The following is a 113675-nucleotide window of genomic DNA, read 5'->3' as shown; positions in this document are numbered from 1 at the left end:
AGGTCATTTAAATTTCTTTTCCAGAGAATTGTCCGTATTTCTGTGGGGACCAGGGCAACTACAGCCCACTGCGATTAGTGCCGTGGCTGGGATAAGGAAAGAGGGTGCAGAAGAGCCAGGAGGGACATGTGGCCCCCCTGCCTCGTGGCTGGCCATGCCCAGGAAGGCCTTCCAGAGACAGTGGCTATCAGAATGGGTTCCTGGGAAGTAGTCCCTGAGGCCAGAATTCAAGGGCAACGTGGAATTGATTTGGGAGGTGAAAAAATTCCTGGGAGGCAGGTGGGGAACAGACAGGAAAGGCAGCCAATAGGAAGGGTATTGTCAGGCAAGGGCCGCTGTGGACTCCTGGAGCTTAGGCCTACAGGGAATTTCTGAGAGGGGAAAATGTCTCAGGGTTAGCCCACCTGCCAGTCACCGGGTGAGGGCTGCTTCCTGAGGTGGGGCGGGGGTGCGGGTGGTAGAGCCCTACCGCTTCAGGGTTGCCCTGCAGGGGGCTGCCTGGGCTCCAGGGGCCACAGAAAGCCCTGGCCAGGAAATGTGGGTGCTGCCAGCTGAAGTCAGCCAGAAAGCCCTTAAGTGGTAGAAGTGGAGGGTACAGGTGGGTACCACCAGCACCTGCGCAGGGACCTCCGGGTGGAGACTTGGAGGAGGAGGAGGGATTAACCAGAGTAAGAGGAGATGGGGAGGGGGGGGTGTGTGGTCCAGGCAGAGCAGGTGCAAATCCCAGAGATGGGTGCGAGTGCGGTGTGTTCGAGGGGCCTCTGGTGTTCAGCTTGGCAGGATGAACGGCTCTCTGCAGGACTAGAACTTGCCTGAAGGAGTGCATTGTAAAAAAAAATCCCAGCAGCTAACACATCCAGCTTCTACATCTATCACGCCAGGGCTCACTGACTCGAAGCTATGGAGACCAGAGAAGCCCTACAAATGCAGGTATGAACCAGCAGCACGTGGGGCAGACGGGCAACCCGGAGCCACTGCTCCTGGCGCCAGCCAGCTGCTGCCTGACTGGAGTGCAACCCGGCTGCCGGGGCTTCTGGGTTTTCAAGAACCTCGTTGATAATTGTTTTGGAAAAAAAAATAGAACACTGGTATAGGCAGGACAAAACACATTGGGTCACATCTTAGTCCACCAACGGCAGTTTGCAGCCTCTGAATGTGATCATTTAATTCTTGCCACAATCTTGGAGGCAGTATGTTAGTTAACGTAACACTAGCTATTGTCACAGATAAACTGACAAATGTCAGTGGCTTTACACAAATAGTTGATTTACATTTTTAAAAAAAAGATTTTCTTCCCACCCCCTTGTTTGCACTTGCTGTGTCTGCTCGTCTTGTTTATTAGGAGGCACTGGGAACCGAACTTGGGAACTTCGTTGTGGGACGGAGGTACCCAATCGCCTGAGCCACCTTGGTTCCCTAATAGTTTATTTTTAACTTGCATGAGGTCATATTAGCAGGTCGGGGAGAGTCAGGCACTAACTTTCCCCAGTAGCTTCTGAGATCACCCAGACATTGACATCCAAAAGGCAGACAGTGGAGAGAGGACCACGTGGGAGGCTTCTAGGGGTAGCCACATTCCTCACTTCCGCCCACATTTATAGGGCCTGAATCCACGTGGCTGCCCTACCTAAAGGCAAAGTGGAGCTGGGAAAGGTAGTCCCTGGCTGACTGCACCCACTTCCAGCAACAACTCTATACTGCAGAGTGGGTATGCAAATCTCTGGGAGATGATGAACCAACTCTGCCTCTGAAGTCGTTATGGTCTCCATTTTGTAGACAAAAATAAAAAACAAAAAACCCCATAAATCTCAGGCTAAGTGACCTGTGAGAAGTCACACAGCCAGGAACATCTGCAGATGCAGGGATCTTTCCTTTCTCCTGGCATGCCCCAAATTTGCCATCTCATAAGAGTCACCTATGGCACTTGTTCAACATACAGGGTCTTGAACTTCTGAAGGACTCAGGGGAGAGTATGAGAATCTGTATTTTGATCAGGAACCCAGGTGATTCTTCTACCAGGCTCTACACTGGTGTTTGCACCTTAGAATCTCCTGGTAAACTTTGTAAACTGCTAAATTCTTGGTCCTATCCGCAGAAATTCTGAGCCAGTTGGCCTGGGGGGTGGGGCAGGAGCTCTGGTATCAATAATTTATCAAGGTCCCAGGTGGTTCTGATGTGCAGCCAGGGTTGAGAACCACTGCCCTGCTTCTGAACCAAACCTGGCTGGTCATCAGAATCACCTGGAGGATTTTTCAAACCAAAGCAACATGAAAGAAAGAAAGGAGAGAGGGAGGGACAAGTAAATAAATATATCAGTGATTCTCTATTCTGGTTGCACATTAAATCAAGTGGGACCTTTTAGAAAAGAGTAACACCAGGGACCCACTTTATTTGGTCACTGGCATGGCCTGTGAATCAGTATTTTTAAAAACACTTCAAATGATTCTAATGTGCAGTCTAGGTTGGAGAGCTACTGAATAAATGGATTACCAGATTATTCTCCATCAATGGGTTTGGGGGGGAAGTCAGACTTCGATTACTTTTAAAGCTCCCCCAGGGGATTTTGATGCTCACCACTGCTCTAGGGCCTTGCTACTCAAAGTGTGGTCTGACGACAGCAGCATCAGCACCTTAGCTTAAAAGAAATGCAGTCTCGGCCCTACTCCAAACTCACTGAATTAAAGCCCACCTGTTAACAAGACCCCCACGGGTTCACATGCACATTAAGTCTGAGAAGCACTGCTCCAGGGCACACAGCTTCTTTTTGGAAAGATAGATTAGATCTTCCCATCAGGGGTTGGTCCATCTTCTCTCCCATCCCCACCCACCTCCTGAAACTGTAGAACCATTTCTCGTGACATCAGCTAGGCCTCGCTGCCCCCATGCTGTGGCCATCTGTTTAAAGATATTTTGTTGGAAGGTCTGGGCATGTGCAGGAGATGATGAACCAACAGGGGGCTCCAGGCCCTTCCTGCCAGGGAAGGACATTCCAGACTCAAGATATTCACTGGAGGACCAGACCATGGGATTGGATGCTTCCCTTCAAGAAGATCTAAAAAGCTTAATCTTTAGATCTCTGCAGGTTGGAGGAGAGGACAGACTTATTCTGTAAGGTTCTGGAACCAGTTAAGTGGAAGTTATGGGGAGGGAGGTATCAGTTTAATATAAGGAAAAGGTTCAAACAAGCAGGAAGGGGCTGTTTCCAGAAGAGTATGAGCAGAAGTTGAACCGCCTGCATGCAGGGGCACCTCGGTTGGGTGTGAGTGTGGAGTAGGCCTCCACTCAAGGCTGGCAACATGCAGCCTCCTCAAAGGCAGGGAGGCTGGGTCATGCAGTGAGAGGAGCATGGGGAGCAAGATATCTCAGTGTTCTCCTGGGCCAGAGTTAACTGCTCATGAACGTAGTTGAGTTAAACATGATCTACTCTTTGTGAACTGAAGTGTTTTGTATTGTCTCCACGAGAATGTAAGCTCAGTGAGGTCAGCGACAGGGATACTTAGCCCTCAGCACCTGACAAGAGGTCTGCCATATAATGCGTGCCCATTACAGATTTGTTGATTTAAATGTAATTGGTTGAAAATGAGCATTAATCTCTTTTGTCTCTTATTGGTGATTTTCATGCATTGTAGGATAGTCTGGCATCCTTTTATACCCTTTCGAGCACTTTGGTCAGATGTTCAAAATTTTCCTTTTTTTTTTGTTTTTTCATTAAGGTTCTAATTCTTTTTCATTCAGCTTTTATCTGCACTGCATTCTTTGCAACGGTAAGACTACTAAAATATCCTAAATGTCCCATGAAAGGGAATTTGTTAAATCACGCTCAGCAAACAATGAAACAGAAATTGCCAGAGTATTTAGAAACAAACTCAATATAGTAAGTAAATACAGCAGGTTGAAAAATAGTGTGTATGGTAAAACATCCCATTAAAAAGTTTTAATATGTAAGCCTAGAAAATACCTAAAACAGTGGGTCTTGTTTTTTCAGAATAGGATTAGGAACCTCTGAGAATTTAATGAGTTTGAAATCCAAACCCACATGGCTGTCATGGGCTCAGGGGCTCCTTTCCCTCAAGTCCATCTACCACTCCAGGTTAAGAACTTCTTACCCAGAGGAGCCCATCAAGATGCGCAGAGCAGAGTATCTGGTGGGTGGGATTATGGGTATTCTTTATGAACTCTTTTTTGCTTAACTATATATTGACTTTTTTTTTTCTGTTCTGAGCATCTATTACTTATGACTAAAAAAAAAAAACAGGAACTAATTTTAAATTTTACTTTAAAATCCCTAATCAGGGGGAGTGGATGTGGCTCAAGCAGTTGAGCGCTCACCTCCCACAAGGGAAGTCCTGGGTTCAGTTCCTGGTGCCTCCTAAAGACAAACCAACAATAAACAAAAACAATGAGCAGACAATGAGCAAAAACAAATGAACAGAGGGGATATGGCTTGGGCAGTTGAGCACCTGCCTCCCACACGGGAGGTTCCAGGTTTGGTTCCCATGTCCCCTAAAGAAAAAACAAGAGCCCAAGCAGACAGTGAGTAAAAACACAATAAGCAAACACATGAGGGCGCCATCAGGTGTGTGTGTGTGTGTGTGTGTGTGTGAGAAGGGAATAAAAATAATCCTCAATCATTTCAGTCAGCTTCATCTAACTGGCAATGTTTTTATTTAAGGAAATTGCAAATTGAAAAATAGAGTGAATGCTCCAATAACCAGTTCATAAGGAAGTTAAGCCTGAAAGAGGTGAAGTGATTAGTTTGCCCAGGCCCTCACAGCAAGACAGGACCAGAACTCAGGTCCTAACTTGCAGATTGGTGTCCTTTGCTTCACACCTCCCCCTTTCCTTCTCATTGTGAACCCACCTGCTGCTTTCTCTCTAAGTCAGAAATGTGGGAGTGTCTCAGGCCTTCACAGATCTCCAGCTGACCTCCATCCCCCTCATATGCTTTGTGTGAATTCAGTGGAGTGGAGAAAACCATTAGCTCAGGTGGCTTCCACATATGCCTTTATTGGAAACCATACTGGGTTGCATATCAAACACAGAAAAATGCTAACAGAAGTCCTGGTGCCAGTACCAGGGCCAGGAGCCACCTGCCCATTCTGAAAGTCTGCTGTTGGGTGATCCTACCCCAAGCGATCTGCAAAGGCTGCAGGCAAGTCTACGCCATTTCTACCATATGGGACATTCTCTTGGGTGTATCCAAGTAATAGTGACAAGTCCTCTGTGGATGTGTCCTCCAGGCCGGCTCTGCCTGACTCTGACCTAAGAGAAAGGAGCGAGGCGCTTCTCTAGGACTCCTGACCATACTGGGTAGGGCTTAACCCTGGGCTCCCACTACTCCTTTTCCACCGACAGGACCCGGTAGAGGTGAGAGAATATGAGTGCATTTGGGCTCCACAGAAGCCCCAGGGAGCCTGACTCAGCTGTGACAGGTTTGGAAATTGACAAGGTGACTGGATAGGAAAGCTGAGAAAGAAGCATGAGACTTTTTCTGGTGTCTGTGCAGATGAGTTTCCTAAGGCCAGCCGCGGGGTGCTTTGTTTCAGAGCTCTGGTCGTGGTGGAGAGTACCACTAAGCTAAGCTCATTCTCAGAGGTACCGTGTGGCTCCAGGGTCTGGCTGTCCACTAGGAGAAGGTGCTTCAGAAGAGCCATAGAGAAGTCCTGCAGTCAGAGGATGGGATACTTCAACCTGAAGACCTGATGCTTCTCAAGGCCCACAGTGAGGATTTCTTTCTACACCTTATCAGGAAAAAACAATTAGGTACATGCATAACTACATCTTAAGAACAGACCACTTACTATTAATGAAAGAGGTGTAGATTTTTTGACAAAATCTTTAATGGCTTTTCAAAAAATATTACAAAAATAATACATGTACATTATAACAAGTTTAAACAATATATAAAGCAGTAAAAATAACCCCATTCCCCTATTTGTCCATTATAACAAATTAAACAATATATAAAGAAGTAAAAATAACTCCATATCCCCTATGGCAATAAAACAAGAAATATCACTTTTCAACCTACCCAGATTGAAAGATTAAAAAGAATGTCAATATCCAACAGACAAGGGTGCACAACCTTGGCACTAATGTCATTCTCTGTCACGGGGGGAGTCTTGTGCATGGCTGAATGTTCAGCAGGATCCCTGGCCTCTGTCTACTAGATATAAGTACCTCCCCCACCCCCAACGCGAGTTGTGACAAAATGTTTCCAGACATTGCCAGATGTGCCTTGGGACCAAACTGCCACACACATCCCTCTCCCCACCAACTGAGAACCATTGTAAACAAAGAGACACTCCAAACACTGTTGGTGGGAGGGGAATCTGGCAATTTGGCACATATATCAAAGATTAAAATGTGTGTCACCAGTTATTGCACTTCGAAATACATTTGCAAGAGTACAAACTTGTTTGCTAAGCGTTTTATTGCAGCTCTGTCTGTAATACTTAATAAATGGGTAATGACCCAAATGGCATTGGTGAGGAACTGCTTGAAAACATACACCTGTAAAATGACCAGGCATGGAAAAGGATAGGTGATTCTGACGTAGAGAGGATTTCAAGATAAAATTGTTAAGGGGAAAAAGCAAAGTGCAGAAGAATGTGGAGGACATTTTTATAAAATTTGAAGGCAAGCTGGCCCACATGGAGAGCTGGCCTGAGAAGAGAGGTGGCCCAAGCAGAGTGCTGGCCCACACAGAAAGCTAGTGCAGCAAAAATGATGCAACAAAAAGAGCCACAGAGGAGAGACGATAAAAGATGCAGCAGACCAGGGAGCTGAGGTGGCACAAGAGATTGAGCACCTTACTCCGATTCTGGAATGTCCCAAGGTTGGTTCCTGGTACTGCCTAAAGAGAAGACAAGCAGACACAGAAGAACACACAGAGAGCAGACAGTGAGTACAAAACAAGGGGTGGGGGTAGGAATAAAAATAAATCTTAAAAATATATATATACACACACAGAAATATGCACACACACACACACACACACACACATATAAGATTTATTTATTTTTAAATTTATTCCCCCGTCTCCCAGATGGTTTTCTTGTCTGTCTGCTCGCTTTCTCCAGGAGGCACCAGGAACTGAACCCAGGACCTCCCATATGGGAAGTAAATGCCCAAAGGCCTGAGCCACATCTCTTCCCTGCAGGCTGCGGCATTTGCAAGCTTGTGGCATCTGCTCGTTTAGGTGGCTAGCTCACTGTGGTGGCTACGGTGTCGAGCTTGTTGCAGTGGGTATGGCACCTAGCTTGTCTTCTTTAGGTGGCATGGGAACCCGAACCCAGGACCTCACACATGGCAGGCAGGTGCCCAACTGGTTGAGCCACATCGGCTTCCCATATATATATTTTAACACCTGGACAGAGGTGCTCTCAAACACAAACAATAGCTATCACTTGCAGAGTAAGATAGGGGATATAGGGAGGGAACATGGAATTTTCCATTTCTACTTTAAATACTTCAGCATCACTTGCATCTTTTTACAAGTACATTGTAAAATAATAAAGATAAAAATAAGAGGTATAACAGGGCCTAGTAGAAAAAGAAAGGAACTCTCACTAGGCTCCTGCCCTGCCCTTTCCCCTTGCTGATTATAATGAGTCAAACAAAAGAGCATTAGTCAGCAAATCCGGCTTAAAGGGTTCCTCAGGCCCCTCACTTTAAAGATAGTATCATACGCACCACTTCACTTGATTCTCAAAGCAATTCTTTGAAGTTGGCTGAGAGGGGTGATTCTTTTCATTTTGTAAGTGGGAAACAGGTTCAGAGAGTGCAGTGACTTTCCCAAGGGTCCACCACCAGGAAGTGACGCCTTTGAAGAGAGCACGGGTATCAAGACAGGTGTGGAGACAATTTCTTGATAAAAGTCAATGCATTTTCATTCCTGTACTTCCTAATTCCTACTTAGCCTGCAGCTCCCCAGCCATTCCATCAAAGACCTTAGCTTCTCAATGAGTCATTGCACAGCCCTGAGTTGCAAACTTGATTTGAATGAATCCAAAATGAGATGATAGCCTTAAAATCCAGAGGTTTTCTAATTCCCAAAATCTTCCCTTTGCAGGTCAAGTGCAAAACCTGGAGGTGAGAGAACAGTTTTCTTCTATAGGCCACAGCACAGAGATGACACAGTAGAAAATTAGTGAGAAGTTTCCATACAGCAGGGAGGGGGCAGCCCTTCTAGTCCTGTCAAGGAGAAAAGGGGGACGGGTATCAGACATAAGCATTCTGGTCCACCTTCCTCCAAAAGCACCTGCACAGGTTTGGGAGGATGCAAAGAACATCAGAATTGGTGCCCCACATCCTCAGGCAGAGCAAGGGCTTCCAGGAACTGGAGAGAAAGGTGGGCTTCAGGGGTCTGGCTTTTGAGATTTTGTTTTTGTTTAAAAGATGAAAGAAGACACAAAGAGTATTGGCATCTGTGGAAACTGAGAGTGTGAATTTCCTGAGAAGGTGGGAGAGATGCAACCTGAAGGATGTCAGAGTAGGGACCAGTCTTAGGAGGAAGGAAGGAGAAAAGAGGTAGGTGAGCAATGAGCTGGGCAGAGGTGAAAAGAGTGAGCAGGCATTCATCCCAGGGCTTCTCAGGCCTAGTCACACCTTTCTGTTGTTGCCTTCTTTTCTCTCAGGTTGAATAAGGTGTTTATGAATGTGTAAGCACTGGAGGCTGAAGACTGGTTTAGGGCACATACAGGTCAAGGAAAGAATGGGAGTCAGGCTGAGCCAGGAAACGATGCTACGGCAGTTCAAATGTCGACTTAAGCTGAAAAGTATTACCAAGATGCAGCTTAAAAAACCAAGCCCAGCTATTCTGAAATCAGGCAGCACACCTGACTATGAATGGTGAAAGGCTTAGCTCAATAGCAATAGAGCGGGGATTCTTTAAAATTTTGTTTTGAATATTTAAAATGTCCACATGATTCAAAAGTCAGAAAACAAAGAACACATTAAAAGTCTAGCCCCTACCATTCTTTGAAACACTATTAGTTTCTTGCATATTTTGCCAGTGTTTCTTTATGCAGATACAGACAATACAAATACATATTCTTAGCTGGGCATGTTGCTTTTTTCACTTACTACATCCTAGAGGACTTTCCTCAGTATACATAGTTTCCTCAAACTTTTTTCCCAGCCACACACAATTCTATTTTGGGGATGTGCCACGGTTTATTTATCAAGTCCTCCACTGATGGGCAGTGGGGTTGTTTCCAGCCTCTTACTAGTACAATCAAGGTGGAAATGGATAACCTTTTATGTAAGTCATGATGTATATGTGCAAATGTCATCTATAGGGTGTATTTCTAGGCTTGAAATTTTGATAGATACTGCCAAATTGCCCTCAACACGTTTGTCCATTTCCCAATTCCATGAGCAATGTATGAGGTGCCTGCTGACAGCACCCCAGCCCCAGCCCCAGAGCGTACTGTCAAACATTGGGATTTCTGCCGATCTGAGAGGTTTCAGATGGTATCCTGGCACACTTTTTTATTAAAAAGCATTTACCTTTTGAAGATTGAGGTTGAGCATCTTTTCATATGTTTAAGGGCCACTTGTAGTTCTTTTTCTGTCACATTCTCTGCTCATTTTCTTTATCATGTTGCTGCAAGAGTTATTAACCTGAGGTCTGTGGCTTTTTCAGGGGTCTCCAGACCCAGGTAAGGATAAGATTTATAGGGAAAAAAGAAGAGATCACCTTAAAATCCAATAAATATGTTGTGCATCCATATACGAAGTGTTTTTTTGTTATTTTTAAAAATTACTTAAGTTTACATATAAACACAGAAAAATGCACACACAAGTGTACAGTTTGATGAAATTCACAAACGGAACACACTCCTGCAACCATCACTCAGATTGAGAAACAGAACATTCCCCACTCAAGACTCCCTGCCAGTCCTCACCATCTGCAGATTCTTTTCTTCTGTAGCTTTACTTCTTGTTTCCATGTTTTGGCCTTACAATCTTCCTGTCATCAGCACACAGTTTAAATTGCAAAGTTCAAATGAATGAAAATTTGACAGAGAAGTTAGGCAATTCACCAACCCTTGGTCTTCAACACTTTGAAAGCCTCCTATAAAGCACTTTGCTACAAGCAGAGGGAACTGCCACCCTGGGGTGCCCTCTGCAGGTGATGAGCAGCCACCAGGAAAAGCCTCCCACTCCCTCCAGCCCTGAGGGTCCTTGAACTCATTTAACCAAAACCAGCAAGGAGTCTGGCTAAGTCAAATATCAAAGCATCCCAGAGTCTCAATCACTCTCCCCATTCTGTTCCCCAATATTTCAGGAAAGCAACTATCAAAATAAAGAACAAATATAGCTTTGGCACTAAGGAGAGAATGAGAGAACAGCTAAGCCCAACTCTCATCTATCTGCTCCAAAATCAAGAGATGGTTGAGAAGGATCTAGCTGCTAAAACCAACTGTCAAAGAAGCCAAAAGCCCTCAGTTATGTTTCTAAGCCAGAAGGTAACTGAAAATTAATTTGCTGAGATGACTGATTTACTGGCAGACTAATTCACTTGCTCATTCAACATGTATTTCTCTTGTTAATTTACCATGGCAAACGCTGTGCTAGTTACCAGGGAATAGGAGGCAGCCTCTGCTATGATGGAGGAAGTATGAAGTGCTCTGGGGGAGGATGGTGCAGGGGTATTTAACCTACATGGAGGGAGAGTGGTTGAAGGTGGGATGGGGAATGTTGGGGAACAAAATACAACAGATGCTTCCAGAAGTGTAGAATCTGGCCGGAGATACAAGGAATGTATGGGTAAAAGGCTAAGAAATAATCTGAGGTGGCACCTGAGAAAGTCCCAAGTAGAGAGTTACTGGAGTAAAGAAGGTGGGGAGGGGCCCTGGGAGCTGGCAAAGTTGGCAGATAGAAGAGTTGGTGACTCCTAAGTTGTGATGAGGGACAGGGAAGCCACCAGGCCACCGAGTGACGTTTCATAGTAGAAGAGAGTGGGAAGGGTCCCACCATTCAGGGTGGTGTGTGGGCCCAAGAACTCTACTTGTCAAGGTACTAAGAGTTGACCAAACACAGGGGATGGACCTCTTAAATGCTGACTGAGACCTATAAACCCAGTGGTGATCTATTACTTTGCAGAAGGGAATCCTTTTGTTTGCTTGGATCCAAGGTTTCCCTGGACCCCTCCCTCCCCTTACTGCCTCCCCTCTCTGTAGGGCCTTCATCTTCTGTGGCTTCAATGGCCACATGCATGCTGACTCAAGCTCTATCTCCAACCCAAGTCTCTCATGTAGACTTGAGACCCATCTATCTTCCTGGCTCCCCAGATACCTCTCAAGCTCAACATGTTCAAACTGAGTTCATTTAGAAAGATAGCTCGTCCTGCAGGGAACCAGTGAGCACAGACTCTAGCCAGAGCACCCTGGTTCAAATTCTAATCCTATCACTTACTAACTGTGGAACTGTAGAAAGTTACTAAACTTTTTCTTGCTTCAGTTCCCTTACCTGGATAATGAAGAAGGTAACTGTAACCTCAGAGGATTGTTGTAAGAATTAAAATGAGTTTTCTGATACATACTGAGATCTGTACAAGTATTAGCTGTCATTACTATGCCCCGTTTAAATGTTGTTCTTCCTGCTTTCTGTCAGCTGGATTAAACAGAATTCAATTAGAAACTGGAGACACAACCCATTCAGTTGCTCAAACTAGAAAGCAAATATCATCACTGACTTTCTCTCTGACTGCTCCTCCTATTTACAGTCAAGGCTTGCCAGAGCCTGATCTAGACAACTTCTGAATCTGTTACTTTGTGCCTCTTTCTACAGCCACCTACTTTCTTCATATCACTGCCCTTTCCATCGTGGATCACTGTACCAGCCCAGGGAGAAACCAGAGTGATCTTTCTAAAATAAATCTGGTCATTTCTTGTCTCTCCCCTTACTGTCTCGATTCTCAGGATAAAACCTAGACCCTTCACCATGGCCTTTCAGACCCTTCATGATCTGATTCCTGCTTTCAGTTGCATTTCAAACTCCTTGTGCCCAAAACCAAACTCTCTCCCCGCTCCCCAACCTGGTCTTCCTGGATTTCCCTCCTTAGTGAATGGTGCCACCCACTGGTCACTAATTAACTCAAGCTAGACAGCTCCAACCAGCATACCCTGCCAAGTCCTGTGAGCTATTTAGACTCCACTGTTTCCTCACCATCCTTTAGCCATTGCTTCAGTTCTGGCCCACACTCAAATTATTTCAAGTAACTTTTAACTGGCCTCTCATACATCCACTCTACCTCAAATCTATTTTCTAAATGGTTGCCAGAGTAATATAAATTGCAAATTGGGACAGTATTATTTTGTTTAAAATCATTCATGACCTTCAGGACAAAATCTAAGTTCCTGAACATGATTTTTTCTTTCAATTGGCTTGGACTCTTTCCAATCTCAACCCATTCCTTCCTATTTCCCAGGCTAATGCCTGACTTTCAAAACCCAGTTCAGACACAGCCTCCTCTAGGAAGTCTTCTCTGAAATACCCCTCTGCACACCCCGAATTGGACTAGGCAACCCTTCTCTGTGTCCATACAGCCTCTGGCTCCTCTGTGGACTGAGAGTATCTCAAGGGTCCCTCCGCCAGCACAGCACCAAGTGAGTCATAGGTGTTAACTCAGGTCTGTGAAGAGGGTGTGGGGGCACCGAAGTCATGAAGGGCAACTTGACACGCCCCTATATCACAGCAGAATAGACTAGGACCCAGCTCTCTTTACTCTCGAGGTATTCCCAAGTGATCAAAACACATTCAACTCCCACCACCATCCTGCCCTGGTAACAAAGTATTTCATAACAGGGTAAAAATACTTAAATCATCTCTGACATACAGTAAACGTTCAATTCATTCATCCAACAAATATTACTGAGTGCCAAGTGGTATTTATGGGAGGAGGGGGCAGATAACCCTGATCTAGTTAGTATATGGGGGTTGGGGGTGGAGGCTAAGACAAGCAGGAGAACTCAGTGATCAGGAGGGTGGGTGGAGAGTCAGACTGTCTGAATTTGAATCCCAGTTCTGCCATTGTATAACTCCAGGTAAATTACTTGGTTGTTCTGGGCCTGGATTTCCTTAGCTGTAAAATGCGGATAATACAGTACCTGTTTCTTAAGATTACGTTAATTAGATGAGCTAACCCTTATAAAGCAAGACACAAATTTCACTATTATCACCCCTAAGTCATGTTTTAAATTATATTAAGGTAAGGAATAAATTAATTTATTGGAGTCTTAAAACATAAGAAAAGACTACTTTTCCAGATTACCAATTGGTAGGATGCAGCCACATCATTAGGGAAATGGATTTTTTTTTCAGTGCTCTGACATCTCCAATTTTTTTAAAATTTATTTTTATTTTTTCCAATTTTTTTTTAAATCAAATGTTATCTTCCTATAAAAGTTGTTTTGTGGTATAAATAGATAGGAATTAAGTCTCCCCTAATTGATCACCTATAATACACTTATAACAAGAAGGCAGGACTATTAAAGGAACTTCACACCGACCATTGCTTTCTGATTAAATGGAATTACTATGTGCGTTAATACCAAATCAATTTCCTGAATATAAAGTTGACATTAAAGTTCAGGTTTTTACCCCCTACAGTCGAAAAGATTCTGTATTGCTGATGCAGGAGGCAGGTCTGGCTTTTTGTTCACTCAGGTTACACACACTACAGTTTATCTCATTCCAAATCACCATGTTCCCTACACTGAATCAGCCAAGAGATAATAATCTGAAATTTCAGACCACATCAGGTGGTGTGAGTTAACAGATTTCATTACTCCCAAGAGGGTCTCACCTTCCAAGTAGACCCTGAGTCACAGTCACATCCACGGAAAGCATCTAACTTTGTGATGGAGACCTGCTTACATAAAATGCAAGTCTTTTCCTCCAAGTTTTTTAGTTTTTGGTATTTAATGCCATAAAGTGTGGAAAGAAGGCAAATGTGAATTCACTGAAAGTGTGAGGTCTACTATGCCCCTAGGAACTGTGTTAGGTTCTGGGAATTCATTAGTGATCAGACAGTCCTTGCTCTCAAGGATGTATGAGATTTTACCTCAAACTATATTTTGGAATGACACCTTAAAATATACTATAAATATAAAATATTGGGCTTGAAGAATTCACTTGGAAACTTCTGAGAAAAAAATGCATCACACTTTCCTTTTTCTTGATCTTTTCTAAGAGATGTTGAAGTATTGGGCAGCAGTGGAAGAAAAGGCTTTTGAGACACTTTAATTCCTGACCCAGCCACTTACTAGCACTGTGTGACATAGGAGAAGGGGAGCTAGAACAATTCTGAGTCTCAGTTATTTTTACCTGTAAAATGTTAAAAATGACAGAAATGTTACATGAAAGGTGTGCACTGCTGTTGATTTGCAAATGGCAGCCATTATTAGCATCATTAGATTTGATGACGGAACTTTTCTATTAAGTTTTTTTTTCATTCCCTGTCAGTTATTTAGCCTCTCTAATGAACAAGGAGAATTTAAAATGTTTTACCCAGGGTAAACAACCTTATACAATGAACTGCAGATCCCATTCCCAGACATGGGTCAGGCATTCCAAGGCCTGGCTGTAGCTAGACTATCTTCAACAGCTATCTGTAATTATGTGACTATAAGTAAGGTATTTGGAGGATGCCGGTAGGAGGGGCCAGGTAACTACCCTTACTCTAGGGCTGGGTCAGAACCAACTTTGGCCAACTGTTGAGGAAAGCCATCTTTTCCCACAAAGCTCAGAGAAGTGCAGACATGCAACTGGGAAGCTGCATGTGAGAGGCACAACTAGATCAGCAGAACCAGCACTGATGATGGAGGGACCTACAGAATTTGTGCAGAACAGCCCTTCCCTGCCTGCCACCTGAGCAGTCGTGAGAATGACAAAAACGGAAAGAATCCTAAAAATCGCGTACCTGGGTGAACTGCCTAAACCTTTTTGCAAAATTTGGTGTGTATGTGCAATTCTCTGGCGAGAGGAACTATAGTTTTCACCATCCATGCCTGGGGGGTGGGGTGGGGAGGGCTCGCTAATATAGTCCAACTTCCTCATTCAATAGGTGGGGAAACTGAGGCCTAGAGAACAAAAGGCAGTTGCCTGAAGACCAACAGCTGGGGCAAAAGAACCGAAGCATTTCAATTCCAATTCCGGCCTCACATTCATGGCCCCGGCCACAAGCCAATACCTCTTCGCTTCTCTGCAGGCCCCGAAAGGTCCTTAGAAAGAGAGGGCTGGTGTGCAGCGTAGGAAATGTCGCAGACAGTCCAGGTTCCAGCATTAGGGGGACCGCAGTGCCAAGCGTCCGGACAGGGCTCCATAGTCCTGAAGATTTCCCCACCCCGCCCTCCTCCCCGAGGAATTCCGTTGCCTTGGTGACTCCAGGTAGAGGACCAGGGTCAAGGAGATCCCGGGGATGCGGAGGCGGCTTGCCGACCGCGAAGAACAACGCCTACTCACTCACCTGACAGAGAGGAGGAAACAGGCACGCCCCAAAAACCGGTCCAGAACACACACACGGAAAATGGAGGAGGGAGCGAAAAGAATAACAGGAAGTGACGTAAGACGCACGTGCTTCCGAGAGGGGCGGTGCTGGGCGTTTGAGAGGCGCGGCCGCCGCCCTGCGCCTGCGCAACCACAGCCTGCCGCGCTGCCGAGTCACTGGGGTGGGAGGGGCATGATTAGGGGGCGGGGCGCGGGCTCAAGTGACGCAGGCGCAGTGCGACTTCGGAGGCGCGAGCCACCCTTTCGGGTTTGGATCCGGGTCAGTCAGGCGCCGCGATCGGGGAGAGGCGATCTCAACTAACGAGACCGGATCACCGGAGCGCCCAGCTGCGAAGAGGCAAGTGCCCTGACGTGACGGGGAGGGGCCGAGGCACCGCGCCTCGGCCTCCAGGCCGGCTCTGGCCGCGGACAGCTTCCTCGGGACCCACCCGCTTCTCGTCGCGTCGCCTCCCGGCTCTGCCTGCCTGGGCCGCGCCTGGGCCTCTCCGCGCCCGCTTAGCTGTCGCGGCCTGCCCTGCCCCGGGCTCCGCTCTTTCGGCGGTTCCCGCCTTCCAGTCCTCTGGCGGCCCCTGCCGCGTCTCGCTTCTCCGCGGTCTCCTGCCCAGCCCTGTAGCTTCCCCTTTTCGCTGTCCCCGGCCGCCCTTCGCCCCTTCCCGCCCTTTCTCGCGCATCCAATCTCGTTGGCTGCCTCTTCGGTTCAGCTCGCGTCTCCTTCATCTCTTGTGTCTCGGCCCGATTTTAGCCTCTGGTTGTGGCCGGGGGAGGATCTTGAGAGGAGAACTTTCCAGCTGGAAACCGCGGGCGGGCAGAGCCGGGGCTCTGGACAGCTCCCGGCTCGGAGATGTCCCCATTCTCCAGATACGCACCTTTCCCCCCGGGCCTGTTAAGCCGCGAAAGATCCAGATTTCGAGTGAAAAGAATTAACATCAGGCTTTGGCTCTAGCCTTGCGAATGTGGAGGTTGAGTGGGTGTGTAGAAAAGGGTGTGGATGTGTTTTTGTCCTAGGGGCTGATTGTTTCAACCTAACTCTTGGAGAGTTGCTGGACTGGGTTTTCTTCCGCAGATTGACGCTTCCTGGTGGTCTGGGCAAGTTGCTAAATCTTTTAACTTTGTAATGACATGCTTACGTGGGGATCCTTTCTTGATCATGATCAGTTCTTTTCAGAGTCCAGAAAATTTGGGCCTAGGCTTGCTGTTCAAGGAGGTCTTGGTTAAAGCTGCAAGATATAAATAAAACTGTGACACACGCTTTTCATTAAAAGTCAGGAAATACCAGGAATTTGCCCTTTTAATGGAGGAACTTAGAAGAACTTTACTTGTCTTTTTTGAAACTTCGGGGGAAAATCCGAGGCCGAGATAATTGCCTGGTGTGATTTGATTTAAGGCAATGCAAAATAACTTCTAATGGGCCAGTTAAAGCTTCATTTCTGGGTATTGTTTAACTTCAAGAAGTCACTGCAGTGAAAATACAAGAATGTCTTACACAAATTTAGTGTTAATGAAGCAGGACAAACCAATTACATCTGTTTCCCAGAGTGAGTTGTACAGCTCTTGCTTTGAGTAGATGGAAAGCTAGGAATACAGAGAACCATAATAAGCCTTTTGTAATTACACACGTGCTCTGATATAGTTCTTAAGTTATGGCAAGGATTTATCATTGCTCTAGATTAAAATAACTGAGAAAAAAAAGGTGGGTAATCAAAATAGTTTAGATGGCACTTTGTTGCTAAAGTTTTAGTGTGTGACCAGCTTTTTCTATTGGTCTGTTTCAGTCTGCAGGGCTGTTAAGTCAGCACTATTACATAGTTAAAGTTACATATCTGTAGGTGCAAAATATTTTAGCACAGTGTTAGATTTTAAGCTCCTGGAGGGCCGGAATCAGATTCCAGTCCTTATAGGAATGAGGTTCTCTGTCCTCTGTGATAGGTGCACCCTTAAATCCCTAGCATCCAGTCTAGTACCAAGCACATGGTAGGGATTCTGCAAATTCTTGTGGAAGAAATAAATTTCTGCCTATGGAATTCAGCAGTGTGTATGTATACGTGATATTTACTTAAATACTGACTGATTTTCAGAGAGGCTGGAAGAGGGTCTGTATGTGGGCTGGTGGGTGGGAAGACTGGCATAGATGATTTATTAGTTACGTAAGGGCCAGTAGGCTGAGCATTTGACTGACTGGTGGTAAGATTATTGAGGCAAACTGTAAGTTAAACTTTAATTTAGTTCTGCCAGCAGGAAAAGTTTACAGTCTATGATAACACCCTTTCAGATGCTGTGGAGCATCAAAAATATTAGAATACATGATCTTTGCCCAGCTCTTCCCCCCACCCCTCATGTATCTAGGACAGTATTGTGTATTTGGGAGGCTCCTACTCTAAATCCAGAAGAATTAAGGACTGGTGAAATATAGAATTGGGTAGATAACTTTTCCTCATGTTTATGTAATGTACTGGTTAAATAGCCAACAAAATATGCATGGAAAATGTATTCAAATTTATCATAAGTTGAGGTGAAAGCTAATTAAATTCTTGAGACTGTTTTTAGTGCTTCTTAGATCTCCCCAAAATACCTTAACTTCTAAAGTAAATAGAAGTGAAATAGTCTTGATTCCTTGCTGTTTTATATTGTCACTGATATTACATGGTTACATTGTATCAAACATATTATGACACCTTGACCTGACCTTTGGAATATTAGAGGTCTCATAATAACATCAAACCTACCCCTGAGAAATGAGCAGATATGGAATCAGAGACAACCTAGGGTTGTGGGGAGGCACTACTCCCTCTGAGAGTGCTTAAGGGGGGTGGGGGGATGGGGTTGGGGTAAGGTTAGAAATAAAGAAGAGGTGAAGTGATTCCTTTTCTTCAAAAATTCCCCATCTTCTGTTTTTTGGTTTCATTTATTTCTTATTCCCTTTGATATTTTCATAGCTACTGGTTTGCTTATTTTCTATTCAGGATTTTGTATTAACTGATTTGTTAACCTGGATAAAAATAATTTGGAGACTAAATCCGAAGAGTTTATTAACAGGCATCTCTGTTGTGATTCTTGAGGCTTGGAGTTGGTTCCTCCTTCCCCTTTTCTTTGTTTAAACATGAAAATTAAAGTGGAAGAAAAGGAGAACTTTAGTTAATCAAGCTAGTGATTAAATGGAAACCATATAAGGGTGCATCTATGGAACAATAATTTGTAGTTTTTCTTTTCTTTCTACCTCTTTTGGCCAATTTTCTGTTCTTTATGCATTTCAAGTGTAGTTCATTTATTTTCTTGCTTAATAGTGTTCAAAGAGATGAAAGAAACCAAATCAAGGTATCAGCCTTATAGGCAGACTGTTGAATAATCAGTAATCAGTGAAACATGTTTCTAATACTGCTTTAATCCTGACTTAATAATGGTAACATCTTGTTCTTGAAAATATGTCATCTTGAATATTGATATCTGGGTCAGAATGGCTTTAGTGAATTGTTTATCATGTGCCATGAGATTATACTTAACTGGAATTGTTTGGGTTGGACAAACACGCATTAGTATTTTAAAGAATCAGAGTGCTATAGGTTAGCTGTTTCCTTTTTAGTTCTGATACAGAGGTCATTTCATCTGTAGGATTCTAGACTCCTACAGCTAGGAAGACACCCACCCATTAAAAAGTATACCAGAACACAGATTTTAGGTAATCTTCTTTCCAGAACTGTGTAGTAGGATATTGGTGTCAAAAATTTGGACAGTTTAAATTCTACTGAAATAGACATTTTCTGTTTCATTTCATTTGTCTTCAGAAATAAAACCTGATTCCTAATTGTATATACTGAAGCTTCCTTTTAGAAAGATAAATTTTCTTTTTTTCCTGGCAAGTAGTTATAATATCAGTAGTATAGATTTTCCCAAAAGGTATATTTTTGAACCCTCCTGTATTTCACTTTGCTCATCTTATTTTTATTTATTTTTTAGTATTGACGGGAACATCCATACTAGTGTAAAAACTTTCACAATGAAATCTGAAGCCAAGGATGGAGAGGAGGAGAGTCTACAAACTGCTTTCAAGAAATTAAGAGTGGATGCATCAGGGTAATTAAATATGTAATAAATTTTTTGGGAATGATTTGTTTATCAGATTTAAATAGTCCTTTTCCTCTCAAGAGCTCTTCCTCTTCTAAAATTCCTTATTATTCGTAGAAGATATCAGTGCATTAATGGTGTGACATTCTGTTTAATTCTGCCCAGCATTGTTCAACTTAAAAAAGAAGCCCTTCTGTTAAATTTGAAAAGTAGCAGTTCATTGTAATTAACTTTGAGGAGGACCTCCTCGCCCTATTTTTTAATCAGAGATTGTCAAACAGGGTACCATCAGAGATTTCCTCATCTCAAGGGAATCACAATATTTTTCACTAAAAGTGAATTGGCTCAATAGAAATCTTTGAAGACATGGTAGATTTCATGGGCTCTGATTGCTGAGCTGATCACTATGGAAACCTCTGTTCAGTAGGGTTCTGTCACTGAGATCAATAATCTTAGACTCTTTGGCCAGGCTAATTAGAGCACCTGCAGACCAGCTGCTGTCTGAATGTTAATATTGCACCCTTTGTAAAATGTTCTGTGCAGATTTTTCTCACCCCATTCTTTGCCCTACAAAATTTTAATGAACTTAAGAATTTTTGTTTTTGTGAATGAAAACAAACACTGGAAGCTCTGAGGAGAACACTTTACAACATGCAATGATAATAATTGCTAACCTTTATTACTTATTCTAGGCCCTGAATCCTGGATTAAGTACTTTGTGCACATTATTTCATTTAATCCTCATTACAATGCTCAAAGGTAGATACTACTATAATTCCAGTTTATAGATGTAGCACAGAAAGATTAAGTTACTTAGTAAAGGTCACATTGGTAAGAAGTGCCAAGCCAGTATTTGAACCCAGGGAGTATATTTCCAAAATCTGTGCTCTTGTCCACTCCTTCATACGGTACCTTGAAGATGACATGAAGGAATCATGCAGTACCTGGCACATAGTTAAAATTAAGTAAATGTTGCCTTGGCTGTCTGCCTATTGCTAGTACTATTTTTGGCCTACCAAATGAGATTTATACTAATAGATTGACGTAGTAGATGTTAAAGATGCTCACATTTTGCTTCCATGTTAAGTCAAATAAATACCTTTTTCCTTCAAGTGTTTTTTTCTTCTTGTCATTAATTGATCGGTAGTTTGATAAAACATTTGGAAAACTGGAAGCAAAGTACAGAAGCAGGTAGTTTCCAGATTATGATTGCAATATATTCCTTTGTGATTTCTGGTATAGAATCAATTTTTAAAATCAGGAAAACACTAGAACTGTAAACACACATACATAATTCATATAACATCTCTTAGTTATAAACATATACATAACTCTTAGTACACAAACTTTTTTCCTTTTTAAGAAGTTATTTTAAGAAGTTGGAATGTAAAATTAAGTTATATTGGTGGCCCTAAAAATTACTTGGAACTTAAAAAAAAAATGCCAAGTATCATCTGTACTGTATAGTCTGAAAGTATCTATTTGTAGCATGTGATCTGCCCTGGATAATACTATAGAAAGAGAAGGAACACGGGAACATTTGAGGTAACCAAGGAGAGTAGAAGGGGTGAATCAGTACCATGACTAAGCAGATTTAAGACTTGTGTAATGCAGTGTATATTGCTAGTTGTTTCATATTTTGCAGATTTACAAATGGGACATTTGAGGGACTGACTCATAAACTAACCAAACCTTGCCAGGAGTTTAACATGAGCCTGTTCAACAGGTTTTGATTCTTAATGGTATGTGTCTTATCAGGACAAATCTCTGTATAGTTCCTATAAAAGAACAGAAAATACCTATTATCTGACTATAAATAGTACATGCTTACTGTAAAAATTTTACAAAAACAAAAAAGTATTAAAAAAGGAAGTAAAAGTTACTATTTGCCATAGCTACTGTTACCATTTTGTTAGTTCCCTTCTGGACCAGAGTTAAGTTTTTATATGTGTGTATGTGTGTATGATATACACACAGAGGTGTTTATTCATCCTGTTTCCTTATAATATGTTACAAATATTTCCCATATCATTAAAAATTCTTTGTATACTTTTAAAAAATTCCTAATATTCCATTGTGTAGATGTGCCATAATTTATATAATACAGTATTTTTATACTGTTAGACATTTTTATTCCCAGTTTCTTGTTATTTTAAATTATGTTTCATTGAACTACTTTAACAGATTCATGTCTCTTTCTAAAGGATTTTTACCAATATCACAGCATGTATAGTAGGAACCCACTGTGTGTGTATGTGTTTTGAAAACGTCTGATAGGATTTACACCAAAATGTTAATGTTGGTAATCTCTGGGTTGCAAGACTATAGGTGATTCTCTTTTTCTCTCTTTTACATTTTTTCATGTTCTTCACTGGGAACCTGTATTACCTGTGCAATTTTAAACCACAAGTATTTAATTCTGAGTAATGTTTCAAGTTTATTAGTTGGAGAATTTGGAATATTTTCCTCAAAGTCATTTAATACTTGAAATTGTATTCATTTTTGTTCCAGACTTAGTTCCCACAGTTTTAGATTGAAAATAAGTACTCAGTGTCATTCTCCTTCTCCCTGGACCTAAGGCCTTGATCTGCCCCAGATAAATAGCCTAAAAGTCCATATCCAGATGCTGATTATACTTAATCATTTGTGGGCTTATGAATTTGCAACTGTGGGCTTCTAAGGATCCTCTAAATTTGGTTTGGAGGAAAATTTACATGAAAAGCTGAGCAGAGAAATCCAAACTAGAAAGAGAAGTTATAGATAGAAGGTTGTATTTGGCTTGGTGAGAGCAATGAATTCTCCTCATTTTACAGTCTTCTATAGCAGTAAACTTTTTTTATCTTTTAGGTCCATAGCATCTCTGACTGTTGGAGATGGCACAGGTGTTAGAGCATCAGTCAGAACAGCTGCAGATGATACCAAACCTAAAACCACATGTGCATCTAAAGACAGTTGGCATGGGTAAGAGCTTCTTATTGCAGATGATTTTTATCCCAATACCTTAAAATGTTGGATTTTTTTCCCCTGAGTGTTCAGGAAATAGTATGTTATGAATCTTAGTAGGATAGAAACACTGATGGAAGTCACTTTATTTGAAGTTATATTTTACCATACTGATTTTTATGATTTGCTGAGACTTCTTCTATGGCCTGGCTCATAGTCAATTTTTATAATGTTCTATGTCTGCTTGAGAAGAATGGATCTTCTCTAATTGTTGTGTCTTGGATTCTATATATATCTGTTAAATCTGGCTTCATTGTTGATAATGAAAAATCAACTTTCAATCTAATTGTTCTCTTGGAAATTATCTGTCTAGTCTCTGGCTGCTTTTAAGATCCTCCTGTTGTTTTTGGTATTCTACAGTTTTGCTGCAGTGTATCTAGATGTGATTTCTTATTTGTCCTGCTCCAGTGTGCTTCCTATATCTATAATTTATTTTCTTTCATCAAATCAGAAAATTATTCAGCCATGATCTCTTAAAAAATCACTGTCCTCCATTTCTCTGTTCTTTTTTTCAGAGACTCTAGATTCCTTCCATGTCTCTCCTTTTTTTTTTTCTTTTGAGGTACTGGGCTGGGGATTGAACCTGGGACCTCTTACGTAGGAAGCCAGCACTCAACCACTGAGCCAAATTGGTTCCCCAGAGTTGGCCTTTTCATTTGTTTGCTTGTAGTTGTGTCTTTGTTCCTAGGAGGCACTGGGGACTGAACCTGAGACCTCCCATGTGGGAAGCAGGTGCTCAACAGTTTGAGCCATATCCATTCTCATCCATGTCTCTTCTTTTACATTTTTCCCCCAAATCCTTGTCTCTGTGCTGCCTTCCAGGTCAGGGTCATCACAGATTTTTTTTTTTTTTTTTTTTTAAGGTACAAATAGTAAATATTTTAGGCTTTGGAGGCCAAGAGGCAAAATCAAGGATTTTATGTAGGTACATAACATAATAAGAGGGAAAACTTTTGCCTGGCTCCCTTTCCTTGGGTGGGCCATCCTGGCTGGTGGATACACTTTGCACCCAGTTGCTCAAACACTCTCAGGATGAATTGACCAGCCTAAGGGGAAGTTTTACTTTCTGTCCCTGGGGGACAGTGCCAGTGCCAGGGTCAATTTTACTTGCTGCCTCAGTGACATATGAGTCCCAGCATGTCCTTCTTTTCTCTAGAGAGCCTGTCTCAACTTGGATAGCTAAATGGACTCTCAGACTGAGGTTCTATCTCTTAGTGCCCAGTAGTTGCTGATAGTAGACCCCTAACAGAGCAGAGAGGAGAACAGGGGACAGGGGCCACCGCAGCTTGGTCTCCATGACTCACAGTGCCATCCTACTGGAGCTGTGCCTGCAGGCTATACAGAAACAGGTGGGAGGCTGTACTTGACTCACAGGCTATAGTTTGCCCACCAGAATTGTATGTAATTCGGATTTATCTTCCAGTTCACTAATTCTTAAGCTCTAAGATTTCTGCTGTTTACCCTATTTAATTTAATTTCAAAATAAAATACTAATGTTCTTATCTATTATTTTCCAATGTGTTTGGCAGTTTGTGTACTCTTTTTTCCTTGATCAATTATTTAAATATTTTAAAAATATTTGTCTTAGATAGTATACAGTGTATAGTGTGCCTGATAGTTCCTCAGGAAGTCTCTTTGTTTGTCAGCAGGTGCCAGTGGTGGAAATAAATCTTAAATCCACTGCTTTGTTTAGTAATAATGGCATAGTGGCCATTTGTAGTGTAGGCTTCACAGTGGTACTGAAGTTGCTGTGTTCGGGGCCTATGGCATAACATTTAGGTTTTACAGTTTCCGTTTAAGTTGTCTGCAGGGTGCTTCTCCCACACCCACTTCTCAGGTTCACCAGCCTAGGACTGGGGCAGGGCAGGGGTTCTGCACTAAATGTTTGGCCTGAGTGATTGAATAAAAATTACCCTTGGGATCCAGTGTGGCTCAGTGGTTGATCATGGGCTTCCCACATAGGAGGTCCTGGATTCAATCCCTGACCCTGGTACCTCAGAAAAAAAAAATTACCCTTTATCTCTCTTGTTCCAAAAGCTTGCTAATAAAGGGGATATTGAAGTTTGTGAGACAAAGAGACTTTGGTAGCTTGAAAATGGAGGCAGGCATCTCTTTGGGGGATATTTATGGCTTTAGACTCATAAATCTTAGAGGAGGTAAAGTCCCAACTATCATAAAAGAAACTAGGACGATTCCTTATCCCAACATTTTGTATATGTTTTCCTCTTAGGTCTACAAGGAAGTCTTCAAGAGGAGCAGTGAGAACCCAGCGTCGTCGACGTTCTAAGTCGCCTGTCCTTCACCCTCCAAAGTTTATACATTGCAGTACAATAGCTGCTTCTTCTGGCAACCAGCTCAAGCACAAAAGCCAGACTGACTCCACTGATGGCAGCAGTGGGCTGGGAATTTCAACCCCTAAAGAGTTCAATGCAGGAGAGTGCTCTACTTCTCTTGATGCTAATCACACAGGGGCAGTCATTGAGCCTTTGAGAAGTTCGGTTCTAAGGCTTCCATCAAAGAGTAAGAAGGAAGATTCCTCTGATGTTACCCAGGTTTCCCAAGCAAGTCTCAAGGCCAGTGATTTCTCTGACTTTCAGTCTGTTTCCAAGCTAAACCAGGGCAAGCCATGTGCGTGCATAGGCAAGGAGTGCCAGTGTAAGAGATGGCACGATATGGAAGTATATTCCTTTTCAGGCCTGCAGAATGTCCCTCCCTTGGCCCCAGAGCGAAGATCTACGCTTGAGGACTACTCTCAGTCGCTCCACACCAGAACTCTGTCTGGCTCTCCTCGCTCCTGTTCTGAGCAAGCTCGAGTCTATGTGGATGATGTGACCATTGAGGACCTGTCAGGCTACATGGAATATTACTTGTATATTCCCAAGAAAATGTCCCACATGGCAGAAATGATGTACACCTGATAGCAAAAAGCTACTTAATATGCTTTAAACCAATGAAGGGTTGTCAGAGATTTAGTTAATGGCAGACCTTGGAGCCACTTTGTGTGAGAAGACATCTCCTACTCACTGTGCTTGCAATAAAAACATTTCTTGGCATCTCAGTTAATCTGCATTCTTTAAACTTACTCTCTGTTCTTAAATACCACCAAAGCAAGCAGATAAGGAAAAATCCCTCTAATTTAGAAATGTTCCTAGGCAATGAAGAAACCTTGAGACTGGAAGTGGTGGGTATATGGTAAAAGCCTTTGTACAGCAGTGCTTATTTTCAGATCTGTTGAAGATTTGGTGACCAAGGAAAATCAAATGTGGTTTTGTAACTGGACAGAGCATTTGTCATGCCTTAGTTGCCAACCCAAATATTAGAAGTTATATGACTGATTTAAACCATCTCTGATTTAATGCAAGATTTATTGTCTTTAAAGGTTTCTTATGTTGTTATTAAGCCAGAAATTTAAGGTTTAGCCTCAATAAACTAGCTGACCTGCCCTATATTGCTTGAGAGAGTCGTTAACCATCACTGAGTAACCCCGGTTGCTGCTCGTCACCCTGAGGCCTGCTGCATGAGGTTTCTTGTATAGGAGGCGGCTGAGAGTGGGCTGCATCACTCTGAGGGAGGGGTGTGATATTTGAAATGAATGTCTTCATCGTCTCTGGCATTTTCATATCTAAGGCACGTTTGTTTCAGTCAGTTGTAATATAGGTCTCTCATACCTCAGTTTCATCTGTTCGGTTCTGGATGATTATTAATCTCTTTGATAACCCTAGAAAGGAATGTTGTACATGCTATATCTCATACTCTGGTAGACCATCCCTAAGTTCCCTCCAAAATTTGGTAAAAAATCTATCCTCAGTTTCAGCTGGAAGATAAATCCCTTTATTTTTCAGGTAGCTCCAAAATGAATTTTGCATATGCTAGCTTATATTTTAAGTCAGACCATCCTTAACATACTCATCAAATTTAGTGAAAATTTGTCCAGCTGTGTTAACATAATAGAGAAAGTTTAGTTAACTTGCCTTTAGATTGTAAAATGTTTTCACTATTTGCTAAGGCATTCCTACTGGGTTACTATTTTTTTTTAAAGGTTTCTTTTAAAAAAATTTATCTGCCCCCCCTCCCCCGTCTGCTTTTATTTATTTCTCCCTGCCCCCCCCACTGTTGTCTGCTCTGTGTCCATTCGCTGTGGTGTTCTGTGTCTGCTGCATTCTTGTCAGCGGTACCGGGAATCTGTGGCTCTTTTGGGTCATCTTGCTGCATCAGCTATCCGTGTGTGCGGTGCCACTTCTGGGCAGGCTGCTCTTTTTTTCATGTGGGGTGGCTCTCCGTGCAGGGCGCACTCTGCACGTGGGGCACCCCTTTGCGGGGGATACCCCTGTGTGGCACAACACTCCTTGTGCACATCAGCACTGCGTGTGGGCCAGCTTACCACATGGGTCAGGAGGCCCAGGGTTTGAATCCTGGACTCCCATATGGTAGTCGGACGCTCTTTATCAGTTGAGCCAAATCCGCTTCCCCTGGCTATACTATTGATTCATGACATTGGGGTCTGGGCTTCACAAATAGGTGACTTGTACTTGGGAGAGGGGTAAGAGTATTTACTAGAAAAGCCTTGGGCTTTAAGTAGTGGGAGAACCCTGCTAGTTACTAGTTTAGTATGGACTTAATAACACATCTGAAGGCTATGATTAGAGCAAGGGAGTAGCATGCCTTGCCATCACATTACTTGGAACTGTAACATATTTCTTAAGAATGGGAACAGAAGATTTGCTACTTCATTTATCTCCAGCAGCAATTTTCAAACTTTTTGGTCTCAGGACTCCTTTATACTTAGAAATTCAAGGGGAACAGATGTAGCTCAAGTGGTTAAGTGCCTGTTTTCCTTGTACAAGGCCCTGGGTTCAATCCCTGGCACCTTCTAAATAAATAGAACAAAAAAAATTTTGAGAATTCTGAAGAGCTTTTGTTTATATGGGTTATATCAATATTTACCAATTACCTATCAATATTTACTAATACCAGTATTAGAAATTAAAAGTAAGAAATTTTTAATACATTTATTACTTCACTTAAAAATAATGTACCCTGGAATGGGTGTGGCTCAAGCAGTTGAGTGCCTGCCTACCACATGGGAGGTTCCAGGTTCAGTTCCTGGTGCCTCCTGAAAAAACAACAAGCAAAACATGGTAAAACGAACTCAAGGAAGCTGATGTGGCTCAGTGGTTGAGTGCCGGGCTACCCACTTACAAGTTCAATCCCTGGCCCTGGGTACCTAAAAAAAAAAAAACAGACATTACATGTTAACATTTTTAAATGAAAATATTCTGCAAAACAAATGTAGTGAGAAGCATTGCTTTACATAGTTGTAAATCTCTTCTTTATTGTTTGGTGTTGATAGAAGACAGTTGGATTCTATCTGCTCCTGCATTCAGTCTCTTGTGATAACCTTGATTGAGTGGCTTTTGGAAAACTCGGCTTACTGTATGCTTGTGAGAATGAATGTGTAAAAGGCAAATGTATCACGAAAGTAGTTCTTGACCTTGCAGACCCCCTGAAAGGGTCTTGGAGACTGGCAGGGATTCCTGGGTCATACTTTGACAACCACTAATCTAGGTCACTACAGCTTCTGCTTATAAAGGTATTGCCCCACTCTCACATCCACAACCAGTGTTTTGCCTCACTTTTTTTTTTTTTTTTTAACTGGAGAGCGGTGGAACAGATTCTGCTCAGCATTTACTTGAATTAAGATGGGTTACTAAGTCCCTAAGTCCTTTGTAGTTTGCTTTTCAAACCAGTGGTCTGGTATTTTAATGCTGTATATTAACAGAACAGTCACCAAAGAATGAAGACTGATGCATATTCCTTTCATAGGAAGTTGTTTTGAGGAGGGATGTAAAGATGGAAAAGGACAAAGTTTCCATGATCTAGTAACATGTTGAAGGAATCCAAATTTGAATGAAAGTTTAGGTGATCCAGATTTCTGGGAATGAGTTGTATCTATCAGTCAAAATCTCCCTCAAACCATGAATTTTTTTAAAATTTACAAACCATGAATCTTGATGCTGAAAATTACTTTGCTCATACCCTGTTGGGCCATCTTTATTATTAGTGTCACTGGAACATTTGACCTTTTGTGGGTGTGACTTACTGAAGTAATTTTCTTTCTCTAATGCATCCTGGAAAATGTATTCAGTTTGTGGATTAAGGGATTAGGTTTAACTCTCATGTTTTGAAAGTCGCATCCTGATTGCCACATAACTTCATTTAATAACTTCATGGAGCATTCAGTCATTTTATTCAATAAATAGCTATTCATGGAGCATTCATTTTATTTAAAAATATTTATCAAGTGCCTGCTACATGTCAGTCGCTGTAGTAGGTGCTGGGAATAGAACAGTAAACAGAGCAGTGTCCTTGTCCTCATGTGGAGAAAGGCCTTGAACATACTTATGATATATAAATGCAATGGACAGAAAAAGCTTTAGAAGAAAGGAAGGGCTGGGGTAGGGGATGCTATTTTATTTCTCTGATACCACATTTGAGAAGAGACCTGAAGGAAGTGAGGGAGGCAGCCATGTGAGATGGGAGAAAACATTCCTTGCAGAAGGAACAGCAAAGATACTGATGTGGCTAAAGCAAGTGAGATCAGAGAGGTTTAGGGGGTGGGCATGTTTGCAGATCATGGAGGGCCTTGTAGGCCATTTTAAAGGCTCTGGTTCTTATTGGAATGACATAGGGACCATTTGGGGAGTTTGGAGTAGAAGAGAGACATAATCAGACTTGCCTTTTAAAAAAGCACTGGCTGTATGTGTAGACTAAGAAGGGAGCAAAGGAAAGAAGCAAGGAGGGCAGTGATGAGACTAGTGCTGTAAATCAGGCTATGGTTTTTGGTGCCTTGGACACTTGGCAGTGGAAAGAGATGAGATATGATGTGTTTCTGGAATTATTTTGAAGGTAGAGCTGAAGGAATTGAATATAGAGTCAGAAAAAGATAGGATTTAAGGATGACCCTGAAAGTTTTCATTATCTGAGAGTCAGCTGGAGGAGCTGATTCAGGAGAGGAAATTAAGAGTTTGGTTTTGTTCCCGTCAAGTTTGAGAAGCTTGTAGATATCCAAAAAGCAGTGGTGAGTAGGTGTTGAATATAAGACTGGGTATCGGGAGAGAGGTACAGGCTGGAAATAGAAATTCAGGGGTCATCAGTATATGGCCGTTATTTAAAATCATAAGACTGGATGAGATGATCATGTAGGTAGTGAATGAAGATAGATAAGAGGTCAGAGGACTAAGCACTGGGCCATCCCCAAGGCTTAAAATTCAGGGAAATGAGGGAAAGACTGAGCAGGAGAAGCCAGTGCAGTAGGAGCAGAACCAAGAGAGGCATCCTGGAAATCAAGTGAGAGAGCATTTCAAGAAGGATGTGATCAGGGCCCTGAGCCTCAGCAGAGTTGCAACACCTACTCTCCAGTTCCTTGGATATACCCAGGTCAGCTGACGGGGAGGTGAGAATGGTCAACCACCACACCAGGGAACTGAGAGTGGCTGTCTACAAATGCAAGCGGGAAAATCGCATCCATCAGCCATGTAGGATCTAAGCCCCCTCTTGATTTAGAGGTGGAGTGGGCATTGCCATCCCAGGGTCCACAAGATGGAGGAATATAATATGGATTGGAGTGGACTTGCTGGTATTCTACTATAGAACTGATGTGACTAGTAACGGAAGAAATTGTATCATTGATGTGGAGACAGTGGCCACAGGAGTTGCTGAGGGCAGGGAGAGGGAGGAAGAGGTGTGGTATGGGGCATTTTCGGGACTTGGAGTTGTCCTGAATGATATTGCAGGGACAGATGCAGGACATTGTACATCCTGCCATAACCCACTGGATGTACTGGGGGAGAGTGTGAACTACAATGTAAACTACAAGCGGTGTGGCAGTGCTCCAGGGTGTATTCACCAAATGCAATGAATGTGCCTTGCTGAGGAAAGGGGATGTTGATGTGGGAGGAGTGGTGGTAGGGGTGGGCAGTGAGGTATATGGGAGCCTCTTATGTTTTTTTAACGTAACTTTTTGTGTGATCTATTTTTTAAAAAATACAATAAAAAACACAAAAATATGATAAGGAAAAAAAAAAAAAAAAGAAGGGTCTGATCAGCTGCCAAATGTCCTAGAAAGGGAAAATTGAGGAAGTGCCCACTGAACAGGCACTGGACATAAAAGATGAGCCAGAGTGCCGAGTGCACAGTCAGTGTTCATGTGTTTCTTTGAACGAAGATAATCTTTGCTTCAAATAATTCATAGTTTGGAGGAGGAGCCAGATATAGGCAATTTTTAAAAATGTTTTTATTTTTATTTTTTTTTTTTAAGGAATGCAATGGTTAATTTCAAGTAGCAGGTGGAAAGGCCAGGAAACTGTTGTCTGGAAAGGTGAAGTGAAGTTGAGGGAGGCTTCTTCATCCGACTTTTCAGTGGATGGGGAGAACTCAGGTGGAGCTCTGTGTGCAGTCCTCTCTGGTTTGCCTTTCAGTTCCCTCCGCTCCATGATCCCCTGGAAGCAGCCAAGTTTGACAACTTGGGAAGGACATAGAGGGACTTAATCCCAGGATCTCTCTGACCAAATATTATGAAGGAATGAGAAAAGACCCAGAAAGAAAAGGGAATGGGATAACTACCTTGAAAAACAGTTTCAAATTCATTTTAAGTCTAGGAAATTCCATTTGGTCTGAAGAACTTTCCTAATGCAATATGAAGACACAGGTGGCCACAAGGGGTCTCCCTTTCCCTGAAACAGGCTCTGCTTTACCGGGAATGACCTAAGCGTGAAGTCTTGTTCAAAAGCTTCAACACTGGTCAGGTAAGGCCAGTATCAAATTTGGCAAAGAATTTACTCAAACTTTTATGAAATCAAAGTGAACCCTTTACCAATAAGTTAGTTTAGCAGTTTAAAAAATGAGAACCTACATGGTAATATTGAGTAAACGTATTTTGGGAAGAGTATGTAGTGCATCAGGGCTAAGGTATTTAATATTTAAGAAGGTTCTCTTCCTTCTGTGGTGACTATTTTATTAAACATGATGATCTGAAAAGCACCTTCTCCTGTGAGAATAATATTAATAACAACTAACATTTTATTTTAGTGACTGGTGTGTTCAAGCCTTTTACAGTATTATCTCATGTCATCTTCACCTGGCCCTATAAGGTAGAAACTATTACTCTTTTAATTTTTTAAGATTTATTTTTATTTATTTCTCTCCCCTTCCTCCCCCCAGCCCCCCCCCCCCCCCCCCCCCCGGTGTCTGCTCTCTGTGTCCATTTGCTGTGTGTTCTTCTGTGTCCACTTGCATTCTTGTCAGGTGGCACGGGGAATCTGTGTCTCTTTCAGTTGCATAATCTTGCTACATCAGCTCTGTGTGTGTGTGGTGCCACTCCTGGGCAGACTGTATTTTTCACGTGGGGTGGATCTCCTTGCGCATGGGGCACCCCTATATGGGGGGCACCCCTGTGTGGCATGGCACTCCTTGCACGCTCAACACTGTGCATGGGCCGGCTCACCACATGAGCCAGGAGGCCCTGGGCATTGAACCCTGGACCCCCTATATGGTAGGTGGACGCTCTTTTCAGCTGAGCCACATCCGCTTCCCAGATACTATTACTCTTAATATGAATGATCCTTTGAAGTAGGTACTCTTATGCCTCCCATTTTGCAGATGAAGAAACTGCAGCTTAGAATAAAGTTAACATTTGTCCCAAACTTATTCAGTTTGTGAGGGTCGAATGGGAATTTGAACACATGTCTCACAATGACCTATGCAGCCTATAATACATGGATTTATGAATTTGTCAATGTTATTAAGAAATAAATTTCTTATTTGAACACTTACAGTGGTTCTTAACCAGGGATGACAGTCAGATTCATCTGAGGAACTTAAAAAAAAAAGTGCACTTCCCCAAGTCTTCTCCCAGAACGATCTAATTCAGTGGGTCTGGGAAGGGCTCTGAAATCCATTTACCTTGATTAAGTTCTATAGGTGATTCTAATGCTACCCACCACTGGCAGGGAACCACCACAGGGAGCTGCTATGGGTGAAAAATGGCTACATTTATGTAGGCGGAACAGCTGGCTGGGACACAGCAGCCACCCAGCCTTGGAAAGGACTTTGCTGATTTGCCCAGCATTTAAGGACAAAGGGGATTGCCCTCAGGCAACTCTCTAGCTTCCGGTTTGAGAGCAGAGCTAGAGCTAGAAGGAAACGTATGATTCTGAAAACCAAGGTGAGGAGTGGCAAAGCAGAACTTTCTGGGGGCAGAATTGAGGCACCCCGAGGTACCTTGTGCAGCAGACTGTTAGTCAGTCTGCCAGGCAGTGAGCCAAACTACCCACCTGACAGTCTTCAGCCACTGCTATTTGCTGCCTGTCTGCTTGACAGACGGCCATTGATAGTGAACTCAGGGGGCTCGCTCGGTGTTTCTACTTGTGGTAAAACATGGACACAGAAGGGGCTCTTTAAGGCTGGGGGGCTGTGAACAATGAAGGAACCAGGTCATTGGAACTGGTAATCAGCCGGGATGAAGGGACAGAACATTTTCTACCCATTTCTGAAACAAGAGGGAAAAAAAGCCCCTGCAGTGACTTTAAGAGGTCTAAGGCATCATGGGATTTGGAGAATGTCAGATAACTTGAAGTCAGATAACAGTCCTATGTCCTCCAGTGCGTCAAGTGCTTGCTTTTTTGGCGATTTTTCTCTCTCTCCCCCACTTCGCCCTCCCCTTCCCCTCCCCTCCCCCCTCCCTGCCCCACCCCCATGCACTTAACCCCAGCTGCCAGTTCTTGGTGAGTCTTACTTTCCCCAGAATTACTCTACGCTCCTGTTCACCCTGGGCTCAGTGGGATTTCCAGTCATTAGCCCTGGCCACAGCTTCATGTCAACGGAAAACTATGTGCCTCCTCGGCTGGCGTTTTTGAGAACCTGCGTGCTGGGAATCCCCCCACGCCCTTCCCTCTTGACCCTGACTCAAGAGTTTTCTGAAGACTGGCCCCGCAGGCTCTTAGGAAACTAGAGGGAAAAAAGAGCTTGGAAAGGAAAGTTTAAAAAAAAAAAAAAAGAAAAGGAATTGTGATTCACAAATGTTTCTGAGAGGATCTCATTCCAACACAACCTGCAACCCCAAACCTCATCTGCAGAGACAGGGGGAGGGGCTCCTTGCCCTTCAGGGAAGTATTTACCTATTTGGGGGGATGGAGAGAAAAGGAACAGATAGGTGCCTTTTGTTTTGGATTCTTCCCCAGGATTCCTACTTACAGGGAATTTAGGGGTTGTGCTTGATTGCTGGACTCAGATTTGCTCTATCTTCCAGACTCTGTTTCTGGAACCTCACCTCTCTTACTGAGTTCCCTCCTCTGCTGTCAAAAGGATCTGTGAAAGCACCCCCTATTGCTTTCTCTTTAGGTCACGGACTCCTTTTTGGAGTTGGCAGTGGTGCTGTAGCGCTGGGGACCGTGAGGGTATGCAGGTGGCCATGCGGCTAACACTGCCAACCTCTGCCCCCAGGAGGGTTTGCAGGATCCAGGACTGGGAGTTCTGCAAGTTTTCCACTCCTCCCTTCCCGTTCGGTACCGCGCTTCCCCCTCTCTGCCTGTGGACTCAGGGCACGCTGGGGTGGAAGGTAGAGCTCACCCGTGGGAAGAAAAGCCCGCAGACCGCCCGGCTGCCTACACTTGCTTCTCAGCTTCCCTTCCCCATCCCTCCAGCCACTCCCTGGGTCTGAAGTACTAGCCCCATTTTAAACACCCCTCCCTCTTCCAAGGAGGCAGGGCTGGCCAGGGGGACTATTTTGGGAGCAGCTTCTGAGATCCAATGGCCTTGTTAGGGCAACACTGACCTTTCCGCCGAGGAGGAGGAGGGCAGGATTGGAGCAGGGGGCGGGGCGGCGGCGGGGAGATCGACAGCCCCGCACACCCACTGGGTGGGGGAGAAGGGGGCCGGCGGGGCGTGTGGGGATTCAGCCTCGGGCTGGGGGCTGTCACCAAGGGGGGAGTTCCCCCCTTGAAACGGACTGGGCACCCTGCCCCCTCCACCCTTTCCTGCTGTGCTGCTTCAGGGGATCCTGCCGGGTTTCCTTTGCCTCCATAGACGACTTGGGACGCTTTGGGGACTCTGCACAGCTCCTTCCCGCCTCCTTCCCACCTGGCAGCCTTCCCCTGGCCGACGGGGCGGGGGGGCCTCCCAGGCATGGCACTGAGCAGCCGCCCCGGGGCCGGCTTGGCTGGGCCCTCTCGGCCCCTTCTGGCAGCTCGCTCGCCCCCTCCGGGGGCGCGGTGGTGAGTCTGGGGGCCCGGCCCTGAGCGCGCCCGGAGAGTGTCGCTGGCACCGCCACCCTCCCTCCCGCAACCTGGAGGCCGGCGAGGGTGTCGGGCGCTACGATGAGATGAGCGGGGGCCGCTTCGACTTTGACGATGGCGGGGCCTACTGCGGGGGCTGGGAGGGGGGAAAGGCCCACGGGCACGGGCTGTGCACGGGCCCCAAGGGCCAGGGCGAATACTCGGGCTCCTGGAACTTTGGCTTCGAGGTGGCAGGCGTCTACACCTGGCCCAGCGGCAACACCTTCGAGGGATACTGGAGCCAGGGCAAACGGCACGGGCTGGGCGTAGAGACCAAGGGGCGCTGGCTCTACAAGGGCGAGTGGACCCACGGCTTCAAGGGGCGCTATGGGACGCGGCAGAGCACCAGCAGCGGCGCCAAGTACGAGGGCACTTGGAACAACGGCCTGCAGGACGGCTACGGCACCGAGACCTATGCGGATGGAGGTGAGCCCAGCCCCGGGACTGCGGAGCCGGGGGCCCCGCGGGGCGAGCGACGGTGGGGAGGGTGGGAAGAGGGTGTATCAGTGGGCTGGAAGGTTATTTCCTGTGTGGCTTCGGGCAAGCTGCTTTACCCTCTAAGCATTCATTTTCTTGGTAGCAAGAAAGGGGTCATGGGGGGCCCTGCAGGGGCGTTTAGCACAAGGCCTGGTCTGTGGTGCACGCGCAAGGAAATGCAACCGTGATTGTGTGCTGAGCGCGTAAACGGCTGCGGCATGTTCCCTCGCTCGTGCACCGGCAGAATCAGGGACTTGTCTCAACTTCACCAGGAAAATTATTTTGAGCCAAAGATCACAGAGACTGTTCATACATGCCTCCACCCATCTCTCTCTCCATCCATCCGTCCATCCTGTCGGTGTCTCCTCTTGGCCAGGCCTTGTATGAAGGGGTGGCTATAAAGAGAAGTCAGGCGGCCACGGCGGCAGTCACGCACCAGTGCGCTCAGAGTGGGTGCCCTGAGATAGGTCGGGAAATGCTGAAGGGGAGGTGACGTCTGAGCTGGATCTTGATGGGAAAACTGCGTTTGTGAGGGTGGGAGTGGGGGTAGCCCAGGCAGAGAAGCGTGTGTGCAAAGACTACTGGGTGGGGTAAGGAAATGGAGAGGAGTTTTCTGTGGCCCGATGGCCCTGTGAAGTGGCAGAACAGATATCCTTACCTAGTCCCCTGGGCATCGCTTTGGACATATCACTCCTTTGGGCCTGAGTCTCCTCCTCCATAGAATGGGATGCTAGAATATCAGTGCTTCTCAGGAAGTGGCAGTGGGCTGGCAGCCTCAGCATGCCGGTTCCACCTGTTTGAAATGCAAATCCAGGGCCCCTCTCCAGACCTGCTGCGTCAGAGCTCCTGAGGGTGGGCTGGGTGATCTCTTTAAATCAAGTTGTCAGGGGATCTTCACACACCTTTGAGTTTAGTGCTTTAAATCAGGGGTTTGCAAACTCTGGGCCAACCGCTAAACCCAGCTTACCATCTGTTTGGTACGGCCCGCGAGCCACAAGTAGCTTTTATATTTTTAAACGGTTGGAAAAAAAAAATCAAAAGAACAATATTTCATGAAGCGGAAATTATATGAAAGTACCTACGTAATAGCCTCTATTTTCCCTCCTGGCTCTAAAACCCCAAGACATTTCCTATCTGATCCTTTCCAGAAAAAGCTTGCCAGTCCCTGCTTTAAATGTCCATTGAGGTCCCTTCTCACTCAGGATAATTCTGTGAAGTCTCCCTAATGTGCCACATTGGAAAGAGGAGCTGACACAGATTATTCAAAACTGTGGCTATTTTTAAGAAGTTATATTTGGTGTCAGAAGGCACGCGTAGTATATTCTATTTGTCACCAGCCTCCCCTCTTTATGACAGAGGGCAGGAAGTGGGAAGTCTGGCAGCGGACTGGGGCTGGGGCCCGGGCACCAGCCAGCCTGGGGCAGAAGATGTGCTCGAGCCGAGGCGCGGGCAAGTGGAGAGCAGGCTCGGGCACATACCGCCTCGCATCTGGGCTGCCAGTTGGGGGGTGTCTGGGTCAGGGCCCCCCCCCCCGAACATGTCTGGATATTAATGAGGTTGTGTCCCTAGAGTTTCTGCAGGCACACATGGCAGCTACACAGGGCACTAGCAAAACCGTGGCTGGCGTTGGACAGCACTGAGGACACATTCTGGCTCTGCGGCTTCCTAGTTCGATGACCTTGAGCCATTGCTGAACCTCTCCAGTTCAGTGCGGGTCAGTTCACTGGACATTTATGCCAGGCCCTGACCTAGGTAGGGGGATGCAGTGGAGAGCAAATCTCTATGTTCCCGACTGTAACATGGAGACAAGCCCTGAGGGCTGACGAGGCCTCAGGTAACTGTGCCAAGGGCACCAAGTGTTCATTCCTTCCCCTTCCCACTCTCCCAACCAAGGTGCAGGTGTGCTGGGGCTCTGGATGTGACTCTCCTGGGTCGAGGTGAGCATGGGAAGCGATGCCCTGGAAAGGAGAAAACCCACTCATTCATTCATGCAGTCAGTATCCCTGAGCACCTGTGGTGCCAGCTGCTATCCCATGGGTTTCAGGGGCTGGGGCTGTGAGCAAGACAAGGCCCTCGAGGAGTGTCTCGTCTAGTGGGGAAGCGGAAATAAACAGGAAAACAAACACATGTAATTTCCAGAAGTTACCAGTATTATGGGAAAAGAAAACAAAAACAAAAGCAGAGGGAAGAGGGTGGTGGCTTTAGACTGGGTGGTCTGAGAAGCAGGGTGGGGAGGACTAAAGGGAGAAAAGCATCTGAGCAGAGGATGGCAACGGCAGAGGCCCTGAGGCAGGAGGGCTGGGCATGGCTGAGGAAGAGCAAGACTGCCAGGGGGGCAGGAGCACAGCTGGGGGCGCTGTAGGAGTTGAGACTGTAATTGCTGTGCTCCTTGGTGTGCCCAGGTGCTCTTCAGGTCAGGTAACAGACGCCCAGACTCTCGTCCCGAATGAGAAGGCCCCACACCCCAGGAGCCTGAGAGCCTCACAGGTCCGCTTTCCCAAGCCACATACAAAGTGCAGCTCTCCCAAATCAGATGTGGCCACCGCTTCCCAAAACCTCTTAATCAACCTTTTACCAGTCCCCTGAGGGTTCGTTAAGGACCTGCCCTTTGCTCCATCCTCGGGAGCGCTGAGGAAAACGTGGACAAATAAGACCCCATGACTAGGAAGGGTGGGAGTCCAGCAGACCCTGCCTCTACCCCTTCCTCGCTGTGCAGCTTTGCACTAGTTCTTTAATCTCTTCAGGTATTAGTTTCTTCATCCGGAAAGTGCATCAGTACTGTTGCTCTCATAAGATTTCTCAAGGGATAGCTGCTATTATTACTATTATTAACTATTTATCCACTCAAGAAATATTTCTTGCACTATTTTTTTTCATTAATTTTTTTCATTAGTATTATTATTATTTTAATGTTACATTAAAAAAATATGAGGTCCCCATATACCCCCCATCCCCTCACCCCACTCCTCCCATAACAACAACCTCCTCCATCATCATGGGACCTTCATTGCGCTTGGTGAATATATCTCTGAGCGCTGCTGCACCACATGGCCAATGGTCCACAATATAGTTTACACTCTCCCCCAGTCCACCCAGTGGGCCATGGGAGGACATACAATGTCCAGTTAAATGTCCCTGCAGCACCACCCAGGACAGCTCCAAGTCCTGAAAATGCCCCCACATCACATCTCTTCTTCCCACTCCCCACACTCAGCAGCTACCATGGCCACTTTCTCCATCTCAGTGCTACATTTACTTCCATTACTAATCACACTAGTTCCAGAATAGACTATCAGTAAGTCCATGCTAATCCATACTCTATTCTTCCATTCTGTGGACCCTGGGATGGTTATGTCCGCTCCACCTCTGTATCGAGAGGGGCCTTGCACTACTATTGTGAAGCCTGAGTTGCAGTACACTGGGGTGTGTAGAAATGAACAGAATAGAAAGATCCCTGCTTTCCCAACGAATTTATCAGGAAATTAGACTACAGTGTGCTGGGTCGGATGGAGGGAAAGGAGGGGCAGCTAATCAGGTTCAGGCCTCCAGGCTTCCTGGAGTGAGTGACCAGTCAGCTGAGCCTGGAAGCTGGTGCACAAGTGAGCCAGGTGGAAAGGGTGGAGGATGAGCTCCAGGTAGAGGTAGCAGGATGTGCAAAAGCCAGGAGGTCCAAGGCTTGCCATCCAGCAGTACCTAAAGCTGAAACTTCTACCTTATCTCCAATATGGAGAAGGATCTGTCAAAGGGACATGCTTGTCCCATTTCCTCCCCTTCCCACCTTACCCTGCAGTCTAGTTACTGATAACCACTGGCATTAAACCAAAGACTGGAGGTACTAACCCATTAGTAGCTGCCAAAATAAACGTAGTGAGTCATCACCTGCATTTTTTAAGTGAAAGAAGAGAAGAGAAAAAATCAGGGTGCTTCGCAGAGAATAAGATAAAGCATTGTTGTATTTGTTGTTGTTTCCTAAATCCTTTGTTCAGTTGGGGATATATGTGGATGTATTTATATGTGGATGTAGGAATAAAAATATATGTATGTCTATCATCTGTGTTTATATGTGTATCATGATATAAAATGTATTTCAGTGTATTTCTTACTGTGGATTACAGCCAAAACTGTTTGAAAACCACTGTTCTAAAGTGGCTTGGCCTCAGCACATCTTCTTGGTTTTCCCTAAACCCTTCCGCTCCCCCACACTGGTTGCTTTGGCTGCAGGTTAAGTTCTCCAGTTCTCGAATGGGAAGGGGAAACTGGGGAAGGCAAAAGAGCTCCGGCCTCCCAAACCCCATCAAGCCTCTTGGCACCCTCTTCCGCCCCCATAGCTAGCATTCCTCCCCCAGGCCATATATAGCAAACCTAAAATTAGCTGCTGACTTAAAGCTCCCACAGATGCACCGCTCGGCCCTTAAGTAGCAATATGCTGCGTGGCTGCCCGGCTGTCCTGTTCCCGCCCCAGAGACTCAGAGACTCCCCGACCAGAAGGGCCATTAGTGATCTTTGCTTTCCTGGGTTCTTGACCTGGGGCCCATAAGTGCCCTGAAGCTGCAGGCGAGTGCGGAGAGAAGCTGTGTTCTCCTGAGAGGCATTTCCTCTGCTAGTTATCAGATTTTCAGAGTAGTCCAGTGCTCAAGATTCATGGATTGGGAAGCGGATGTAGCTCAACTGGTAGAGTGTCCGTCTACCGTATGGAGGGTTCAGGGTTCGATCCCCAGGGCCTCCTGACCCATGTGATGAGCTGGCCCGTGCGCAGTGCTGCTGTGCGCAAGGAGTGCTGTGCCACGCAGGGGCGCCCCCGTGTAGGGGTGCCCCACTTGCCCGTGAAAAACGTGCAGTCTTCCCAGGAGTGGCGCTGCACACATGGAGAGCTGACGCAGCAAGATGACACAAGAGAAAAAAAAAAAAACAGTTTTCCAGTGCTGCGGGATAATGCAAAAGGACACAGAAGAACACACAGCAAATGGACACACAGAGCAGACAATGGGGAGAAGGGGAGAGAAATAAATAAAATAAATCTTTAAAAAAAGATTCATGTAATCCCCTCCCCAAAATATGCCATGGAGAAATCATGTCCAGGGGTGACTTCCCCCCAAGTTCATAAAGCTACTCATAATAATAGGTAACATTTTCTGACTCCTGTCCATGTGCCAGATACTGCTCTGGAGTTATTCAAACCTTCAAAACAACCCTATGGGAAGTACCGTTGTTACCCCCATTTTACAACTGAGGAAATTTAAAAATTCTTGCGCACATTTCTCTAGCTAGTAAGAGGAGGGGGTGGAATTTGATCATAATAAGTGACAATAAAATATTTCATGTTATAAACAAGTATTTTGATAAAATATAAACAGGCATATAGATAACCGTCAGGACCAGCTGTGGAAATTTGTGGGACCCAGTACAATATGAAAATGCGGGGCCGTTATTCAAAAATCATTAAGAATTTCAAGATGGTGACAGTAGAGCATTGAACTGTCAACAGTAACTGCATCTCCCATTTATGCAGTCTTTGCTCTCTCCCAGGTGCTAAGCTAAGAATCTTACAAGAATCACATTATTTAGGCTTCTTATCTACTCATCTGCTTAAGTTTTTGAGTTTGACCCACAGTAAAAGATACATTTCACACTGTAATTCTGTACGTACACACACCTACAAAAATGTAAAAACCACTGTGAAACAATATCTCCCGTCCTCTGTGCAATGCTTGCTATTTTCTCTTCTATTTTGTTTAGAGAATTAAATGACGACCTAACATATGTTAAAACAGGGTTTTGCATGTAGGTAGTATTTTAAAAAAATTATTATTACATGCCATAGGACTTTTATGATTGACTATGACAATTGGATAAAAAATCCAGGCTTCCATGCCCTGGGTGTACTTTTCTTTCTCCTGCCCACAGCTGATGGCTTAAGCTCATTCTAACCCAATTTACTCTGAACATGGGAGCAAAATGAATTTGCTAGGATAGAAGCCTGAGCAATACCTGTTATCATATTATCTGGGCCTATGGATTTGTGTTTCTTATAGAGATTAGCTTGAAGGAATTTAACCTCTGTATTTATTTATTTGCTCCCCAAAGGAATGTCTTTTCTATTGGTTTATTTGTCTACCTTTATGCCAGTGTCATGCTGGCTTGGTTACTGTAGCTTCATAGTAAGTCTTGAAATCAGTAAATTTTCCAATTTTGTTCTTGTTCAAGATTTTTTGGTTATTCTAGCTAATTTCCCTTTCCATAGACATAATAAAATCAGCTTGCTAATATCTTTAAACAGACCTTTGAAAAGTATTTTTATTGGGATTGCATTAGATCAGTTGGGGGAGAATAGATATCTTAACAGCAGTGAGCCTTCTAATCCATGAACCTGGTATATTTTTTGGGCCTTTAATTTCACTCAGCAACATTTGGAGTTTCCAGTGACTTGCATATCTTTTGTCAATTTCATTCCCAAGTATTTTACTTTTTACGATATTGTAAATAGCATTTTAAAATTTCATTTTCCAATTGTTCATTGTTAATAGAAATACAATTATTTTTATGTATTGACTTTGGATCCTTTGACCTTGATAAATCAATTTCTTAGGTCTAGTGGGGTTTTTTGTTGTTTTTTAAAAAATTTATTTTTCTCAGATTGCCACAGAATATCTTTTAATTTATAATACTTGATTGCTATTAAAAGCAAGTGTAGAAGACCTGGGGGAATCTGATATTACTAAAGGGAGACATGTGGGGGTTAGAGTAACCAGATCTGGGTTCAAATCTCAGTGGTGCCACTTCGTAACTGAACTTGGGTACATCATGTAATGTCTTTGAGTTTCTGTTTTCTTTTTTCCACTGGGGATGTTAAAATCTTCCTCAGAATTTGGTTGCAACAATGAAATGAGATTACACATATAAAGCACTGGGCATATTGCCTGGCACATAGAAAGTGCCCAAATATATATTCTCCTTCCTTTTTTTTTTTCTTTTTCTTCTCGTCCGAAGGGCTAATTAATTCAGAATGGCCTGAACCACAGCTGTGCCTATCTTTGGAAGAATATTTCAACCTCAAAAACTAACTCTTGACTTTGGAGCAGTTAGTAAGCCAAGACTTTGATTCGCGTAGTTCTGCCTTGAGTTCTGCCAGTGTAGATGGAGCTCAGGCTAGGAGTGATTCCATTTCCAGTGTAGAATCAGCATAATTTAACCTCATCTTGAAAACAAATGCCTGGGTTCACAGCCAGGGGTCAGTGTGACAGCTGGCCGAGGAGCTTCTGGAACTTCGGGAGCTGCTGGGCTTTATCTGGGGACCCAGGGGAGCAGAGCGGACCCTCAGTGAGGAGGGAAGTGGCCGTAATCAGTCCTTCCTCCCTGGGGCCTTGCTTTCTGTGATCCACCTGTCTGATTGGCCACATCTCCGCAGACGTGCCCTGGTCCAAGGCCAGGCCTTTGGGATTCACTGAGCGGCTCGCTTCCAGGGCCAGCTAATTCTGAGCCTCTAGCAGCTGCTCCCTGCGCCACGCCTTGCCTGTCACACCCTCCTGAGGAATGCAGAGTCTCACTTTCTGGAGGGGCAGGAGTAGGGTTGCTTCCCCCATAGACCAGAAGGTCATGCTCATTCTCGCCTTATCCCTCCCCCGCTGGAGCCACAGGGTAGGTGGGAGCTAGGTCTGATCATGAGTGAAGCGTCCAGGCTCCTGGTCATGCTTGATAACTTTTGCTCCTTGCTTAAGGGTGGGGGTGGAGGGGTGATCAGAGCTGACTCAGCCAGACCTGTGCCTGGTAGGAGGTGAGTAGTGAGGACCCTGTGCCCGGAGGTGTGCAAGAATGTGCCGGCTGCCTGTTGCTATGGACAGTACTTTTTATTTTATTTTATTTTATTTTATTTATTTTTGAAAGATACTTAGATTACATAAAAAAATATTAGGGATTCCCATATGCCCCACTCACCACACCTCCCACTTTTCCCCAGATTAACAACTTCTTTCATTAGCGTGGTACATTCACTGCAATTGATGAACACATTTTGGAGCATTTCCACACAGCATAGATTATAGTTTTCATTGTAGTTTATACTCTCACTCACTCCACTGTGTAGGTTATGGCAGGATATATAATGTCTTGTATCTATCTTTGCAACATCATTCAGGACAATTCCAAGTCCTGAAAATAGCCCCATATTACACCTCTTTTTCCCTCTCCCTGACTTCAGCAACCAGTGGCCACTGTCTCCACATCAATGATATAATTTCTTCCATTGCTAGAATCTTTAATTACACTGGACTCCTTTGTGGATTCCATCTTGACAACATGATCAAATTTAACATCATTGGTGATGGACAGACTGACATGATGTGCCCTTGATGGGATATAAGAAAAAGGAATACCTTTTCTATGTGGTATTCCTCCAAAAGGCAGAGAGAGGGGGAGTTCATGCAGGGCCTTGCAGGTCACAGTAAGGATTTGGATTTCACTCTGAGAAAAATGGGGAATATAAAAATGACATCATCTGCCTTCTGTTTAAGGGGATTCCTTTGGTGCTGTGTGGCAAAGAGACTGGTGGTGGGAGGCAGGGGTAGAAACAGAGAGGCCAATCAGTGAATTCAAGATTAATGACGGCAACTTGGACTACCGTCTTTTTTTTTTTTTTTAAAGATTTATTTTTATTTATTTAATTCCCCTCCCCTCCCCCGGTTGTCTGTTTCTTTTTCTGTGTCTTTTTGCTGCGTCTTGTTTCTCTGTCTGCTTCTGTTGTCAGTCAGCGGGGCGGGAAGTGTGGGCGGCGCCATTCCTCGGCAGGCTGCTCCCTCCTTCGCGCTGGGCGGCTCTCTTTATGGGTGCACTCCTTGCGCGTGGGGCTCCCCTACGCGGGGGACACCCCTGTGTAGCACGGCACTCCTTGCGCGCATCAGCACTGCGCATGGGCCAGCTCCACACGGTGGACCACCATCTTATAGCAGCAGAGGCAGTGAGAAGAGGTTGGATTCTGGATCTGTTTGGAAGCATGGCCAGCACAATTTGCTGACAGATCATTCCTAAGTATTGTCAAGGACGGTTCCGAGGATTTGGGTCTGGGCCAAGGGAAGACTACCTGGGAGGAGGGTTTGGGAAGGGTGGTCTCCATGGGTGCCAGATGCCTACTGCACATGCCCTGTGGGCCTGTGACTGGAGGGCCCATCTGGGCAGACAGGGTAGCCTGGATGACTGCCTGGATGGCCAAGGTGGTCTCCTGACCCCAGACTGTCTGCCCTGGATTCCTTTGCTTCCCCCTCTGCCATCCGACATTGGCCTTTCAGGTGGCTGGCTGCCTGCGGGTGGCTGAGCTGATCAGGGTCTGGCAAAGGGGTTTTCTTTCCCCCAGGCCACAGGCCCAGGGCTGTCAGCACCTGGTTAATCCTCTGCTCCTTATGCAAGCTGTGAGGCATCATCTGAGTCAGCAGCCTCTGGGTGTGGGCGTGGCAGAGCCCTGCAAGGGGACTTGTCGCACCACTGTAATGACCCAATCCCTGCCCCTGGGGTTGGTCACAAATGCTGCCAGCACCTCCACTTTGGGTAGCCTATTGGTGATCCTGGGAAGCCAGATTTGATAGGTGGCTGCATATGGGAGCCATAAGAAGGGACTTAGATGCCAGCCTTGCAGGCGAGCCAGAAAGCAAGGGCTTGGGGTTATGGGAAAGCTGTAGTGCAATCTAAATGCTCATCCAAAGGGACTGTTTAATTAGTTCTTGAGACCATATGACCAAGTACTAAAGTCATTGAAAAGACAGGTAGGTCAACATATGTTCCTGTGGAAAGGAATCTAAGACATTTATTTATTTTAAAGATTTATCTTATTTATTTCTCTCCCCTCACCCCCATTGTCTGCTCTCTGTGTCCATTCGCTGTGTGTTCTTCTGCGTCCACTTGCATTACCTGTGGCACTGGGAAACTGCGTCTCTTTTTGGTTGCGTCATCTTGCTGCATCAGCTCTCCATATGTGCAGTGCCACTTCTGGGCAGGCTGTGCTTTTTTTTTGCTCGGGGTGGCTCTCCTGGTGGGGCACACTCCTTGCGCATGGGGCACACCCTACGTGGGGGTGCCCCTGTGTGGCATGACACTCCTTGCACACGGCAGCACTGTGCGTGGGCCAGCTTACCACACAGGTCAGGAGGCCCTGGGGATCGAACACTGAACCCTCCACATGGTAGATGGATGCTCTATTGGTTGAGCCACATCCGCTTCCCCTAAGACATTTTAAATGAAAAAAAAAAAAAACAACCACCATTTTCCATTTTAGGTATACAAAAGCCATTTAACAAATATTTACCAAGCTCCTACTGGCTGTGAGGCCAGATTAGGATTCAGCATCATGATTGATTAGCAATGTCTATTGTGGGCACGGGATAAGGAAGAGGTGGCCATGTGACAGAGTACTTGTTACTCTGGACTAGTGACCTCCACTCCAGCTGAAGCCTTCTCTGGTTGGAGATGTTCTCCCGTACACCAGAGTTGAGGCCTACAACTGTGTTGCACATTTGCAGATCTCAAGAATATGGACAGTTCCTGGGGCCGGCTCATACCTGCTCATGAGAGTCAATTGTTTAATTGTCAGGAATTCTACAAGCTGGCTGCTCAAATACTGGCAGCTCGACTGCCCAGAGTAGGAGTCTTTACACAATGGAAACGACAAATGTGACAAATCAGAGATTTGTTTGTTTGTTTTCCCAGCTAGAGTGGTTTACCAGCATACCACTGAATATTGTGCTGATATGAAATGCGGTTCTTTTCCTTCTCACCCACATCCAGGGTGACCAGCAGTCCTGGTTTGCCTGGGAACTGTCCGGTTTTACCATTGGAAACCCAGGAAGCACCTTAGTCTCAGGCATTTGCTGGGTCCAGTGGTTTCATCAAGGTGGGCCAAGCCAAGCTGGGAGGTGTTTCTTGAGTAACTCCATGGGTGTCTGTGGCATGGGCGTGTGTGTTCACCCCATGTGGATTCCTGGTTAACCTGGTCCAACCTCTGGGTTCTTGGACAAGAGCCACCGACCTGGTCCAACCTCTGGGTTCCTGGACAAGAGCCACCGACCCCAGGACTCACTGGTGCTCCACGCCCACCTGCTGCGCTCCGTCTTAATGCGCCTGAAGTCTGTCTTGATGCTTCCATGGTCTGGTCTCAGAATCTCATGCTAACATCTGATTCTATCTGAGAGGCTATGAGGAAGTATCAGGGATGGCCATTAGGTGGAACAGACAAGATAGAGATCTGACAGTGTCCTAGAAGGGTGACAAATGCCTCAGGCAACGAGGGCTTAGAGGAAGGGAGGTGGCCTCTGGGAGGTTCCCTGAGGGAGGTGGCTTTGGAAGTGGACTTTGGAGGATTTGAGAAGACAAGGTTAGGAGGTGAGACTGTCAGGCTAAGGACTCCCAGAGGTAGCGTGGGCCCCTGTAGGGTATCTGGTCCCAGTTCCTTTCTCTCCATCTCTGTTCAGTCCCTCAGGGACTCTGGCTGTAAAAATGATTAAAGCCTTAAGGTAGTTTCTCAAAGTGGGTTCCATGGAACATTAATCCTGGCAGATGCTCTGCCGCAAAGGTTCTTTGGTTAAATAACCCTTCCCTCTTGGACAGTCACGATACCCATGAGCACATTAAGAGTTCTGCCAAGTCCTGCAATAAGGACACCTTTACTTTTATTTAACCTTGATTTTCTTAAAACCCGTTTGACCTCAGAACTGCTTTATTTTTTTCCTGGATACAATCTATTCACACAAGTTTTGAGGAACACATTTTGGAGATCCTGCCCGAATGGATTAATTTCATACATCAGGGAAAATCCTCCCCAGGCTATCTGCCCCCAGTTTGGTCTCTTGTGGTTAGAACTGAATGACCTGTACCAAACAGACTGGGAAAATTCCTGCAGACTAAATCAAGGGCAGAGTATCCAGTGGCTTGGGCCACAACCATCTTTTCCCTGAGAAAGAACACATAGCATAGTTTTCTCCTCACTAAATACATCCAAACTTTGGATCCACACCCTAAGGACCATTTTCACATTGGGCTGTTGGCATATGATTTTTGCATATTTTCCTTGTCTTCACCGTGAAATCCTCCTGGTATCTCCCTTTTGTGATGGGCAGACCTCTGTCCATGCCAACATACTCTTACTGATGTTAAAAACACAGTGGAAGCCCTCCTGTCCAGTGTCAGTTGTATGATGGTTAATAAATTAGTGGGAACCAGGGAAACATAAAAAATGATACATATATCTTAATATTTTTATTTTAATTGAATTCATATGTATGTCTAGTCAATCTTTCTGTTTCATTTCACTGATCTTTTGCTGGCAAACCTTTATTGAATGGAGTTTCTCATTGTCTTTCTTGTATTTCCATAATATGAAATCTACAATTTCCAGTTTCTTTGGGTTTCTTTCAAGAGGAGAGGGAAGTTAAAGATACGTTCAAAGCAACCTGTGTGAAGAAAAAAATCTAGATTTTTAATAATTTCACCCTCAATCTTCTATCGTTGTCTCATTTACACCTAATTTGAGAGCAGTTTTTTAAGGGACTGTCCTTTATTGATGTCCAAAAAATCTCAGCTTGTTTTAAAAAAAATAACAATCCTTTTGTACACTTATATTCCATTGCTTTACATAATAAATATAAATAAGTCACCTGGGGAAACGGACTTTGGCCCAGTGGTTAGGGCGTCCGTCTACCATATGGGAGGTCCGCGGTTCAAGCCCCGGGCCTCCTTGACCCGTGTGGAGCTGGCCATGCGCAGTGCTGATGCGCACAAGGAGTGCCGTGCCACGCAAGGGTGTCCCCCGCGTGGGGGAGCCCCACGCGCAAGGAGTGCGCCCGTAAGGAAAGCCGCCCAGCGTGAAAAGAAAGAGCAGCCTGCCCAGGAATGGCGCCGCCCACACTTCCCATGCCGCTGACGACAACAGAAGCGGACAAAGAAACAAGACGCAGCAAATAGACACCAAGAACAGACAACCAGGGGAGGGGGGAATTAAATAAATAAATAAATCTTTTAAAAAAATAAATAAATAAGTCACCTAACCCCCAATAATGAGGACAACTGAAGTAAATGGGCTTACAGAAGTATGTGCGCTTGCTAGAGCCCGGTCTACCAGCTAGGGTATCCGTATGCTAAAGCACCAGGTAGCATGCTGGTTAATCCAATCAGGTGGTAACTGGGGGTCAGTTGGGAGGTTTTATAGCTCTCAACCCAGGTTGCATAGAAGAATCATCTGAGGGCTCCAAAAAATCTCCCATGCCCAAATTATAATCTGGCCCGGAAGGTAGACTGTGTAGTATAGGTGTGGCTTCTGGAACTGCCCTTTGGTGTGTGTTTCGGGGAGTGGAGCCAGGCCTCACTGGTGAGTGGACCCCCAAATTGTCTTCCTCCCAAAGACAGAAGCTCCGAGGCCTTCCCGAGTCAGGTCCTCAGTATCCCAGCCCTTGGGCTCCCTCCTCTACACACCCAGCCCCAGGCGGACCCAGGAACAGGGCTTGTTCTCTCCCCCTGGGTCCTCTCTGTCCTCCCTGGGTCCTTTTCATCTTCCTGGTTAATCCTTTCTGGGCCTGCTTTTCTGAGCAAAGACTGAGCAAAGGCCACAAAGCTGGCCTTTATTGAGCACTGGTTGTGTGCCAGGCCCTGGGCCAGCTGCCTCACACATGCTAATTCCCAGAATCCTCCCCGTCCAGGTCCCCCGAGGCCTGGAGCATCGCCTCTGGTCTGGACCACTGCTGCGGCTTCCCAGCATTCAGTTTTGTGATTGTTTGATTACCTGTAGTCTATTCCTGGCATTAGACTCCAAGCTCTTGGAGGGCAAGGATTGCTTTTATTTAGTTTACCACTGTATCTCTAGCTTCTGGCACGATGAAAACATGGTCCTTAGCAAATGCTCAGCAAATATTTGTCAAATTCAAAAGGATGAATGAATAGCCACATGAAATAGGTAGTGTTCCCTTCACTTTACAGAAGGACAAATTGAGGCTCAGTGAACTTAAGTAATTGTTTTTAGAACTACCTGGTGTCAGAGTTAAGGTTAAAACCCACGCCATGCTATGCTAAACCAAATGGGCAACTGAAGTGAGAAAGAGTGCATTTGGTTTTGTTTTTTTGTTTTAGGTACCAGGGCTGGGGATTGAACCCAGGACCTTGTATGTGGGAAGCTGGTGCTCAACCACCGAGCCACATCAGTTCCACTGAGTTCATTTGTTTGTCATTTGTTTTTGTTTGTAGGAGGCACTGGGAACCGAACCCAGGACCTCCCATGTGGGAGGGAGGCACGGACCGCTAGAGCCACAGCTGCTCCCTCCGTTTGGGTTTTCTTGAACAAAAGGGGCCCCCCCCGAGGGGTAGGAGAGTGTTTACTGTGCTCACGGCCGACACCAGCCTTTCGCGTGGACCCTGGGGACTCCTGGGGTTTGAGTTGCAGACTCTAGACCTAAATACGCTTGGCTGCCACTGCCTTTCATTATTGAGCACCTACTGTGTGCTCTCAAAGAATGTCAGGGTGGCTTTCAGGAGAAGACACTCGCAGACAGCGATTCACCAGCTTACCGCGGGTGTCCACGGCCCCCCGGGAGCTGCGCCTGGTGCTGGGTGGCAGCGGATCAGCGGCCATCGCGCCACTCGGAAGCAAAGTTGCAGGGAAGGCTTACCGTGCGCAAACGTCAGAATAATTATTTAACTGCAATTGGGAAAAGGGCCAAGAAAAAGTGGCTGTTTCAGGCGATATTCAGGTGGGATTCAGAAATCTTCCTGGAGGAAGTCACAGTTAAGCGGGAGCTTGACACGCGCTAGGAGCTGGCTAAGGGGAAGAGAGGAAGAGCCCTGAGGTGGGAGGCCAGGGTGGCTGGTGGAGGAAGAGGCGGGAGGTGGGCAGGGCAGCCCAGGCCAGGCCTGGAGGTGGAGGCAGCGGGCAGCACTGCAGGGTTTAGGAGGCCAGCCCAGAAGCCAAGGGATGAGGCCCTTCCGTCCTCAAAGCGGTCAGCTGTGGGCGGGGCCTCCTGCTCTCCCTCCTGCCGCCGGGTCCCTTCCGTTCCCAGAGAGAACCGTCCTGTGTTAGAGAGAGTCAGGCTGGGGACCGCTTGGCTTTTCCCCCTTCCCAGGGCCCGTCACTCCCAGTCTCCCCTGGGTGTCTGCCTCTTGCCACTTGCTTGTAAGTTTCCTTATATAGCCTGGCTGTTTCCCTCCCAACTGATGGCCAAGAGCTGCTCCCTGTTGCCATCTCGGTTTTTCTTGGCCTTAAAGGGACCATGTCAGCTCATCTCCTGCAAATTTAAGTTGAAGGTGGGTTGGTGGATTCAGTTTCCTAAGGTCGTCCAACACAGCGATGAGACGTCTTCTCTCTTTCCTTACCGTGTTCCCTGATCCATTCTTCTTCACTTTCCCCTTTCATATTTTTTCCTTCATTCTTCTGGGAAGAATTGGAAGGAGCACAGCTAGACAGGGATATGAGTTTTAGCTCTGGCTTATTCATTAGCTGTGCCATCTTGGGCAAGTCCTTTGTCCTTGCTGGGCCTTAGTTTTTTTATCTGTATAACAGGAACCATAAAAGACCTGCCTGGGCATTTTCCCGGGCTGTTTGCAGATTGAAAGAGCAGAAAGAAGAGAATGGTCTTTTACAGAATGCGTGCTGTTAACGCATTCGTTCACTCGGCAGGTATTTACTGAGCACCTATTTGGCACTATTCTAGGCACTGAGGTTGCAGCAGTGAACAACAAAAAAGGAATCCCTGTACTCATGCAGCTTACATTCTAGTGAGGGAGATAAACAATAAACAAAAATAAGAAGCAAAGTGTTGTATTAGACATGCGATGACGGAAATTTAAAACAAGGAAGGTAGAGGAATGCATGAAATGTTAAAAAAGGATGGTCAAGAGAGGTTTCACTGAGGAGGTGCAATTTGCATAAAGGTTTGAAGATGGCAAGTCATGCAACTATCTAGAGGAAGAACATTTCAGGCAGAGGGAAACCGCAAATGCAGAGGCCCTGAGGCAGGACCATTGAGCCAAAGCTAGACATTTCAGTAGAAGTTGGCGGGAGGAAGAGGGAGGAGAAGAGCATGCCAAGAAGAGGGGAAAGCATGTGCATAGGTCCCCAGGTGGGAAGCCAGTGTGGCTGGAGAGCAGTTCAAGATGAGGCAGGAGAGGTGAGCTGTGTATGGGAGGAAAAGCAAGGAGGATCTTGTGGCAGAGTGGGATGAAGGGGGAGTGGGGAGTAGGAGATGAGAACAGAGTGGGGATGGGAATGAGATCAGGAAGGACCTTGTGGGTCACTAGGACTTCAGCTCTTCCTTTGAGTGAGAAGGCAAATCTCCGGAAAGTGTTAAGACAGTGATCCTACATTTTAGTAGAATCCCTCTGATTGCTGTGTTAGGAATACATGGAAGAGGGCAAAGGTAGAGGCCAAGAGATCTGTGTAGAGGCCATTGGGAAAATCCAGGTGAGGCATAGCTGTGACTTGGATACAGCAGTAGGGGTGTTGAGAAGTGGCAGATTCTAGATTCATCTACAAGGCATAGCTAAGAGGATTTCAAGACAGATATTTGCAGAACATTGTGCAAGTTGTTTTTTCTTACAAGTTGACCTTTCAGTCATTTATATATAATTCATTTTTAAAATTAGCTTTATTGAGGTATAATTCCCATACAATAAAATTCTCCCATTTTACATGTATAGTTCAGTCTCGACAAATGTATACACCTGTGCAACCACTGATCTGCCTCTGCCATTAAAGATTAGTTTTGCTTGTCCTAGAATTTCACGTGGGTTTAGCCATACGGTTTGTATGCTTCTGCTTCTGGCTTCTTTCACTTAGTGTGTTTTTGAGACTCATCCATGTTGTGTATAATAGTAGTTTGTTCCTTTTTATTACTGTTGTTTATCCATTTGCCAGATGATGGATATTTGGGCTATTTCCATTTTCGGTTTTTTTTTTTTTTTCATTCCAGGCTTTATTTCCTTGAACTTATATCAGACCCATAAATAGCCATGTTTTCTGAAAAACAAAAAATTCCTCCCCCTTTCTTTTAATTTTTAAGTAAAGAAGAAGTTTATCAAGAACATTTCCATTTAGCCCTCTTTCAGAATTTAAAATAGGTAGATATAAAAGTTTTTTTTCATTATGTTTGTCATACTTTTTTTTTTTTTTAAAGATTTATTTATTTATTCAATTTGCCCCCCTCCCCTGGTTGTCTGTTCTTGGTGTCTATTTGCTGCGTCTTGTTTCTTTGTCCGCTTCTGTTGTCGTCAGCGGCACGGGAAGTGTGGGCGGCGCCATTCCTGGGCAGGCTGCTCTTTCTTTTCACGCTGGGCGGCTTTCCTCACGGGCGCACTCCTTGCGCGTGGGGCTCCCCCACGCGGGGGACACCCTTGCGTGGCACGGCACTCCTTGCGCGCATCGGCACTGCGCATGGGCCAGCTCCACACGGGTCAAGGAGGCCCGGGGTTTGAACCGCGGACCTCCCATATGGTAGACGGACGCCCTAACCACTGGGCCAAAGTCCGTTTCCCCTTACTTTTTTTTTTTTTAAATTTTATTTATTTTATTTCCATTTTCTATTGTCTCATTTTTAATCCTCCAACCCCATCTGGAAAGTGGGTATGATTTTTCTCTTTTTCAGACATGAAATTGAGAATCAGCAAGTTTCCGCAGCTTAGGGTCTCTGACTCTGTTTATTTCTGTCTCTCTGTCTCCAATTCCATGTGATCACACGAAAATGAACTTGGAAACTGGAAAATAGTAGTTTTGCATTTATCCAACTCCTCATTTTTTATCCTTTGTGCCACTTTCTTATTCCCCTGTTCTCCGTGTACGTGCACCCCCCCGCCCAATCCTGTTTTCCCACTTCTTCATCTTCAGTTAAACCTGGGTTCAAATCCCAGTTTTGCTATTCCTTGCTGTGTGACTTTGGGCAAGTCACGTAACCTCTCTGAACACCAATCTACCTATGAAATGGAGATTATATTTGCATCATCCTGCACGAGATAATGCCCAATTATCTTGTTTCTTCCAGTCTCTGTCCATTTTTCTTCAGCCCTTTTATAGCTGAGATTCATGATTATTGGTTTTTCATGGCTTGTCATTGAAAAAAAGAGAGCCTTGGTGTCCCTCTCACTCCTGGCTGCTCCTGCCTGCCACACAAAGACCAATGTGGACAGAGGAAGCACCAGAGAACCCCTTCCTCAATAAATTAAATCAGAATTTTAAAAAAAGCTCCCTTAGTGCTTCTAAAGTGCAGCCCAGATTGAGAAGTGCAGGCTCAGATGGTGGGCTCGGATCCAGCTTCCTTGGTCTGCTGCTTAACCTCTCAGATCACCGGCTTCCTCTTCTGCAAATGAGCACAATCGGGACCCTCCTCGTAGGACTGCCGAGAGGTTTGGGTGAGCCCGAGGCACTGGACTTGCTCTCGAATGAGGGCTTGTCAGCAGAAAGGGCTAGGGCAGGGTGGGGTGGGGCCCCTGAGCTGGAGTAGCCTGGGCAGTGTGGCGGCATCTGGGTGTAGCATCCTTCACCTCCAGAGTCACTGTGCCCCAATTCCTGGATCTCCAACATCTCAGAGTTAGGCCAAATCCTAACATGTCATAGACAGATGAGGAAATCGAGGCCTTAGGAGAGGGCTTTCCAGTGCTTGCCTCGGCAGCACATATACTAAAAAAAAAAAAAAAAAAATTGGAACGATACAGAGAAGATTAGCATGGCCCCTGCACAAGGATGACACTCAAATTTGTGAAGCATTCCATATGAAAAAAGAAAAAAGAGAAAAAAAGAAAGAGCTTTCCCAAGGTCACACCATGGGTTGGAGTTTCTGGACAGGTTCAGCAGGTCATTCAACAAATATTTAAGGAGCACCTCAGTGTGCAGGCTCTGTTCTAGGTACTGGGGATACAGCAGAGAACAAAGTAGAAAAGATCCCTGCCCTCACAGTGCTTCTTAGAAGGGAGAGAAAAGCAATAAACGCAACAAAGAAGTCATACCGTTTGTTAGAAGGTGATAAATGCTACGGGAAAAAGGAAAAGCGGATCGGAGAGCAGGTAAGGTGTGCACAGGGAGGCTGGGGTACTGGTGGAAGCACGGGCAGATGCGAATTTAAACACGGTGGTCAGGATGGGCCTCATCGAGCGAAGACTCGAAGGCTCTCTGGAGGTGAAGCGGTGCAGGTAGAAAGAGCGGCTGGCGCAAAGGCCCGAGTGGGACACGTCTGTTGGTGGAGCTTAGGGGTCCCTTAGCTGGTTGGCTGTTTCGGTGACCCAGTCATCCACTCCTGGGTATTTGGTGGGAAGAAGGCCATTTGTTTCTGTTAACCAGGGGCAAGTATCAACTTGTGTAGAAAACAAAGGCTATGCATTCCCACCTGCACTGGGTGGACATCATGGATCAGGAGCTCTTCTACACGCTGGGTGGTTTTCAGTGGTGCTGCCCCAGGAGAGAAGACCGAAACGGTGGACAGGTGTGTGTGTGTTAGCGCGTATGGGTGGATGTGACAAGTTGGAGGTAACCGTGAAAATCAGACAGGGCGTCTCCAAGCAGATCCCTGGAGCTGCAGAGGGAAGGGGAAGAAGCTGGGACAGTTACAAATCACTGGATGATACAATCACCAAGGGAGAACGGGGAGAAGGTTCTGGACAGAGCCCTCGGGTGGAGTTTGCAGACATTCTGACAACTTCATATTAGCTCCTTCTTACAACTCAGTGGCCTCATACGAGCCACCTTGTATGAGCCACAAGCCCAACTTGTAGAATCACAATATTAGGTCTTCAGAGATATTAACTCATTGAAACCTCAAACAGCCTTCTGAGGTAAAATGCGATTATTATCTCTGTTTCACAGATGAGCACACTGAGGCGCGAGAGGGTAAGACACTTGCCCAAGGTCACACAGCTAGTAAGGGGCAGAGGCAGGATTTGGACTCAGAATCTGTGCTCCTAACCTCTACTAATGTTGACTTTCGACCCGTGTAAGATTCGTGTGACCCACACCTGGGACTTCTAGTTCCTTGTGTACAAGAAGCTTCAGTGGCTGACACCTCCCTGTGCACACCACTATTCTGTGTGCACATAGTTTTGGGTGGTATCAGTTTCACTAATGCCCACCCTGTCACACTCGCCCAGCCTCAAGTGCTCACATTACTCTGTGCTTTAAGCCTCAATGACCTGAACTCGCACACTCATGTAAACTGGAATACTCCTGTAATATCAGCCCCACGGGATCTTGGTCACTCACTCCACTGTGTACACACTGTCTTGCACACTCATGATCTTGCACAGTCAAAAGACTTCTTACATTCACACTGGCATGCATGCTCTTAAAAGCCTCTTGTACATACAAAGTTGCACAAACTCACACTCACAGTCCCATGCTCTCCAACTTTCACACAACTATGCAAACTCACTGTTTTACTCATTTGTGACCTTGGATGGTCACATCACCTTGCTCACTAGGATAACCGTGCACATGCATTTATCCTCACATACTTATAGGGCCTTGCCTACTCACATAACTTTGCACTCTTTGGCCCTCTAATAGCCTTGCACCCTCACTCAATTTTACCTTTTTTTGTACACTCAAAACCTTGAAGGATCTTATAACCTTACACAGCCCTATAATGTCACACACACGTGATCTTAAACATTCACCCTACTGTGTACGCACTGCTTTGCACACTCATGGTTTTCCATGCTCCCACAACCTTGCACACTCCTTCAAATGCAAACATTCATGCTACTGCACAAACTCACCCTGACTTGCCAACTTGTGCGTTTGCATACTCATTCTCTCTTGTGGGTTCCAAACTCTTTGCACACTCATTTAAATTCACACACTCATGGGACCTCACCTTATATGCTCTGACATAAACCTCACTCTACTTTGCACAGTTGAGTGTGTACAAAGTACACTCTCAAGTGTTTCCACCAATGGAAATTTTCACAGCATCACATAAACCTTCCGGCTTGCCCACCCATGTCCTTGCATACTTATTTCTCACCCATTCCCAGAGTCTCATTTCCTCACACAGCTTCACATATCAATGCTCCAAATCACACTACCACACCTTACCTTGCACACTTGTGACCTCACACACTCCCACCACTTGGAGCATTTACCCCACTGCACAAACTCCCTCTGACTTGCCCACTTAAGAGCTTGCACACTCATTTAACCTCACACACAGAGCCTTGCCTCCTTCCACACTGTGGCACTCTTTGCCCCACTGGGGGTCGTGCTCCCTCTCTCAGGCCCACCCCGCCTTGCCCGCTCCGGCGCCTGCACACCCGGGTCACTGTGCACCCCAGCGGGCCGGCCCACTAACGGACTCTCTCCTGGCCCACAGGGACGTACCAAGGCCAGTTCACCAACGGCATGCGCCACGGCTACGGCGTGCGCCAGAGCGTGCCCTACGGGATGGCGGTGGTGGTGCGCTCGCCGCTGCGCACGTCGCTCTCGTCCCTGCGCAGCGAGCACAGCAACGGCACGGTGGCCCCGGACTCGCCCGCCTCGCCGGCCTCGGACGGCCCGACGCTGCCCTCGCCCGCCATCCCGCGCGGCGGCTTCGCGCTCAGCCTCCTGGCCAACGCCGAGGCGGCGGCGCGGGCGCCCAAGGGCGGCGGCCTCTTCCAGCGGGGCGCGCTGCTGGGCAAGCTGCGGCGCGCCGAGTCGCGCACGTCGCTGGGCAGCCAGCGCAGCCGTGTCAGCTTCCTCAAGAGCGACCTCAGCTCGGGCGCCAGCGACGCCGCCTCCACCGCCAGCCTCGGCGAGGGCGCCGACGAGGCCGCGCCCTTCGAGGCGGACATCGACGCCACCACCACCGAGACCTACATGGGCGAGTGGAAGAACGACAAGCGCTCGGGCTTCGGCGTGAGCGAGCGCTCCAGCGGCCTCCGCTACGAGGGCGAGTGGCTGGACAACCTGCGCCATGGCTACGGCTGCACCACGCTGCCCGACGGCCGCCGCGAGGAGGGCAAGTACCGCCACAACGTGCTGGTCAAGGGCACCAAGCGCCGCGTGCTGCCGCTCAAGAGCAACAAAGTCCGCCAGAAGGTGGACCACGGGGTCGAGGGCGCCCAGCGAGCAGCCGCAATAGCGCGCCAGAAGGCTGAGATCGCCGCCTCCAGGTAGGACCCCCAATTGGGGACGGAAGGGACGGATCCCCCTCAGGTTAGGGGTCCTGGGGCCGGACAACTTAAGAAGCAGTCTCTAAACCTGTTACTGCTCTTTTGACTGCCAGGAGTTCTCCAAGACTTGTAGAGAGTTAAATGGAGACTCTTCAGAATCTGATGCCACCAGTCGGTCCTTCCATCCATCCATCCATCCATCCATCCATCCATCCATCCATCCATCCATCCATCCCCTCAACCACTCCCATTCACCCACCCCAAACCCTAAATTTATGTAATCCTTCCATTCACCCAGCCTTTTAATAACTACCTGAACAACTCTCTTTCCATCCAACTATTTACTCATCCACTCACCTACTCAACTTTCAGTTTATCCACCTAAGCATCCAGTCAACTATCCACCCACCTACCCACCCATTTAACACACAGACACCCATCCAGTCACCAAGGCACTGATCCAACCATCATCCTTCCCCTCATACAACAACCACCTGCATTCACCCAACTGATCCCTCTGCTCAGTCGCCAAACACCCAGTCTCTCATCCAGCCACCCAACCCTTCCGTTTACCTAACCTCTCTAACATCCTCCTGAACAACCCTCCATCCACCGAATCATTTACTTATCCAGCCATCCAATTTTCCATCCTTTTACTTACTCAAGCATCCAATCACCACCCATTCATCCTCCCAGCCACCCATCCAAGTACCCAGACACTCATCCAAACTTCCAACTACCTACTCATCCATCCACCCAACCACCTCCATTTACCCAACCACTCCATCATCCAAACTTCCATCCACCCAAACAATATCTACTCTCACCCACCCAATCATCCAAGCACCCATTCATCATCCATCCATCCAACCACTTCCATCACCCAACCATATTTCCATCCAACAGTTCATCCACACTTCCATTCATTCAGCCACACCCACCCATCCACCCAACCATGCATCTAGCTACCCTCCCATCCACCCAGCACCTGCCTTTACATCTGTATTCAAATCCTCTATGTCTTCTCATTGTATTTCAGATAAAGCTCTAATTTTTCTCCAAACATTTATAGTACATACTATGTATATGACACTAAGTGCTTTACAAATATTGACTCATTCAAACCTTTTACAAGATATTTTCATTTTACCGGCGAGATCATTAAAGCTCAGACAGGTGAGGTGACTTGCCCCAAATCACCAGTGAGTGAGTGGCCCTTCATAATCTGGTTCCTACCTCCTCCTAGCCTCAGTTTCTACCATTCTTGCCCTGGACCTGGATTTTGTCTGTGCTGGTCCTGTTGGCCTTTCATCAGTCCTTCTTTAGTTCCTCCTGCCCGAAGGCTTCGTTCTTGCTGAGTCCTCTGCCTGCACTGCCCTTCCTTCCTCTCGCTGCCCTGTTAACACCCCCTCTTCCTTCAGAGCTCAGGTCAAGCCTGACTTTCTTAGATAACTGATGAGGTCCATTCCCCCTGTCACAGGCAGACTGTCACTCAGCCATATGAACCTCTCCTTTGAACACGGTTGCAACTTTGCTTATGTGATTTGTTTTTCAGCTATCACTTATAGAGGGGGTACTCAGGTGCCGGCCACTGTATGTGTCTTCATGTGTATTAACTAATTTAACTTTTACAACAACCCTTTGAGGTTGGCACTGTTTATTATTCCCATTTTGCAAATGAGGAAACTGGGCTTTAGAGTGAAGTGCAGGGGTAGCAGTGGGTGCTGGGAAGGTGGTAAAGGCACATACCTGTCTCAGTGCCTAGAGCCATCCTGCTAGTGGCTCTAAGAGGCCTGGCCTGGAGGCTGTAGCATTTGGTCTCCAGAGTTGAGCAAACAGTGCCAATCCTGGTTCTACCACCGTTTAGCTCCATGACCTGAGCAATCCAAGTGTCTGTCTGAACTTCAGTTTCCTTGTGTGTGGCTCCACTGTTTTTTAAGTTGTATGTCCTTGTGCGAATCAGTTTTCTTTTCTAAACTCACTTATCTCTACTATAAAAATGGAATTGTTCTACGGGTTAAGAAGTCTAGTGAGGGTCCAATGGACCACAGTCCACTGTGGGGTGAGTTCCCTGGAAAGGCTCTGACTGGGAGATGAGCCTGCAGCAAGCCTAGGTGGAGCACTCTTAGGAGCAACCCCTGGGGTTGGGGGCGGGGAAGGAAGCGGGATCAGGCAGCGGGAGAGGCAGGGCTGAGCGCAGTCCCCTCTAAGGCCTCAGGCGACCACTAGGGGCGCTCGGGAGCAGGGAGGGCCCTTCAGAGTTGTCCCAAGCTGAGGTTGAGGAGGCTGGATTTTTATACCCTCTGCCCTGAATGCGGCCACCCTCCAGGAATGGGGCAGGGCCTGGGGCTACATGACTCTTCAGCCAAAGGCCATCCCTGGGGAGGGCTGACAGCCAGCACCCTCGGAGCAGCTGGCGGGGGAGGTGGGGGAACAAGTCCTTCAGTCCTGAAGGGGAATCCGCATGGAGCATCATGGGCCCCTAGCAAGGGCTCTGTAAGTACTAGTAGTCATTGTCATCAGTCAATGAACTCATTTTACAGATGTCAAAACTGAGGTCTAGAGACAGAAGGATTGTAATATGCCCAAGACCACCTGGCCAGCTAGTGGGCCAATCAGGGCTTTCTGACGCCACAGCTTTAACCAGCACATCCTGCTATCTCCAAGCCTTGTAAACTTTACATTTCCATGAATGTGTAGGTGGGTTATATTGTCAAGGGGGAAAGAAGATATGAGCAAATTTCTTCAGACTTCTTGGTTAAGGGCAGAGCCACGCTTTTGACCAGGGTAAACATATTATTTATTGTCTAAACCCAGATACTTTTGGATTAATACTAGATTTGCAGAAAAGTTGTAAAGATAGTATAGAGCATTCCCATAAATTCTGCATCCAGTTTCCCTTAATGTTAACTTCTTACTTTACCATCATACACTTGTCAAAACCAACAATGGGACAGTCCTGCTAACCAAACTCCAGACTTTATCTGAAATCCACTAGTTTTTCCACTGATGTCCTGTTTCTGTTCCAGGAACCCACCCAGGATCCCACCTTGCATTTAGTTGTCATGTCTCCTTAATCTCCTTTGGTCTGTGATGGCTTCTCTGTCTTGCCTTGCTTTCCATGACCTTGACAACTTTGAGGGCAGGTTTTTTGTAGAGTGTCCCTGTCTTTTTCATAATTAGACTGAGGTTATGGGCTGTGGGGAAGAAGACCCCAGAAGTGAGGTGCCCTTCCCATCATATCCCTTCAAGGGCACATCACAGCCACAAGACTTCTCACCAGTGGTGCCAACTTTGATCTCTTGGTTAAGGTGGTGTGTTCCAGGTGTCTCTGCTGTAAAGATCTTATTTCCCCCTTTCCATACTTTCTTCTTTGGAACTGAGACATTAAGCCCAGCCCACACTCAAGGGGAGGAGGGGCTTTGCCATTGGAAGAAGGAATATCTACACAATTTGTTTGGAGTTTTTCTGTAAGGAAGATATATGTGTTCTTCCAAGAGGAACATTTTTAATAATTACTCCAAGTGTATGTAGTTGCAGACCCAGGACTGTCCTGGGTCACCTTGGGACATGGGTGAGCGAAGTGGATAAGAGCTTGGGCCCTTGATTTGGAAGACCATGAACTCTGAGATAGCTGTGTCACCTTGCCCAAGCTGCTTCATCCCTTTCAACCTGGTTCCTTCTAGAGATCTTTTGACGAGTAGGTGAGCTAATGCATGTAAGATGCCTGGCACCGAGCGGCCAGCATTGAAGCAGCCATCATCATCACCTACCATGTTCAAATTTTTATTTTATTTTATTTTATTTATTTTTTGAGGTACTGGGGCCAGGGATTGAACCCAGGACCTCGTATGTGGGAAGCCAGTGCTCAACCACTGAGCTATACCAGCTCTCCCCACATTCATGTTTTTTTTTTTTTAACCTCCCTTCTTGTGACTTTTTGCGCGCTGTCTGTTCTCTGTGTCCATTCGCTGCGGGCCCTTCTGTGTATCTTGCTTGTCTCCCTTCTTTTGTTGCGTCACCTCTGCTGAGTCAGCTCTCTGCGGCAAATGTGGGCTGGGTGGCACTCCACTGCGTCTGTGGCCGAGCCTCTCTTCACAAGGAGGCCCCAGGACGTATGCTAGGCAGGAGCTCATCTGATTGAGCCACAGCCTTTTCCCCTCCCCACATTCATTTTTAAAGGTGAAGATTTGGAAGCATGGAGAGAAAGAGAGATTTCCCGGAGCTCAGGCAGAGAGCCTGCTGGGAGCAAAATCTTGCCCTTCTCTACCCTGGTCCTTGAATGTGAAGGAGCTGAGCTCCCACCACGAAGGATGCCGGGCCCACTCCTGGAGCCGATTCTCTGGAGTGAGAAGTTGCTGCCACTGGGGTGGCCCAGGGGAGATTTGGATTTCTGGTGGGCCCCCTGTTGGGGTGTGGCTGCCTGGATCCGGTTTTAAGGTTGGGTTGAATTTCCAGTTAAAGGCACCGTTAGGCTAGGAGGAGAAGCAGGGTTGTCTTCCTCAGAGATGCTTCCCCCATCCCTGGACTTTGGTGAGGAAACTGAAGGGGCAGGAAGCCCTCCCAGCGGCACCCCCGGGCCAGAGTTTCTGTCTAGGGTGGCCTCCAGCTCTTTGCCCGAGGCTTGGGTGGCGCCTCTCAGCTTAGCCTGGGACCAGGACAGCTTTCCCAGGGGAAGGAAGAAAACGGGAAGACCTCATTCTCCTAAAATGGACTATGGATTGAAAAAGGTTCTAGCCCTGTGCTGTCCAATGTTAGCCCCGAGCCAAAGTAGTTTTTGTGCACTTGAACAGTGGCTTATCCGCGTGAGATGTGCTCTAAGTGTGAAACACACACCAGATTTTGAAAATTTAGTGTGAAAAGAATGTAGAGTAACCTCTTAATCATTTTTTATATTGATTACATTTTGCAATGACTATAGTCTAGCTCCATTGGGTTAGATAAAATATATTGTTAAAATTAATGTCATCTCTTTCCTCTTACTTTTTAAATGTGTCTACTAGAAAATTGTAAATTACATATGGGGCTCATTATCTTTTTTTTTGGATAACTCTGCCCTGGATCCATTTAGGGTCCATGGAGATAGTCCAATCTCTTCACTGACTGATAGGGAAACTGAGGTATAGAAAGGCACAAAGAGATATACCCACAGCCTTAATCTCCTTAAGTGCTTGAGGGGGAGCCTAGAGCCGTGTCTTCTGTTTCTGTGGCCAAGAACTCTTTCTATAATGCCTTTTAAGGTCATGGATACTTGGACCATGGAGGGACGTTGAGATGTTTGCAGAGGTGCCTAAACTTTGTTCGTTGTCATGCCAACACCCTCACCGATGGCCCCTTTTCAGGAGGAGTGGTTGCGAGCACGGACTTCGGCTCTGCCTCCAGCTTGCCGTATCTTCTCTCCAGTCTCGATCCCCTCATCTCTAAAAGGAAAATAAAATCTGCCTCAAAGTGTTTTCATGAGGGTTAAATCAGAGACTCAGTGCAGGACTGGCAAGTAGGAGGCATTCAGTAAATGCTGGCTGCTGTTGTCACTGGCTGCCATGATTACTGTTGTCATCCCGTGGCAGGGGCGGGGCCTGGCCCGGAGGGGCTTCTCGCTGCCCCAAAGTGTGAGGTTTGGAGCATCTCAGAATTTGTACCAAGGGGACATCAATGTAGTACTGAAGACAGGGACCCCGGAACTGTTCTGCCCTCCACATACACCCTTCTGCATCATCTCCCCCGAATGACCCTGGAAACTCCAAGTTGAGCGCTGGCGTTTGAGTTGATTTTTCGAATTGCTGGGAACTGAAATTCTCTAGTGAGCAGGAGCCCACGTGGTGTGGGGCCTAAGAGCGTGGACTGTGGTGTTGGATAGACCCGGCTTTCAGTCTGGTTCAGCTTCTTACTAACTGCGTTATCCTCAGGCAAGTTCGCTCACCTATCTGGACCTTCCTTTCCATGGAGTGCCAGCTGTTCTTATGAAACATCTGTCATTCTAGGCTGATCCAGGTGTCTCTAGAGAGAAAGAAATTGCCCAGAGAGAGGCCCTACCTCCTCTCACTGTCCCTAAAGCTGTTTCTCACACTTTCATCTTCTATTATACATGCCATGATCCCAGTTTTTGCTACATCCATGTACCTCCTCTACTTACTTTCTTACTTAATCTCTATTTTTAACCCCTTTACCTGGCTCCCCTATCTGTTTGCTCATGTTTTTTTGCTCTTTGTCTGCTTGTTGTCTCCTCATTGTCTGTTTGTTTCTTCTTTAGGAGGCACCGGAACCAAATCTGGGACCTCTCATGGGGTGGTGGGTGCCCAGCTGCTTGAGCTATATTGCTCCCTGCTTGTTTTTTGTTTTTGCTCACTGTCTGCTCATAGTTTTTACTTGTTTGTCTGCTTGTTGTTTTTTGCTCATTGTGTTTTCTTATTATCTGCTTGTTGTTTATCTTTTTTAGGAGGCACCTGAAATCTAACTCAGCACCTCCCATGGGGGAGGTGGGTGCCCAACTGCCTGAGCCACATCTGCTCCCCCCAACTATTTTTAAATCAACTTACTTAAAAATACTTAAGTACATTTGTTGAAAGAAGGAAAACTTTCTTGTCACTGTTGTAAATGGGAAATCAACATCAAGAGATGTGGCTATGAAAATACTCTGAAAACAGAACAATGTCATTTGAGTCTGAGGTCAAACTATTGACGGCCAAGGTGCTGAGCTTTTTCTGTTAAAAAGAGTCTTTGGAGAAGAACTGGAAATGCAGGCAAGACCTATTGGCATCTAAGTGAGGCGCTTTCCTTAACCAACACAAAGAATGAATTTGGTGTTGTCAGGTTGTGACTTCGAGCTGCCAACACTCATTCCCAGCACCACCAGGATGTGCAGGATGCCCTGGAGAGGGTGACTAGCCCCCGGTTAGGTCTAAGCAAGGGGCTTGCTAATTATCAATGTTGGTCCTGTTTAATTTTTATTAACAAGCATTCATACAATATTTATTTCTGGAAGCCAGACACAATTCTAAGTACCTTACATAGGTTAACTTGGTTAATCTTCAAAACAATCCTATAAGGGAGGTACTATTGTTATTCCAGTTTTATAGATGAGGAAACCGAGGCATGGACAAGGTACAACAACTGGGCAGTGGCAGAGCTGGGAGATGAAGCCGGGCGGCCTAGCCTAGAATGCTCTTGGCCATGATCTGATCTTTGGTCAGTTTCCTTTCTCCAACTCACGAGCCCTTAGTCCACACCAGCAGTGCTGCAGCGCTTGGTGCCAGGTGGTGGATCAGGGTGCTCAGCAGCCTCTGAACTCAGCCTGGTGGCGAAGACAGGCAGGATTCAGCACCACCAGCCGGGGACTGGAGGTTGGAAGGAGAGTGGTGGAAGCCAAAGCAAAGAGAAACTGATTGCTTCCCCGGCGCTGGTCTGGGAAAGCTCCCTGCAGGCGGTGGCTCTGGTCGGGAGCTTGCCAGGTGGCGAGGGGGGAGGAAAGGTCAATCCAGGTAGAGGAACCAGGATATGCGAAGGCTTGGAGGTGGGAATGTGCAGGGTGTATTTTGGGAGCCGTGAGTCACCGAGGTGCTGGGGAGGCTAGGATGAGGCTGGGCGGACCGGGGCCAGGTGGCGCCAGGCTTGGATGTCAGGGTGAGGAGGGGGAGCCTGACGTCTGAGGCCAGGGGTCGCAAGCTAAAACACCCAGAGGGCCAGGCAGCCGGCTTGCGTCCTGGGCGGTGGAGGGTGGTGGGAGTGTGCCCATCTGCTCCCGCCTGCCCCTAGGAAGGCACTGCTCTGGAGGAATGTGCCTTAGGCCACCATGTCTCCTGCTTTTTCAAGAGAAGCTGGAATTTTTCATTCGGACTTAAAATCATCCCTCTTTTGACTTTTTATTATGAAAAATTTAAACCTAGGTAAAGAGAGAGAGACGGTATAATGAACATCCCAATATTCATCAGCGGGATTGGACAATTTGCCATTTTTGCTGCTGCTCCTTTTGTGTGTGTGTGAAATATTGTAAAGTAAACTATAGATATTATGAGATTCACCTTTAATTTCTTCCAAGTGCTCCTATAAAAGATAAGGACACTTCCTACATAACTCTAAAACCATTATCGTAACTAACAGATTAATACTAATTCCTTAAGGATAATTTTTTCCCTATATAATAACCAAAATATATTTTTATGTCTGGTTTGTTCAAATGAGGAGCTATGTCTATGTCTCTTTTTTCCCCTCCCCCAGAATTAATTTTTTTAATAGCTTTATTGACAAATAATTCATATACCATAAAATTCATCCTTTCAAAGTATTTGATTCGAAGGTGTTTAGTATATTTATATAGTTATGCCACCATCACCACTGCATTGGCCAGGGTTCTCTAGGGAAACAGAACTGACAGGAGATATCTGTGAATAATATGAGATTTTATAAAACTGTCTCATGCGACCGTGGGTGTGCACAAGTCAGATTCCATACCACAGGCCGCAAACCAGGAGCTCCAGTGAAGGTCTTTGATGAATTTCAGGGAGACACTGTCTCAAGTAGAGACTGGAATTCTCTCTCTGAATGCTGAAATCGCTTCCCAAGGCCTTCAACTGATTGGATGAGATGTCACTCATTGCCGATGGCAGTTTCTTCAGTTGATCGTAGATGTAACCAGCCATCTATGCAATCAACTCACTGATGATTAACTTCCATGAAATGCCTTTGTATTACAATTAGCCCAGTGCTAATTTTAATTGACCAAACAACTGGCACCATTACTGGGGGCAGTTGACACATTAGCCTAACCATCAAAACCACTCTCTGATGCTACAAAATTTTCATCACCCCAAGAAGAACATTGTCTCCATTATCAGCCACTTCCCATTCCCCTCTTCCCTCAACCCCCTGGTGACCACTGATGTTTCTATTTCTATGAATTTGCCCATTTTGGATATTTCATATAAGTGGACTCATGTGATGTGTGGTCCTTTGTGTCTGGCTTCTTTCACTCAGCATAATGTTTTCAAGGTTCATCCATGTGGTAACAGGCGTCAAGATTTCATTCTTTCTTATGGCCAAACAACATTCCATTGTATATGTAGGGCATATTTTGTTTAACTGTTCATCAGCTGAAGGACATTTGGGTTGTTTCTACTTTTCAGCTATTGTGAATAGTGCTGCTGTGAACATTGGTGCAATCGTTTTTGTGTGAACATTTGCTTCCAGTTCTCTTGGATTTATACCAAGGCGTGGAATTGTTGGACCATATGGTAACTCTATGTTTAACTTTTTAAGGATTGGCCAGACTGTTTTGCAAAGCAGCTGCACCATTTTACATTTTCACCAGCAATCTTTGTGGGTTCCAGTTTCTCCACACCCTAATCAACACTTGTTACTGTCTGTCTTTTGATGATTGTCATCCTAGTGGGTGTGAAGTGCTATCTCATGGTGGTTTTGCTTTGCGTTTCCCTAATTACGAATGATGTTGAGCATCTTTTCATGTGCTCATTGGCCACTTATAAATCTTCCTTGGAGAAATCACTATTTAAATCCTTCGCCATTTTTAAATCGAGTTATTTAGCCTTTTATTGTTGAGTTGAGTTCTTATATATTCTGAATATAGTCCCTTATTAATATTTGTCTTGCGAATATTTTCTTCCATCCTGTTGGTTGTCTTTCCAATTTCTTTATAGCGTTCTTTGAAGCACAAAAGTTTTTTTATTTTGATGATGCCCGGTTTATGTTTTTTTTCTTTTGTTGCTTGTGATTTTGGTATAAATTCTATGAAACCATTGTCTAATTGAAAATCATGAAGATATACTCCGATGTTTTTACCTAAGAGGTTTATAGTTTTACGTCTTACATTTAGGCCTATGATCCGTTTAGATTTAATTTTTGTGTATAGTATGATATAGGGATCCAACTTCATTCTTTTGCATGTTGAGATCCAGTTGTCCCAGCACTTTGTTTAAAAGATGGTTCTTTCTCCGTTGAACTGCCTCGGCACTGTATTGAAAATCAGCTGACCATACATGTGGGGGTTTATTTCTGGGCTCTCGTTTCTCTTCCCTTGAGCTGTATTTTATTCTTACTCCAATACCATGCTTTCTTGATCACTCTAGCTTTGCAGTAATTTTTGAAAGTGGGAAGTGTGAGTCCTCCAGCTTTGTTCTTTTTTCAAGATTGTCTTGGGTATCTTGGTCTCTTCATAGATGGTTCGTTTCTTCATATTGTATTTCATCAGGAGGTGCACAATGTTGGATTGATCCAAAATCTCCCAATTCCTAGGTACTGGCAGTGAATTCACATGTTTTATGAAAGCATTGTGTGGCCTGCCCTACCCAGGGCATGGAGAGGAGAGGGTGGCCTTTGGCTACAGACCTCATCAGGCCCTGACAAAGCTGAGTTTTCCAGGTTTCTGTAAATCCTTTGATTTGTAAAAGAAGGAGCTGAGTTTGGGAGCCCAATTTTTGCCCTGCATAGCAAAGTGGGAGAACTTGGTTTGAGAGCTGGGGAATGGCAAAGAGTAGAGGAGAGGATGAAGGAGGAGGTGAAGAAAAAGAGGGAGGGTCAGGCACCAGAGTTAGACTGAGCAAGGGCTGGCATATCTCTCAGTAAACTCTCTCTCACATTGACACATGTAGATCCACCAGCATGTGCGTGCATGCGCATACACACAATCACAAATACCTGGACAATCATGTATGTCGGCTCTCTGCTGCCCATACGTCCCCTTTGTGTGTGTTTCTGGACCACCACTCTTGCTGCTAGTATGAGGGTTTGGGTGGCAGGGGCCAAACTGAGGTTGGGGGTCAGGAGGAGGCTAGTGCAGAGATCTCGGGGAAGATGATAGAGATGGAAATGTTGGCAGGACGCAGAGTAGACACAGCGAAGGGCTATTATGAATCCACTGTCATGCAGCTCCTCAAAGGGCAGCTTAGGTCACCTTCACTCAGAACACGTCCCCTCTCCATACAGGACATTGTCAACAGGTGGGATAGAAACTAAGAATCCTTTGTTTCCTCGTTTTCTCACCTCACTCCCTTTCCTCATCATCTGTAAGGAGAAGGACCTTGAGTGGCAAACAGAGGTATAAAGAGCACTGGAATGAGAGTCAGGAGACCTGGGTGCTGGCCCAGCCTTAGCAAGCAGCAACCATTTGTGGTTAAAGGTTATAGAAGGCACTTGATACCTCTTGGAGGATCACGTGAGCGCTGGATAATAATGGTTAACATTACTGAGGAGTGTGGAGGACTTCCTATGTGGCAGGCTCTGATCTAACTGCAAGCTGAGTCAATTCATATAATTCCCCTTTTACAGATGGGGAAACTGAGGCACAGAGCTTTACCATGGCCAAGGTAGCACAGCTGATAAACAGTAAAGCCTACATGAACAAAATCCCTTTGTTCCCCGAGACTCAAAACCAGGATGAAATGGAATTTCCTGAATTGTCAGAGCAGCTGTGACTCCAAGGCCAGCCTCTGAGCTGAATGGTCTGGGGGCAGAGAAGAGAGCTTGCCTGGGCCCCTGGCAAGGAAGATGGGTTTGGCCACATGGCTGCCTGGCCTTGGGCAAGTGGCCCCCCCAAGCTTTGTGTCCCTGCATTTCCTCATCTGTAAGGCAGGCCTCACGAGAGAGCCTGCCTCACGGGGGAGAGGGTTTGGGGCCAGGCTGGCCCAGAATCAGGACCCATTCTCACTCCCACACGTTAGGCTCTGGGCTGGCACCCTTTGGATGCATCATCTCATTTACTCCTTATGAGGGAAGGCTGCGGAGACTGAGAAATTTAGGTTCCAGCCCTGCTTTGTTACTTGTCATCTGTGTGTACCTGGGCCTCTATGAACCTCACCTTCCTCACCTGCAGAATGGGACAATAACAGCCCCGCCTCCCGGGGCAATTGTGCCAGCCCAGTGAGATGTGTGTGAAGGGCTGCGCCTGGTCTGACCTCAGCAAATACGCGGGATGCGCAGGCCACTGCCGGCCAATCACTGCTCTTTTCTTCTCACCCAGAGACTCAGGTGACTGGGACACGGGGAGGCCGGTGGGCTTCTCCTCCAAGCCTCACGCTTCCCGGAGCGAGCGCAAGGCTCTTTCTCTTGGGTTTCCAAAGCCCAATCCAACTTCCACTTGACTTCCTAAGTCCTTACACAGCCAGTCCCTGCTGTTGCTTAGGGGAGTTAAAAATAAAGTCCAGTCTTCAAAAGGTTCAAGTAAACACCCAGCTCTCTATAAATAGCCCTTTTGCAACAGCCCTTCAGAGCCAGGCCAGGCTCCAGGGATGCAACCTTGGCAGGGCTGGTCCTCGCAGCCGGGCACGCCCAGGCCAAGCCTCCCCGCCTGGCCACCCTTGCCTGTGGCTCTTTTGGTCCTGACGGGGGCCACGCGCCCCTTATTTGTCTCCAGTCCCTCCTCTCTCTGCACTGCCACGCGCCCTGTGAGCCTCCACCTTCTCTTCCCTGCACCCCTGCAGGGGTCCCTAGTGCTCTCTCGGCGTCTCTTCCTCTACACTTTTCTGCTCAGCAGCCAGAGTGAGCTTTTAATCAGGTAAACCTGATCATGTCACTCTGGTGCCTTAAACTTCCATGGGGCCCTTAGTTTGGGTTTCTCCCTAACCAGAGCCTGAGACCAGGATTTGGATGCAGGTTATTTATTTGTGAATTGACACCAAGAAGGAGGAGGTGAGAGGGAGCCAGTGGGAAGTGAAACAGGTAAGAAGGAACCGCCCGCGTCAGTGTGCATTATCGCGAGGCACCGCTGGGGACCCCAGGGACTGCATTCCATTGGGTCTTGGAGCAGAATTCTCCCAGGATTGCCCACCGGAAGGACGGAGACATGGGGAAACACTACCCATAGCCTCGGGTCCCCCATTTGTTGAGTGTTTCCCCTAGGGGCAAAAATCCCTGGGTTGCAATTATCCTTGGGATGAGTGTGGGGTGAAGGGGCCTCCTGCAGCGTCGGGAAAGGCTCTGGGCAGAAAGCTGTGCACGGGTGGGATGCTGGTAGAGCCAGGTGAGTCTGACCTCACCTGCGTGGAACTTCCACCCCAGCTCTGGGTGAAATTGGAGGTGGATTGAGAAGATGCCATGCCAGCCCCAGGGGTGTCTGCTTGTAGAAATTCCAGATTCCTTGCTTTGGCCCACACACCCTTTGTGTCTGGCTCCATCCAGTTTAGCCCACCAGCGCCATCTTGTACCTTTCTCCCGTCACTCACCTGCAGCCACAGTTCCTCCTCTTTCCTGCCTATGGACTTTGCACATGCTGTACCATTTCCTGCAATGCTTTCTTCTCCTGTGTGCCTCGCTGGGCCCTGATCTTTCCCCAGGCCTTGCTCAGCTGGAGTGTTTCCTCTTTAGGGCCAGCTCTGAGCCCACAGCTAGCCGGGTTTATGTGTCCCTGGCATCTTGTGTGTCCCTGCCTCAACTGTCCCTCCCATCCCCCGTTGTCCTTACTCGTCCTGTCTTCTCTGCTCCAAACTCCTTGAGGATAGGGACCCTGTCTGTCATGTTCCCTGACAGCTGCCTGCACTGGCATAGTGCCCGGCCCATAGGCAAGGCTTGGGAAGTGTTTGTTGACTGACACGAGGTCTCAATCATCTTATTATGGGAAAACCCCGAAGTGCAGAGGCAGCCTCCTACTTACTCAATTAAGGCATCAGTCACATTCCACAATGTGTTTCCTCTAGCGGGGAGACCGACGGCAGGCATAACAGATAGATGACCAGGCACGTCAGAGGGCACCCACAGGGTGCTGGAGAGGAGAGTGCTGGAGGCAGGTGGAGGGGGCAGTTGCCTTTTTAAATAGGGGTCAGGGTGGGCCTCATGGAGAAAGTGACATTTAAAGCAAAGACATGAAGACATTGGAAGAGTTCCCCACAGGGATATCTCTGGGGGAGAGCCATCCAGCAGGGAAGCATGAATAGAAAGCTCTAAGCAGAGAGGGTGCCTGGCTTGCTCTGGGAACAGCAGGGAGACGGTGTGGCTGGAGTGGGGATGGGAGGAGTAGGACAAAAGGCCAGAGGGAGGTGGAGATGGGCTGGAGCTGCACCGGACTATCCAATGTGGTTGCCACTAGCCACATGTGGCAATTTCCATTTAACTTTAAATGAATTAGGATGAAATAAATTAAAAGTACTGTTCCTCGGTGGCAGTAGCCACCTTTCCAGTGCTCTGTAGCCACGTGTGGCCGGTGGCTACTGTATTGGACTGTGTCACTACGGAGCATATTCCTTCTTGCTGAAAGCCCCAGTGGACAGTGCCGTGGAAGGGCCTTGCCCATAGGTGAGCGGGCACGGGTCCTGGGGGCCTTTCCTCACCTCCCAGATGGGCAGGACAGTCAGTGCCTGGCACACAGGCATCCCTCAGTGGTAGCAGTCGTCACTTTTATTATTGTAACTCTTTTCACTCTTACTATAATGATTATTTCCCGTGTAATTGAGCAGAGAACCAGGGAGCCCAGACAGGCTGAGGTCTCTTCCGGGATTGCTCAGGTGTTTCCGTCCTCCCAGCAGTCGTCCCGGGGAGAGCTGCTCTGCTTAGGTCCCCAGAGGGGCTGTGCCATGGGCTCATCTCCAAGTCCTCCGTGGGCCAAGCCGTATCCCTTGCAGGGGGCTATCACATTACTGCTGAAACGCTGTTCCCATCAGCCCTGGCTTCGAGCAACCCTGTCTGGGAAGCGGGTATTACCCCAAGGCCGGCAACTCTGTGCCAAAGCTGTAACCCTACAGGACTTCTGTAGTCTTGCCAGAGCCTGACCCCAGGCAGAGGGTCCGAAATGCCAAAGAGCGGGTCTTTTAAAAGAGAATTTGCCAGAGGCTACCTTGGGGCCACCCCCGCCAGAGCCCAGGCCTGCCCAGTTCTTCCGTCCAGCTGGGCTGGCTGAAGAGGCGTGCAGAGTGCTACCGAGAATCTGCTCTGGGAGGCCCAAGGGATTTCTTCTTTATTTTTTAAATTTAATTTTGAACAGATTGTATGTTCATATGCTTCAAGACTCCTCTCTGTCCACATCTTGTTCCCACCTCCAAACCCCACAGGCAACCACTGTCTGTAGTTTCTTTCCTTTCCTTCCCGACGTATCTTGCACAGGTATTAAGTGGGACCAGTTGAAATTCCTGACATTTGACCATGTTTGACCTATGGATTGGTGATTTCATATGAATTAACTGATGTAAGCAAGTGCGTAGAGTCTTTTTTTTTGTTTTCCTTTACAGAAGGTAGCATATTATATACATCCTGCTCCAAACCTTGCTTTTTTCCCCACTTCACTATGGATAGATTGGAGAGCTTTCCATAGCTTTCCAAATAAAGAATTTATTAGTTACCATTTTTTGGGGGGTGAAATTACATAAAATTAACCATTTTCCAGGTGTTTTGGGCACCACATGGTATTCCATTCCATGGCCATAATTTAATCAGACCCCTGTCGTTGAGCATGGTTGTTTGGGTGGCTTCCAGACTTATGCTATGTTAGGTAAAGCTGTACACCCATCATTTACCCATGAATGGGTATACTTCTAGTATCAATTCCCTGAAGGGCAATTGTGGCTCTCTAGAAATTGCTCCATTTTATCTTCCAAGCCGCATGGTTTGACAATGAGAAGGCCTCTGCCCCAGACTTGGGCATGACCCTGTGAAGGTCCCTGCCCTTCCCTGAGCACTCAGCTCTCCTTGCCTTGTCCTTGGGAAAAGCAGGTGCCCCAGTTTCACCTTTGGCCTTGGCCTTTCCCACGGCCCAGCCACGTGCAGCTATTGTTACTGGGGCTTCTTTGGGAGATGACCTCAGCCCAGACATAGCCCAAGGTAGCCAAATGAGGTCAGCGTGGAAGAGCAGGCTGAGGGACCGGCCTGGGCAAAGGCGCAGAGGGGTGACAGCATGGGACAAGGCAGATTTCCCAAGCGCCAGTCACCGATGTACCTTCCTGAGGTTTGCCAAAGCCATGCACCATCTGGATTATTTCCTTACTATTCTAAAAAACCTTTACATTTTCTTAAACCTGGATTTATTTTATGAAGGCACTTTAGACCATGACCATCAGTGGAAATCTCGTTTTGGATAAAAAGAAGTTAACCAGAAAGAAAAGAAAGAAAAACCTCATTAAATCTTCTCTCAGTGCTGTTGCCTGCGAAAAGCTCAGGCACAGGGTTGCTTGCTGTGCGCTCTCTGTTAAAAAAAGGATCCAAAGAGAGGTGTTAAAGTCATATTAGCATCACGTGAGACTCTCTTCCTGGTGGAATCGGGAGGGTTAAATAGAATTCACAGGAGCAGTGTTACCTAGTGAATGGCCTGGTGCCACCTAACCTTTCCATGTCCCTCTTGCGCCAGCAGCCAGCACCCTCTGCTCAGAGACACTCCTCCTCCCTGAGCCTCTGAGGGAGGGAAAGCCAATCCCTGAAATCTCTGAAGGGCCTGGGCTCCAGGAATTCGACTCTGTGGGACTCCGGGGAGAGGTGCTTAAGCGTGGTTAGGCCTTGCACACAGCAGGCACTCACTAAATGCTTGCCAGCCACTGTCACTAGTTAGCCTGAGGACTTCAAACGAAAGGAGGATGGGTATCGAGGCCGAGAGGCACCGTCCTGAGTCTCATCCAAAGAGAGCAAATCTCCGTCCCTCACTCTGTCCTCTTATGGCAAATGGTTTATCTTGCAGCTGAGGCTTGCTGCAGGGGCACTGGAAAACGAGCCACCCAGATGGATAGGAACTCTTAGGACCACCACTGCCCCCTTTTCCTCATCTTCTCCCAGCCCTTCAACTGTTTACACTAGGAATCAAAGAAACCCACAAATGTAGCACAGATCACAGACAAATTTATTTCTCACCCAGATAAGTCCAAAGTGGGTGCCCTCGTCAACGGGCAGCGGTCCTCCAGGCAAGGATTCAGGGACGCAGGCTCCTCCACTTTGTGGCTCTGCCATCTTCAACAGAAGGCTTCCAAGTTTGTCATGCTCTTCTGCCTCAAGTGGTGAAAAGAGGAAACACACGGAAGGATGCAAGTGGGAGATTTTTGTGGACCAGACCGGAAGTGGGGCACATCATGTCCTCTCACATTCCATTGCCCAGAGTCCAGTCTCATGGCCACACCTCACTGCAAGGGAGTCGGGGAAGCTGAAGAGGAAACTGGTTTGTGAACTGCTAAGCGGTCTCTGCCGCACCCAGTGAACATGGCTTGGGTGCCCTTTATCAAGTGCCCCCATCCTCTCTAGTCACCCTTGGCATCGTCAGGCTGGCCTTTTCTCCGTTTCTGAAACACGCTCTGTGTGTGTGTGGTCTTAAACCTTTCGTGTGTCGGCTTCTGCTGTTCCCCCTACTTGCAGCCCCCTTTCCCCTCTTCTCTGACTGACGAGCTCACCCAGTTGTGGGAGGTCATACCGTGGCCTCAGAACTTAAAAGAAGACAGGGCCATTTTCTGGGGACTACAGGCAGGGAGGAGAGGGGGCACCTGTGCACAGGCGACAGGAGGTGGGTCTTGTGGTCCTAGGTCACAGACTTCAAGAGCTTTTTGTCAGGAGAGCTAGTAACCTGTTTTCCAAAGGGGGCGGGTTACAGAAATTGTCCAGGAAAGACATGAAACTTAAGGATCTGAATTCACTCAGTTTGTGAACTTTGCTCTAGTTCGTTTCTATGAGAAGTAGTGTTCAGATAATCATTGTCCCAAGAGTGGGGAAGTAAGTGGAAATGCTGATTTGTAGTATTTGCCAGTTTCCAGGGTGTAAATACTGCCTCCATGGCCAATGTCATGCTACCAGCTTGATGCCACTGAATGTGGAGCTGGGAGGAGCTGGAGCCATTGACAGTCCTGAGCAGGTATGAGCTCGTAGGCCTTGGCTCCAGCACTCCACTCAGCCCAGGCGTCAGCGTCTTCATCTCGACTTTGCTGCAAGCTGCAGCTCCAAGCTCTCTTCTTGGGGAAGTCTTCCTGCTCCCTTGTTCTTCTGGGCTCCCTCTTTTTTAAGCTGAACGTTCTGGAATTGGGTTGTTTTCCTGTAGATCTTCCCTACTAGTCTATCACCTCCTTATGCCCAGAACTTTGGTTTGATTCTCTTTATATCCCTATTGCATTGCCCGAAGCCTACACTTAGTAGGCACCTAATAAATGCTTGTAGAAGGCAGGAAGGGAGTCAAGGATAGAAGGTGCCGGGTTGGAGAGCACTGGCCAGGGAGTCAGTTCCTGCTGAGAACTTGCCGGCAGGGCAGCGTGACGGAGGGCAAATCCCTTCACCCGGCTAGGCCTGTGTCCTCAGCTGTCCAAAGTCCCAACACCTATTATAGTGATAATAGGAATAGCTACTCTTATTCATTCAAAAAAGTTTTATAAACCTACTCTGGGTCAGGCCATGCTCCAGGCACTGAGGATTCCTCAGTGAACCAAACAGACAAAAATCCCCCACTTTGGGGAGCTAACATGCTCTGGATGTGCTGCGATGAGCGGAATTTCATGGGCGCCATCTCCTCTATCTCCAGGCAACCCTGAAGGGTGAAGGCAGCATCGGCTCCTTTTCACTGCTGTGGGTGGTGAGGCGAAGGGAGTCACGTGACTTGCAGAGGTCGGCCATTGCGGACAGGTGGAGGTGGGAGCAGACCCCTGTTCTTAGCCACGGTGGCGGCGCACCCCACCCACCAGCACGCCCCACCCCTGCCACCTCTCCGCCTTCACTCTTCCTTAGAGTGTCTCCTCCCCCATTTGACCTGTCCTCTGTCCCTGGCCCTCGGGCCCACCTGCATGGTGTCATTTCTGTGTCTCTAAGTCCTTCACTGCCGTTCTCTCTGCCGTGGTTTCCCCAGGAATGGACTCCTGTACCTCTCCTCCTGCTGCTTCCCCTCCTCCCACACCCAGGGCCCAGGCCCAGAGCCAAAGGGAAGGCTCAGTCAGTACCTCTGCTTTACAGGACTGAGTTCCTTACTTGCCCCTGCACCCTAGGTCAAGTCTGGGTGTTAAATGTCCTTGTGCTCAGGGTTGTTTACTCTTCCTGGGAAATCCGAGCGTCATATCTGTTAAAACAAAGAAAACCTTAACCCTGCTCTCTGTACCTCCTGTGTGCCAAGCATGGGATTCGCTCCTGGCTCACAAAGATGAGAGAGACAGTCCCTGCTTTGTGACTGTCAGCCTCAACTGGCTCCTTAGTGTGGCTGACAAAACGAGGGTGACCACAGGGGACGGTCCTGGTTCATGCCAGGCACAATTATCAACAGATGCTCTGGTTCCAAAGAGAAACTCCGATCCGATCCCCCCACCTGAACCTCCCCCCCAGCCCTCATTGCTCTCACGTCCTAGGAGTGCAGAAGCACACTCAGCCGCCCACGTGCAGTCACTCCCACACGCCTCCACGCCCTTGCTCACACTGCTGTACTCCTGGGGGCTCTTTCCCTGCTCCTGGCCTGGCCGACTCCTCATCAACCTTTACAACTTCCCATATTCATTAGCAAAGGCTCAAGGGGTCCCTCTTGCATGCTGTGCACTGCTCTAAGCACTTTGCAAATACCAGTTCATTGACTTCTCCCTCTGAGGTTGGTGCTCTTGTTATCCTCATTTCATAGTTGGAGAAACTGAGGCACAGAAAGGTCAAGAAACTTGCTCAAGATCACATGGCTCGGAAAAAGCAGTTAGGATTCGAACCCAGGTCACGCGGTGCTAGATTTCTCCTGCTCAAGCCCTATCTTGGCAAAAACATCTCTAAGAGGTCCCCTGACCCCATGCTCTGGGCTAGGCCGGTCGTTTCGATCCCCTCACCCCAACTCTGGTCATGACCTCTGTGACGTGAAGACTGCAGTGGGTTGGAATCTCCTCTGGAGCCCTAGTGCCTGGCTTGGTGCCTGGGGAGGTAAGATACCTGGAAATACTTTTTCAAACAAGGGATACAGATTTTCCAGTGCTGCGGGCTGGGCTTAGTCCTTTGCCATGGCCTCTTCTTCTTTCCCCCTGGCTGCAGAGATGCCAGCCTCAGAGTAGAAGGAGCCGCCTTTCCAGGGCTTCTTATCAGTTTTCAGAGCAGCCTAGGGTGGGGCTAGAGCGGGTGTCTGTGACAGTGGGGGCTGTGCTGGGAGAAGTCGGAAGGCCACAGCCAAGCCCCACCTGGGAGGAGCCAGAGGCAGGGAGGCTCAGCTGTCGCATTCCTCCGACCGCAGGAGGCCCTCCTGGGTGCCTTCTCCTTATTTAGGCAGGAGATGCCTGCTGACTGGGCCCTGTGGGACGTCACTGCCGGCGGCTCACCAGGCAGGCGGAGCCCGGCCAGCGCCAGGTCAGCAGGCTCCTCGCCGGCGGTTTCTGCAGATCTGGACACCCTGGGGTGGGAAGGGCAAATCTGGGGAGAAAAATCACCCTCTAAGTAATAATAAAAATAGCTACCATTCATGGAGTGCCTACTATGTGCTGTGCTCAGCTAATCTGTAAGCTCCAGGAGGCAGGGACCTTGTTTCTCCCATTTGCCGTTGCACCCTCAGATCTAGCCCAGCTCGCAGTAGCTGCTTAGTAAATAGCTGAGACAATGGAATGAAAAACAATTCACGCGCCATAGTTCACGTAATCCTCACAATAATCCTAGGTGGTAGCTAATGCTCTTATTAGTCCATTTCATAGATGGGCAAACTGAGATTGGGAGAGGTTCCATTACTTGGATGAGTCACACAACTTGGAGGTGGAAGAGCTGGGATTTGAAACGAGGTCATCTGACTCCAGCACTCAGTTTCCACCTTCTTATTTTGGGGTAAGCCACCATGGCATTCCTGGCTTTCCCCCTTACCGACTGTGTGAGTCAGGCAGGTTATAGAACCTTCTTGTCCTCAGTTTTCTCATCTATGAAGTGGAGAGTGACGGGGTATCTACATTGGAGAACATCGTGAGGATCAAATGGAAAGACGCACACGAGTGTCTTAGCACCGTGCTGGGCACCTAGTAGGCGCTCAGCAAATATTTCCCGGTGATGATGATGATGGGCCCAGGGCATTTAGCATCCTCCTGGCTGGATCCCAGCAGCAGAGCTGGCAAAGGTGAGGCCATTTCCCTGCGGTCGGCGCCCTCTTCCCGGAGCACAGTGACCGTCTGGGCTCTCTGGAGAGTGCGGCAGGGCCTTTGCCTGGTCTCTCATTTCCTGTAGGAACATTGCATTACTCCCAGGCCACCTAAAGTCTTCCAGGTTCCCAGAGCAAGAGGCTGGGAGGGGCTCTACTGACATGTGATCATACTGAGGCATGGCAGTAGAGGGCAATGTTGGAGAACCTGACTCTGGAGCAGGACGGCCTGGGTTCCCATCCCTTCCTGGTGTATGCTGTTGGGCAAGTTCCTGAAACGCTCCAGGTCGCCGCTTCCTCATCTGTGCACCGAGGAGGATAATAATGTATTTCTCTCTAAGACTGTTGTTTGGGGTGTGATGTAATATATGATGTGATGTAATATATATGTGATGTAAGTGACCCTTCCAACATGTCTAGAATAGAATAAATAGCAATGTTATTATGCAATTATTGAAAATAATCACACTGGCGTTTCTGTGTCTCAGTTTCTCCATCTTGCCATGGTGTTGGTATTAAAAGAGATGAGGTGCTTTCTGAAGGTCCTTCCAGCTCTGTGAATCTCACAGTCAAATATATATGACCCGTATAAGTCAACGTTTATCCTGCAGCTGTTTACTGAGCACCTTCTCTGTACCAGCCTCTGTTCCACGTGGCAGGTACACAGCATGAAGCCCATGAGGGGCTCAGAGACAGATAAGTACAGGGAGCTGCAAGAGCAGAGAGCTAGGCTTTCCTGAGAAGGGCTCCTGAAGGATGAGCAGGGGTTCCCCTAATAAAGAGGTGAAGGATGGGGGTGGAGTCACAAGTTCCTGGAGATGAAACAGCCTGTATAAATACTCCAGAGGTAGAAACTGGAAGTTTCTGTCTGTCTGGAGGACTGTTTGCAATCAGGATGGAGAGGTTGGCAGGAAGTCATATTGAAGCATTTCATGTTACCCTTCAGGCACTGGGGAAGGCACTGTGGTGTTTTAAGCAGAGGGTCAAGGTCAAATTTTCTGCTGGTGGCTTCAGGAGAAGGCTTTCTCAACCAGATAGGGCATAAGAAGGACATTTAAATCCAGGCTCAATATCCAGCCAGGCATTCCAGTAGGGTATGCCAGTCGATAAAGTTTTTAAGCATTCTGCACTGATTGTAACCGTCAGCTGCCCTGAGCCCCCTGGGGGTCTCCTGTTGCTGTCCAGTCTACCCGTTCCCTCACCCAGGTCACCCGTCTTCCCCAGGATCCAGCAATAAAATGGTTAACCACGAGCACCGCAGGGGGGCTTGCAGCACCTTTCTGATTGGGTGGTGTTCCCTCAGAGCCCTGTTAGCTATTTTTACTGTGGCGCCCCAGCCCGCACCTCAGACAAGCTTTCCAGCTCCCTGAAGGTTTGAGAGTAACGAAAGAGCAGGACCAGCTCGGGAAGGCTGAGTTTTAATCCTGCCCTTGCCCTCTTCTTGCTGGGTAGGGAGGAGGTTAGACTGGAATATGCTGCAGGGCTGGCTGCTCAGGCTTAGCACCGCTTGGGAGTCGGGCAGAGCCGGGACACGTCCCAGCCCTCACTCTTCCTGGCTGCGTGGTTGCCCGCAGGTTCACGCTGCTTGGAGCCTAAATTAGTGGACGTAATAACAGCGACCCCTGGGGATGTAGATGCTAGGGTTTTAAAATTTTTTTGAGGAGGTATAGTACATGCATATTCAAAAGGTCCAAAGGGATTGCATCAGTCAGGGTCCTGGCGGGAAAGAGTGTATTCAAAGGGTTTAACTGAGAGGGTTTAATGAAGGTACAGTTTGCCGAGTTGTGGGCAGGGTTAGAAAATTGACAGTGTCCTGGCACCCAGGACTAGCAACTATGGGAAGCCGTTGGAAACGGTGTTCTTACTGGGGCCTGGTGAGAGCTGCAACGGGGGTGGGGTGGGGGTGGGTGGGTGTCCTGGAGGAGGGAGCCGGGTGGGAGGAGGGAGAGAGACTTGAACACCCTCATCTCTCTCCTCGTGCCAACAGCCTCTTGGTAGTGCTTCCCTTTGGCTGAAACCAGCTGGAAGCAAGAGAGCAAGGGCCCCGGGTGAGGCAAGTGTAGAACAGGGGTTCTTAACCTTTTTTGTTCCATGGACCCCTTTGCCAGTCAGGTGAAAACCTTGGACCCCTTCTCAGAATGTACCTGCAGAAAGGAAATGCTAGATTTCAGTTGGAAGTCAGAGAAAATAAAGAAAGGTTGATTTATTTTCAATGCAAGCTCATGGACCCCCTGAAATCTTTCCGCAGACCCCTTGGAGTTCCCTGGACCCCTGGTTAAGAACCCTGCTGTAGAGAGTGCAGCTTCCCAAGGCACAGAGCAGGATAGAGAAGGGTTGGGGGAGGGGAGGGGACAAAAGGAACACAATCAGCCCAAAGGAGCATATGTGCATGTGTGTGTGCATGTGTGCACAGGCATGTGTGTGCATGAGCATGTGTGACTTCCTCCTTTCCATTTGATCCCCAGTCACCTAGTTTCCTTCCCAGGAGGCAAACAGTAGGCAACCCCTGTTACCAGTTTATCTAGCCTTCCAGAAATACTCTGTGGAGAGAGGAGTAAACATAGGTGTTTGTTTACACAAGTGTTATATACAATATACACTATTCCATACCTTGTTTTTTTAAAAAATTTTTGTTGAAGTATATCACTCATACATAAACATACATAAATGATAAGTATATAGAAATAGTTGTGAACTTGCAAAACAAACATACGTAATATCATACAGGGTCCTCATACCTCACCCTACCACCAATACATTGTGTTGTTGTGAAACATTTTTAACTAAGGATTAAGGAGCATCCTCAAAATATTACTACTAACCAAAGTGTCTTACATCTGGTGTACTTTTCCCCAACTCACCCCATTATTATTATTTTTATATCATTTATACAAGAACATACATAAACAATAAGGGTATGGTAAAAATTGTGAACTTACAATGCATAACATCATACAGGAACCCCATATATCAACCCACCACCAACACCTTGCATTGTTGTGAGACATTTGTTGCAAATTATGAAAGAATATCATCAAAATCTTACTACTAACTATAGTCCCTATCTTACATTTGGTGTATTTTCCCCCGGAGCCCCCATTATTATTTTTTAAAATACATTTTTATGACAGAAGTTGTAAACTTACAGAACAATCATGCACATGTGCAGAATTCCCATATAACACCCCTCTATCAAGACACCACACCATGGTGGAACATTTGTTAGAAATTATGAGGTAATATCATCAGACTGTTATCAGATCCGTAGTGTACATTTGGCATACTTTCTCCATACTCCCCCATTATCAACATGTACATCTTTGGCATAGATGCATGAACATTATATTAATAGTGTTAACCACAGTCCATAGGTCACTCCAGTTATATTTTTCCCATGCTTCTCCACATTCCCACCACTCTGCAATAGTGATGTACATCTGCTCTAGCTCACAAAGGACACTCTTGCATGTGCACCATCAACCGCAATTCTCATCCACCTCTGGGTTTACTGTGTTATTCAGTCCCTAGATTATTCCTTAGCTTTCTTTCAATTGACGTTTACATCCCTAGATTACCCTTTCCAGCCACATTCCCATTTATAAACCAGCTGTTATTCACTATAATGTGTTACTATCAACTTTATACATTTCTACATTTTTACAATAAAGTTCATTAAAACTTCTACATACATTAAGGAGCAGTAGTCCATGTCAGTCCTTCCCTTATCTCCTTTAAGAATCCACCACTTTGGCGCTGGGGTTAATGTATAACCAGGAGACTTGAATCTTTGGGCTGTCCATGTGCCAGCTGGGCCCTGAACCTCAGCGGTGTTGTAGCACCTACTCTCCAGTTCATTGTACTTACCCAGGTCAGCTGACAGGGAGGTGAGGATGGACAGCCACCACACGAAGGAACTGAGAGAGTCTACAGCTGTGGGCATTAGAGTCCTATCCACCAGCTGTGTGGGACTGAAACTCCCTCTCAATTGAGAGGTGGAGTGGGCATCGCCACCCCAGTGTACTCAGGATGGAGGAATAAAATATGGATTAGAGTGGACTTACTAGAATCCTACTATAGAATTATTGTGACTCTAGCAATGGAAGAAATTATATCATTGATGTGGAGACAGTGGCCACGGGAGTTGCTGAAGGCAGGGAGAGGGAATACATTTTCGGGGACTTGGAGTTGTCTTGAATGGTGTTGCAGGGACAGATGCAGGACATTATATATCCTACCATAACCCAGTGAATGGACTGGGAGAGAGTATAAACTACAATGTAAACTATATCCATGCTGTGTAGCAGTGCTCCAAAATATATTCGTCAATTGCAATGAAAGTACCACACTAATGAAAGAAGTTGTTGATGTGGGAAAAGTGGGGGGTGTGGGGAGTGGGGCAAATGGGAGCCTCCTATATATATATATATTTTTTTAAAGACTTACTTATTTATTTCTCTCCCCTTCCCCCCTGCCCCGGTTGTCTGTTCTCTGTGTCTATTTGCTGCATCTTCTTTGTCCGCTTCTGTTGTTGGCAGCAGCACGGGAATCTGTGTTTCTTTTTGTTGCATCATCTTGTTGTGTCAGCTCGCTGTGTGTGCGGCACCATTCCTGGGCAGGATGCACTTTCTTTCGCGCTGGGCGGCTCTCCTTATGGGGTGCACTCCTTGCACGTGGGGCTCCCCTACGCGGGGGGGTCACCCCTGAGTGGCACAGCACTCCTTGCGCACATCAGCACTCCTTGCGCGCATCAGCACTGCACATGGGCCAACTCCACACGGGTCAAGGAGGCCCGGGTTTGAACCGCGGACCTCCCATGTGGTAGACGGACGCCCTAACCACTGGGTCAAGTCCGCCGCCCTATATTTTTTAATGTAACATTTTGTGTGATCTATGTTATCTTAAAAAAAAAAAAAATCCACCACCTACCAGCAGGTCTTGAAGATTTTTTCCTACATTTTCTTCTAGAAGCTTTATGGTGGTTGCTTTTATATTTAGGTTTTTGATCCATTTTGAATTAATTTTTGTATAAGGGGTGAGATGGGATTCTCTTTCTTTCTTTTGGCTGTGGATATTCATTCTCCCACCACCATTAGTTGAATGGACTGTTCTGCCTCAGCTGGGTGGGCTTAACAGGCTTGTCAAAAATCACTTGACCATAGATGTGAGGGTCTGTTTCTGAATCATGATTTTGGTTTCATTGGTTTATGTATCTGTCTTTATGTCAGTCACATGCTGTTTTTTACCACTGTAACTAGCTAATATAATTTAAATTCCAGAAGTGAGCATCCTCCAACTTCTCTTTTCCTTTTTAGGATTTTCTGGCTATTCAGGACCCCTTACCTTTCCAAATAAATTTGATAATTGTGTTTTCCATTTATTTTTAAAATGCTGGTGGAATTTTTAATTGGATTTCTTGAATCTATATATCAATTTGGGTAGAATTGACATCTTAATGATATTTAGTCTTCCAATCCATGAGCTTGGAATGTTCTTGCAATTATTTAGAACTTTTTGATTTCTTTTAACAATGCATTGTAGTTTTCTAAATAGAAGTGCTTTACATCCTTGGTTAAATTATTCCTAAGTATTTGATTCTTTTAGTTGCTATTGTAAATGGATTTTTTCCCCTGATTTCCTCCTCAGATTGTGCATTACTAGTGTCTTTTAAAGTCTATTTAATCTGATATAAGTATAGCCACTTTGGCTTTTTTTTTTTTTTTTTGGTTACTGCATGTGTGGAATATCTTTTCCAGTCTTTCACTTTCAATCTTTTGGTATGCTTGGGTCTATGATGAGTCTCTTGCAGACAGCATATAAGTGGCTCATATGTTCTTATCCATTCTGCCAGTCTGTGTCTTTTGCTTGGGGATTTTAATACATTAACATTCAATGTTATTACTGTAAAGGCAGTTCTTATTTCACCCATTTTGACCTTTGAGTTTTATCTGTCATATTTTATTTTCACCACTCTTTTGAGACTTTTAGTTACTTTTACTGATAGAATTTTCATTTCTAGACTCTCTTCCAAGCCTCTCTCTGCTGTCTTTCCTTTTCAGGCTGCAGCACACCCTTTAGTAGTTCCTGCAAAGCCAGTCTCTTGGTTACAAACTCTCTCAGTTTCTGTTTATCTGTGAATATTCTAAACTTGTCCACATTTTTGAAAGACAGTCTTATTGGGTATAAGATTCTTGGCTTGAAGTTTTTCTCTTGCAGCATTTTAAATATATTATACCATTGTCTTCTTGCCTCCATTGTTTCTGATGAGAAATCAGCACTTAATCTTTTTGGATATCCCTTATATGTTATGCATTATTTTTCTCTTGTTGCTCTCAGAATTCTCTTTTTGTCTTTGGCATCTGACATTCTGATTAGTATGTGTCTTGGAGTTGTTCTATTTGGATTTATTTGGATGGGAGTATGTTGTGCTTCTTGGACATGGATATCTATATCCTTCAATAGCGCTGGGAAATTTTCTACCATTATATCTTCAAATATTTCTTCTGCCCCTTTTCCCTTCTCTTCTCCTTCTGAGACACCCGTGACATGAATGTTTGCATGTCTCTTGCTGTCATTTAGTTCCCTGAGATATTGTTCAATTTTTTCCATTCTTTTCATCTGTTCTTTTGTATATATGCTTTCAGAGGCCATTTCTTGAAACTCACCAATCACCAATATTCTTCTGCCTCTTCAAATCTGCTACTATGATTTCAATGAATTTTTAATTTCATTTATTGCACCTTTCACTCCTGTAAGATCTGCTATTTTTCTATGTATGCTTTCAGATTCTTCTTTGTGCTCATCCAGTGTCTTTTTTTTGAAAAGACTTATTTACTTATTTTCTCCCTCCCCCTGACCCCACCCCTGCCCCATCCTTCTGGGTTTTTTTGGTGACTGTGTCCATTTGCTATGTGATCTTCTGTATCTCTTTCTCTTTATTGTCTTCTCTTCTCATCTTTCTCCTCCAGGATTCAAGGGATTTGATCCTGGGGACATCTGAAGTGGAGAGAGGTTCCCTGTCAATTGCACTACCTCAGTTCCTGGTCTCTGCTGTACTTTTGCCTTGACTCTCCACTTTGTCTCTCTTTTGTTGTGTCATCAAGTTGCTGTGTGACTCACTTGCACAGGCACAGGATCACTGTGTAGACACTGGCTCAGCATGCGGGCACTCACGTGAGCACTTGGCTCACCATGTGGGCACTTGTGTGGGCACTCGGCTCACTGCATGGGTGCTGGCTCACCATGCAGGCACACTTTATTTTCTTCTTTTTCAGCAGGAGGTCCCAGGGATCAAACCTGGGTCCTCCCATATGGTAGGTGGAGGCCTTATCACTTGAGTCACATCCGCTTCCCCCAATGTCTTCTTAATGTCCTTTAATTTATTAAGGAGACTTGTTTGAACATCTATGATTAGTTGCTCAACTCCTTTATGTCTTCTGGAGGTTTATCTTGTTCCTTTAATTGGGCCGTATCTTCCTTTTTCTTGGTATGGATTGTAATTTTTTGTTGGTGTCTTGACATCCAGCTTACTACATGTATTTATTTTGGATGTAGTTTCTCTTTTTAGTTTAGGGCTTCCTTGCCCTTTCTCCATTGCTGGTTGTGTAGTAGGAGCCAAGGATGTAGCTGGTGCTGTAAATTATGGAGGCTCGAGCTGCCTGTATTGTCCCAGGGACCCATGAAGCTTCTCCCAACTTTCTCCTTTGCCAGGGGTAGGGGCAGAGTCACAGCTGTATGTAATAATCCAAGTTGTGCAGATCTAGACTGTAGGTGCCCAGAGAGACTGATGAAGCTTCATGCCCCTTTCTCCCCTGCCTGGGATAGGGATGGAGCTGTAGGTGTGGGCAGGTATCTACGTAGTGTGGGTCCGAGGTGACCACACTTGGCCCAGTAGACTTCCGACTATTCAGTCTATGCCAGCCAAATGTACCTGTAGTAACCCAGAGAGGCTGGTGCAGAGCCTATCTGCTTCTTCTGTGCTAGAAGTGATGCAATCCGATCTGGGTGGAAAGAAACTGGTCCCTACTGTCACTGTGATTTTCAATCAGTCTGGCTTCCCCTCATGCCAGGGGCAAAGTAAAAATGGTGGCTACCAACCTCTTTCTGACTTGGACAGGCTCAAACTTTAGCTGTTCTTAGGTTTATCCTTAAGCCAGCTGAATTTACTAATCAGTAGCTGAAATCAGTGGCCAACCATCTCATTCTCCCCTCTCTTTGTGAAATGGAACTTCCAACTCCAGCTACAGAACAGCTCCTGAGGCGACTTGTGTTGCCAGAGTAAGATGATCACCAGCCTCTGCTGTGAGGCCTTTATTTTCCTGCTGTCCAGGTGGCTTGTCCTGCCAGTGAGGGATGGACACTGGCCTCCATGGTGTGGAGTGCTCTACTTAAGAATCTTCTCTGCTGAAGGGCAGTCTCCTCCTTCCATTCTTTCAAGGATGTTGCAGGATGCTCTTCTAGTCTCCTGGAGCCCCCAAACAGGTGCTTTAGATAACTCTGGATGATTACTAACTGTCCTGTAGCACAAGCTGATTCTAGAAGCTTCTTATTCTGCTGCCATCTTGCTGGTTTTCCATACCTTGCTTTTTAACCTACACATTTTTGAATTCACTCTATATCAGTAAATAAGAATCAAGTCCATTCTTGCTATTGGCTACAAAAGAGTCTTCAAATGGCTATGCTATACTATATTTAGTTCCCTACTGCTGGACTTTGGGTTTATTTCCAGTCTTTTGCTATTAAAAACAGTGTTGCAATAAGCTCCCTTGTACATGTGTCATTTTGCACAACTTGAGTATATCTGTTGGCCAGATTCCCAAAAGTGGCATCACTTTCACAAAAATATTTAATATGTAGATGCTAAATTTCTAAAAAAAAAAAAAAAAAATGGTTGAGCAATTTGAAATTACGATTATGTGTTACAACTCAATTCCTGAAGGGCACGAGTTGGTGAGGCTGTGAGACCAAAGAACACACCTTCCATTCAGTCAGGCATAAGCTCATTGAGACTTACAAACAGGAGAGATTCTTTGATGGTGGCTGGTCAAAGAATGAATGAAGTTAGCGCTCCACAAAGAGATGAGAAAATGAGGTGGTAATATATAAGAGGTTTCAAAACAAGGGTATTCTGTAGGGTATGAGAACAGAGTTCCTGCTAGGGTCGTGTGACACATACACATGGGGTGTGGTGATGTCTTCACTACGCTCCTAGGAAGGATGTTTACTGCTTTGGGAAGATTATAATTTATGATAACTTCTATACATTCTCTCCCCTCTGAGGAGGGTTGTTAACCTTTAAGTTATGTCTAGCCACACAGGCAGCTGCATGCTGAGGACTGGGGGTGGGGGGTCTGGGTCTCCACACTCCACCACCTGTGTAGTGGCCTACATTGACCATAGGACAATAGGACGAGCATTACATCTACATTTCACAGCAACAGCATAACAGATAACAGAATGATAGGAGGAATATACACACAACACTGAACATTAATGAGAGCATGGGTTTTGTTAGCTTCAAATGCTGTCTGGGAAGCTGCCACCCCCAGTTTCCACAGTAGTGGTCATGCCCAGGACAGCTGGGAGAAGTACGAGGAGAGGCACTGCCCTAGACATAAACTCACAAAGACAATACAGGCAACAACAAGATAAGCATACGGGGAAACGGACGTGGCTCAGTGGCCACGGCATCCGTCTACCACATGGGAGGTCCGCGGTTCAAACCCCGGGCCTCCTTGACCCGTGTAGAGCTGGCCCATGCACAGTGCTGATGTGCGCAAGGAGTGCCGCACCATGCAGGGGTGCCCCCCGCGTAGGGGAGCCCCACGCGCAAGGAGAGCACCCATAAGGAGAGCCGCCCAGCGCGAAAGAAAGTGCAGCCTGCCCAGGAATGGCGCCGCCCACACTTCCCGTGCCGCTGTCGACAACAGAAGCGGACAAAGAAACAAGACGCGGCAAATAGACACAAAACAGACAACTGGGGGAGGGGGGGGAATTAAATAAATAAATAAATCTTAAAAAAAAAAGTTAGTGATTAAAAAAAAAAGATAAGCATACGGCAAGCAAAATAAAGACAATACTTAAGAGAGCCATTCTTTTATGTTTTAGGCACTTTCATTAATTACTTAGAAAATGGGTTAAGTTTACAAAGACTTTTTAACATGTTCAGTATCCTTCTGCAGATGATCTGGAATAGAAGCGATACTATCATATTCATCAGGTATATAGTTACAGCACTTAATACTAATCAATGCACTAATCAGAGGTTCCTCTTTCAGCTCCAACTAATAGATCTAAGCTCCAGGTTTGCAGTACCATGCATCTTTTCTCTCCACGAGAGCAGGCTATAATGCCAATTGTGTCTGATTAGGTTCTACTTGCATTACTCTAGTAATTATTGCTCCACCCTTGGTATCTCCTTCACACAATCAGCATGCTGCAGCATCATTGGCCCTTGGAGGGAGGCGCCAGGGTTTCACCAGACTGGAGCATAGCGCCCTTCACCGCTATGAAAAAGCCAGTTTGGAGGCAATGTCCAAATTATGTTAATTAATTAACAGGTATTTTACGTTAGTAGTACAGGAAAAACTACTTTCTCCATTATTTTATGAAAACCCAAGATTCCCAATGGAATCAAGATTATCTTTCCCTTAACACTACTTCACATACAGATCGAGGTGGCCTCTGACAGGTTTCTCTGTTAGGAAGTTACTTTTTGTTATCAACATTAATTCAGGTTTCTATTTAATAATGGCTTCCTGGAATTAGCCATTTAAATATTTCAGTTTAAAAAATGCTTTTGCAAACTTCCTGTGACTATCCATAACCATAGAGACTATAGTTACTTCATCACAACACAGATTTCACCTTTGCAAAACACGTTCCCTTACTTAATGCTACCTTTTGCAATGCCTTCTACAACTTTCTATATTTATTCCAGCCTTGTCTTACATATTTCCACATTAATTTTATGAAAACGAGCCATCTTATCTTAGGACAAAACACATTCCCTTAAACAGTTAACTTATCAAATTTTAGTGAAGTCTCTTCCACAAATCTTTTATTTCTTTCGACATCCATTTATGTCTTATATCCTTCATTCTGTTCTGTGGAGAAAAAGACCTATTCACTTCAATTTAGGCAAAAACGATTTTTAAAAAGAGGTTTGTAATAATTTCATTAGGGAAGCAGATTTGGCCCAATGGATAGGGCATCTGCCTATCACGTGGGAGGTCCGCGGTTCAAACCCTGGGCCTCCTGACCCGTGTGGAGCTGGCCCACACGCAGTGCTGATGCGCACAAGGAGTGCCGTGCCACGCAGGGGTGTCCCCCGCATAGGGGAACCCCACGCACAAGGAGTGCACCCTGTAAGGAGAGCCGCCCGGCACAAAAAAAGGGCAGCCTGCCCAGGAATGGCGCCACCCACACAGAGAGCTGATGGAGCAAGATGACGCAACAAAAAGAGACACGGATTCTGGGTGCCGCTGACAAGAATACAGGCAGACACAGAAAAGCATGCAGTTAATGGAGACAGAGAGCAGATAACTGGGAGGGGATGGGGTGGGGGAGAGATGGGGGGGGGGAGAGAGAAATAAATAAAAAATAAATCTTAAAAAAAAATTCTTCATTAGCCAAAAACTTAAAATTTGCATCATCTTAAAGATTTAACACATATAATGCTAATTTATTTTATTTGTATTCTATACACATAGGGAGATTACACCCAAGCTAAATAAAATTGAAACCGTTATAGTTTATGTTCTTTATTCTTCCCTCTTCCATGGAGCCTACAATCTCTTTTTTTTCTCTTTAATAAAATTAAAAGCCTACTGACTGCCAAGTTCTGAAATATATTATAATTGTTTAATTTGTTTTAATCATAATTTGGAAAAATCTTTCCATGGCTTTCAAGAGCTTTTTCTTTACTTACTAAAATTTGGCCCTTGGATTATTACTGTTATCTGAAAAGCTGTTTTAAAATTTAATGGTGGAATTGAGGGACAGAACTATACGAAACAAGGTTTATTCTGTAATTTCTCTTCTCTCCCTTATCTTTCCACATCTAGTCCATCCCCTTAGTTTCCTCAACTGGTTTTACTGGAATTCAGTCAACATTAGGAGAAGACCCTGGAGCATGATAAGTTATAGAAAGATGATGGAAAAATTCAGAACAAACTTTTTAGTTTTTTTCCTTTAAATTGTTTCTTTATTTAGATTTTATGTGACTTTTTGTCCTGTTTGGCTTTACTAATTCAGGCTTCAGGATTATTCATTTACCTATATAAGCACCCATTTAATTTAATTTAATTTTATTTTTTATTTTGTTAATAATAAGCTTTATTTTTAGAGTAGTTTTAGGCTTACAGAAAAATTACGCAGAAAGTACAAAGAGTTCCCATATATTACCTCCCCACATACACAAATAACTATTCATTTTAAACTTTTTTTTTAATTCATTTTTAAAAAAAATATTACATTCAAAAAATATGAGGCCCCATTCAACCCTACCGCCCCCACCCCCCACTCCCCCCACAGCAACACTCTCTCCCATCATCATGACACATCCATTGCACCTGGTAAGTACATCTCTGGGCATCGCTGCACCCCATAGTCAATGGTCCACATCATAGCCCACACTCTCCCACGTTCCATCCAGTGGGCCCTGGGGGGATCTACAATATCCCGTAGTTGTCCGTGAAGCACCACCCAGGACAACTCCAAGTCCGGAAAACGCCTCCCCATCTCATCTCTTCCTCCCATTCCCCGCACCCAGCAGCCACCATGGCCACCCTTCCCACACCAATGCCACATTTTCTCTGTGGACATTGGATTGGTTGTGTCCATTGCACATGTATGTCAAGTGGGGGCTTAGATTCCACATGGATACTGGATGCCATCCTCCTGCTTTCAGTTGTAGGCACTCTAGGCTCCGTGGTGTGGTGGTTGACCTTCTTCAACTCCATGTTAGCTGAGTGGGGTAAGTCCAATAAATCAGAGTGTAGGAGCTGAAGTCTGTTGAGGCTCAGGGCCTGGCTATCATATTGTCAGTCCAGGGATTCAAATCCCCTAAATATATCTAAAACCCCAACACCAACTACAATTCCGGTAAAGTTGCATGAAAGTCTTGTGAAAAGAGATCTCATTTAATTTTTAACAAGCTGAATAGAGCTATTTTAAGAATTTTCATTTGTTATCTTAATATTTTCATCCTGAGATATGAAAATATACCCTGAACAAACAGACAAACACAAAAAGAGTTAAGATGGGAAGCAGATGTGGCTCAAGCAATTGGGCTCCCGTCTACCATATAGGAGGTCCAGGGTTCGATACCCGGGGCCTCCTGGTGAAAGCAAGCTGGCCCACATGGCAAGCTGGCCCATGTGGAATGCTGGCCCACGTGGAGAGCAGGTGCAGCAAAATGACGCAACAAAAGGAGACACAGAGGAGAGACAACAAGAGACACAGCAGACCAAGGAGCTGAGGTGGCGTGAGAGAATGGACACCTCTCTCCCACTCCGGAAGGTCCCAGGATCAGTTCCCGGAGCCGCCTAATGAGAATACAAGCAGACACAGAAGAATTCACCGCGAATGGACACAGAGAACAGACAACTGGGTGGGGTGGAGAGGGGAGAAATAAATAAATAAATCTTTAAAAAAAAAAGGGTTAGGACGCACCAACAGAAACATATAGCTCACTAATTTGACTCATAATTCTTATTTCTTTGGTAGGGCTATGTCCAAGACCTCTATTTCACATCTCTGAATTTTACTGCTTTTAAGATTTCTTCTGGAATCACTGTTGCCTGTAATATGCAAGCTCGTTCTTGGAAATACTTTTATTAGTAATCAGCAACCAGTTAGGAATACCTGAGCAGTACAAATGCAGTTAAGCACTAATTTAGCAGTTCAGATAGACAGACATTTAACACATATATTCTGGATTATTCTTTAGGAGTACACCTAGACAGACTTGAAGTTCAGGAGGAATCTATCGATTCAAAACTGAAAATTGTTTTTAACACCTTGATAAAAATTCTGATCAAAATAAAATATGGGGAAGTAGATGTGACTCAAGTGGTTGAGCTCCTGCCTACCACAGGACAGGACCTGGGTTTGGTTCCTGGTACCACCTAAAGAAGATGAGCAAGTCAGCGAGCTGACAGAACAAGAAGAATCAACAAAGAGACACAAGGAGGAAAACACAGTGAGAGACACAACATATCAGAGAGCAGAGGTGGCTCAAGTGATTAGGCACCTCCCTCCCACATGGGAGGTCCCTGGATTCGTTCCAGTGCCTCCTAAAAAGATAAGCACACACAAACAGACACAGCAAGGACAAACATTGAGGGATGGGGGTAGAAATAAATCTATTCAAAAAAATGTGAATAAAACTTAAAAGATTGCCAAAATAACATCTCATTAAACTTTTCCGGTTTACCCAGTGTTGCAATACAACTGATCACCAAATTGGCTCAGGTGATCGCTTAAGGAATCTTTCATCTCTGCCTGTGCTAGCACTCATCCCTTTCTAACTTTTACTTTCCTTCTAAGGGGCACACAGAGGCCTTTGCCACTTCTTCTGCCTCGGTCCCACCTGCAAGTCTCCTACGAGGGGCAATGCTGCAGCTGCCACTCTCCGGCAGCCTCCCTTTTCCTTGTTTAAGCGCGGCTGCTCTGCTCTCTGCTGCAGCCCAGCCAGCATGCCTGCTGGAGCTTTCTGAGCAGTGGTCCCCGCTCATCCTGGAGGGCAGCCACTCTTCCCTACAAGAACATTTTCCTCCCGTGGATTCTCCTTTCCCTGAGCTCATGCCCACTGCTGCCGGTGGTCCTCGGGTCTCCTGGCTGTGGCTCCCCAGCTGTTTCAACCCAACTCCTGAAGGGCACGAGTTGCTGAGGCTGCGAGACCAAAGAACACACCTGCCATTGAGTCAGGCATAAATTTTATTGGGACTTAAAACAGGAGAGATTCTTTGATGGTGGCTGGTCAAAGAATGAATGAAGTTAGCGCTCTGCAAAGAGATGAGAAAATGAGGGGTGACATGTAAGGATCTTCAGAACAAGGGTATTCCATAGGGTGTGAGAACAGAGTTCTTTAGGGTCATGTGATGCATACACATGGGGTGCGGTGATGTCTTCACTTCCTCCTAGGAAGGATATTTACCGCTTTGGAAAAACCATAGTTTATGATAACATCTATACATTCTCTCCCCTCTGGGGAGGATTGTTCACCTTTAAGTCATGTCTAGATTATTCAGGTGGCTATGTGCTGAGGCCCACAATATGAGTCTGTGGAAACATGGGAAATTGCTTTTTATTGAAAAAGGTATAATAATAATAGCTAACACTTCTATAGTGCTTTGAGCAGGGCACTGATCTCAGCACTTAACATATGTTAACTCATTTAATGCTTATAAAAACCTACAGAGGGGCGGTGGACTTTGGCCCAGTGGTTAGGGCGTCCGTCTACCACATGGGAGGCCCGCGGTTCAAACCCCGGGCCTCCTTGACCCATGTGGAGCTGGCCCGTGTGCAGTGCTGATGTGCGCAAGGAGTGCCCTGCCACGCAGGGGTGTCCCCCGCATAAGGGAGCCCCACGCGCAAGGAGTGCGCCCCGTAAGGAGAGCTGCCAGCGCGAAAGAAAGTGCATCCTGCCCAGGAGTGGTGCCACCCACATGGAGAGCTGACACAGCAAGATGACGCAACAAAAAGAAACACAGATTCCCGTGCCACTGACAACAACAGAAGTGGACAAAGTAGACACAGCAAATAGACACAGAGAACAGACAACCGGGGTGGGGGTGGGAGGTGAGAGAAATAAATAAGTAAATCTTTAAAAAAAACCAAAACCTACGGAGTAGACATTATTAGTATCCCTATTGTATTAGTTAACTATTGTTGCATAACAAATTATCCCCAAAACTTAAAACCCCATATTTATCATCTCCCGGGTTCTGTGGGTCAGGAGGCAGGCCCTGCTCATTGAGGTCGTCTGGCTCAGGCTCTCGCAAGGATGCTACCAAGGTGTCAGCCGCCGCTCTGGTCTCACTTCCTGGCCCCACTGGGGAGGACCCACGTCCAAGCTCATGCTGGCAGCTGAGCTTGCAGGTTGGTGGCCTCAGTTCGGTGCTGCAGGTGGCTGAAGGCTGCCGTCGTTTGGTACCACGTGGGCCTCCCCAGCGTGGTGGTTGCTGTGCCAAAGCGAGCAAGAGTCTGCGAGCAGGATGGAAGCGGCTGTCCTGTATCATAATCACGGGCCGTGTCCCATCACTTTGCCATATTCTGTTAGTTAGAAGCCTGTCACTAGGTCCAACCCCTGCTCAAGGGGAGGCGGTTACACAAGGGCGTGAATTCCCGGAGGCTGGGAGCCATGAGAGGGGCGCCTGCCACGCCCGTTTTTCAGAAGAGGACACAGATGCATGGGGAGAAGAAGTGACTTGCCCAGAGTCACACAGCTAGTGTTTGAGTTAGAGATTTGAACTCCGGTAGGGTGGCTTCAGATTCCTTGCTCGTAACCACTCTTTCCTAGTGCCTCAAGAATGCACCTTCATTGTGCTCACAGCCCTTTTCAACTGTCAGTGTGCATGTGGACAGACTAGAAAGAAAGTCTCAAAAGCCAAAACAGCTGTTGTGGTAGTGCAGTGGCTTCAGAGTGGTTTTGCTTTAATATTACTGTTTTTACATTGAAAAGAAATGCACTTTAAAAATCTGGTTTAGTTTTTTTTTTAATAACCCTGCTGAGTCGGGGGCCTGGACCTGCCCCGCTGCTCTGAAGCCCTCTGTTGCCAGCGCACTCAGGAAGGCCTCCCAGCCGTCGGCCAGGCTCCGGACTGGACTGGGGGGCTCAGTCAGACTGGCAAGTCCCAGGCCCTGATGGACCAGCCTTTCCCTGGGGGCAGGGGTACCTCTGCCAGTAGCTGTGCTCTGGGCCCTTTGGAAGGCAGAAGGGATGCTAGAAATATAAAACTTAGAGCGGCACGGCGCCTTGGGGAAGAGGCTTGGTTGTGGTCAGACACAGCTAGTGGGCCCTTCTGGGAATCGGGCTAGAACTGAAGCAGTGAAGCAGAATCCGTGGGACAGCAACGACTTCGCACCAGCCCTGCCACTTATTGGCTACGAACCTTGGGCAAATGATTTTTCCGCGCCTGTCTTCCTTCTCTGGTAAAATGGGATAATAATATGTTCCCATCTGGTTGTCTGGAGGATGCTGTGAGCTCACACAGGTTGACGATTTGCTGCTGTAACAAGTTATCAAAAGCTTAAACAATGCAAATTCATTCTCTCACTGTTCTGGGGTCAGCAATCTGAAGTTGGTTTCTCTAGGCTAAAGTCAGGTGTTGGCAGGGCTGGAGGTCGGGAGGCTCTGAATGGAGAGCCATTTCCTCGCCGATTTTGGCTTCCAGGGGCCGCCTGCGTTGCTTAGCTCGTGGCCCTTTCCTCCGAATCCAAAGCAGCAATCGAGTCTCGGCTTCCATCATCACATGCCTCACCCTCGCCTCTTGTCACAGCTCCTCTCCCGCCTCTTATTAGGACACTTGGGATCACACTCAGGCTCCACGTGGATAACCCAGGATCATCTCCCCATCTCAAGCTCCTGAACTTAGTCCCACCTGCAAAGTCCCTTTTACCATAAAAGGTAACACGCACAGGTGCCAGGGATTAGGGCCTGGATGTCTTCAGGGCCATTATTCAGCCTATCACGCGGGTCCAGCACCTGGCAAGTAGTTAGGGCTCAGTCAACAAAAACTCTTATCCCCTTCTAGATGGGGAGGGTCACTCACTCACCTTCTGGAAGAGGCCTAGAGCCGCAGGCCTGGAGAGCGCAGGCTGGGCTGACAGGGTGAGCCACAGCCCGCAAACCCCTGCTTCGGCTTTTCAGGGGGCTCTTTGGGGAGGGCGCGGGCAGGGGCATCTGCGGCACCGCCCACCCCAGGGAGACGCTGGCAGCACTGTCCCTGTGAGTCTCCTCACAGCCTCCAGGGAGGCGGGCAGAGGCCTGGGCTTGGCACCCGTCCTCCAAACTTACAATGGGCTCCTGTTCTGAAGGAATTTTTTGCCTCTCCAATAAACTGTGCTTCATATTGACTTTATTTCACAAGTACTTCTGTAGTGTTTACTGTGTTCCGGCCCCTGGGCCAAGAACCATGTGATTGTTCCCTCCTTGGATCCATATCCGATTCCTCTGAGGCAGGTGCTATTATATGCCCATGATGAGGAAACCGGGGCTGGGGGGGAGGGGTCAGTCACTTGCCCAAGGTCGTAAGGGCAGAGCCAGGCTCTCGCCCAGGCCACCTGGCAGAGGGCCCTCGCTTAGCCCCTCCTCCACGCCGTGTTAGGCTTTGCTCTGAGCGCTTGTTCTCCCCTTGATTTTCAGAGATGTTCCCTGAAGGGCCCGGCAGGGCTGCATTAGACTGTGAGCTCCTGGGTTTCATCCTCATCACTGGTCCCCACCACAGGCAGGCCTGGCCCAGAGCTAGTGCTGGGAGGGCAGGGCTTGGTGAAATGGGTAAGAGTTTGAGCTCTGGAGGTGGACAGGATAGGTTTCATCTTCTAGCTGTGTGACCTTGAGAAAGTGACTCCACCTCTCTGAGGTCATGTATGTAAAGGAGGCTATAGCACGGAGCTGAGCACAAAGTTCTCAACAAATAGCCAAGATTATTAGTATTATTAATAGTAGTAGTAGAAACATTTGTTGAATGAATGCATTGTAATGGGGTCGGCCAATTTTTTCTGTAAGAGACCAGATAGTAAACAGCTTTGAGTCATAGAGTCTCCATCACAACTATTCAACTCTGCTGTTGTAGTCGGAAAAAACTGTATATAATACATACATATATAAATGAATGAGGATGGCTGTCTTCCAATGAAACTTTATTTATGGAAACTAAAATTTGAGTTTCCTACGATTTTTCACATGTCACAAAATATTACTCTTAATTTTTTTCAACCATTTAAAAACATAAAAACCACTCGTAGTTCACAGACAGTACAAAAACAGACAGCAGGCTAGACTGGGCCTACCCCATAATTTGCTGACCCCCACACTAGAATGTCAGCTCTGCAGTGGGATTTGGGGAGGTTTGGTTTGCTGTTGTAGCCACAGTCCTGGAACAATGCCTAGCACACAGCAGGCATTCCATAGACACGTGTCCAAGGAATCAGTGCACGGAAGTGGGACTCGAGCTGATCCCTGAAGCCTGGGAGAGTGGAAGGGGAGGAAATCCAGGTGGGAAATAGCCCGAGCAAAGGTGTGGAGTGATGGGGAAGTCCAGTGAGCGTCCCCCTTTGGTGAAATGAGGTGATAGATGCCTGGGTGGCTGCCTGCAATTGCACAGTTGGAGGACTGGAGGTAGGGGAAGGAGGCAAGGCAGGGGATGCTTCAGGAGGCTGCTTCTGATGCGTTGCAGCTCAGAACCACCGGCCTTATTTTTAACCCTGCTGAAGAGAAAATCCAAATGAAATCAAGAAGAGTGACTCACCTGCGCCATTTAGTGCTGCCTCCCCTGGCCCCTGGCTGGATCAGAGCCATCCTAGCAGACCCTCGCCCAGCTGCATGATCCCAGGCACAGAGACCATAGGAGAAGCAGTTCCTGCCTTTCTCTAGCAGGACCTTGACTCCGCAGGGACCCTGGTGCTTAAAGAAGAAGGCTCGAGGCTCCTGAGGGTTGAGCAGGCTGGGGACAGCCCAAGACAGAGCTGGGTTTTCTGCCTAGCACTTCCTCAGACTTCAGTGAGCATCAGAATCATCTGGAGGGCTTGTTAAAACATGGATTTCTGGGTCCTCCCCCAGAAATTTTGATTCCGTAGGCCTGGGTGGAGCCCGAGAACCTGCGTTTCTAACACGCTCCCAGGCGGTCAGGATGGTGGTGGGGTGTGGACTGCACTGCGAGCAGCGGGGGCTTGTGGGCAACAGCGGTTCGGCCTGCCTTCCCCCCTGTGAGCTGCCCGGCACCCCCCCCAGAGGTGCCCCCTTTCAGGCAAAGACCGCCTCAAGCAGAGGATCTGGAGGGCCTTGAGCGCCATGCTGAGGGGTTTGGACTTTATTCTGAGAACCAAAGGGAGCCTCGCAGAGACTGTAGGCCAGTGGCGAGGCCACCAGATGGACGGGTTAAGAAAGCTCACTGGGTACCGTGCGCTATACCATAGAGTCAGCCTGGAGGCGGGGAGGAGACTGGTGCGGGAGGGGGGCTAGTGGCAGGAGGGAGGGGGAGATGGTCAGAGTTAAGAGCTGCAGAGGGGGTAGATGAGACACGAGGGGATGTTGTAGGGAGACGGTAAGGGGGCTCTGGGAGCGCTCTAGGATTCCTGGCTGGGGAGCTGGGGAGCCATTCCTGAGATCAGAGGCAGGGCAGGAGGGGTGGTGAGGGGATCGGGGGTGGGGGGGGGTGGGGGGGGTGGGGGGGGTCGGGGGGGGAGCCAGGCTGACCGAGAGGGGCCCAGGAGTGTGCTTCATGCGCAGGAGCCCTCCTTGCTGTGGGCTGTGTGGCCTGGAGGGTCTGCAGTGATTGCCCTCCGGGCTGCATGGAGAGTCCTGCCACAAGCTTCTCCGAGCACCAGGAAGGGAGCGTCTCTCAGCTCGCATGACCAAAAAAGGATATTTTCTGTGTTTGAAGGTTTGCCCAGCTCTTTCCCTCCTCCCCCCACCTGGGGTTTCAGGTTCCCAGGCGAGCAGCTCTGAAAAGTTAAGGACTTTGCCTCGCACACGTCCACGCGCAGACAAGGGGAGCCTGGGGATGTGCGTGGGCCATGCTCAGTTCTGAGGTCGCAAATGCCACCCTTCTCCTCCTCTCCCTCCCCCCCCTTCCCCCCTTCCTCTACCCCCCCAACCTTTGACAGAGTATGTGTCCTTTTGGCCCCACCCTAGGATCACCACTTTCACAAAATGTCACTCATTGAGTTTTCACAGCAACTCCAAAAGGGTAGAATTATCTCTGCTTTACAGATAAAGAAACCGAGGCACAGAGAGATAAAGCAACTCCCCCCAAATCCTAGGACCAAAGCAGGGGGAGGGGTGAGTGAGGTGAGCGATGCAAGTGCAGGGGCCAATCCTGTCTTTAAAGTTTTATTGATAGTTGGGTCATCAAGGATTGTTCATTAATTTTGACTTTTAAAATATTGCTTTAAATACAATTATAAAAATGGGTTCTCATAAAAAAATTTTTTGCCTTAAAACTTTATTCTCTTGATTACTGAGTTTTTGGCATCTCTCTAAATTTTGTGCCCGGGATGGGTGCCTCACTCTCCTCACCCTGGGCCCAGCTTTGGCAGAGCCAAAATTGGAATCCGGGGCTGCTGATTCTGAAGCTGGGTCCTTCATTATTCCCTCTGCTGACTCCTGGCCCGCACCCCGCGCGTGCGTGCCGTGTGCTTCATTCACGTACTCGCTCGTTCAGTAAACAGTACTGTGGCAGTGTGGCATAACGGGGAGGGCGGGGCCTTGGAAATCAGGTCCGGGTTTTAAAATCTCACTCTGCCTCTCATTCCTGAGCGGCGGTCTGGAGTGCGGTTATGGGCACAAACTCCAGATCCCCACACACCTTGGTTTGACGCCTCCTCTGCCACTTTCTAGCTCTGTAGGTTTGCGTGGGTTGCTCGGAGCACCCTGTGCGTGGTTCTCTACTCTGTAAAGAGCAATGCTGATAATAGCATTTGTATAACATCATGCACCTGTGCTGGACGAAGACTGTGTGAATAGTACAACTCTAGGAAGGGTTTTCCATAAACCATAACAAACATACGTGGCTATTACAGGGTGGCATATGGGGGGAATACAGCTAGTGCACACTACGGGTTATAGTTAGGAACAGTTTAATTTTCTTTCATTAGTCGACACAAAGGCACTACACCAATACAAAGTGTCAACCACAGGGGGGTAGGTAGGACTGTTGTATTTTTTACATGACTTTTATGTAAACCTACAACTTCTCTAAGTAAAAGAATTTTTAACAATAAGTAAAAACAATACCCAAAATGACAAAAAATCATTATGCTAAGAGAAAGAAATCAGACACAAAGTACTCCATATGGTATGATACTTTTGTGTAAAATGTAAATATAAATAAATCTATTGAGACAGAATTAAATTAGTGGTTATTCAGAGCTGGGGAAGGATAGAGGGATTGAGAGGGGACAGCTAAGGGTGTGGGGTTTTTCTTTTTGGAGTAATGAAACTGTTCTAAAATTGATTGTGGTGATGAATGCACAACTCTGTGATTATACTAAAAGCCATTGTACACCGTGGATGGATTGTATGGTATGTGAATATATCTCAATAAAACTGCTTTTTTAAAAAAGAGGAATGCTGGCAACACTGCCACGTGGAGTTACTGCAGGGAATAGTGAGTGAATTTCTGTAAATCTCTTGGCACACAGGTGCTTTGTAAGTGTTATTATTTTGCATCCTTGCACAAGATACCACTCTGAGCCTCAGTTTCCCCACCTGTGAAGGAGGGACAGTAAAACCACCTCACAAGCATTTTGGGGGGTTGAACGGGACAACGTAAGTCAAGGGCACAGATGCTGAGTCACATGCACACCAGCTCCCCAAGGAAGCAATCCCTCTGCGCCTGACCTTTCAGCTCCCCAAAGCGCAGGCTCTTCCTTCCACCTGCATCTGTCTCCACCCGCTCCCCTCTCATGGGCCCAATTCACTGTTTCTTCAAGTCTCAGCTTCCATGTCCCCTCCCCGTGGAGGCCTTCCCCGAGCACCCACCACCCCTGCCAAGCCACGCCAGGTCTCCCTGTTTGACATTTCCAAGGCACTCTGTACCCTTCCTTCAGGGCTCTTCTTGCGATTGCAATTAAGCACTTTTCACTTAATTACATTTCATTAACTAACTCGCCTTCCTCATTTGACTGTGAGCCTGGGGAGGGCCTGGCTGGGTCTGTCTTGTTCACAGCTGTCCTCGGCACCCGAAGCAGCGCTGGAAGGCACTCGAAAGTCCCAGCTCTGGCATGTGATGGCCGGGGTCCTCAGCCAAACTGCATCTCAGTGTCCTTTTATGTCAAATTGGGAGAATCCTAACGGCACCAGCTTCCTAAGGCGCTGCGGTGGAACTCAGTTAGAGCCCTGCTGGCCTGTGAGGAAATGGGGCTGTGATGACTTTGTTGGTGCTCTGCTGGGTTAGGAGAGACAGCAGCCAAAACAAACATCTCCCGCATCTCCAGCGCTTACTGCAACCCAGGCCGGCTCCCCTCGCTCGCGCGCATTGGGGGCGGGTGGGGCTCTGCTCTGTGCAGCCATTTATGGAGCCAGGCTCCTTCCACTGCGTTTCTTTTAAAGATTTATTTATTTATTTTTTAAAAAAATATTTATTTATTATTATTATTTTTAATTACATTAAAAAATATATATGAGGTCCCATTCAACCCCACCGCCCCCGCCCCCCACTCCCCCCACAGCAACACTCTCTCCCATCATCGTGATCCATCCATTGCACCTGGTAAGTTCATCTCTGAGCATCACTGCACCCCATAGTCAATGGTCCACATCATAGCCCAGACTCTCTCACGTTCCATCCAGTGGGCCCTGGGGGAATCTACAGTGTCCCGTAATTGTCCGTGAAGCACTATCGAGGACAACTCTACGTCCCGAAAACGCCTCCACATCTCATCTCTTCCTCCTGTTCCCCACACCCAGCAGTCCCCATGGCTACCGTTCCCACACCCATTCCACATTTTCTCTGTGGACATTGGATTGGTTGTGTCCATTGCACACCTATGTCAAGTGAGGGCTTAGATTCCACATGGGTACTGGATGCACTCTTCCCGCTTCTAGTTGTAGACACTCTAGGTTCCATGTTGTGGTGGTTGACCTTCTTCAACTCCATGTTAAAGATTTATTTTATTTATTACCCCCACACACACACACTTTTGTGTGTTCTTCTCTGTCCACTTGTATTCTCCGCGGCACCGGGAATCTGTGTCTTTTTTTGGTTGCGTCATCTTGCTGCATCAGCTCTCCGTGTGTGCCGTGCCTCTCCTCCGTTGACTGCGCTTTTTCTCATGCCGAGTGCCTCAATGCGGGGCGCACTCCTTGCGTGTGGGGCTTCCCTATGCGGGGGACACACCTGCATGGCAGGGCACTCCTTGCGCATCAGCACTGCAAGAGCAGGAGGCCCTGGGTTTGAGCTCTGGACCTCCCAGATGGTGCGTGGACGCTCTATCAGTTGAGCCACATCTGCTTCCCTCCGCTGTGTTTCTTAAGCTGGGGTCCGCGGGCGGTTCTGTGGCTAGAATTCCGGGGGATCCATGAACTTGCATGGTGTCTTAGGTTAGTTTCCCTAGAAGCAGAGCCTGGGTTGGGGATTCTTGTGCAAATGATCAATGAAGGGAGAGCTCTGGGGGTGGGAGAAGCAGGACAGGATGGGCACAGAGCCAGCCGAGCAAGGGTGTGCCCTCGGCCAGGCGCACAGGGGCCTCTGGAGTATGGATTATCTTGCAGAGCTGGTTCTCCTGGGGACCAGGGGGCTGGTTTGTACCTGGTGGCAGTCGGCATTGGCTGTGGGCTGCCTGGGTGGGGTGGGTGTTTTAAACTCTGGGACCGGATGATTCCATTGGCTGCAATTCCCCGGGGCAGCAGCGAGCCCCGTTAGCAGCCAACCCCGCGGCAGCTTGTGGGGGGCTGCGTTTGCCCAGCGAAGGATCTGGGCAAGGCATCCCACGTGTCGACCATGAATGGGAAAAACTACAACTTTACTTTTACTTCAAACAGAAATTTAGCATTTTCTTTAATCGTGGAAGTATGCAATAAGCCACAATAGCATTAGCAGTATCTGTGCCTTTGTTACCACTAGAAATCACATATATTTTTACGACACATTCCTGTGATTACAAGTATCCTTGAGCTATCTATTATACTCATCTATACTTTAAAACTACAGTAGTTAGTGGACTGGGTAGTTTTTTGTTTAATGTGTTAATAAAGGACATATTATTATATTACAAACTTTCTTTTGACTATTTTGGTATTGGTGGGTCAGTATAATTGCATTCTTTTGTAATCCTGTGTACTTTCTGCATTTTATTTATTTATTTTTAAAGATTTATTTTATCTGTTTCTCTCCCCTTCCCCCCAGTTGTCTGCTCTCTGTGTCCATTCGCTGTGTGGTCTTCTGTGTCCTCTTGCATTCTTGTCATGCGGCACCAGGAAACTGTGTCACTTTTTTTTGTTGTGTCAACTTGCTGCATCAGCTCTCCGAGTGTGCAGTGCCACTCCTGGGCGGGTTGCACTTTTTTTTTTTGCATGGGGCGGCTTTCCATGTGGAGCACATTCCTTGCACATCGGGCACCCCTATGCTGGGGACAGTCCTGCATGGCACGGCACTCCTTGGACGCGGCAGCACTGCGCGTGGGCCAGCTCACCACACGGGTCGGGAGGCCCTGGGTATTGAACCCTGGACCCTCCATATGATAGACGGATGCTCTGTCAGTTGAGCTACAACCACTTCCCACTTTATGCATTTTAAAACATCATTCTGAGAAGGGATCTGTGACCCAGAAAAGGTTAAGTACTGTGTTCTCAGCCCTTGGTCACCTCAGCGTTCAATCAGGATCAAACCCCACTGCTGGGGAGGCTGGGAAATGCAGTCTCTCTGTGCCCCTAAAGAAGAGGAAATGGCCTGGGAGGTCACAGGCGTCAGCCACCCGAGTGATGGCGTGCGCTGCCCAGGGTACCGCTGGGGGCTGGGGGCAGGGGCAGAGGCCTGGTTCTCTGCAGGGATCCTAAACCTGTTGTCTCCTTAGGACAAGCCACGCTAAGGCCAAAGCTGCGGCAGCGGAACAGGCTGCACAGGCCGCCAACCAGGAGTCCAGCATCGCCCGCACATTGGCCAGGGAGCTGGCTCCAGACTTCTACCAGCCAGGTAGGGCCAGCCAGGGCAGGGAGGGCAGGGCAGGGTGGTGGTCAGCCCTGGGGCGGGTGCTCACTTGGCTTGCTGGAAAGCTGAGCCGCCCGCGTGGCTCCTGGGTGCCTGTGAGTTCTGGAAACTGGGCCTGGAGCACATGTGGGGTCCTGTGTGATGCAAGGGGATTGGGGGGGAAGCATGGCCCGGCCTTCACACTGCTGAGATCGAGGTGGGAGTTATCAGAGGCTTCCCAGCTTGGACGGACCCTTCTCCAGGCTGTCTCTTCTCCCTGCACAGAGCACACAGACAGTTGGAGCTGGCAAGCTAAAGGAGGGAGGGGTACCTGGGTGATGAGGGGGCGGGAAGGCTTCCTGCCCTTGCTCAGCAGTGTGGTCAAGCATTCATTGAGCGCCGTCCATGGGTCAGGCACTGTGCTGGGCTCTGGGGATGTAACTGGGATCCAGCATCTAGAGGAGCAGAGAATCACAGAGACGGCATAGGAGGGGGCGAGGCATGCAGACACTGAGTTCAAGTCCTGACATCACTGCTTACCGGCCAAGGGACTTTGGGCAAGCTTCCTGATCTGTAAAATGGAAGTAAGAATAGCAGCTACCTTTGTGTGTGGATTAAATGCACGTCAGGAGGGAAACACCGGGCCCGGTCCCCCATCAGTCTCGATTCCTGTTAGCTGTTGTTTCACTCTGATGATTGAAGTCCACACCGCATGGTGAGAGCAGTGTGGTTAGAACAGGGCCTCAGGGGCTCCCAGGAGGCACTTAACTCAGGCAAGCGGAGGGGTTGGGAAGCTTCCCTTGGGAGAAGCCATCTGAGCTGCATTTTGAAGACAGGAGTTCACCAGGTCAGTGGGTCTCAGAGCTTCATGCCGTTGCTGGGTCCACCCCCAGGGTTTCTGAGTCAAGCGGTCTGTGGGGAGCCTGAGAATTTGCATTTCGAACAGGTTCTCGTGGGTGATGCCTGCTGACGCTGCTCACCCCAGGGCTGCACTTTGAGAACCACTGCATCAGTTGGCGTTGGGTGGGCCAGGGGACTCGAGGAGGGAGCTACAGGTGCTAATGCCGGGAAGCTAGATGCAAAGTAAGCAGTGGGGTGGGTCAGGAGGGTCTCCCGGCTAGGATACAATTTTCACTAGGATAGAGTAGTGGGCAGTCCCTAAGGGCAAGAGATTGGTGGTATGGAAGGGCTCGAAGGTGAATCACAAGATTCGATTTGTGTTTTCTAAACATTAGTCTGGCTGCAGCAAGGAGAGACCAGAGGCAGTCGAGGTGGAAGGCTCTGGAGCACAGTTCTGTGCCTGGGCAGCTGGACAGCATTTACACTCAGTCGCTTCCTGTCACAGTGCGCCCCCTGCTGGTCCTGGGAGGAGCTACCTGTCCCTTGCCTGGTCATACCTCTAAACTATGTCTGCCAGGCACTGAACTCAGCCTTTTACGGGCATTTTCTCAACTCATCCCTCCATTAATATTTATGTAATAGACAGCTTTAGGCCCATTTTATAGATAAGAGAATAGAAAAAAAGACAATGTTGTGTTTTAGAGCATAAGCCTGGAGCCAGGGTGCTGGTTCTGGCTCTGCCCTTTGTCTGCTGTGTGACTTTGGGTAAGTGATTTAACCTCTCTGAGCCTCAGTTTCTTCATCTGTAAAACGGAGGTTAATAATAGCACCCATATCATAGCACTGGAAAAGTATGAGTAAATATTGAAAATTGCTTAGGACAGTGCCTGGCACTTGGAAAATGCTATACAAGTGCTGGTTGGGTAAATAAATGAGGCTCAGAAGGGTTTAGTGGTTACCCAAGATTGCCTAGAGGTAGGACCAGGATTCCAATCCAGCCTGTCCGTATTCTGCCTGGCAGGTCCTGAATATCAGAAGCGCCGGCTGCTCCAGGAGATCCTGGAGAACTCGGAGAGTCTACTGGAGCCCCCCGACCGGGGCCTGGGCCCCGCGGGTCTCCCAAGGCCTACCCGCGAGAGCCCGGAGCTGCACGAGCACGAGACCCCCCGGCCGGAGGGCGGCCCCCCGTCGCCGGCCGGGACGCCCCCGCAACCCAAGCGGCCCAGGCCGGGGGCGTCCAAGGACGGCCTGCTGGGCCCGGGCACCTGGAACGGCGAGCCCGGCGGCGGGGGCAGCCGTCCGGTCACGCCGTCCGAGGGCGCGGGCCGCCGCAGCCCGGCGCGGCCGGCCACCGAGCACATGGCCATCGAGGCGCTGCAGACGCCGCCCGCGCCGCCGCGGGAGCCCGAGGTGGCGCTCTACCGCGGCTACCACAGCTACGCCGTGCGCACCGCGCCCCCCGCGCCGCCGCCCTTCGAGGAGGAGCCCGAGCCCCAGGCCGCCGGGGACGACTCGGCGCCCGCCTCCCCGGTCACCGCCCCCGCGCAGGTCCCCGCGCCCCACGGCCCCGAGGCTCCCGCCAAGCTGGAGCCCAAGCCCATCGTCCCCAGGGCCGAGCCCAAGGCCAAGGCCCGCAAGACTGAGGCCCGAGGGCTGACCAAGGCCGGGGCCAAGAAGAAGGCTCGGAAGGAGGCAGCGCTGGCGGCAGAGGCCGAGGTCGAGGTGGAAGAGGTGAGGCTGCGCGCAGAAGCAGGCCGGGATCCGTCCAGGCGGTGGGCTTGCGGCAGGATCCGGGTGCCGGGTGATCTCCAGGAGGGCCTGGAAGCAGGACAGAGCGGGGGAGAGTGGCCAGCAGGGACAGGCACCCACGCCCGACCCATGGAGGCCTCTGGAGCATAAATTACACGCAGAGCCCTCCGCGCCTTTTGGGCCGGGCATCCCATCGGCCCAGGGCAGTTCTCAGCAGCAGGGGGCGCAGGTGAGCCGCGGGCACCTGCCCCGTCACGGTGGGGCAGGAAGCGCCCACAGGACTTGGGCTGCGACCTCGGGGCTGGCTCTGGCAGGCTGGGAGCAAGGAGCTACAGCAGGTGGGAGCGAAGCCAGCTTCTGGGGGACCGTGTCCCCAGAGGGGTAGCAGTTGAGGAGGTGGGGCACCTGTGTGGTGTGGGAGGCTCCTGCCCCTCTCTGGACCCTGAGAGTAATGATTTCCAAGAACACTTCCCGCCCTGGCGGTCTTCGGTCCGGATGCGGGGGATTCAGCGTGGAGAGGGATGCCCTCCGCCGGGTCCTTCCGACCCGCCTTGTTGTGACCGGGGTGGGGGTGGGGGCCTCAGCGGCCTGGGGGATCGAGCAGACTCTCCCCACCCGCCCCAGGTCCCCAACACCGTCCTCATCTGTATGGTGATCCTGCTGAACATCGGCCTGGCCATCCTCTTCGTTCACCTCCTGACCTGACCTCCTCTGCCAGGTGCGGCTGCGCGGAGGGGCGGAGCCTGCAGGGGCTTCTGGGCCCCAGGGTGATATAGAAGGAAGGGGTGGGAGGGGGCGGGAGGGGGTGAGAGGGGGCGGGACCCTGCAGGGGCTCTGGGCACCAGGGCATCGGGAGGAAGGGCCTGACTGGGTGCCTGTTCTCCAGCAGAAGCAGCGAGGTCTTAGTTCACGTACCTACTCACTCATTCACTCACTCACTCAGTCATTCATTCACTCATTCATTCATTTGACCAACATTTACTGAGCAACTGCCCTGGTAGAAGCTGAGGCTCAGTCCTGCCCCCAGAAACGGGCTGAACAGGATGACAGAAACCCTAAGCTCACAGCTGCTTGTGTGAAGGCCTTGCAGTTAAAGCATCAACCAAGACTTGCCTCCCTCCCCCGAGATCCCCGGGAGTCTAGACTGAGTCCCCCTGGGATGGGCAGGGCTCTCTTCTCTGGTCCTTTCTCCCTTCCCGCTTCACCTCTAACCCACCTGCCCCCACCCCCCCTCCTGACAGCCTCCTGTTAGTAATGGGCTCCATCTTCTCCTCATGAGTGAGCTGAGGTGCTGGGTGGGTGGGGCGCTGGGCTGGAGGAAAGTGCCCCTGTCTGGTTGCAGGGTGAAGTAGCTACAAGATCGCCCAGACCTTTCTCCTGTCGGGACCTGCCCTTCCCGCCGTGCTCCTGTGCTCATGATGCTTTTCCCCCAACTCCCACTCCAAGACCCCTCCCAGGAGCCTAGCTTAGGGTGGGCCCCCACCCCTAGGCCAGAGGGAGAGAGGGAGAAGAAACCCCTGTCCCGTCACCCTGTAAGTAGTCGCTGGCAATGAGTCTGCTAGAGGCCGCCCTGGCGTGAAGGTTGAGCTCTGCACATACCATCTGGACACCTGGAAAGGTTCCTGCAAGAACCGATGGCTCAGTGACCTGGGGGAGAGCAGGATCGGACAGTTCACAGTGGGGGAGGGAAGAGTGGACCAGGCAGAGGTGACAGCACCTGCCAATACCGAGAGACAGATGTCTGGAAGGAAAAGGAGGGACGGTGGCCCGCAAGGGGCCACAGAGGCCTCGGACTTGTCTCTCGTCCAGTGGAGCATCAGAGCTTGGGACAGGGCTGCCCTTGGGACTTGGGGAGATGGGACCCCGCTCCTGAGATCAGGCGCAGGCCCGAGCGCCTTCCCTCCCTCACCCACCCTCTACTGCTGTCCCTTTGCAGAGCCAGAAGTTCCTGCTGAGGATGCCGGCACCCATCTTTCTGCCATGCTGGGCAGGGTGGCCAAGGAGGCCTGGACTCTGGCCCCGGAGCCCCGGCGTCCGCTCACATCCACACCGCCGACGCTTCAGCCTCCCCCTGTGCCGGGGCTGGGTGGCAGGAGGAGCTGAGAGGAACGGACTGTGCAGGGCCCCCCCGCCAGAGGAAAGCCCCGAGGGCACGCGCTTCCCGCTCTGCTCCTGTCCCCCATCCTCATCCACTCCTTTGCCTTGTCCCCAGGTCACCCCCTCCCTGGGTTTTCGTGTGTTTTAGAAGTCACCGAACCAAGATAGTCATATTAAGTCCTACCCCTCTTCGTCTTATTGACCCCCCCCCTTTTTTTGTTTAAAGCTTCCGGCTGGTGGGCTGAGCCCTCCCTTGAAAGCAGAGGGAGTGACGAAATCCCCTGTGGTGGGCCGACTGCCCTTTGCGTCCCCCACACTCTGCCCCTCGGCCACAGATGTCCTGGATGACAGTAGAGGAATGGTCACACTCTCCTCCGTGTTCCTAGCTCCTCCTGCTGGTCCACTTTGCTTCCGCCTGGACCGACAGAAGGGGGGGGCCCAGGAGCTGGAGGCTTTGGCTTGGAAGCCACTGCCCAGATGGCCAGGGGCGGGGCGAGAGAACGGGGAGGGGCGGTCCCCATGGTCCTTGTGTTTGTGTCTGATGTCAAGGCTGGGTTTGCGTTTAGAGCTTCCGGGGTGCTCAGGGAGGGGATGCTGAAAAGGGTCACCGGGTAGGTCCCTGAGGCTGGCGAGACAAGCTGCTCCGTGATGCCGTGTGGACTGGCGCGTCTGCCCCCCCCGCCAGCGTTCCCTCCGGGAAGCCCAGGCAGACGTCCTGGGGCTGACGCCAGGCAGGGGCTGCTTGTCACAAAGCAAGAAGCGCCTGGCTCTGACTAGGTGCTCGGGGGTACCCCTTCAGCTTGCTTGCCGAAGATATTTGCATGTACCTCACCTGTAGCTGTTTTGAACACACAGCGTGTGTGTGCCCTTGGACTTGCTGGGCTTGGGGTGGAGACCGGGGATGGGAGGAGGGCTGGGAGCCCCTGCCCCAAGGAGGACGGGTGTGGCCATGGCATCCACGCAGAGCTTGAGGGAGCCCCTGCTGTCCTGCCTTGCTTCTCTGGACCTTGGGGCTTTGGCAGTGTGGCCAGGTCTCCCCAGGACAGCTCTGCACCCTCGACGTTTGCTTCTTAATGGACTCAACTTCCCCATTTCGGCCTCAGTACCTGGGAACCTTCTCCTCCAGCTTCACGCCTGATGTTTCGAGCACTGTCAGGCCTCGTGGCTTCGTTGGATCCTGGACTGCATTTCTGCAGAGAAGAGCCTGCGGAGTCTCCCAGCCTCGGCCTGTCGGAGCTGTGGTTCTGTACCTGTGTCTGTGGGATTTTCTGGACTCCTAAGGAATGAGGGGGTGGGCGGGGGTGGGCGGGGGTGGGCGGGGCCTTGTTCAGAGCTGCGGCTCCAGGCCCGGCACCGAGGCCACTGTCTGCGGTTTTCGGTCTGTTGGCGCACCACCGGGCCAGTGTTGGCTCAGGAAGCTGCAGTCCAGGCGACAATAAACCCGCCTCTGCTCACGGCTCTGCCGGGCTGCAGTGTCTGCTTGTGGGCCCAGAACGAGGCGCCAGCTGCAGGTGGGCTGGGGAGAGGCTGGGGCCCCCGGTCCTGCTCTCCTTCTTGCTGTTCCTGTCACACCTCTGGAGGGACAGCTGGGGGGCTTTGATCCTGGAGGAGAAGCTCACAGGCCACAGACCTTCTGGGGTACACCTGAGTTTCCAGAGCATCCTTCCGGAGGCTTCTCTGAGCAGAGTATGGAAGGAGAACAAGGTTAGGGCACCCAGGGAGCCATCCCACCTCAGCCTCTTCTCAGCCTCAGTTTTCTCATCTGTAAAATGAGCATAATAGTATCTGCTTCATGGGGCTGTCATGAGGACTGCATCAGATGTTGACATTCATGTAAAGCCCAGCAGTAGAAGGCAGCTGAGACACAGAGACCTGTGTGATTATTACACCATAAATCTGTCATTAGCTCTCTCCCCAGCCATCTTTCACTCTAGCTGAGGGCCCTGGAAGCCCCAAAGGGGTGGGGATGCTCCAGGCACCAGTTGTAGAGTCACCGGATGCCTTGGCCAGGACACGCAGAGGCTGTCTTCACACTTACTCAGCAGAGGCTCAGAGAGAAGGGACTTACCCAAGGCCACATAGCAACTGCTGGCAGGTCAGTGGGGCAAGTTCTCTTGCCTTTGTTTGTGGATAAGCACTTTCCATGAAGGTTCTCTCTCAAAACCTCCCTCAAAGAGGGCTGGGGCACTGCGGGGAGGGTGCCTCACCTGCCCCTAGGCTGAATTCAGGCTGGCCCTGGGGCGACTCGGTAATCAGGAGCCCTGGGTTCTCTCCCCAGTGCGCCACAGACTTGCTTTATGTCCCCTCTTTCTGTGCCTCAGTTTCCTTTTCTGCCTACCCCACCCCAAAGCCTTCGTCACAGGCAGTGCAGTTATGAGAATCAAATGAGGTCTATTATGGGTTGTAAGGAGGTTTTCCCAACCTTGGAATGATCCAGGGATCCCGAGGAAGTGTTGTTGGCTCAGAGAAGGGGTGGTGGGATTGGGAAGGCAGGAATTGTTTTACTCTGCAGAGGCTTTGATAAGACCCAAAGGGGAGCTGGGGGTGGGCAGCCCAGTTGGCTGATCCGAGGACTGGCTGTGGAGGGAGGGTCCGAGGAGGTGGGGTGGCTGCATTTGAATCACCCGGGATGGGTTGAAAAGAAGGCAGACGCCTGCGCCCCTGGACTGGCGGTCCAGAGCCAGGTAAGGTTGGTTGGAGTCTCGCGCCCCCTGGTGGCTCAAGCGTAGGACACAGCCTGGCTGGTGCTTCCTCCAGCTCAGCGCCGGGCAGGTCTGGGAAGTTTGGTGGGTCCTCTGCCCCGCCCTGGATTCATTTAAGGTGTTTTGGACCATGGTGGAACATGAGACTGCCTCGCGGGCATTACCGGGACCTGTGATCACTGACCACTACCTTCGGTTCTCTGCAGGACAATTCCAGGCAGGAAAGGGGTGGGGCCCAGGAACTGGGGGAGTCAGCTTTCGGATCCAGAACAGGAAGGACATTTTCATAATCTCCTGACAGTCCCACAGAGGGTGCAGCTGTGCTGGGAGAGATGTAAGCCCAGGTGGGAACCCTGGAGGCTCCAGGCCTGAAACATATGGAGCATCCCCTAGTATGTAATTCAAACTAAAAATCATACTTAAATTGTAAAACACAAAACTTGCATAGGTGCTGAAGTTAAAATAGCTTCACTTAGTTTCTGTCTACAAATTCTGCGTATACATCCATAGAGGGTGCACTTCCTCTTTTTCTGCCCCTACCTTTCTTGTCCACCAAGGGAGGAGAAAACTCCACTACGGGTCAGGCACTGGGCTAATCCCTCCACTCACTCTGTCTGGTGGCAGGAGAGCAGTGTGGCCTGGTGCGTGGCTTCTGAAGTCAGGACACTGGTTCCCATCCTTGGTTTCCTGTTCCAGGATGACAATGACCACACTACCCACCCCTTAACATTGAAAATGTGAGCAAAGCACAATGCCCTGCATGGAGTGAGCACACAGTCAACGTGCTCTGATTGTTCAAGCCCCACCACAACTCCAAAAGGTAGATTGTACTCCTCTCATTTTACAGATGAGGGGACTGAGGTTTGGAGAGGTGGAGTAATTGACTCAAGGTATCTCAGTGAGGGAAGGGCTGAGCTGGGACTTGAAACCCAGGGTCTGTGCTCTTTGCACTGAACCACACTGCCTCCCACAGTGAACTCAGTGTGATATCATGGACAGGCCAATGCTGCATGACCACAGAGCCCCTCGTCCCCGTGTCCATTTCCCCAACTAGTCTGTGGATTTCTGTGCTTGTGAATCTGGGTGCTGCAGAGAAGGGATATACTATCTTTCATGACTCCTTTTCCCCTTCACTGGCTTTACCTTACACCCACTGCCCTTTCCCTGGAGCACTAGGAAATGAACAGCTCACAAGAGAGTTTTTATTTTCTTCCCTTAATCTCCAATTTTGTTTGTCTGCTATGTTGTAAAACAACTTTATAGAGTTATAAGTGACATATAATAAACTACATATTTTGAAAATATGCTGTTTGATAAGTTCTGTCTCATACCCAGACACCATTACCACAATCAAGATAATGAACATCATACCTTAAAGTTTTCTTGTGGTCCTTTGTAATTTTCCCTTCCCAACTTCAACCCTTCTCCCCATCCCTAGGTTTGCCTTCTGTCACTATAGAAGGAATTATGCATTGGGTGTTCTTATTTTTGGTCTGTCTTTTAATCAGCATAATTATTTTGCATGCTCTACTTTTTTACAGTGGGCTTTAGGAAACTTATTTTGGGAATTCATGCATTAAAGTAAAAAAAAAAAAAGCAGAAATAAGTCAATATAAGCAACAGGGAAAATATAATTAAAAGTATTTAAATGTGTAAAAGTACCTTGAAGCACTTCTTTATCTGCATCCCACAACTTTTATGTGTTTTCATTACCATTCAGGTAAAAATATTTAAAAATTCCCCTTGTCATTTTTTTCTTTGACCTGTATATTTTCTATTTCTATTTTTGCTATCTTCATGTTTTCCTTTAAATCCTTTAACATATTTATATTACCTTTTTAAAGGCCTTGTCTATTAATGACATCATCCCTGTCATTTCTGGATCTTGTTCTATGGACTGTTTTCCCCCTTGTATTAAGATTCACATTTTACTGCCTCATTTTTCTAGTCATTATTTTTATTGGAATCTGGGTAATGTAAATATTGTGTTGTTGATTGTCTGAGC

General features: G+C 47.6%; 2 protein-coding genes, 1 long non-coding RNA gene and 1 pseudogene across 7 annotated transcripts; 3 read left to right on the top strand and 1 right to left on the bottom strand.

Moving 5' to 3' along the window:
• Positions 1–4642: 4642 nt before the first annotated feature.
• On the bottom strand, positions 4643–15580 carry LOC105747143 (uncharacterized). 2 transcript variants are annotated; one of them, XR_011647336.1, is made up of 4 exons: positions 15479–15580; positions 9514–9653; positions 7696–8196; positions 4643–5741 (listed from the first exon to the last, which is right to left on the bottom strand). It is a non-coding gene; the product is annotated as an uncharacterized lncRNA (long non-coding RNA). The 2 variants fall into 2 exon arrangements; XR_009183238.2 differs by lacking the exon at positions 4643–5741 and having other exon boundaries at positions 5776–8196.
• Positions 15581–15733: 153 nt separating this feature from the next.
• Positions 15734–26027, top strand: OSER1 (oxidative stress responsive serine rich 1). Of its 4 annotated transcripts, none has more exons than XM_004468930.5 (4): positions 15734–15856; positions 19471–19587; positions 22426–22539; positions 24812–26027. In XM_004468930.5, the coding sequence occupies exons 2-4, from the start codon at positions 19511–19513 to the stop codon at positions 25497–25499; spliced, it is 879 nt and encodes a 292-aa protein (XP_004468987.1). In that variant the 5' UTR covers positions 15734–15856; positions 19471–19510; the 3' UTR covers positions 25500–26027. The 4 variants fall into 4 exon arrangements, with proteins under 4 accessions (XP_004468987.1, XP_023447629.1, XP_058143110.1 ...); XM_023591861.3 differs by lacking the exon at positions 15734–15856 and adding an exon at positions 16281–16605; XM_058287127.2 differs by lacking the exon at positions 15734–15856 and adding an exon at positions 18611–18831.
• Positions 26028–34432: 8405 nt separating this feature from the next.
• Positions 34433–112972, top strand: JPH2 (junctophilin 2). The gene is made up of 6 exons (XM_058287126.2): positions 34433–35336; positions 56696–57476; positions 104170–104288; positions 106144–106853; positions 107496–107589; positions 108808–112972. Exons 1-5 carry the CDS (start codon positions 34958–34960, stop codon positions 107574–107576), a joined length of 2070 nt encoding a protein of 689 aa, XP_058143109.1. The 5' UTR covers positions 34433–34957; the 3' UTR covers positions 107577–107589; positions 108808–112972.
• LOC111766681 (U6 spliceosomal RNA) lies at positions 54026–54113 on the top strand (annotated as a pseudogene).
• Positions 112973–113675: the final 703 nt, after the last annotated feature.

The sequence above is a fragment of the Dasypus novemcinctus genome, chromosome 24, assembly GCF_030445035.2.
Source record: "Dasypus novemcinctus isolate mDasNov1 chromosome 24, mDasNov1.1.hap2, whole genome shotgun sequence".
Classification (NCBI taxonomy): Eukaryota; Metazoa; Chordata; class Mammalia; order Cingulata; family Dasypodidae; genus Dasypus; species Dasypus novemcinctus.
Note: the sequence above shows the minus strand (reverse complement) of the source record. Positions and strands in the feature narration are given on the sequence as shown.

Excerpts from the sequence above, each read along its gene's own strand:
- OSER1 (XM_058287127.2), top strand. The coding sequence starts at position 18,812 with ATGAAAGAAACCAAATCAAG. Across the intron at positions 19,588-22,425 it reads TTAAGAGTGGATGCATCAGG|GTCCATAGCATCTCTGACTG; the intron begins GTAATTAAATAT and ends TTTATCTTTTAG. Across the intron at positions 22,540-24,811 it reads TCTAAAGACAGTTGGCATGG|GTCTACAAGGAAGTCTTCAA; the intron begins GTAAGAGCTTCT and ends TTTTCCTCTTAG.
- JPH2 (XM_058287126.2), top strand. The coding sequence starts at position 34,958 with ATGAGCGGGGGCCGCTTCGACTTTGACGATGGCGGGGCCTACTGCGGG. Across the intron at positions 35,337-56,695 it reads CGAGACCTATGCGGATGGAG|GGACGTACCAAGGCCAGTTC; the intron begins GTGAGCCCAGCC and ends CCTGGCCCACAG. Across the intron at positions 106,854-107,495 it reads CCGAGGTCGAGGTGGAAGAG|GTCCCCAACACCGTCCTCAT; the intron begins GTGAGGCTGCGC and ends CACCCGCCCCAG.